At 41.9% G+C, this 136,824-nt stretch overlaps 1 protein-coding gene across 3 annotated transcripts; it reads left to right on the forward strand.

The window, feature by feature from the left end:
* Positions 1-2,471: 2,471 nt before the first annotated feature.
* LOC126194969 (serine/threonine-protein phosphatase CPPED1-like) lies at positions 2,472-96,931 on the forward strand. 3 transcript variants are annotated; one of them, XM_049933362.1, is made up of 6 exons: positions 2,472-2,601; positions 3,291-3,359; positions 47,377-47,586; positions 64,892-65,030; positions 82,532-82,815; positions 96,066-96,931. In XM_049933362.1, the coding sequence occupies exons 1-6, from the start codon at positions 2,487-2,489 to the stop codon at positions 96,263-96,265; spliced, it is 1,017 nt and encodes a 338-aa protein (XP_049789319.1). In that variant the 5' UTR covers positions 2,472-2,486; the 3' UTR covers positions 96,266-96,931. The 3 variants fall into 3 exon arrangements, with proteins under 3 accessions (XP_049789319.1, XP_049789320.1, XP_049789321.1); XM_049933363.1 differs by lacking the exon at positions 2,472-2,601 and adding an exon at positions 2,667-2,752; XM_049933364.1 differs by lacking the exon at positions 2,472-2,601 and adding an exon at positions 2,912-3,216.
* The last annotated feature ends 39,893 nt before the right edge of the window (positions 96,932-136,824 follow it).

Genomic DNA, 136,824 nt, shown 5'->3' on the forward strand with positions numbered 1-136,824 from the left:
TGATTGTTGGCAGTAACAAGAAAGAAATTGCTGTTTTTATGGATGTTTTACAATATGAATTCGAAATAACAACTGGCAGTCTTGACAATTTTCTTGGCATAAAAATAAAGCAATATGAAGATGGAGCAATAATGATAAGTCAAGAGAAATACACAGAAGAAATTCTGCAAAGATTTCGAATGACAGAATGCAATACAATCTCAACTCCTATTGGACGTGAGGACAATAATCAAAACGAAGAAGTTTCGTCATCTGTACCCTACCGTGAAGCAATTGGTTGGCTCATGTACCTTTCAACAGTAACTCGTCAAGACATCACTTTTGCAGTCAAAAAAGCTGCTCGAGCTATGGAGAAACCAACCACTGAAAACTGGAATAGAGTAAAGCGCATTTTCCGGTATTTGAAAGGGACCTTAAATTTTGGAATTGCATATAATAAAAAAGAAGAGTTAAAGATTTACGCTGATCCAGATTTCGCAGGTGATAACCGGACAAGGCGCTCAACAACTGGAATTCTTGCAAAGTACTCAGGTGGTGCAGTGTCATGGACAAGTCAGTTGCAGAAAGTAGTGGCCACATCCACAACCGAGGCGGAAATAATTGCAGCTAGTGAAGGAGCGAGAGTTAGTTTGGTTACGTCGTCTGCTATCAGAATTAGTGGAAATGTCGGGGCAGCCTCCAGTTCTTTACATTGTCAATGCTATTGCATTGAAGTTGGCAAAAAATCCAGAATATCATCGACGTTCTAAACATATAGAGGTCCGACATTTCTATGTTCGTGAAAGATATCTGAACGGTGAGATTTTCTTGGAACACATTGATGGACACAACCAGTTGGCAGATATTTTGACGAAACCCCTTGAACGAGTTCGATTTAATTTTCTATGTTCAGAAATTGGCATGCAACCGTATGAGCAGTTGCCAGCGGGCTCGTGCGCATGCGCAGAGCTGAATTCGCGTATGAGCAGCGCCTTCCTTCCGCTTCTGGCTACTTGGAGCGTGGCTGTTTGGTGTACGAGCAGTAGCAGCAAGTAGCCAGAAGCTACCCGGAAAAATTTTCCTGGCGCGCCCAAGCTGCCAGATACGCGCATGCGCAGAGCAAGCTGAGTTATGCGCAGAGCAAGCTCAGTTATAGGGGGGTCCTTCCTCACGTGACCTGTGGCCGTGTCTTCGTTTACAGCTCCCACGTCAAATGAAAACAAAACAGATTCCTGTGGCCGGGAGCCATCAAGTGAATTAATATACATTCTCATAACCATGAAAGACCAAAATAAGTTAGTAGTTTCAATTTTCTTATTTTATATTACTTCCAGGTTATTAGTAATCAACCATTAATGTCTTAATGAAGCTATTTCTGTCTGTTTTATAGAGAAATTTGCTTCAGTTAATTTTTTTTCCGCTGAGGCTGTTAGTTTATTTGAAACGAAACGAAGTGTTTCATTCCGCGCTATTGGCTACATTCAACCTCGTTCAATTTAAAGTGCAAATTTTCATTTTCTGGGACGAATGACGTTATACCATAATAAAGAACCAAATATGAGAATACAGTACTGGACCTCCAAGAAAATTTGTATCACGAGAACCACATGAAAAGCTGAATATCAGGAACTTCCGCGTGCATCTGGACATAGAAATGTGCAATTAGAGCGGAATGAAGCATTTAGTATGGTTTATGGAATTCCGATGCTGCTGGAGTAGTCTCTGATGTCCTGTTCCTTGTATGACACTAAGATCTCTTAATGCTATATACGTACGAACATACATAAACATTGACTTGAAGCTAAGTAGGCAAATTTGGTCAGTGGTTTTGAACTAAATATTTTGTTTCAAATATAATGACAGCTGTAGCAGAATTTTATAGATCTGCCTTCTGTGAAAAGTGTTTTCCGATCACAAGGCACTTGTCTCGGACTTCCTCTGGGCCTGAAGTTATTTCTTAATTTGTGTTTACGTCTTAAATTTATAGAATGCCATTCTATGCTAAATTTTAGACTGGCAGCATACCATGTTTTATCGTTTTAACTCCCCACATGGCTTCATATTTATTCCTAGAGTAGAATATAAACTGTCAGTTGTAGATTCTTTGCCTCATAGACAACCATGTTAATTTTTTCACATTCTGAAATAGTCATGAAATTTATTGTCCTTCATTCCGGTGTATACTACACAAGAAACTCTCTCTTTTTTGTTGCAAGTAATTTGTATTCCATCCTAGTAGCTTTTTGCAGTGATGTGTAGATGTAAACGTGTTGGAAATGCTACATAACAACATTGCTGAGCACGAATAAAAAAAAAAATCTGTAAAAAATTTTATGGTACTTCGAGCTGTGGAGTCTAATTTTGAAATGACTCAAAAGCCAAGAACTGCTTCCTTATTTGCATCCTTTATCTGTGTGGGATATGATAAAACAATTGCTGTAAGTACAATTCAGTATGTCCTCTCAACAACATGCCGCACGGGCGGCACGGCTACACATGGTCACGTGATGCCCCACCAGAAATACGACGAAAAGCGTATGAGCAGAGCAAGCACCAAGCACGGGCTGCCTACGTCATCGGAGCTGCGCATGCGCAGTACAGCCTGTTGTCTGGCGCATTCTGGTAACTGCTCAAACGAACCTCAAGAGACAAAGCAATAATTTCATGGTTTTTTTCTTTTGGAAGATGTGTTAAAAGAAAAGAAAAAATTCCTTGATGTTTACATTTATGTGCTGCTCCCTGACTCTGCTGTCAATATCTTTATTCTTGGCTTGTATGTAACTTCTGTGTTTCTTTTCAGTAAATGTGTTTTTTTTTTCGTATCCAGGGTGTAATTTCAAAGCTAATAAAATGTTTTCTTGCCTTTAAAATAATATTTTTCATCAGCACTGATTGGCGGTGAAGTGTTGCTCTCTGTTGACGTCCATTGTGAAGAAGAGTATTTATATTGCGTTTTAGACTATTGTTTCTAGTTCATTCCATTTAAGAAACTTAAGAAATGAAATGGACAATATGTTATTAAGTTTAATGCTCGTCGATTTTATTTCAACATGTGGATATTTCAGACTTGAATAACAGGAAGCGGCAATTTTGTGAATAACAGGAAGCGGCAATTTTGTTTCGTAACAAATGTTGTTCCTGACTAGATAGGTGATGCTGATTAGAAAGCTAATGTAACGCTGTTCTGTGTGGTACTGTAGTGCCGTTGTATAGTGTTGTCGAAGATGTCTTGTGGAGGTGTGTACGAATATGTGACTTGAATCAGCCTTCCTCTAGAATGCCTCACTAAATCATACATATTCTTACTTCAGATTCACCTGGCGATGAACAGCGATGGGTTATACAAAATATGAACAGAACACATTCAGCATTTGATAATGGTAAGATGCATTTTCTAGAGGAAAGTACATGTATCGGAAAACAATCCACGATCATCGTTTTGTTGTTCGTTTCTATGGCTTTTATAATTAAATTTGACCGTTCTTGTTACAGAGAAATCGTAGTTATTTAGTCAATGGGTATTGTCGTTCAAGACTGTAAAAGACATTCGTACAACACTCGCAAATAGTCCTATAAGTAGTGTATTAGCAATAGTATCCGCATGGAAGTTGTATTTCCCCCTAAAATTGAATTTGGATAACATAGTTGAAAAAATTTCAGTAACGTTCTGCTGTGGCACGAAATCGTCACAGTCAAGAAACGTCATACTCCACTTAGGCATTTAAAAAAGTTGATTGCTACAGATTTTAACATGTAGTTTAACCTGTTGGCGCGGATCGTATGTAACGTCTTATGTCTTTAGCTGTGCCATTACCACATTTGTGTATCGTAGGGACGTGGAAATAGGTTAGTATGTACAAAATAAGTGTTGTGCCTCAGTGCCCGCAGGAGTGCAGAGTAAAATTTCCATACACCATAGATAACCATAAATTCTCTGGGATGAAATAATTTTGTTGTTTCACCTATCAAATTTTATTATTGCGGCATTACTCGTCCCAAAAATGGGCAAGCTATTTTATAAACCAGTTGGTAATTACATAATCTTGCCCCACCTCTCACTTCCTCATCAATCCCTGAATGTATTCCTGCAGATGCCATGTCTTTATTTTTTGTTCAGTTAATATTTTATAAATATCATGTATGGCCGATGTTGGACAATATTTTAGAGTACTGAGACAACTGTTCTAGTTTGTTGTTCATATAGTCACAAACTGTAAAAACAATTATTTAATAAAGGATTTAACAGCGTTTTTGAATGTGTGTACATGATTGGTGCTCTTACCAACTCGTGTCAGATTATTGTAGAATGCTACACATGGATGAAGCACCCTTTTGACACAGAATTATGCTGAAAGAGTTTACATGAAGATTTTTCCTTAAAGTATTATGGTACTCATGCACAGCAGTGTTTGGGGTGAAGATATTCTCCTTAATCATGTTTTTCATACAAGCAGCACAATTTCGAAATTGGAAATGCAGGTATGAGCAAGAATATTTAAATATCTAAAAAAGCCTTCATGAACTTCTGTTTGCTTTTTGTAGTATTCTGATTAGAGATTATGTTTAGTTTCCTGAATTTTGTTAAGGCATGAAGAGAGTGGCCCCAGCATGTCTTAACAGCGAATGTATCCAAGAAAATTACAGTTTCAGAGGCTGCATTGCTGGGTAGCACCCTGATTACATATGTTAGAAAGTTCTGAATTTAAGGGGTGGTAATGATATGTGAGAGTTTCATTTTAGATTTTCTCATGGGAAAAGGTCTAGAAACTGTGACATTTTCTGTTTGCTGGTGGTTAATGTGAATTACTGGATTTTTACTTTTGGCTGGGTCTGAAAGTGTAAAGAAAAGATTTTTGTGGATTTGAAATGAACCGGTTTCGATAAGGCCATCAGGAAACTTCATCCATGGTGAAACTGCAGAAGCGACAATATATTACCTCCGCCTTTTTTTTTTTTTTTTTTTTTTTTTTTTTTTTTGCTTCAGTAAGCCAACTGGTATTTTCAAATAATACTGCTTCTGTACTCTTTACACATGAGAGCAGGTTAGTAATGTACACTAGAAAAAGGAATAGTCCTAAGACAGATCCCAGTCGTGTACTAAGTGTCAGTAAGGATGGTTCTGAAAGGTAGTCTGTGCAGTGCTAGCATGCTTGTGTTTGACCTCAGTAATCTGTGATTGATTACTTAAGTGAGATTAAGAAACTTGTTTGGCACATCTCGCACATTATAATTGTCATGTTTGTTTAAGAGCACTGGATGATCTAAACCATCAAGAGCCTTTGTCAGAAAATATCTTAAATTTTGCTATCAAACACTGGAAACTCCAGGATGGAATAACAGTAATACTATGAAAAGGGTAGATTACTACTCACCACATAGAGGCATTGAGTCTGACAGGTACATTCAAAAGGGTACTAATTACTTAAGCTTTTGGCCAAAAGGCCTTCTTTGGAAATAGAAAGGACACACATATTCGTGTGTGTGTGTGTGTGGGGGGGGGGGGGGGGGGGGGGGGAGAGAGAGAGAGAGAGAGAGAGAGAGAGAGAGAGAGAGCAAAAATGTCAACATCCAACCCAACTTGGACCTCGGGCTATCCTGCAGATCATTCTGTCACCGCAATTTACATTTTAAAATCTTATGTAGACAGAAATGAAATGGTTGTCAGGTTCTGTTCCCTTTCTGTTTGTGCGCATATGACAGCACTTGGCACATCATCATAACATTACTGGGGAAGCTGACATAGGTGACCCTTGTGATTTAGTGAAGTCAATGAATGTGAATATAAAATAATTGTTATGATAGCAGATTTATATTTACCAGAGACTGAGGTCCTGTGTTTGTCATTGGTAACATTTGCTCCATATGTTCTGCATATCATTTTGAATATGTACGAACACTTCTTTTTAATTGGTTCAGTAATGTTTAATTTCAGTATGATTTGTCATAGCTAACATTTGCTTCACGTTTAACTTTTCTTTATAAATAAAAATATGACACATATTATGAAAATATATTGTGCATCATATTTGAAAAATGTAAGTGGGGCGGAGTGGAGGCAGCTCTTGCCCTATGTATGGCATATAGTAGTAGCCTGCTCATTAAAAGCATGTCCAATAAACACTTGTCATGAAACTCGACCCCCTGCGAGTCCGGGAGTTAGAATAGGCCCAAGGTATTCCTTCCTGTCGTAAGAAGCGACTAAAAGAAGTCTCACACATTTTGGCCTTTATGTCGTGGTCCCCAGTAGGGTTTGACCTCCATTTTTCAAAATTTTTACCGAAGAGCGAGCTAATTGGGGAAGGGTGCTTTACATGGTGCATTGTGTCCATCATGCGCTGAGACCTATCGCATCCTTCGTCATTGTGGATCTGCATGTCTGCTCATTCTCCAACTGTTGGGCGAGGTCACCCTCCAGGGTGCGTGTTCTTCCATCAACTGTGCAGTATCATTTTCTATGCTGACGATGATAATGGACTGCTTGGTTGCACCTGATAATCCAGCACGGTAGCTAGTCCATTGTGGTGGGGCTGCCATGTACCCTGTTGGTTGTAGCCCCCTGACCACACACGGATCACTCTGCTGATGCCTGCACTGTTAACTCCCCACATATGCTGAGGAGTAGATGCCTGTCACTGTGGGACATCAGGACTCTCGGCAATGGCCATCCTGCCTGGTGGCCTTTGCTGCGGCTGGGTGGCACCCATGGGGAGGGCCCCTGGTCGGAGTGGGTGGAATCAGGGTGTATGACACGTGATGAAGCATAGTACATCATCTCTTGCTGGTGGTCAAACACCAGCAGTCTTTAAGCGTTCACGGGCTCAATTCAACGCACAGAAGTGTGACCCCAAATCGTTACCCTTCCTAGCCACACTATGGGAGGCTAAGGATGGCAGCGGCTCTTACTCGCCCCGGTTCCTTATATGTTCGAGAGCTGATGGGGGATCTTTCATGACGATCAAGCCTCAGGTTTTTGTTGAGTATTTAGAGGACAAGTTTGGGGAGATGGGGGGCTTGTCCAAAATGAGATCTGGGTCAGTCTTGATCAAAGCAGCATCCTCTGCCCTGTCATGGGTGTTATTTGCTTGTGACAAGCTGGGGAATGTTTCTGTAATCATCACAGCCCATAGGAGCTTAAATGTGGTCCAGGATATTATATTTCACAGGGACCTTCTTTTGCAGTCTGACAATGAACTGCATGCCAATTTAGATCGGCGAGGTGTACATTTCGTTTAGCTTATCCACCGGGGTTTGAGGGATTATCAGCTTGCCACCGGTGCCTTCATCTTGGCCTTCAAGGGTGATGCATTACGCGAGAAGGTCAAGGTGATGGTCTACCGCTGTGATGTAAAGCCCTATATCCCTCCCCCAATGCGGTGCTTTAAATGCTGGAAATTTGGCCATATGTCTTCCCGCTGTACTTCCAGCATCGCATGTCAAGATTATGGATGCCTATCACATCCCAATACTCCATGTGCCCCACCTTCCATCTCTATCAACTGTGGAGAGCACCATTCGCCTTGCTCACCTGACTGCAGGATTCTCCAAAAAGAAAGGAAAATCATAGAGTACAAGACCCTGGACCGACAGACCTACACTGAGCCTAAGGGTAAATTTGAACGCCTACATCCTGTATGTATGACATCGTATTATGCCCCCGCTACAACAGTTCTAGCCCCATCTGCTCCACCAACCCCAGTCACCTCTCAGAGCCGGAAGACTACGCCTGCCCCCTTGATGGTGGGGGGCACTTACCCCCTCCCCCTCAACCATTGGGGATATCAGTCCCCACTTCTGTGCTGGAGAGGCAAGTCTTCTTTGGCTCCTCTCGCTAGGAATGGGTTCCTTGGTTCACTCCCTTCGCAGGTTTCTGCTCCTGGGAAAGATGACACCTGCCCGGTAGCTGAAGGGCCAAAAAGCAGCTGGTCGTAGGGCTTCATGCTCATCCTCAGTCCCGAAGAGTGGATCAGTGAAGTTCTCCCAGCCAGGGAAACCCAAGGGGCAGCGAGAGAAATCCAAAAAGATCCCCAAGACTGAGGGAATTGTGGTGGCACCCACACCACTGCTACCTACAAGCTCTGCACCTGCGGATGAGGTGGAGATTCTGGCGTCCACTGAGGACCTAGATCTCGCCGGACCCTCAGGCACAATGGATATAGACTGATCAGGCAGTAAGTCGGTGGCAGCAGGTAACCCTGAGGCGTAAACTGCCTCATTGAATGTTCCATGCCTTCCCAGTCTCACGATGATGTCATCCTCCAGTGGAATTGCGGCGGTTTTTCCTGCCGCCTGGCTGAGCTAAGGCAACTGTTGAGCTTCACACCTGCTTTCTGCATTTCCATCCAGTAAAACTGGTTCCTGGCAATGCGGACCCCAACCCTCCGCCGCTGTAAGGGGTATTATCGGAACCATAGTTACTATAATCGAGTGTCAGATGGAGTTTACGTTTATGTCCTAAACTCAGTCTGTAGTGAAACTGTGCCCCTTCAAACCTCTCTTGAAGCTGTGGCTGTCAGAATAAGGACGATGTAGGAAATAACTGTCTGCAATGTATATCTTCCTCCAGATGGTGCAGTACCACTGAACGCGTTGGTTGCACTGATTGATCAACTCCCTAAACCTTTCCTACTTTTGGGAGATTTTAACGCCCATAACCCCTTGTGGGGTGGCACCGTGCTTACTGGCCGAGGCAGAGATGTCGAAACTTTCCTGTTTCAGTTCGACCTCTGCCTCTTAAATATTGGGGCCGCCACACATTTCAGTGTGGCTCATGGTAGTTACTCAGCCATTGATTTATCATTTTGCAGCCCAGAATGTCTCCCATCTATCCACTGGAGAGCATATGACGATCTGTGTGGTAGTGACCACTTCATCTTCTTGTCACTGCCCCGGCGTCAGGCACACAGACGCCTGCCCAGATGGGCTTTAAACAAGGCGTACTGGGAAACTTTCACCTCAGCTGTCACCGTTGAATCTCCCCCACACGGGAACATTGATGTGGTTGTTGAGCAGGTGACTGCAACAATCCTTTCTGCAGCAGAAAACGTGATCCCTTGGTTTTTAGGGTGCCCCCGACAAAAGGCAGTCTCTTGGTGGGCGCTGGAAGTCGCTGAAGCAATTAAGGAGCTTCAGCGAGCTCTACAGCGGAATAAGCGGCACCCTTCCCTGGAGCACGTCACAGCCCTTAAATGGCTCCATGCCTGCTTTCACCAACTTATCAAACGACAGAAGCAGGAGTGTTGGGAGAAATACGTCTCGACCATTGGGTGCCATACATCATCTTCCCAAGCCTGGGAAAGGATCAAACATGTTTTCTGGTACTAGATACCAACAGTTGTTTCTGGTGCTACCATAAATGGCGTGTTATCTACTGATGACTTTCCATCGCAGTGGTGGGAGAGCATCATCATTCCGGTGCTCAAACCTGGTAAAAAAACGTTTGATGGGGATAGCTATCAGTCCATCAGCCTCACCAACATTCTTTGTAAGCTGCTGAAACATATGGTGTGTTGGCGGTTGGGCTGGGTCCTGGAGTCAACGTGTCCTACTGGCTCCATGTGAGGGCGGCTTCCACCAGGGTCACTGTACCACTGATAATCTTGTGTCCCTCGAATCTGCCATCTGAAAAGCCTTTTCCAGATGCCAACACCTGGTTGCTGTCTTTTTTGATTTATGAAAAGCGTATGATGCAACCTGGCGACATCACGTATTTTCCACATTATACGAGTGGGGTCTCAGAGGCCTGCTCCTGATTTTTATCCAAAATTTCCTGTTGCTTTGTACTTTCTGTGTCCAAGTAGGTGCCTCCCATAGCTCCCCCCCCTCCCCCCTCCCCGTCGCCTCAATATCCAGTAGAATGGGGTCCCGCAGAGCTCTGTATTGAGTGTATCTCTATTTTTAGTGGCCATTAATGGTCTAGTAGCAGCTGTAGTGCCGTCCGTCTCACCTTCTCTGCATGCAATGACTTCCGCATTTCGTACTATTCCACCAGTACTGGTGTTGATAAGCGGCGCCTACAGGGAGCCATCCACAAGGTGCAGTCATGGGCATTAGCCCACGGCTTTCAGTTTTTGGCCACAAAGTCGTGTGTTATGCAGTTCTGTCGGCGTCGTACCGTTCATCCAGAACCAGAACTTTACCTTAATGATGATCCACTCACTGTAGTGGAGATCTGTTGATTCTTAGGACTGGTTTTCGACACCCGATTGACCTGGCTTCCTCTCCTTCGTCGGCTTAAGCAGAAGTGCTGGCAGCACCTCAGTGCCCTCCGCTGCCTGAGCAACACCAACTGGAGTGCAGATTGCTCTACGGTGCTGCAGCTATGCAGAGCCCTTGTTCAATCCTGCATTGACTATGGGAGTCTGGTTTATGGTTCGGCGACACCCTCAGCATTGCATTTACTTGAGCCAGTGTACCACTGAGGCGTTTGCCTAGCGACAGGAGCTTTTAGGACAAGTCTGGTGACCAGTGTCCTGGTGTAGGCTACAGTCCCTCCATTGCAGGTTAGACACGCACAACTGCTGGCCAGTTACATTGCACATTGCACACATTTGTAGTTCTCCTGGGCATCCTAATTACCGTCTCCTTCGTAGTTCTCCTGCGCATCCGAATTACCGTCTCGTTTTCCCACTCATAGCGGTTCATCTTCCGCATCAGTGGCCCAGGTCAGGGCTTCCAATAGCAATTCGTGTCCGATCCCTTCTTTCCGAACTGGAGTCCTTGCCTTTACCACCTATACTTGAGGTCCATTCACGTACACTTCCATGGTGTACACCTAGGCCGTGGCTTCACCCGGACCTTTCACATGGCCCTAAGGACTCAGCGAACCCCGCGACTCTCTGCTGCTCTCTACTGCTCTCTACTGCAACTTCCTCTCGATTCTTGACATATACTGAGGCCATGAAGTGGTTTACACCGATGGCTCGATGGCTGATGATCACGTCGGCTTCGCATATGTCCATGGATGACATATTGAACAGCATTCCTTGCCCGCTGGCTGCAGTGTTTTCACTGCAGAGCTTGTGACCATATCTTGTGCACTTCAGTACATCCGTTCCTGTTCTGGTGAGTCGTTTCTTCTCTGTTCTGACTCACTGAGCTGCTTACAAGCTATCGACCAGTGCTACCCTCACCATCCTTTGATAGTGAACATCAATGAGTCTATCTGTGCCCTGGAACTGTCCGGTCGTTCAATTTTGTTTGTGTGGACCCTAGGACACGTTGTAATCCCAGGCAACGAACTTGCTGACAGGCTGGCCAAACAGGCTACATGGAAACTGCTCCTGGAGACGGGCATCTCTGAAACTGACCTCCGTTCTGTCTTAAGCTGCAAGGTTTTTCGGCTTTGGGAGACGGAGTGGCATAACAGTATGCACAACAAACTATGTGTCCTTAAGGAGATTGCGAATGTGTGGAAGTCTTCCCTGCGGGCTTCTCAGGGAATCAGTTGTCCTTTGTTGGCTCCACATTGGCCATACATGGCTCACACATGGTTACCTCCTCCATTGCGAGGACCCACCTCAGTGTCGCTGTGACTCCCAAATGACAGTCATCCACCTCTTGCTGGAGTGCCCACTTTTAGCCGCCCTGCAGTGGACTTTGAACTTTCCCAGCACCATACCTTCGGTGTTGGGCAACAATGCCTCAACAGCAGCTTTAGTTTTACGTTTTATTCATGAGGGTGGGTTTTATCATTCAATCTGAGTTTTAGCATATGTTCTTTGTCCCTCTGTGTCCTCCACTCTAGGGCTTTTAGGGTGGAGGTTATAACGTGTTGCAGAGTGGCTGGCTTCTCGTTTTTTATTCTCATGGTCAGCCAGCCATGGTAACCTGCTTTCTTGTTTTTAATCTCTTCTCCCTGTTTCTTGCGTGTCTCTGTGGTTTTCTTGTCCTGTTTTGTCCATTGTAGTGTGTGTTGTCCTCCTTTCGTTCTTCTGGTTCTTCCTTTCTCCTGTTATTGTGCCGTACATCTTCTTTGTTTTCTTCTTTCCATTGATTGGGTAATTGTTCTACTGGGAGAAAGGGACTGATGACCTCGCAGTTTGGTCCCGTTCCCTCCTTTTAAACCAACTAACCATGAAACTTGTACTCTCAGAGATTTGAATACTTGTTCAGGGCTGAAGTACATGGGTTGTAGATATGAGCCCAGTCCTTGCATAGTCAACAGGGTGTTTTTATGCTTTTCTATGTTACAATACTGCGGGTGCACATTAGACTGAACAATAGACAGTCCACTGTCAGTTGTGCGGCTTGAGTTGTGTCGTAGTGTAAATTATCATTGTGTTCTTCTTGGGAAAATTTATGTAGTCACATGTAATTTGTTGGGTCAGTATGTGTTATTTTTCAGTAAATGGTTCACAATTCACGGTATGTTTTGTTGTGTCTTAAACAAATGTTCACTGTTTTGTTTGCCATTATTGTACTCTTTGTACATACCAGTGGTTCAGTACATTTCCTTTTCACTTTCTTAACACTTGTTAGTTGTGGAAGCGCACTAATCAAGTTAATACAATTTTGTGCTGTGCTTTTGCAAATGAAATTAGTTCACAAACTCATGCCCTCTACACTGAAAAATGTCTCTGTTGCAGAGCACTACCTAGTAAGCTGTTCTATAGACTTCTTCAGCATTTTAGGTATACAGTTTCTTTAGCTTTCAAAAAGATAATTTATGGAAGACCTCACTTGGTCTGCATACCGGTGATGGAGGAGGATATCATTTATTTGGTGAAAATCTTGGAACTAGTGTGTGATGATTACTAGATGTGGACAACAAGAGTCATCCTCTTGTCTGAGTATAGGGAATTGCTGGTTTGTTTGCGCTCAGCTATTCCTTTCTTTTCCTTATGTTAGCGTAAAAGGCAACATTTCTTGTCATCAGTAATGATACAGGGTAGGAAAGGATTGTGTTGTCCATGATGATGAGCAAGCAGAGATGCACACATGGCCACCTGCTAATTTTTGTGTTTTTGGCGTAGAGCATGTGGTACCCACGCGTCTGATTGTTGTGCATTCCCTATTGCGTGCAAATGTCGCATGATGGTGTGGAAAAATCATAGTTCATCACATTTACCAGTTCTTGAGTACATTGATGTGGATCATTGTGGATTAATTTGTTTAAACAATCTTCATCAAACACCGAAGGTCTTCCAGAACACAGGGACTCACTAATGTCAAAATGATCCTCCTTAACATGAGAGAACTATTTTCTTGCCAAGCCCTGTCCAATGGCATTATCGTCATGTGGTGCAAATGTTTCTGGCTGCCTTTGCGGTTGTCACACCTCTATTGAACTCCAACAGATGAATGTGGCGGAAATGTTCACATATCTGCACATGGCTCTCCATTTTCAAGCATCCAGAGCTCCACTCACTATCTCCAAATGACAATATGTAAACTCAAATAGCAACAGTGAACTGCAAATATAAAGTGGCAATTGATAAATAAACCCATAGCACGTGGAATAGCAACATGCAAAACAAAAGCTCTACCAACTTCGGCACCAACCTAATACTGTACTGAGATGTGGATTTATCAATCCAAAATAAACACTAATGGAAAAAAAGTTGCGACATGAACAGAAAGAAGTTGCTCGGCATATTTGTACATATGAAAGATGATATCTCTAAATATCCTGCCAGTCGTATAAGAGTGGCACTTACAGTGTCTCTGTGGGGATGCAAATCAGATTTACTTTAAGAACAGGGTGTTCAGAAATTCCCATTATAAACTGTAGGACTTGTAGAGGGGAGTGAGTACATAATATTTTGAATAGGAACCCATGTCCAGCAATGGCAATGTACCATTTCTGTTCTATGCCTACAGTTACAATGACCACTGTGTCCACTTGGTGCAGTGGTCAGCACATCTGCCCAATAAACAGGATACCCAGTTTCGAATCCCAATCCAGCACAAATTTTCAACTTTCCCCATTGATTTAAATCAGTGCCCACTAGCAGCTAATGTCAGTCATTTATTTAGGTGGTAAGTAGTTGTAAGGCTACTCCTCTCATCCTGTATTCTTCCAATTTATGCAATAAAATGATATGATTGACAATACCAAAAGCTATACTCATACCCAGAAAAGTGCCTGTTACTTTCTCCTTTTTTCTGTTTGTTTAATATTTCATGTAAGAGAGTTGCTACTGTTGTTATGGTAGACTTTCTTTTTCCAAACCCATGCTATATAAGTGATGAACAGATTATGTCTGCTGAAATATGCCTCAATGTGCATTAATATTACTTTCTCTAGCAGTTTGCCAAGATCTGAAGTTAGGGATATTTGTATGTAGGTTTTTTTATGCTGGTAGAATTTCAGTGATTTTTCTCTATAGCAGAGGGAGGTAAGTATTAGGTGCATCAGAGGCTTAACTAATTCTTTTCTGCATTCCTTTAGCAGTTTAGGTGAAATGTCATCCCAGCTGTAAGACATTTTAGCTTGAAGATTTGATATGATTTTGTGGAGGTCTCTCTCATTACTGCCATGGGTGAAAAGAGATTGGGTAGTGTTACTAATTTTAAAATTGGGTACCCAGTTGTGAAATTCATTTGCGCCAATTGTATTTAACATATGTATGAATTTCTCACATACTTCTTTTGGGTCATTTATTATTTTATGGTTTTCTTTTAAATGCTATTGTGTTCACAGTATTGTTATTCCCAACACCCTTTGTACAGCATTTCTCTTGCTGTTTTACTAACACAACTGGAGTTGCTTATTTGGCAGACTGATGTCGTGTTTTCTGCTGTTAGCCTGTGATTTTAGCTACAAATATAAAAATGATGTCATTAATACATTAGATAAGTTTCAAGTGACATGGAGCAATACACATAACACTGGGTGACAAGACGAGGAGGGATACAAAGTTAAAATTTTATGAAGTAATGGCTACCCCTAATGTGAGAATTAAAATTTTCCCGGTGTACATATTGTTCCACAAAATTTTGGGCGAACTGCCGGATGTTTGTAACTTCCTGCCTCAATATTTCGGCGCAGTCTTCTGGCCATCTTCAGGTGGTCCAGGCGAGAATGCACTGAGCTCTGGTATTTAACGCCCCGCTGGCACATGCGTGGTTGATTCATTTGGCGTTGCGGGTGCACTACTTGAGCGCGTTCGATTCTGCTGTGCCACGCGCCCTCCGTGGTGAAAACTAGCCACATAGATATCAATTTGATTGTGTTCCCACGGTTCCATCACAGAACTACACCGGGTACGGAGGTCACGAAGTTTTTCAACGATTGGATTCCATGCCGAATTCAATTGAAATCCAATGACTATTAATAAGAGACTCACTGTCAGACAGTCATATTTCCACAGTCATATTTCCACAGATACATTAACAACAGAACTCCATAAGTTAGACATATGGGCCACAATTTTGGTCTCACTATAATTCATTACACGACCAGTGGAAATACAGTGTTCGGCGATGGCAGATTTACAGGGCTGAAGGAATGAATATGCCACAGATGTTCTACAATGCGATTCTGCACATTACACGTCGTTTGCCCTACATAAGATTTGCCACATTTGCACGGAATCCTGTAAACACCTGCCTTGCGCAACTCTTGGTCATCTTTGACAAATCCCAACAGCGATGAAATTTTTGCAGGAGGGCGAAAGATTGCTTCCGCCTTAAATTTTCTTAGTATTCTGCCTATTTGTGCTGAGATATTACCAATATATGGTAAATAGGCAGTCGTTTTAAAGGCCTCTTCCTCTTCTTTGCTCTGTCACTTACAGGTCTGCAGTACAAGCTGCTAGTTGCCACCATCCGGCACAAACGATGGGTGTTTTGAAGACCTTAATTCACCAAGCCCACGTCATCTCTGACACAAATAGTTTGCAAATGGAACTGGAGCATCTGCAGACTGTGTTTCTGAAGAATGGGTATTCGTCCCAGCAAGTGGAGAGAGCAACATATTATACCTTTTAATTTATAACTATAAAGATGCATAAATGGAAACAACATATCAATAGAGTGGGGAAAGACAGATTAATCAAGCAATTAATCTATTGTAGACCAACAAGAAAAAGAGATGTTGGACTACTGAGGCATATATGGCTTCAGTCAAGATGGAACATGCTGTAAGCCTGCTCCATGGAAGTGAAAAAGGAGAAGAAGATTAACTTGTTTGAGTCATTAAGTATGTATTGAAGTTTTTAACAATCCTTCAAAGTCATTGTGAGTGTCATTAATGTTGGTTAAGAATAGGAATGGACCCAGTACTGAACTCAGTGTTCCTTGATTTGTATTTTATTTTTATGCTTTAATGTATTTGTTGAGTACGAGCTTGGTGACCTCGGGGGTTCATGAGCTGGGTACTGGTAAGCACTGTCAGTCCTCTTGTGACCATAAGCTTTGTGCACGCTTCAGTGACCACCATGTGGTGCGGCAATGGAACATTGTGTGTCACAGGAAACGAGGATCTTGGCTTGACTGTCAGGATCACATGAATGGAATAAACCCCATAAAAAAACCTCAATCTCAAGGTGTGCTGTTTGCTAATGAGATGTAGGGCTGTTGCGGTAGAACAGTCGTTAGTGGTCAATCTCAGGGGAACCTGCCGCACCTCAGTTGTATAAGGCTTACTCAGGCATATGGGGATCAGAATGGACCCTTATTTCCCTAGCTGCCTTTGGGACCAAAGTAGATACAAAATTTTATTTTCCTCCTCCCAGTGGAAAGGGTGGGCCGCTGGAAGGTACTAACACCCATAGTCACAAGAGGGCTCGTGTAGCCAGTTCTAACTTAGGAGTTCATTCCAGAAGTACAGTAGTAACAGGCTGCATACTGGTCATCAGAATGTGTTTTTAGTAGCAAAATGAAAGGAGGGTAATTTTGAGAAGGTTTTGCTGTTCTATATACAAAAGTGTTGATAGGGAATCTGTGGCTCCATAAAATCAGTAAAGCGTTTGCACAGTGGGACACTGCTAGTGGATACTTCAGATTCCGAGCAAGCCACTAACCTACAAAAAGCTAAATGCCTTGCGGAGTATGCAATAGACACTGAACTGCACAGTATCGTGAAGTATAGCAAAGGTGTTGTGACATGCAGGAATCTAGTTGACATTTCTAAGGAGGAACTGCAATGTGAGTGGGCACCAGAACGTATAGTCAACGTGCAGAACATCATGAAGGTGGTGGATGGGTGACCGTATCAAATCCAACTCCTTTATATTGACATTCGGTAGCACAAGACTTCCTGAGCATGTTAAGGCAGGTTTACATTGTCTCAGTGTGTGGCCTTATGTCCCCAGTCCAGTGTGCTGTTCCCAATGCCAGAGCTTTGGGCGTACTACTCTCTGATGTAACGGAGAAGCCACTTTTTGCGAAAGTCGAAAAGCCATCCAAGGAGTTGGTTGTTCATCTGTAGTGGAGTGTGTCAACTGCTCTAGGGATCACCCTGTGTGGAGTAGGGACTGCAGCATCTTTCTTGAAGAAAGGGAGATGCAGGAAATAAAAACAACTAAACATATCTCATATGGAGAGGCCAAAAAGATCTATAAGGCTGTGCAGCTCCCAACGTTTGCTATGTCCTTTGCATCTGTTCTTGAACAGCTGGTCCCTAAACCTCCACACAGGACTTCAGACAAGGCTGTGGTTGCCCCTCTTGTGAAGCTCCCTGCCCCTCCAAAGGTTCAGCCTGGTCCGCTGTCCAGTGCTGCTACTACCACGGCCGCAGTTGTGGCCCCAAAGCCCACTCAGGGCAAAAAATCCAAGACAAAGCATCAACCACTGACAGTCAGGAAGTCAACTGTCCGATGATGTCGAACTCAACGTCTCTTATGTCTCTCTTGATTCTAATTGACCTAATGTAACTTGATGTTGGACTAGCACAGTCATGTTGCCCCAAAGCTAAGCCTCCTGTTGAGGTATGCTTCACTCCCAGACAGAAAGACAGGGTGAAAGTGCAACCCATTTGATAAATGGCTCCCACCTTCCAGTGGACTCTTAATGGGTTCTGGACATTTGTGGGGGAATGGAAGCTCCTAGCCCAGGAATGCTTAGTATGCATGTTTTTGCAGGAAACACTTTAAAGTGTCTGGTGCCCCTATCCTGCAGTGCTACATGCTCTATTGCAAAGATGACTTGACAGGGGAAAGGGCCAAGGGTGGCATGTCTATGTTTGTAAACAATGCATACCACTCTTGCTCTCCCCCTACCTACTGACCTGCAAGCAGTTGCAACTGAAATTCCAACGTGTCAGAGGATCACAGTCTGCTTGCTTTATTTACTTCCGTCTGATCCAGGAGACTCTGAGACTCTGACAGATCTCATGGAACAACTCCCCTGCCCATATCTCCTCTTGGGAGACTCCAGTGCTCATCATGTCTTGTGGGGCTCGACCTCCATTTGCCCCAGGGTTGGGTTTTGCAGGGCCTCATGACTTCTCAAGAGTTGTGCATCTTCAACACTGGTACTCCCACTCATTTCTGTGCTGCTACTGGGTCATTGTCAGCCGTCACTCCCCCTCCCCCTTCTGCCTGTCTGTCTGTCTGTCTGTCTGCCTGCCTGTCTGCTTTCCAGCCCTTGCAGCCTCTGTTCTGCAGGAAGTCATTGATGACCTTCATCCCAGTGACCACTTCCCACTCTGCATTAATCTACTGGATAAAAGATTGCTTCAACAGAACTCATCAGAATGGATGGTCAGCAGGGCTAACTGAATGCTGTTAAGCCAGCTTTGAACATTGCGACAGTTTCCAGGAATGGAGGGACCACATCACGAGTAATCTATCATGCTGCTGACTTGTCCATCCCTAAGTCCTCAGATCATATTGGGAGGTGTCCCGTACCTTGGTCAACAGATGAGTGCTGTTCAGCAGTCTGGGGCAGTGATGCATCTCTTCAACGATTTAAATGCTGTGCTACAGCAGCCTTTAGAGTCGCAAGAACCAAGGCTCAGCACTTAATTAAGGAGAGCAAGAAAAGATCAGGGCAATGTTCCTGCACTCTGTAAACTGTTCCACTTGTCCTATGAAAGGATGAGAAGCTATCTGAAGGATTTCTGGTAAACACGGTCATTTCCCAATAGCAGCAGTAGTGAAACAGGGGTGTCGCCAAACAATACCTGGAGATATTGCTCAGATGCTGGCACAGCATTTTGCAAAACTACTGCCAATGCCAGCCAGGATCCGGTATTTCGTTGCTGCCAGGTGATGGTAGAGAGGGGAAAACTGGACTTCAGATCCAACAACTCTGAGACAACTACCCTTTTTCCATGTGGGAGCTGAAATTGGCCATGTCTGAGACTCATGATACTACACCCGGCCACAACCAAATCTGGTACGGCACGCTTTGACATTTGCCAGCAGCATTGAAGGAAATCCTTGTCAAATGTTTTAATCTTACAGCAGACAAGTAACTTCCCCAACTCCTGGAGAGAGACACTTTTGATTCCTCTTCTCAAACCAGGAAAAGGCCACACATGTCCCAGTAGTTATTGGAGTATTGCCTTAACAAGCTGTGTAGGAAAGACCCTGGAGCAAATGGTTAACCGTCATCTGGTCTGGTTTTTAGAGACTAGGCGACTCCTCAGCCACTCTCGGTGTGGATTCTGGAGATTTCAGTCCACTGCTGACAACCTGATCCTGCCAGAGGTGGCTATTCAGCAAGCATTGCTATGTAGACATCACTGTGTCGACATATTCTTAGATATCAGTAAGGTGTATGATACTATTTGGAGACACGTTGTGGACAGGGCACATTTACTCCAGTTTTATAGGGCTTCCGAGCATTCACAGCTGGACTAGGGGTGCATGGTGTAAGGATTGGCGAGGCTACCTTATTTGAAGATCATTGACACTGTCCATCATGAAGGGATTCGGATGGCCACGGGTGCTTATAGGACCAGTCCCATACCCAGTCTCTGTGCTGAGGCTGTATAACTGCCACTCACCACCTGGCGACAGTTCCTCCAGCTCCTACTTCCCTGGATACCATACGATTGCTTGATGGCCTGTTTAATGCCTTTTCTTCACCCATCCATGAGCCACAATGCTGTTTGAGATCTGTGTGCAGTGTGTGCTGGAGTTGCTCGGTGAGGAGCAAGTACAACCCCAAAATCAGGGTTTTAACCGTTTGCCGCCATGGTTATTGCAGATGCCCAACGTCACTTTAGATTTAGTACAGTACAGGAGAGATTGCACTCCTGCTTCTGTTTTTAATGTGATATTTTCTGACATTTAATATGAGCACTGCAACTATGTAGCCGTTTTTACGGATGGGTCTAAACAGGTGGGTCTCTGTTTTTTTTTGTTTTTTTGCTCTGTAGTTTGCCCGGATTTTGTCCTCAAGGTCTGACTGCCTCAAGAATGTATTGTCTTCAATGCAGAATTATATGCGATTCTTGTGGGCAGTGGAGCAGATGAGACTTTCTTGCAGTGCTAAGTTTTCGTGTCTGTTCAGATCCTCTGAGTGCCGTTCAGTCCCTCCATTTGTACCCACCAGATAAAGTAATCCAGGATGCCCTCCTCCAACTACAACTACTGGGAAGGAGGTGTCTTCCTGTTGGGTACCATGGCTCATGCGTATTGTGGGAAACGAAAGGGGTTGATCTAGCAGCCAAGGAGGTGAGTTGTGATGATTAGCTATTTCGGAGTGCCATCTCCCTGCACGCTATCACCTCGCTGTTGAGGTACAAAGTCATGCATTGATGGGAAGGCGAGTGGCCATAAATGACCGACAATAAGCTCCGTGTAGTTAAGCCCATGACTCTTGCCATGGTGTACCTCCTTCCAGCCAGGTCAGCGGGACGAGGTCCTTCTTACTCATCTTCGCATAGGCCACAGCCGTATGACACATGGCTTCTTACTTCAGCAAGATGACCCTCCAATATGTGGTGCTTGTGGCGTACAGATGACTGTACACCATATTTTATTGGACTGTGTTTTATTTTGCAACAGATCGGCCATGGCGGATTTGCCGATGTATCTGCCCTCCTGTTTAAGTAATGTTCAAACAAGTGTGGTTCAAGTTTTAAAGTTTAGTTAATAGTCCAATATCTTTCCCAAGATTTTAGGGAGATGGTTTTAATTTGTTAATAGGGTGACTGGCTCACCCATATTTTTTGTAAGTAGTAAGCCAGTGATGTTAACCTGTGCCTTTCTTACAGCTCCTTCCTCATTTTACTTGTGTTTTGATATTGTGTATAGTTAATTTTACTTTTTCGCCATTGTTTTAGCTCATGTGAGATAATGATTTTGTGGTCGATTCAAGTGCATGAGTGTGGACCAATTTTCGAGGTTTTTAGCCACATTCCTTTGTTTTGCAGTTGAGTGCCCATAAGCTCGAAACACACACACACACACACACACACACACAAGAGGAGTACTAGTTGAGTTTACCAAGTAAGAATGTACGATACACACATTATTCAGTGGCTGTGGCAAGGTCACAGAATGTACTTGAAAATAATTCTTGTTTATCTCCGGCATTAGTTCATATATATGCCTTTCCTGTTCATATGTGCCTTTGTGGTAGCCAAACTGGGAGACAGTCAGCAAGTTTTGCTAAGAAAACTGAGCCCTTATTCTGTTGTGCAACAAACTGCAAAAAATTGGAAGAAGTGACATGGTTCTGCAATAAGAAATAAGTGGGTTAAGGATGGAAAAGGCCTATTGCAGTTTAATAACAAATTCAGAAAATTCTGAGAAAATGGATTGTTGCAGTCTCAGTTGAAAGTAGTGCTAAAATGTTGACAGGCAAAAGTTAGTAGAAATTCATATTGCTATATAAAAAGATCAATGAGTGAAACATCCTATAACCTTCAGTCATATTTTAGCAAAAATTTTATCAAGAGGTATAGAAAATTATAGTCCTATGTAAAATCACTGAATTGAAGGCTTAGACCAGCCTGTTGTGGCATTAGAAGAGAGAAAAAGGAAAGCTGAAGTTTTAACTCTCTCATTTAAAAAATCATTCACTCAGGAGTATTGTACAGACATACCATCGTTTGACCGCTGCACAAACTACTGTGTGGGGAACATGGAAATAGGCATCCCTGGTGTTGAAAAGTAGCTGAAAGAGTTGAAAATAAATAAGTCATCAGGTCCGGATGGAATCCCAGTTTGGTTTTATGGAGTACTTCTTGGCATTGGTCCCAAACTTAGCTTTCATTTATTGTGAATCTGTTGCCCAGTGGAGAGTCCCAAGCAACTGAAAAAAAGTGCAGGTGACTCCAGTATGTAAGAAGAGCAAAGGAACAGATCTGCAAAAATTACAGATCAATATCTGTAAGATCGGTTTGCAATACAATTCTTGAGCATATTCTAAGTTTGCTTAAGGGAGAATAGATTGTATCCACAAATCTGGAAGAAAGGATAACAGACAAAAACAATATTCCTAGATCTCTGGAAAGTGTTTGACTCTTATTCTCAGATAGTAGAGTGGCTCAAAGACTTTTTAATGAGTCCAGTATGTTGTCGTGTATGATGATTGTTCACAGGATGTAAACTTATTGTTCAAGAGTGCGCCAGGGAAATGCAGTAGAGCTGTACTTGTTTCCTGTACACTTAAACCATTCAACAGTTAGTAAAGTCATATGACAAGAATGGATGGGAGATCCCGAAGGGCAGATTCATCCGCCTAATTGGAAAGGTTTTTCCTGTCCTCTGCACCAACAGGCACCTCTCCTCCATGAAGTATGAGAGCTATGTGTGTAAGTTCATCTGTTAAGTGCAGATGACTAATAGTGTGTGTGTGTGTGTGTGTGTGTGTGTGTGTGTGTGTGTGTGTGTGTGTGTGTGTGTGTGGAGGAGGGGGGGGGGGGTTCAGGTTGAAGATGATGAGAGGAGGGAGAGGGTCAGCACATGTCCTCCTCCACTTGAGGAGCACCAAGGGAGTTGCTGAGCATAATGTCCCCATCTGACAGATGGATCACCATCAACAGTGTTGCATGCCCTCACTCCATGAGAGACTGTGGAGAGGTTTAGAATTTAATCCAGGACATTGGCGCAAAGACTGGTAATCAGAGACTTTATGCCTCCCCTCCCCACCACCCCCCTTTCTCCTCTGTCATAAAGGTAAAGAGAAATTGTCAACAGTGTATCCACACAGTCACCCATCCAAGTTTTGATCATGCTTGAAGCTTAATTTTGGTGGTCTGATGGGCACTGGTGTATCCACCTTGGCACAGCCATTGACAAAGATAGGTGAGCTGGCCCTTCTGCTTACCAGGAATTCAACAAACTGGAACAGATGCATTTCAGTAGTTGCCAGTTAACACTAGGCTAGCATAAGACAAGCAAAAAATTAGACTTAAGTTATAAATTAACAGACAGAAGCAGTCCTTGCAGGCCACTTTTGTAAAATGTGCTAATAAGTCACGACAAACCTACCCTGAGAAGTGTGGGAAATAATTTTATATTAATCTACATATGTATATTAGGACCAAAATAACTACTTTAAAAAATAAAAAACCACTGCTCCTCCTCTTATACAATGCTCTAGGAGCTAATGCTGACAGATGTGAAAACTACCGAACTATCAGTTTAATAAGTCACAGCTGCAAAATACTAACGCAAATTATTTACAGACGAATGGAAAAACTGGTAGAAGCCGACCTCTGGGAAGATCAGTTTGGATTCCGTAGAAATGTTGGAACACGTGAGGCAATACTGACCTTACGACTCATCTTAGAAGAAAGATTAAGGAAAGGCAAACCTACTTTTCTAGCATTTGTAGACTTAGAGAAAGCTTTTGAAAATATTGACTGGAATACTCTCTTTCAAATTCTAAAGGTGGCAGGGGTAAAATACAGGGAGCGAAAGACTATTTACAATTTGTACAGAAACCAGACTGCAGTTATAAGAGTTGAGGGGCATGAAAGCGAAGCAATGGTTGGGAAGGGAGTGAGACAGGGTTGTAGCCTCTCCCCGATGTTATTCAATCTGTATATTGAGCAAGCAATAAAGGAAACAAAAGAAAAATTTGGAGTAGGTATTAAAATCCAGGGAGAAGAAATACAAACTTTGAGGTTCGCCGATGACATTGTAATTCTGCCAGAGACAGCAATGGACTTGGAAGAGCAGTTGAACGGAATGGATAGTGTCTTGAAAGGAGGATATAAGATGAACATCAACAAAAGCAAAACGAGGATAATGGAATGTAGTCGAACTAAGTCAGGCGATGCTGAGGGTATTAGATTAGGAAATGAGACACTTAAAGTAGTAAAGGAGTTTGGCTATTTGGGGAACAAAATAACTGATGATGGTCGAAGTAGAGAGGATATAAAATGTAGACTGGCAATGGCAAGGAAAGTGTTTCTGAAGAAGAGAAATTTTTGAACATCGAGTATAGATTTAAGTGTCAGGAAGTCGTTTCTGAAAGTATTTGTATGGAGTGTAGCCATGTATGGAAGTGAAACATGGACAATAGATAGTTTGGACAAGAAGAGAATAGAAACTTTCGAACTGTGGTGCTACAGAAGAATGTTGAAGATTAGGTGGTAGATCACGTAACTAATGAGGAGGTATTGAATAGGAATGGGGAGAAGAGAAGTTTGTGGCACAACTTGACTAGAAGAAGGGATCGGTTGGTAGGAAATGTCCTGAGGCATCAAGGGATCACAAATTTAGCTTTGGAGGGCAGCGTGGAGGGTAAAAATCGTAGAGGGAGACCAAGAGATGAATACACTTAGCAGATTCAGAAGGATGTAGGTTGCAGTAGGTACTGGGAGATGAAGGAGCTTGCACAGGATAGATTAGCATGTAGAGCTGCATCAAACCAGTCTCAGGACTGAAGACCACAACAACAACAACAACAACAACAACAACAACAGGAGCTAATGCAGCACCTTTCAATTTGTTTGCCTTGGCTGGTTCAAATTCACCTGATTGACTTGAGGTTTAATGGCAAACAGTGGCAGGTATGCGCAAATTTGCAGTTTTCCTAGACATAGTCCCACATCATGAAACATCTATGAACTCATAATGCCTAAAACAAATTCTAGTCCTAAATAAGAAGAAAAAAATTTGCCTAAAATCTAATACACTTGTACCAAAAAATACTGCCCCAGTGGTTTAATTTTGAAACCACTCTTAAAAGCAGTAGTGCAAACTCAAGTTTACATCACAATAACTTTAGTTATACTTCATTCACTGTCAAAGATCTCCTCAATACAGTCACTATATTATAAAATAAAAATAAAATAAAAAGAAGTCACAATTTGTAGAAGTACCACTAGGTATCGCTGTCTTGCGGCATCATTGGTGGTTTCATGCTAAAGGCACTGGTACTTAAATAATGATAATAATAAAATGGTGGTTTCAGGCAGAAAATGCTAGTACTGAAAGGATTAGGTAATCTTAATTGTTTGTCAATACTGGGAGTGCTAATGTTGGTATGTCTCATTTGTGAGTCGGTACAGTAGTGAAACATTCGTGTGGCAGTATTGTCATGCTTAAATGCAGAATTTCTGTCTGCTGTTTTTTCACAAGCACCTGACTGATCCACAAAATATTGAATGGAAAACTGATCGTTTATTTACTTTACATATGACCACAATTTCCTAAGATTTTCTGATATATCTTTCACCAGGATATGACTGAAAATTATTGTAGACTTCATGTATGACCTTTCTTACAGATGCACAAGTTGCTATTAAGTTATGTATAACAGTTTCGTTACAGTCTCTTTTATAGCAGGTGTTTGGAAGTCTCCGTTGTTGCAGCTTCTCTGAAACGTATCATTAAAAAAGGGTGGAACCTTGACACATTGTATTACTTTATGTGGTACATACTTACCTAGACTGTGGTGTGTAATATCCTTCAGCTTTAACCAAAACTGTCCCACACTTGCCAATTCTGAACTAAAGGTTTCAGTTCTTCCTTTAATCAAGTTGGTGATAACTCTATATCAATTTGACCAAAAACAAATACCCCTAGGTTTCTTGGTGACCTATCTGCCTTTGATATCCATTGTTCCTGTAACAACATCCTGATTACTAATCCCCTCTCATTGGTGAAACCCTCTCAAGAATATTGAGTCTATAACCAGGACATCTAAAATCATACCTGTGGGGCTTGTCGGACTAGTTGTTTGAGGCAGTTGTCAGACAATGTACAGGGTATCCCACTCAGGCCTCCCTGATTTCAAAGACCCAGGAAAAAAACCCACAAAAAACAAAACACAGTAGATACTGCAGTGAAATTCACCACATTCTAGAGAATCCCAAAGAATTTATTTATCATCAATACACCTCTACATGTGAACCTAGCACTTAGAATATTGAGTCTATATTCAATTTCTTGCCAAGTTCTTTGTAACATTTCCTCTGTTATTGTTGCAGTCTCATTACACATTAGTGATATGATGTCGCAGAATAGGAATATCATCCACTTTGGTCACATACACGTGGTCCTTCACAAATCCCCACATGAAGAAATCAAGCGGCGTAATGTCGGGTGCACGTGGTAGTCAGGCAATGGGTCCTCCGTGTCCGATCCAATGATTGGGAAATTTCCTATCCAGGAACTTGCAAACAGCAGTTGACCAATGCGGTGGCGCTCCATCTTGTTGAAAAATGTTGTTGGGTTGCAAGTCTTGTCCAACAACCCTGTCTTGCATTAGCCCACACCAGACATTTAGTTTAGGGCTATCACGAACATGTTCAATGACAACATGCAGATTTTGCGAACCCCAAATCCGAACATTGTGCCTATTAACCTTTCCTGATAGATGAAAGGTTGCCGCATCTGAGACTAAACATCTTTCCAGGAGGCTGGCATCCATATCAATATGTTGCAGCGTATCCGCAGCAAATTGTTATCGGCATGGTTTGTCATTTGGCGTCAGATGTTGCAGAATTTGCACTTTGTAAGCACACGTACAAAGATGCTGGTGAACTACACAATGCATTGTTGATTGAGGTACATCAAGTTGCCTAAATGCTTGACGAGTTGACTGATGTAGGCTTCTGAGAAACGTTTGTCTGATGCTTCTGAGAAACGTTTGTCTGATGTCCTCCACTGTGTCTTCTGAAACTCCGCAACGACCATTCCTCAATTGTTTTCACATTAGGTGGACCACATTCATACACACGGCGATAATTTCTTTGCACAATAATCGGCGATTTTGTTTCTGCAAACCACACTGCTGCTTGCATGCGCTGCTTACTAGTGTTAACCATAATGCCGCAGAATGTTCCATCCCCCCCCCCTCCCCCCCCCCCACCCCCCCGAACCTCTGGCTGCAAGGCGACTAACAAGGCGTTTTAGCTATTTGTCCATTCACATAACCTCTGTGTTGCCGCACTTCGTAGGAACAATGTGTCACTCTTGCATGGGTAGTGATCTTCTCTACACGGGGACAAACTCCATGAAATTAAACACCTCCCAATAGCTTGGACAACTTCCTCTAGCCCCTCTCATTGCGAGGAGATACTTTTAGCTAGGTTGCATATTGGACACTGTTGTTTGTCACCATGATTTGTTAAATGGAGACCCTGCACCACACTGTGCTTACTGCAACCAGTTGTTGACAGTGCACCATTTTCTGACCCAATGCGAATTTTATAACTGTTTACGCTTTAATGTATGTTTCCGATCTGAATTGTCAGAGATTCTAGTAGATACAACACAAGCTGTAGATCACATTTCATTTTTTATTCGGCATAGTAATAAGGCGAAGGGAATTCAATTTTCAGATGTTTGATCAATCTCCACAAAGGGGAAGTGATCGTTTTTAGGTGTCCCTCTACTCCTGTCGATTATGCTCTGAGTGTTATCGCCTTCAAATTCATTCGGTAATTGACAGCTTTAAATTATGACACAGGCACTTATGACCTCAGCAGCAGCAACATCTACCTTGATACCCCTTTCAAAAGACTCGCGTTCGGGAGGACGACGTTTCAATCCCGCGTCTGGCCATCCTGATATAGGTTTTCCTAAATCACTCCAGGCAAATGCTGGGATGGTTCCTTTGAGACATATGTCTGCTTGTGAGATGTCTGCTTGTGTCTGTATATGTGTGGATGGATATGTGTGTGTGTGTGCGAGTGTATACCCATCCTTTTTTCCCCCTAAGGTAAGTCTTTCCGCTCCCGGGATTGGAATGACTCCTTACCCTCTCCCCTAAAACCCACATCCTTTCGTCTTTCCCTCTCCTTCCCTCTTTCCTGATGAGGCAACAGTTTGTTGCGAAAGCTTGAATTTTGTGTGTGTGTTTGTGTTTGTTTGTGTGTCTATCGACCTGCCAGCGCTTTCGTTCGGTAAGTCACATCATCTTTGTTTTTAGATATATTTTTCCCACGTGGAATGTTTCCCTCTATTATATAAATAAATAATTATTTTTACTAGAACCCGCAACTGGTGCTCCTGATGTGATCGTGAATACACAAGAATCTCTCCAATCATTATTCAAATTTTACTGCAGTAATTTAGTTTTTTCATTGAAAACTTACCAGTAATGCCACTGGTATGGAAACATTGTGCATGGTGGTGATAATGCCATGTTTGTGGTGAAAAATGTAAAGACGTGGTTTTTGTAAGTGGAGTCGCAATTCACTATCACAAATATTAGCAACAAGGTGAAAAAGTATCATTGTTTTGGAGTATAACAATGTTATGAAAAGGAAAGTTGCTACCCAGCATACAGCGGAGACATTGAGTTGCAGAGAGGCAGAACGAAAAGACTGTCACAAATAAAGCGATTGGCCAGCAAGGCCTTCATCAAAAATGGATGACAGACACACAACCACACACTCATGCAAACGCAACTCACACACAAATGGCTGCAGTCTTTGGCATTTGAAGCCACACATCTGTGGCTTCAGATTTCATGTCCAAACCATTATCAGCTTCCCCATATAGACTTCAAAACATATCTTACCACAGAATTTGAAAAACCAGAGTCACGCGAAGTTAAAACATTACTAACTTAAGTGGAACTAGGAGACAAAAAGCCTTCTGCTTTGCTCCGAGAGAGCACTTGTGCAAGTAACTAATATTTTTAAGAGTTATGTTTTTCTTCAACAACTACGTACCGATGTGTGTTCTATACTAGCAGCTAGTCAAAATGTAAATCTCAAAGCAGTGGCTTCTATGGCTGACAAAATCATAGTGATTCTGACCTCAGTCACTTTGTATATAGTGCTGAAACTGTTTTTCCCTTCTAGAAAGACAGCCTTCAGAACTAATGACAGAGATTTCACACAAATTTCAAGCTTTTGCAACCCAAGGTTTTTCGTCAGGAAAGAGGGAAGGAGAGGGAAAGACGAAAGTATGTGGGTTTTAAGGGAGAGGGTAAGGAGTCATTCCAATCCTGGGAATGCAAAGACTTACCTTAGGGGGAAAAAAGGACAGGTATACACACGCGCACACACACACATATATGTGCAGATGGATATGTGTGTGTGTGCGAGTGTATACCTGTCCTTTTCTCCCCCTAAGGTAAGTCTTTCCGCTCCTGGGATTGGAATGACTCCTTACCCTGTCCTTAAAACCCATATCCTTTCGTCTTTCCCTCTCCTTCCCTCTTTCCTGATGAAGCAACCTTAGGTTGCGAAAGCTCGAATTTTGTGTGTGTGTTTGTGTTTGTTTGTGTGTCTATCGACATACCAACGCTTTCGTTTGGTAAGTTACATCATCTTTGTTTTTAGCATATATCCTACATCTGACATCATTCCCACTGCTAACACAGACTTGTTTAGGCAATTCTGTGGTATGCCCTTCCCCAACTGAATTTATTATCAAATTGTAATCCCAGAAATTTTACACTGTCATCCTCTTCTATCTGCATGTCTTCATACGTTATACACATGCTGGAACGAAATCTCTTACAGGTTTTGAACTGCATATAGTGGGTCTTTTCCAGGTTTAATGACAGTGAATTAGCTTTAAAGCATTTATTCAGATTCTTTATTAGTCACTCAACATTATTATGTACAATAGCCATCATCAGTTCATTTAACCTTAATGTCAGTAAAAATTTGATTACCAGCCACTTCAAAGTCTGTACGTAACTTGCAATGTTTATATCATCTGCAAACAAAACAAACTTAGCACCTGGTAATGTAACAGATGAAGGTCATCAATGTGCACAAGAAAAAAAAACGATGGACACAAGATGGAACCTTGAGGGACACTACATGCTATTAATTCCCATTCAGATACAGACTGACTGCTTACTGCTCAGGTATTTCGCAACACCCTTTGTTTCCTGTTAGGCAAGTCTTGAACCATTTTGCAGCACTCCTGGTGACACTATAATATTCTAATTTACTTAAAAGAACGCTGTGATTCATGTGGTCAAAGACTTTTAACAGGTCACAGAAAATGCCAGTAACCTCTAATTTGTTATCTAATGAATTAAATGCAATCTCACTGTATGTGTAAATTGCTTTCTTTGTATTGGAACCCTTAAGGAGCCCAAACTGTGACTTGGACTATATATTATTTGCAGTCAGATGCTTAAGGAGATTCTTGAACACAATCTTTCCAGATATTTATGAAAAAGCCAGCAAAAGTGAAATTGGTCAATAGTTTGATGGCGTCTCTTTATCCTTCTCCTTCTAAAGAGACTTAACTTCAGTATATTTTAGCCAGTCTGTAAATGTTCCACTGATAAGAGATTGATTACACAAACAACTCGCATGAGCACTCTTTGATTAACATCGTTGATATGTTATCATAATCACTAGAATACTTAGATTTTAAGTATTTTATGATGGATGCTAGTTCTTTGGGAAACATGAGTAATTTTGATTTTACTGAAGTTATTTGTAAACACTAGTCTCAGATGTTCCATTGCACTGTTTACTGAACCTGGTAACCCCAAGCTGCCAGTAACAGAGAAAAGTACTTGCTTAAGAGGTTTGCAACACTACATGCACTTCTTACCAATGTCTAATTTATTTTTAGAGTTATCTGCTCCTCTTCCTATTTGGTCCAATTGTCTCTATCTTCTCTATATCCCACACAGTTTTTATTTAGTTGCCTAATGTTGTTATCTTTTTCTCACTATAAAGGCTGCTTAGGTTTCTGGATTACTTTTGTCAATATTTTGCAATATTCTTTGTAGTGCAAGACGATGCAAGCATCAGAGCTGTTCCTAGATAGTAGATACAGTCTCCTTTTTGTCTCACATCTTTATTCCTTGTGTAATCCAGGGTTTATTTTTAGACCACTAGACGACATGGCGAGAGACGTTGACCTGCCAGTATAAAAGGAGACTAGGGGTATTGTGTTGTCTGTAGAGAAGCAGTAAGAGCAGAATGGATAAGTCAGGAGAGCTCAATAACTTCAAACAAGGATTCCACCAGAGTAACAAATCTGCGAGTGACATTTCAACCCATTTAAAGCTGTCCAAGTCGACTGTTGGTGGTGTGATTGTGAAGTGGAAATGTGAAGGAACAATGAAAGATAAACCAAGACCTGGCAGACCTCAGGTACTGATGAACAGTGACAGTCGAACATTGCAGAGGGTCATTGTCAAAAAGTCTCACGAATCAGCAAAAGGAATCAGTTATGAGTTTTTCAAAGTGCTACCAGCATTCCAGCTAACACAATGATTGTGCTTAGGGAGTTAAAAATATTGGGGTTCAATGGATGAGCAAGTCCTCATAAGCAACAAATTTCTGTAGCCATTGCTAAGCAACACTTGAGGTGGTGTAAAAAGCACTGCTGGGCAGTGAGTGACAGGAGATGAGTGGTTTAGAGTACTGAATTATGTTATACCATGTAGCAATTCAGTGAAAGTGTTTGGGTGTGGCGGATGCCTGGAGAACATTATGTGCCATCACGTTACTGCCAATACTGAAGTAAGGAAGGAGGAGGTGGTATTACAGTATGAAAGTGTTTTTCAAGGTTATGGTGTGGTGCCATTACTGGACTTGAGAAAACGCTAAATGCAGGATGATATGAACACTTTTTACAGTATTGTGTACTGTGCACAGTAGAGGAACAGTTCAGAGTCGATAGCGGTTTGTATCAGCATGACAGTGCACTCAATCAAAATAGAGCATCTGTGAAGTAAGGGTTTGTGGACAATAGCATTCCGCAAATGGACTGGCCTCCCCAGAATCCTTACTTGAGCCCAATGGAACATCTTTGGGATGAGTTCGAAAGTTGACATCCCTCAAAGTCGACATCCCTCTGTATCTCAGTATCCAACATCACTATCTTCTCTGGTTTTGGCTCTTGAGGATGAATGGGCCACCATTTCTCCCAGATATTCATACATCTCATTGAAAGTGTCCCCAGCAGAGTTCGAGTTGCCATAAAGGCAACAGGTGAATGCACCCAATATTAATCTCTACCAATAGGTGTCTGGATACCTTTGATGAGACAGTATATGGCAGATTAGCTTTCTTTCTTGTAAAAAAAGAGATGCCAGAAGTGTGTAAAGAAAGTCTGTTTTGATGATTTCACATTTCCTATATATTATATTTCTTGAAAATTCAGACTCTTGTTGTCAATTTCGCTTTTACACAAGTTAAGTTGCCTCTTAAGCATAAGAAAGTACTTGCAAACATAGTATTTGTTGAGAATGGTGTACAGTTCATTATTACTTGGTTGTTGTCCCTTCAATATGCCACTAGGTGAAATCATTCATTTTTAAAATTTATAAATGAATTTCAAAGGAAGGAATGGATCTCGCTTTCCATATTAAACTGTTATGTTTGCCACAAACATATTTTCTGAAGTAATAAATTTACTTTTTTTCTCCTGTTTGAATTCAGTTACTGACATACCGTCTTTCACTTTTTAAAATTTTAAGGTGCAGTTATAAAGTAACAGAAGTTTTACGTTGTAATTTCTCTGACATCTGATGTACATACATTTATTTTTGTTCCAGTTCTTCAGTTTTTATAATTGAGTTTCAAATGAAAGTGTTATCAGACTTGAACATACTGCATATCCTTGCAACAGCTAAGCAAAGCTCCAGTCAGTATGGAAGAACAGAGCAAGGCCCATTAACTAGAAATAGGACATAATTGTTTATGTAATCAACAAGATATCATAAGGTGGTTGATGTTTGTTGCAAGAGATTTTAATCATGTTGTGCCTCATTTGTGTATAAAACACATTTTGAGAGTGTGCGTGTCTATATATGTACGAAGGCCGTTCAGAAAGTAACCTCCGGTTGATTTAAAAAAATACACCAAGTTAAATAAAAATATTTTAATATATACATCTTACAACTACATCTTTGCACTATTTTTCTACATAGTCTCCATAGCGATTGAGGCACTTATCGTATCTCTTCACAAGCTTTGAAATTCCTTCTGCATAAAAATCACCCGCTTGTGCCTGGAGCCAGCCTGTGACCGCATCTTTGAGCTCTTCGTCGTCATCAAACCGCTGTGACCCGAGCCATTTCTTCAAATGCATGAAGAGGTGATAATCACTTGGCGCCAGGTCTGGGCTGTAAGGTGGATGGTTGATAACGTCCCACTTGAAGGACTCAAGAAGGGCCGTTGTTCTGCAAGCAGAGTGAGGACGGGCGTTATCGTGCAAAAAAACGATACCGGAAGTCAGCATACCACGGCGTTTGTTCTGTATAGCCCGTCGTAACTTTTTTATTGTTTCACAGTACACGTCTTGATTAATGGTTGTACCACGTTCCATGAATTCAACCAACAACACCCCTTTGGCATCCCAAAACACTGTTGCCATCAGTTTTCTGGCAGAAAAATCTTGCGAGGCTTTTCTTGGTTTGGTAGGCGAATTTGAATGTGCCCACATCTTTGATTGTTCTTTTGTCTCAGGGTTCACGTACTTAATCCAGGTTTCGTCACCGGTCACGATTCTGTTTAACAATGGTTCTCCTTCGTCCTCATAACGTGACAGAAAGTCTAATGCAGAGGCCATTCTTTGAGTTTTGTGGTGGTCGGTAAGAATTTTGGGCACCCATCGTGCACAGAACTTACGGTAACCCAATCTTGCTGTCACTATCTCGTACAAGAGAGTCTTAGAAATCTGTGGAAAACCAGTAGACAACTCCAACACTGAGAAACGTCGATTTTCACGAACTTTTGCATCAACTGTCTGAACGAGTTCGTCAGTCACCAATGATGGTCTACCACTCCTCTCTTCATCATGAACGTTTTCTCGTCCACTTTTAAATAAACGTACCCATTCACGGACAACTCCTTCAGTCATAACTCTTGGTCCGTACACGGCACAAAGCTCACGATGAATAGCTGCTGCAGAATATCCTTTGGCTGTAAAAAACCTTATGACAGCACGCACTTCACATTTGGCAGGGTTTTCTATTGCAGCACACATTTCAAACTGCCACAAAAACTAAACTAGCACAGGTACGATGTTCACTCGACCACGGCTTGATGCCGACTGACCTGTTGAGTGCGTGAACGCAGAGATGGCGTCGCTACTCCCCCCACAACCTGCACTGTGACCAATCGGAGGATACTTTCTGAACCGCCCTCGTATATCACAAGTGTTGACCTACAATTGTGTTTTACTGTTTCACCATAGGAATAAGTGGCACTTTTGCTATGAGATAATGAACAACTCCATTCCTGAAATCCACTATGAAATGTTTATTGCATGTTCACTTATTTTGCACGTTTTTACTTTGTGCTGTCTTACAGAATTGCCATCTGGAGGAATATGCCTAAAGTAAATAAAGTATTAACAATAAAAGAAAAAGATAGATTGCTACGTACCATAGAGATGACATGTTAAGTTGCAGACAGGCACAATTAAAAGACACTTACACATTAACATTCAGCCAGACTTCACCAGAACACACACACACACACACACACACACACACACACACACACACACACATTCATTCGCACAAGCACACACACCTCATGCACAAACGACTGGCTTGGACCAGAATGCAACTGTCATGTGGAATGGAAGAAGGAATCTGGAAGAGATGGGTAAGGGGCAGGGATAGCAGTGTATTGGTAGGAGGAGGGAAGAGTGCTTTATGGTGGAATATGCAGGGACTAGACTGCCAACAGGCACAGCATTGGTGGACTGTGGGGCAGGGAGGTGGGGAAGGGGGAGGGAGAGACAGAGCAAAAAAGGCGAGGAGTAGTGAAAGATACGTGTGTGCATTTGCAGAGTAGGTCACACAAAAGATGGCGGGAAATGAGAATAGCGAGGAGGTGATAGGACAGAGGGGTTGGAAACTATTGGGTGGAGGGTGTGGGGACAGTATGTTATCACATGTTGAGGCTGAGATAATTTCAGGAGGGGAGAATGTTTCGTAAGGATAACTCCCATCCATGCAGTTCAGAAAAGCTGTTGTTGAGGAGGTTATCCAGATGGCACGGATAGTGAAGCAACCATTGCAATCAAGCATGTTATGTGCAGCTGCCTGTTGTGTGACAGGGTAGTCTACTTTGCTCTTGGCCAGAGTCTGGCGGTGGCTGTTCATCCTGGAGGATTGCTGGTTGTTAGTCATTCCAATATGAAAAGCCCTGCAATGATTGCAGCAGAGCTGGTATATGCATGGCTGCGTTCACAGGTGACCTGATCTCTGATGGGGTAGGATAGACCTCTTGTAGGGCTGGAAGTGCTGGATGAGTGGATTGGACAGGTCTTCCACAGGGATATGATCCTTGTTTGGAGGTTGGGTGGATGATGGAACACTTTAGGAGGTGTGGGAAGGATGTCAGGCAGGATGTCCCTCATTTTAGGGATGACAGGTCATCAAAGCATTGGCAAAGAATGTGGTTCAGTTGTTCCAGTCCTGGATGGTATTGGGTGATGGGAGCACTCCTTTGTGTCTGGTTTTTGGGGGTGGTGGGAGGGTTGGGGGTGTGAGGGGAAATGGCACAGGAGATCTGTTTGTGGACTCGGTCCGGCGGAAAGTGCCCGTCTGTTAAGGCCTTGGTGAGACCCTCTCCATACTGAGCAAGGGAGTCCTTGTTACTGCAGATCCGCTATCCCTAGGTGGCCAGGCTGTATGGGAGGGATTTTTTGGTGTGAAAGGGATGACAGCTGTTGAAATATTGGTACTGTTGGTGGTTGGTGGGTGTAATGTGGATGGAGGTGCACAGGGAGCAATCAGAGAGGAGGAGGTTAATGTCTAGGAAGGTGACATCTACATCTACATGATTACTCTGCAATTCACATTTAAGTGCTTGGCAGAGGGTTCATCGAACCACAATCGTACTATCTCTCTACCATTCCACTCCCGAACAGCACGCCCAAAAAACGAACACTTAAACCTTTCTGTTTGACTTCTGATTTCTCTTTTTTATTTTGATGGTCATGCCTACGTATGTAGGTTGGGCTCAACAAAATATTTTCGCATTCAGAAGAGAAAGTTGGTGACTGAAATTTCGTAAATAGATCTCGCTGCGACGAAAAACTTCTTTGCTTTAATGACTTCCATCCCAACTCGCGTATCATATCTGCCACACTCTCCTCCCTATTACATGATAATACAAAACGAGCTGCCCTTTTTTGCACCCTTTCGATGTCCTCCGTCAATCCCACCTGGTAAGGATCCCACACTGCACAGCAATATTCTAACAGGGGACAAACGAGTGTAATGTAAGCTGTCTCTTTAGTGGACTTGTTGCATCTTCTAAGTGTCCTGCCAATGAAACGCAACCTTTGGCTCCCCTTCTCCACAATATTATCTATGTGGTCTTTCCAACTGAAGTTGTTCGTAATTTTAACACCCAGATACTTAGTTGAATTGACAGCCTTGAGAATTGTACTATTTATCGAGTAATCGAATTCCAACGGATTTCTTTTGGAACTCATGTGGATCACCTCACACTTTTCGTTATTTAGTGTTAAGTGCCACCTGCCACACCATACAGCAATATTTTCTAAATCGCTTTGCAACTGATACTGGTCTTCAGATGACCTTACTAGTTGGTGCGAACAACCTAAGAGAACTGCTCAGATTGTCACCCAGGTCATTTATATAGATCAGGAACAGCAGAGGTCCTAGGACACTTCCCTGGGGAACACCTGATATCACTTCAGTTTTACTCAATGATTTGCCATCTATTACTACGAACTGCGACCTTCATGACAGGAAATCACGAATCCAGTCGTACAACTGAGACGATACCCCGTAGGCCCGCAGCTTGATTAGAAGTCGCTTGTGAGGAATGGTGTCAAAAGCTTTCCGGAAATCTAGAAATACAGAATCAACTTGAGATCCCCTGTCGATAGTGGCCATTACTTCGTGCAAATAAAGAGCTAGGTGCGTTGCACAAGAATGATGTTTTCTGAAGCCATGCTGATTACATATCAATAGATCGTTCCCTTTGAGGTGATTTGTAAAGTTTGAATACAGTATATGCTCCAAAACCCTACTGCAAACCGACGTCAGTGATATAGGTCTGTAGTTCGATGGATTACTCCTACTACCCTTCTTGAACACTGGTGCGACCTGCACAATTTTCCAATCTGTAGGTACAGATCTATCAGTGAGCGAGCGGTTGTATATGATTGCTAAGTGGGGAGCTATTGTATCAGCGTAATCTGAAAGGAACCTAATCGGTATACAATCTGGACCTGAAGACTTGCCCGTATCAAGTGATTTGAGTTGCTTCGCAACCCCTAAGGTATCTACTTCTAAGAAACTCATGCTAGCAGCTGTTCGTGTTTCAAATTCTGGAATATTCCATTCGTCTTCCCTGGTGAAGGAATTTCGGAAAACTGCGTTCAATAACTCCGCTTTAGCGGCACAGTCGTCGGTAACAGTACCATCGGCACTGCGCAGCGAAAGTATTGACTGCGTCTTGCCACTTGTGTACTTTACATACGACCAGAATTTCTTCAGATTTTCTACCAAATTTCGAGACAATGTTTCGTTGTGGAACCTATTAAAGGCATCTCGCATTGAAGTCCGTGCCAAATTTCGCGCGTCTGTAAATTTTAGCCAATCTTCGGGATTTCGCGTTCTTCTGAACTTCACATGCTTTTTCTGTTGCCTCTGCAACAGCATTCGGACCTGTTTTGTGTACCATGGGGGATCAGTTCCATCTCTTACCAGTTTATGAGGTAAGAATCTCTCAATTGCTGTTGCTACTATATCTTTGAATTTGAGCCACATCTCGTCTACATTTGCATAGTCAGTTCGGAAGGAATGGAGATTGTCTCTTAGGGGGGCTTCTAGTGACACTTTATCCCCTTTTTTAAATAAAATTATTTTGCGGTTGTTTCTGGTGGATTTGGAAGAAACGGTATTGAGCCTAGCTACAGCGACCTTGTGATCACTAATCCCTGTATCAGTCATGATGCTCTCTATCAGATCTGGATTGTTTGTGGCTAAGAGGTCAAGTGTGTTTTCGCAACCATTTACAATTCGCGTGGGTTCGTGGACTAACTGCTCGAAATAATTTTCGGAGAAAGCATTTAGGACAATCTCGGAAGATGTTTTCTACCTACCACCGGTTTTGAACAAGTATTTTTGCCAACATATCGAGGGAAGGTTGAAGTCCCCACCAACTATAACCGTATGAGTGGGGTATTTATTTGTTACGAGACTCAAATTTTCTCTGAACTGTTCAGCAACTACACTCCTGGAAATGGAAAAAGGAACACATTGACACCGGTGTGTCAGACCCACCATACTTGCTCCGGACACTGCGAGAGGGCTGTACAAGCAATGATCACACGCACGGCACAGCGGACACACCAGGAACCGCGGTGTTGGCCGTCGAATGGCGCTAGCTGCGCAGCATTTGTGCACCGCCGCCGTCAGTGTAAGCCAGTTTGCCTTGGCATACGGAGCTCCATCGCAGTCTTTAACACTGGTAGCATGCTGCGACAGCGTGAACGTGAACCGTATGTGCAGTTGACGGACTTTGAGCGAGGGCGTATAGTGGGCATGCGGGAGGCCGGGTGGACGTACCGCCGAATTGCTCAACACGTGGGGCGTGAGGTCTCCACAGTACATCGATGTTGTCACCAGTGGTCGGCGGAAGGTGCACGTGCCCGTCGACCTGGGACCGGACCGCAGCGACGCACGGATGCACGCCAAGACCATAGGATCCTATGCAGTGCCGTAGGGGACCGCACCGCCACTTCCCAGCAAATTAGGGACACTGTTGCTCCTGGGGTATCGGCGAGGACCATTCGCAACCGTCTCCATGAAGCTGGGCTACGGTCCCGCACACCGTTAGGCCGTCTTCCGCTCACGCTCCAACATCGTGCAGCCCGCCTCCAGTGGTGTCGCGACAGGCGTGAATGGAGGGACGAATGGAGACGTGTCGTCCTTAGCGATGAGAGTCGCTTCTGCCTTGGTGCCAATGATGGTCGTATGCGTGTTTGGCGCCGTGCAGGTGAGCGCCACAATCAGGACTGCATACGACCGAGGCACACAGGGCCAACACCCGGCATCATGGTGTGGGGAGCGATCTCCTACACTGGCCGTACACCACTGGTGATCGTCGAGGGGACACTGAATAGTGCACGGTACATCCAAACCGTCATCGAACCCATCGTTCTACCAGTCCTAGACCGGCAAGGGAACTTGCTGTTCCAACAGGACAATGCACGTCCGCACGTATCCCGTGCCACCCAACGTGCTCTAGAAGGTGTAAGCCAACTACCCTGGCCAGCAAGATCTCCGGATCTGTCCCCCATTGAGCATGTTTGGGACTGGATGAAGCGTCGTCTCACGCGGTCTGCACGTCCAGCACGAACGCTGGTCCAACTGAGGCGCCAGGTGGAAATGGCATGGCAAGCCGTTCCACAGGACTACATCCAGCATCTCTACGATCGTCTCCATGGGAGAATAGCAGCCTGCATTGCTGCGAAAGGTGGATATACACTGTACTAGTGCCGACATTGTGCATGCTCTGTTGCCTGTGTCTATGTGCCTGTGGTTCTGTCAGTGTGATCATGTGATGTATCTGACCCCAGAAATGTGTCAATAAAGTTTCCCCTTCCTGGGACAATGAATTCACGGTGTTCTTATTTCAATTTCCAGGAGTGTATATCACCGGAGTCTGGGGGTCGATAGAAGGAGCCAATTATTAACTTAGTTCGGCTGTTAAGTATAACCTCTACCCATACCAATTCGCACGGAGTATCTACTTCGACTTCACTACAAGATAAACCACTACTGACAGACACAAACACTCCACCACCAGTTCTGCCTAATCTATCTTTCCTGCATTGAGGAGGACCATATGAAGCAAATGCCAGAGAAGGTTTTGAGGTTGTGAAGGAATAAAGATATATGTCTTGGCCCTTAGTCTAAATCATGAAGATATCATCAATGAACCTGAATCAGTCTAGACACCCTCAAAACTAATCCTGATCTACTCATCCCTCCTGCAGACAAAGGTTCCACCACTGCTGTTATGAATTTCAGTGACTACCTGGCAGAAGGACTATGCCAATTATCTGACTCATCCACCTTGACTTTGCCAGAGTGATCCCATCCCAGAAGTACAACGTAACCTCCAGTCCCTGCTTAAATCCCTTCCCAGAACCTCTCCCCTGAATCCATTTTCCTGCTCACTCCTGTGACACCCTACCTCCTACATGCTCCCCAAAATCAACAATCCTGGATGTCCCACTGTGTCTGCGTATTGTGCCCCCCCCCCCCCCCACTGAAAGACAATCCTGGATGTCCCACTGTGTCTGCGTATTGTGCCCCCCCCCCCCCCCCCCCCCACTGAAAGAATTTCGGCCCTCCTTGACTAAGACCTCCATCTAATTGCCCATAATCTAGCCTCTGACATCAAAGATAGCAACCACTACATTTACTCTCTCTTCACCATCCTCACCCCCTTACCTCCTGGATCCTTACTTGTCACCGAGTGAGGTGGTGCATTGGTTGGCACACTGGACTCACATTTGGGAGAACAACGGTTCAATCCCACGTCCAGCCATTCTGATTTAGGTTTTCCGTGACTTCCCTACATCGCTTCAGGCAAATGCCGGGATGGTTCCTGTGACAGGGCACGGCCGACTTCTTACCCCACCCTTCCCTAATTCAATGAGACCGATGACCTCGCTGTTTGGTCTCTTCCCCCAAATCAATCCAGTCCTTACTCATCCCTTGTTGTCACCACATCCCTATACACCTACATCCCTTGTGCCCATTGTGATACCGTTATTGGTCACTACCTTTCCCAACATTCTTCAAACTCCACACTTCCTCACACATCTTACCAATTTTATCCTAACAATATTATGAGAAGGAAAGGTGCTACTCACCATATAACGGAGATGCTGAGCCGCAGATAGGCACAACAAAAAGACAATTGTAGCTTTTGAGCATTAAAGCCTTTGTCAACTATAGACACACTAATGCGCACGCCCACATCACACACACACACACACACACACACACACACACACACACACACACACACTCATGCAAACACAACTGCCAGTGTGGTTTCAGTTGCCTGAGACTGCAGTCGTGTATATGAGTTGCATATATATATATGGGAAACATTCCACGTAGGAAAAATATATCTAAAAACAAAGATGATGTGACTTACCAAATGAAAGTGCTGGCAGGTCGACAGACACACAAACAAACACAAACATACACACAAAATTCAAGCTTTCACAACAAACTTGGTATTTAAATATGTCTGCTTGTGTCTGTATATGTGTGGATGGATATGTGTGTGTGTGCGAGTGTATACCCGTCCTTTTTTCCCCCTAAGGTAAGTCCTTCCGCTCCCGGGATTGGAATGACTCCTGACCCTCTCCCTTAAAACCCACATCCTTTCGTCTTTCCCTCTCCTTCCCTCTTTCCTGATGAGGCAACAGTTTGTTGCGAAAGCTTGAATTTTGTGTGTATGTTTTATATATATATATATATATATATATATATATATATATATATATATATATATAGGGAAACATTCCACGTGGGAAAAATATATCTAAAAACAAAGATGATGTGACTTACCAAACGAAAGCGCTGGAATGTCGATAGACACACAAACAAACACAAACATACACACAAAATTCAAGCTTTCGCAACAAACTGTTGCCTCCTCAGGAAAGAGGGAAGGAGAGGGAAAGACGAAAGGATGTGGGTTTTAAGGGAGAGGGTAAGGAGTCATTCCAATCCCGGGAGCGGAAAGACTTACCTTAGGGGGAAAAAAGGAAAAAAGGACGGGTATACACTCGCACACACACACACACACACATCCATCCACACATATACAGACACAAGCAGACTCCTTACCCTCTCCCTTAAAACCCACATCCTTTCGTCTTTCCCTCTCCTTCCCTCTTTCCTGAGGAGGCAACAGTTTGTTGCGAAAGCTTGAATTTTGTGTGTATGTTTGTGTTTGTTTGTGTGTCTATCGACATTCCAGCGCTTTCGTTTGGTAAGTCACATCATCTTTGTTTATATATATATATATATATATATATATATATATATATGTGTGTGTGTGTGTGTGTGTGTGTGTGTGTGTGTGTGTGTGTGTGGTGTTGACAAAGGCCTTAATGGCTGAAAGCTACAGTTGTGAAAGTCTTTTTTTTGTGCCTATCTGCGACTCAGCATCTCCGCTATATGGTGAGTAGCATCTTTCCTTCTCATAATATTGTTACATTCCATCCTGGATTTTCCATTGTTCAATTTTATCCTAACTCACAACTACTTCTCCTTTCAAGGGAAGGTATAAATCCACAACACAGCCATTGGCATCCCCATGCATGCTCCCCATGCATGCTGAACTATTTCTGGACCATCTAGAGGAGACCTTCCTGGCCTACCAAAACACTAAACCCGTAGTCTGGTTCAGGTTCATTGATGATATCTTCATGATCTGGACTCAGGCCCAAGACTCCCTATCTTTGTTCCTTCACAACCTCAATACCTTTACTCCCATCTGCTTCACATGGTCTTCCTCAACCTTCCTCCATCCATACCTCTGTCTACATCAAACCCACCAACCACCAACAGTATCTGCATTTCGACCGCTGCCGTCCCTTCCAAATGAAAAAACCCCTCCCATAGAACCCGGTCACCTGGAGACAATGTATCTGCAGTGAGAAGAACTCACTTACCCAGTATGCTTAGGGTCTAACCAAGAACTTCACAGACAGGCACTATTCCCCAGACCATTTCCTCTCGCACCGCAAATCCTCCCACCCCTGCAAGAACCAGTCACATAGGAATGCCCCCTTCATCACTCAGTGCTACCCTGGATCGGAAAAAGTGAATAACATCCTTTGCCAGGGCTGTGATTACCTATCATCATATCCAGAAATGAGGGACATGCTACCCCAGATCCTTCCCACCCACCTTAATGTGGTGTTTCGTCATTTACTCAACCTTCACAACATTCTAATCCCACCCCATGCCACTCCCAGTCCCAACCCCTTGCCACAATAATCATTTCCTTATGGAAGACCCAGGTGTAAGACCTGCCCAATCCATCCACCCACTACTTCCTATTACAGTCCTTTCACAGGCTTATCCTGCCCCATCAGAGACCGGGCCACTTGTGAAAGCAGTCATGCGTATACCACCTCTGCAGCAATCATTGCACAACTCTTTACCAATGAGCAGTCCACCAGGATGAATGGCCACTGCCAAACTGTGGCCAAAAACAAAGTAGTTCACTACCTGTGCCATCTGGATCCTCTCCTCCACTACCAGCTTTTGTGAATTGCACAGATGGGAGTTATCCTTACAACAAATTCTCTGCTCCTGAAATTATCCCAGCCTCAACTTATGTTAACATACTGTCCCCACACCTTCTCCCCAACAGTTTCCAACCTCTCTGTTCTGCCACCTCCTCCCTATTCTTGCCTCTCACAATCTTTGTGTTCCACTCTCTGCCAATCCACCTCACCTTTTTCATTCCGTCCCCGACCCCCTTCCCTACCTCCCTGTCGAGCAGCCTCCCGATGCTTTGCCTGTTGGCAGTCTAGTCCCTGCACACTCTGCCATACAGTTGCATTCTGGTGCAAGCTGCCAGAGATGACGATTGTGTGTGTGTGTGTGTGTGTGTGTGTGTGTGTGTGTGTGTGTGTGTGTGTGTGTGTGTGTGTGTGAGAGAGAGAGAGAGAGAGAGAGAGAGAGAGAGGTGTGCTTGCTTTTGTGAATGAGTATGTGTGTGTGTGTTTTTCTCTTTCTTCATTATTACGAATGGTCGCATTCATGATCTATCGAACAAGGATTAATGTGTGTATGTATGTATGAAGGCTGTGGCAGAAAGCTAATGTGTAAGTGCCTTTGAATTGTGCCTGTCTGCAACTGAACGTGTCATCTTTACGGTAAGTAGCAATCTATCTTTTCCTTTCATTCTTGATAGTCCAGCCTGTAGTTTCCATTGTTTGATTTTGTAAATAAATTATTTATGGCCCGCATCTCGTGGTCGTGCGGTAGCGTTCTCGCTTCCCGCGCCCGGGTTCCCGGGTTCGATTCCCGGCGGGGTCAGGGATTTTCTCTGCCTCGTGATGGCTGGGTGTTGTGTGCTGTCCTTAGGTTAGTTAGGTTTAAGTAGTTCTAAGTTCTAGGGGACTGATGACCATAGATGTTAAGTCCCATAGTGCTCAGAGCCATTTGAACCAATTATTTATCTGGTAAAAGTGAGCAGTAATATTGTTGTGTACAGTAGATAACCACATATGTTGCAGAGTCCCCTTTAAGGATTTTGCAATTCTTACACTAAATTCTCGGCACATTTACTCCTTAATGGTTTTTGTCACTGGTCATAAATATCAGTTTCAATTGAATCGTCAGGAGTGCCCAGTGTGATGGGACCACTGTTATTTGCTATATACATAAATGATCCGGCAGACAGTCTGTGCCTTTTTGGTGATGATGCTGTGGTGTACGGGAAGGTATCAACATTGAGTGACTGTAGGAGGATAAAGGATGACGTAAACAAAATTTCTAGTTAGTGTGATGAATGGCGGCTATCTCTAAATGTAGAAAAATGTTGGTTAGTGCAGATGCAAAACACACCTGTAATGTTAGGATACTGTATTAGTAGTGTGCTGCCTGATGTGGTAGCGTTGATTAAATATCTAGGTGCAACATTGCAAAGCCATATGAAATAGATTGAGCATGTCAGGATTGTAGCAGGGAAGCCAAATAGTCAACTTCAGTTTATTGGGAAAATTTTAGGAAAGTGTGGTTAATTTGTAAATGAGACTGCTTATAGGAAACTAGTGCAACACATTGTTGAGTACTGTGCACATTCGATTAAAGGAAGACACTGAAGTAATTCAGAGATGGGAAACAACATGCATTTAGTATGGAGATGCTTTGGGAATTAAAATTGGAATCACAGGAGGGACTGCAATGTTATTTTCGAGGAGCATTATTGAGAAAATTTATAGAACTGGCATTTGACACTGACTGCAGAACGATTCTACTGCTGCCAATATATGCTTTGCGTAAGGACTGGGAAGATAAGATTAGAGATATTAGAAATCGTATGGAGACACATAGACAGTTGTTTTTCCCTATCTCTGTTTGTGAGTAGAGCAGGAAAGGAAATGACTTATAATGGTGTAGGTTACCCTCTGCCGCACACCGTACACTGTCTTAGAAGTGTCTACTAGATGTAGATGTGGATGAATTTTGGTTTGCACAATGGTAATACAAGAAGAAATAATTTTCTTGTAGACTTTGTTTCCTTGTTACTCTTCAGAGGGAAGTTAAATACTTTAGAGCAAAGTTATTCAACAAGCTCCTATCTAAAACAGTGCAGGAAATTGGTAATCCTTACCAGTGTAAACAAAAGTTAAAAACATATGTGCGTCATTTGTTATTCCTACAAACTCTGTTGTTATTTAGATTCAAGGACTGGCTCTTCCTGTTAGCTGCATGGCAAATAACAGTTCTCATTGCAGAGTTGCATGGTAAGCAATAGTGTACTGTAAACAGGCCTAAGTTGATGTACAACATGTTTCACAATCATGTTACACACTTCTAGAGGTTGTAGAGGGGACTTAGTAGATCAAGTTTTATGTAGGAACCCATTATTTCTTATGCAGTTTACCTGTTATGGCAGGCTAACCACATTCATGAATGATATGGTGACACGGTGTCAAGTGGTATCCTCTGTTTCTGTCTGCCTTGCTTCCTGATGATGCCCATCAGTTGACATTATGGTGACTAGTATTGCAGTATCAGGGTGCCTGAGTACACATTCGCAGAGTACAACGATACTTTGTTAATTTGCCCCTCACCATAAAAGAAGAAAAGCTTAATGTCTGTACCACAAGTACTTTCCAAATCATGTGATTCCATCTCATCCCATGTTTGTCAGAGTAGAACAAAGGCTGCGGGAAAGTGGGAAATTCCCAAGTGACAGAGCAAAAATTGTGGTGCTCCAAGAACACAATGCACTGTTGTATTGGAAGAGGAAGTGCTTCATCAAGTTGAAGAGGACTACTCATTGATGAGTACTAGAGCCATTGCATGTCACTTGGACGTGTCTCACTCATCTTTCTGTCATGTTCTGCATGAACAGCAGCTCCACCTATATTACCTTCAGAAGGTACACACTATGCTCCAGGCAGATTTTGTGCCATGTGTCAATTTCTGTACTTGGTTTTTACGCCATTGTGTGGATTTTCCTCTGTTTACAAGGCAAATTTTGCTTATTGATGAAGTGCATTTCAACAGGGAAGGTGTTTTGAATGCTTCAAATAGCCACATTTTTTATTAGAAAAACCCCAAAGTCACGTGTATGTAAAGATTTCAGCACACCTTCAGCATCAATGTCTATGCAACTATCTGCGATGATTGTGTGATTGGACCATACATCCTTCCTCCCCCCATGAAGGGTGAAGGGTGCCCGGTACTTGACATTCCTGCAGCAAGTGCTGGCAGAGTTTTTTGAAAATGTGCCATGGGACATTCATTTGAATTGTGGTTACAGCATGATGGTGCGGCAGTACGTTTTTCAGTTCACATCCGAAACCATCTGAGTGTACAGTGACAGGTGGATTGATCAAGGTGAGCATGCTTGGCCACCAAGATCCACAGATTTAACCCCTTTGGCAGCTGTTGTAATATCACAATAAATAAGAGGGAAATCTGTACATCTTAATTCCTTGTAACGTGGAAACTAACCATTTCCAGACATGAAGTCCCCCCTACAGCCTATAGAAGTGTGTAACATGAATTGTGGAACACCTTGCAGGTATGGATAAATATTTTCTTCAAAAGATACCAGTGTAATCAAGTAAATATTAAGACACCAACTGAAGATAAACATCAGCTATTTAATGCAATTGCACCATTTTTTTTTTCAAAATTGTGTCTTTTCTTTCAATTTACTAGCTTATGTTTAGCTGGCATAAGCACAAATAGTATTAAGTAGTGTAGTTATTATTTACATAATGTTCAGATTACATTTTGAAGAGTTGTTTCGTGTTTGTTAATATATTAGTTCACTTATCCCTTTGCCTAGAAATTTCATCATCATCATCATCTTCTTCTTCTTCTTCTTCTTTCTGAGGTGTTAAATTTGGAATTCATGAGATATAATTTTCATTTCAGATGGTGAGAAGACTTGGAAAGGACCATACTATTTCATTCAGACTGCTGATATTCAGTTTGGGCTGATTGACCGTTACATTTTGAAACTAACAAATCCAGGTTGGGAGAAAGAAATTGAATTAGCTGAAAAATCAGTAGAAAAAATCAATAGTCTGACACCTAAGCCAAAATTTGTTGTTATGTGTGGAGATTTATGTGATGCCATGCCAGGTATGTTTTAAGCATTTTTTGATAAACAGGAATTTATTTCTTGTTTCTTGAGTTTGGTTTTCTATCTGAGAGTAATATAAATTCAGTCAGAACAATGTCATTGTTTGAAACAAATTTCTTTCTTTTTTCAATGTTCTGGGTGTAATGTACCTTCTGTTCACCAGAGTCCCATTCATGTATATGCAGGGTCTTCACAGCTATTGTAAGTTGTAAGAGAAGGAAGTATTACAGGGGGCAAAAAAAAAAAAAAAAAAAAATTTGAACTGTACCATAAAATCTTCTCGGGTTGACAGCCAAGTCAATAAGTTATTCTCTGGCAAAGTTACAGCAAGTTTCTTATTTGCCATCTTCAGGCGAAGGAGATGGCAAGTAAGAAACTAGCTGAAACATTGCTGGAGAGCAGCACATTGACTCTGCTGTCAACCCGAGAAGATTTTACCATCAAGATTCGCTGAGAAAGCCTGCATTCCCATGAACTGCAGATCGTTCACTGGATTACATGCATGGACGTAAAGAAAGAAAATAAAACAATATTATTTTAATGGCTATAAAGTTAGCACAGTGTTAAAAAAATGTGGTAAGACATGTGGACACACCAGTAAGAATAAGGTCCCTTTTAAATGGAAATGGAGTTAGGATGAAGTAAATTCTTTCTTTTGACAATGATGAAAGAGATTCAACAAATGGTATTGTTGGAGACAGTAAAAATAAGTTCACGTTTTCTTACTACTTTAGGGCCCATCTGGCCGAGGGTGGGACTTAATGGTTGGTTGGTGGGGCCCAGTGACAGACTGGTTGCTGAGAAGACACTTTATTGCTTTTAACTGCATTTGTTCATAGTCAGTTAGAGTCGGACATCCCCATGCTGACACGGCAGTCCAATGATGGTAAGCAGGCAGCTAGCCACCACCCCAGATGGACGGTACTTGTGATGGCATCCGATGATGCTCACGTGGTCTGTCGGTTGGCTGAGGCTCGTTACAGCAGCTTACTGCTTCTTCTCACAGTGTCAGTCCTCTGATGTTGAACACCTGTGCCCAGATGTGGCTCATGTCTTCCACAGTGATGAGGGATGACTGCTGTGCATGGTGCATGACCGGTTACCTCCTGGCAGATGTCTGGCAGCAAGTGGTGTAGACGGCAGGCCTGCTGTGCTGCAGTACCAAGCCCTCAGGGTTTACTTAGTGTGATGGGCTGCTGCCCTCTCCTGAACTCGAACCCACAACTGCAAGTGGCGGAGCCCAGTCGTCTGGTCGTCTAGTGTCATCCTGGTGTTGTGGTAGTACTACTTGGCTCCGAATGAATCTGTCTCGAAATTCACAGTTATATATATTGCTCCATAGAGCATTTGTTGCACTGTCGCCCGGCTCCCAGTCACATAGCTCATAACATAGTTCTAGCCCTGGTGTGGTGACACCGTCCTGCCCACTTTGGCTATTACTGCTACACAGTGCTGGTTTTGCAGAGCATGGCTAGCCTATCTTGCAGTCCTTTTGCACGCATTTTGCTATAACGTACACATCACCACACTGTGTTTACCAGCTATCGATAGCTAACTCAATGCTCCACGCCAGCTTCTTACAAATTTAACCTGAGACTAGTTAGTGGCACTAGATGACCTGGTAATTAAAAGAAATAGGAACAAGTCCAAAATAATGCTTGGCTATATCTAAAAACAAAGATGATGTGACTTACCAAACGAAAGCGCTGGCATGTTGATAGATACACAAACAAACACAAACATGCACACAAAATTCAAGCTTTCGCAACCAGCAGTTGCTTCATCAGGAAAGAGGGAAGGAGAGGGAAAGATGAAAGGATGTGGGTTTTAAGGGAGAGGGTAAGGAGTCATTCCAATCCCGGGAGCGGAAAGACTTACCTTAGGGGGAAAAAAGGACTCGCACACACACACACACATATCCATCCGCACATACACAGAAACAAGCAAACATTTGTAAAGGCAAAGAGTTTGGGCAGAGGTGTCAGTCAAGGTGGAAGTACAGAGGCAAAGATGTTGTTGAATGACAGGTGAGGTATGAGCGGCGGCAACTTGAAATTAGCGGAGGTTGAGGCCTGGTGAGTAACGAGAAGAGAGGATATACTGAAGGGCAAGTTCCCATCTCCGGTATTCTGACAGGTTGGTGTTAGTGGGAAGTATCCAGATAACCGGTACGGTGTAACACTGTGCCAAGATGTGCTGGCCGTGCACCAAGGCATGTTTAGCCACAGGGTGATCCTCATTACCAACAAACACTGTCTGCCTGTGTCCATTCATGGACAGTTTGTTGCTGGTCATTCCCACATAGAAAGCTTCACAGTGTAGGCAGGTCAGTTGGTAAATCATGTAGGCAGGTCAGTTGGTAAATCACGTGGGTGCTTTCACACGTGGCTCTGCCTTTGATCGTGTACACCTTCCGGGTTACAGGACTGGAGTAGGTGGTGATGGGAGGGTGCATGGGACAGGTTTTACACCGGGAGTGGTTACAAGGGTAGGAGCCAGAGGGTAGGGAAGGTGGTTTGGGGATTTCATAGGGATGAACCAAGAGGTTGCGAAGGTTAGGTGGACGGTGGAAAGACAATCTTGGTGGAGTGGGGAGGATTTCATGAAGGATGGATCTCATTTCAGGGCAGGAAATGAGGAAGTCGTATCCCTGCTGGAGAGCCACATTCAGAGTCTGATCCAGTCCCGGAAAGTATCCTGTCACAAGTGGGACACTTTGGGGTTCTTCTGTGGGAAGTTCTGGGTTTGAGGGGATGAGGAAGTGGCTCTGGTAATTTGCTTCTGTACCAGGTTGGGAGGGTAGTTGCGGGATGTGAAAGCTGTTTTCAGGTTGTTGGTGTAATGGTTCAGGGATTCCAGACTGGTGCAGATTCGTTTGCCACGAAGACCTAGGCTGTAGGGAAGGGACCGTTTGATATGGAATAGGTGGCAGTCTTTCATAATGGAGGTACTGTTGCTTGTTGGTGGGTTTGATGTGGACGGACATGTGAAGCTGGCCATTGGCCAGATGGAGGTCAACGTCAAGGAAAGTGGCATGGGATTTGGAGTAGGACCAGGTGAATCTGATGGAACAAAAGGAGTTGAGGTTGGAGAGGAAATTCTGGAGTTCTTCTTCACTGTGAGTCCAGATCATGAAGATGTCCTCAATAAATCTGTACCAAACTTTGGGTTGGCAGGCCTGGGTAACCAAGAAGGCTTCCTCTAAGCGACCCATAAATAACTTCCTGGCAGATTAAAACTGTGTGCCCGAGCGAGACTCGAACTCGGGACCTTTGCCTTTCGCGGGCAAGTGCTCTACCATCTGAGCTCCCGAAGCACGACTCACGCCTGGTCCTCACAGCTTTACTTCTGCCAGTATCTCGTCTCCTACCTTCCAAACTTTACAGAAGCTCTCCTGCGAACCATGCAGAACTAGCACTCCTGAAAGAAAGGATATTGCGGAGACATGGCTTAGCCACAGCCTGGGGGATGTTTCCAGAATGAGATTTTCACTCTGCAGCGGAGTGTGCGCTGATATGAAACTTCCTGGCAGATTAAAACTGTGTGCCCAACCGAGACTCGAACTTGGGACCTTTGTCTTTCGCGGGCAAGTGCTCTACCATCTGAGCTACCGAAGCACGACTCACGCCCGGTCCTCACAGCTTTACTTCTGCCAGTATCTCGTCTCCTACCTTCCAAACTTTACAGAAGCTCTCCTGTGAACCATGCAGAACTAGCTTCGGTAGCTCAGATGGTAGAGCACTTGCCCGCAAAAGGCAAAGGTCCCGAGTTCGAGTCTCGGTTGGGCACACAGTTTTAATCTGCCAGGAAGTTTCATATCAGTGCACACTCCGCTGCAGAGTGAAAATCTCATTCTGGACCCATAAATAGGTTGGTGTACGTGGGGGCCATCCTGTTACCCATGGCTGTTCCCTTTAATTGTTGGTATGTCTGGCCTTCGAAAGTGAAGAAGTTGTGAGTCAGGATGAAGCTGGCTAAGGTAATGAGGAAAGAGGTTTTAGATAGGGTGGCTGGTGATCGGCGTGAAAGGAAGTGCTCCATCGCAGCGAGGCCCTGGACGTGCGGAATATTTGTGTATAAGGAAGTGGCATCAATGGTTACAAGGATGGTTTCTGGGGGTAACAGATTGGGTAAGGATTCCAGGCTTTCGAGAAAGTGGTTGGTGTCTTTGATGAAGGATGGGAGACTGCATGTAATAGGTTGAAGGTGTTGATCTACGTAGGCAGAGATACGTTCTGTGGGGGCTTGGTAACCAGCTACAATGGGGTGGCCGGGATGATTGGGTTTGTGAATTTTAGGAAGAAGGTAGAAGGTAGGGGTGCGGGGTGTCGGTGGGGTCAGGAGGTTGATGGAGTCAGGTAAAAGGTTTTGTAGGGGGCCTAAGGTTCTGAGGATTCCTTGAAGGTCCGCCTGGACATCAGGAATGGGATTACCTTGGCAAACTTTGTATGTAGTGTTGTCTGAAAGCTGACGCAGTCCCTCAGCCACATACTCCCGACGATCAAGTACCACGGTCGTGGAACCCTTGTCCGCCAGACGAATGACAATGGATCGGTCAGCCTTCAGATCACGGATAGCCTGGGCTTCAGCAGTGGTGATGTTGGGAGTAGGATTAAGGTTTTTTAAGAAGGATTGAGAGGCGAGGCTGGAAGTGAGAAATTCCTGGAAGGTTTGGAGAGGGTGATTTTGAGGAAGAGGAGGTGGGTCTCGCTGTGACGGAGGACGGAACTGTTCCAGGCACGGTTCAATTTGGATACTGTCTTGGGGAGTTGGATCATTAGGAGTAGGATTAGGATCATTTTTCTTCGTGGCAAAGTGATGTTTCCAGCAGAGAGTACGAGTGTAGGACAGTAAATCTTTGGCGAGGGCTGTTTGGTTGAATCTGGGAGTAGGGCTGAATGTGAGGCCTTTGGATAGGACAGAGGTTTCGGATTGGGAGAGAGGTTTGGAGGAAAGGTTAACTACTGAATTAGGGTGTTGTGGTTCCAGATTGTGTTGATTAGAATTTTGAGGTTTTGGGGTGAGTGGAGCTGGAAGTGGGAGATTGAGTAGATGGGAAAGAAAAAAATGGTTCAAATGGCTCTGAGCACTATGGGACTCAACTGCTGAGGTCATAAGTTCCCTAGAACTTAGAACTACTTAAACCTAACTAACCTAAGGACAACACACACATCCATGCCCGAGGCAGGATTCGAACCTGCGACCGTAGCGGTCGCGCGGTTCAAGACTGAAGCGCCAGAACCGCTCGGCCACCAACGGCCGGCCAGATGGGAAAGACTGAGTCTGTGTGCAATGAGAGGAGGTTGAGGTTTGCTGGAAAGGTTGTGAAGGGTGAGTGAGGTACCTTTCCAGAGTTGGGAAACCAGGAGATTGGATAGTTTTTTGAGGTGGAAGGTGGCATGCTGTTCTAATTTGCGGTTGGCCTGTAGGAGGATGCTCTGAACAGCCGGTGTGTATGTGGGAGAGGAAAGATTGAGGACTTTTATTAAGGATAGGAATTGACGGGTGTGTTCATTGGCTGAGTTGATGTGTAGGTGAAGGATTAGGTGGGTGAGGGCAATGGATTGTTCAGTTTGGAACTGGTATAGGGACTGATGGAAAGAAGGGTTACAGCCAGAGATGGGAACTTTAAGTGTGAGGCCTTTGGGGGTAATGCCAAATGTCAGACAAGCCTTATTTACTCAGCCTTATTTACTCAGGCTTGTCTGACATTTGGCATTACCCCCAAAGGCCTCACACTTAAAGTTCCCATCTCTGGCTGTAACCCTTCTTTCCATCAGTCCCTATACCAGTTCCAAACTGCACAATCCACAGCCCTCACCCGCCTAAGCCTTCACCTACACATCGACTCAGCCAATGAACACACCCGTCAACTCCTATCCTTAATAAAAGTCCTCAATCTTTCCTCTCCCACATACACACCGGCTGTTCAGAACATCCTCCTACAGACCAACCGCAAATTAGAACAGCATGCCACCCTCCACCTCAAAAAACTATCCAATCTCCTGGTTTCCCACCTCCGGAAAGGCAACTCACTCCCCCTTCACAACCTTTCCAGCAAACCTCAACCTCCTCTCATTGCACACAGACCCAGTCTCTTTCATCTACTCAGTCTCCCACTTCCAGCTCCACTCGCCCCAAAACCTCAAAATTCTAATCAACACAATCTGGAACCACAACACCCTAATTCAGTAGTTAACCTTTCCTCCAAACCTCTCTCCCAATCCGAAACCTCTGTCTTATCCAAAGGCCTCACCTTCAGCCCTACTCCCAGATTCAACCAAACAGCCCTGGTCAAAGATATACTGTCCTACACTCGTACTCTCTGCTGGAAATATCACTTTGCCACGAAGAAAAATGATCCTAATCCTACTCCTAATGATCCAACTCCCCAAGACAGTATCCAAATTGGACCCTTCCTGGAACAGTTCCGTCCTCCGTCACAGCGAGACCCACCTCCTCTTCCTCAAAATCACCCTCTCCAAACCTTCCAGAAATTTCTCACTTCCAGCCTTGCCTCTCAATCCTTCTTAAAAAACCTTAATCCTACTCCCAACATCACCACTGCTGAAGCCCAGGCTATCCGTGATCTGAAGGCTGACCGATCCATCACCATTCCTCCGGCGGACAAGGGTTCCACGACCGTGGTACTTGATCGTCGGGAGTATGTGGCTGAGGGACTGCGTCAGCTTTCAGACAACACTACATACAAAGTTTGCCAAGGTAATCCCATTCCTGATGTCCAGGCGGACCTTCAAGGAATCCTCAGAACCTTAGGCCCCCTACAAAACCTTTTACCTGACTCCATCAACCTCCTGACCCCACCGACACCCCGCACCCCTACCTTCTACCTTCTTCCTAAAATTCACAAACCCAATCATCCCGGCCACCCCATTGTAGCTGGTTACCAAGCCCCTACAGAACGTATCTCTGCCTACGTAGATCAACACCTTCAACCCATTACATGCAGTCTCCCATCCTTCATCAAAGACACCAACCACTTTCTTGAACGCCTGGAATCCTTACCCAATCTGTTACCCCCGGAAACCATCCTTGTAACCATTGATGCCACTTCCTTATACACAAATATTCCGCACGTCCAGGGCCTTGCTGTGATGGAGCACTTCCTTTCACGCCGATCACCTGCCACCCTGCCTAAAACCTCTTTCCTCATTACCTTAGCCAGCTTCATCCTGACTCACAACTTCTTCACTTTCGAAGGCCAGACATACCAACAATTAAAGGGTACCAGGATGGCCCCCTCATACACCAACCTATTTATGGGTCACTTAGAGGAAGCCTTCTTGGTTACCCAGGCCTGCCAACCCAAATCTTGGTACAGATTTATTGATGACATCTTCATGATCTGGACTCACAGTGAAGAAGAACTCCAGAATTTCCTCTCCAACCTCAACTCCTTTTGTTCCATCAGATTCACCTGGTCCTACTCCAAATCCCATGCCACTTTCCTTGACGTTGACCTCAATCTGTCCAAGGGGCAGCTTCACACGTTCGTCCACATCAAACCCACCAACAAGCAACAGTACCTCCATTATGACAGCTGCCATTCCACATCAAATGGTCCCTTCCCTACAGCCTAGGTCTTCGTGGCAAACGAATCTGCACCAGTCTGGAATCCCTGAACCATTACACCAACAACCTGAAAACAGCTTTCGCATCCCACAACTACCCTCCCAACCTGGTACAGAAGCACATCACCAGAGCCAGTTCCTCATCCCCTCAAACTCAGAACCTCCCACAGAAGAACCCTAAAGTGCCCCACTTGTGACAGGATACTTTCCGGGACTGGATCAGACTCTGAATGTGGCTCTTCAGCAGGGATACGACTTCCTCAAATCCTGCCCTGATATGAGATCCATCCTTCATGAAATCCTCCCCACTCCACCAAGAGTGTCTTTCCACCGTCCACCCAACCTTCGCAACCTCTTGGTTCATCCCTACGAAATCCCCAAACCACCTTCCCTACCCTCTGGCTCCTACCCTTGTAACCACCCCCGGTGTAAAACCTGTCCCATGCACCCTCCCATCACCACCTACTCCAGTCCTGTAACCCGGAAGGTGTACACGATCAAAGGCAGAGCCACGTGTGAAAGCACCCACGTGATTTACCAACTGACCTGCCTACACTGTGAAGCTTTCTATGTGGGAATGATCAGCAACAAACTGTCCATTCGCATGAATGGACACAGGCAGACAGTGTTTGTTGGTAATGAGGATCACCTTGTGGCTAAAGATGCCTTGGTGCACGGCCAGCACATCTTGGCACAGTGTTGCACCGTCCGGGTTATCTGGATACTTCCCACTGACACCAACCTGTCAGAACTCCGGAGATGGGAACTTGCCCTTCAGTATATCCTCTCTTCTCGTTACCCACCAGGCCTCAACCTCCGCTAATTTCAAGTTGCCACCGCTCATACCTCACCTGTCATTCAACAACATCTTTGCCTCTGTACTTCCGCTTCGACTGACATCTCTGCCCAAACTCTTTTTCTTTACAAATGTCTGCTTGTTTCTGTGTATGTGCGGATGGATATGTGAGTTTGTGCGAGTGTATACCTGTCCTTTTTTCCCCCTAAGGTAAGTCTTTCTGCTCCCGGAATTGGAATGACTCCTTACCCTCTCCCTTAAAACCCACATCCTTGTGTCTTTCCCTCTCCTTCCCTCTTTTCTGATGAAGCATCCGCTGGTTGCGAAAGCTTGAATTTTGTGTGTATGTTTGTGTTTGTTTGTGTATCTATCAACATGCCAGCGCTTTCGTTTGGTAAGTCACATCATCTTTGTTTTTAGATATATTTTTCCCACGTGGAATATTTCCTTCTATTATATTTATATCATTAATTTGAACCCAATAATTAATGCTTGGTTAGATAGATAAAAAATGGTCTCATATTTAATAAGGATGAAAAAAAAATGGAGAACTTATAGGCTTATCTTGAATTACATGGAAAGCAACTTGACCTACATATGTTAGAGAAGGAGAATCGCAGTCCTCAACAAAGGACTGAATTGTGCTTCCGTCCCCAGAACGATCGCGAAATGAGACATTACCAGTGGCGTGGATGAAGTAGTACGAGGGCTTCCGAAGGAGGAAGCAGAGGAAGTCAGATGGGAAACTTGCAGAATAATCAACAGATCTCGATTGCCTAAAAATAACATATCTGTGGAAGAACGAGCAGCTCTCCGGTCCCTTAGAGATGACCCTGATATAACGATCCTACCAGCGGACAAAGGGAACGCGACAGTGCTGTTAAGTACTGCCGAGACCCGGCAGAAAATAAACCTTCTGCTACAAGACGAGGCCTACAAGAGGCTGAAGAAGGGTCCAACCCCGACGATGAGTAGAAAGACGATAGCTCTGCTGAAGAAATCGGACTTACCAGAGCAAATGAAGAAGCGACTGTACCCCAGAGCTCCAGCGTTACCACGCCTCTATGGACTCCCCTAGATCCATAACAAAGGGGTACCTCTGAGACCGATTGTGGACTCCATCAACTCTCACAGTTACGAACTTGCGAAATACCTAGCGACACTGCTCAAACCCCTTGTGGGACACTGCAGCCACCATGTGAGAAACTCAGCCGAATTCGTAAAAATACTCAGGGACATGCGACTACAAAGGGAGGACCTACTCGTGAGCTTCGACGTGACGTTGCTTTTCACGAAAGTGCCTGTTCAAGACTCCTTGGCACTTTTAACTCAGCATTTTGAACCACAAACAATCAGCCTCTTCGAACATGCACTAACAACCACCTACTTTCATTGCAACGGGGAACTCTTCGAGCATAGCGACGATGTGGTGATGGGCTCCCCATTGGCTCCTGCGATTGCAAACCTCTATATGGAACACTTCGAGGAGGTGGCCCTTCAAACTGCCAAACAGAAACCGAAGCACTTCTTCCGCTATGTCGACGACACTTTTGTCGTGTGGGGACATGGCAAACAGGCACTAGATGAGTTTCTTGAACACCTCAACAGCATCCATCTGAATATCAAATTCACAATGGAAATGGAGGAAAATGCATGCCTCCCCTTCCTTGATATTTTAATTAAGAGGAAGGCAGATGGATCACTAGGCCATGCGGTACATAGGAAGAAGACACACACAGATCTATACCTTCATGCAACAAGCTGCCACCATCCAGCACAAAGACAAACAGTACTGACCACCCTGGTACATAGGGCACGCGCCATCTGCGACAAAGACAGCCTACCATCCGAGCTACAACACCTGAGGGAAGTCTTCCAACAAAATGCCTACAGTGAAACGCATATCAACAGGGCGCTTAAAAGGAAGAAGGAAGCAGTGAGAACCCCAGAAGAAAATAATGAAGGAGAAGAAGAAGATAAACGACTCGCGTTCCTTCCGTACGTGGGTACGCTCTTGGCCAAAATTGCATGACTTCTGGGAAAATACAAGATCAAAACCATTCTCCGACCATCACCGAAGACACCGAAGATGAGGGAGCTCCTAGGTTCTGCCAAAGATGCGCTGAACCTTAACACACCAGGAGTATACAGTATACCATGCAAATGCGGAAAGCAATACATTGGGCAAACACAGCGCTGCATATCTAAACGCTGCAAAGAACATATCAGATGTGTGTGACTAGGCCACACAGAAAAATCAGCTATAGCAGAACACAGCATCAATGAAGAACGCACCTTCAACTTCGAAAACATGAAGGTACTGTGCCGAGCATCTGGCTTTTGGAAAAGCGTTATCAAAGAATCCGTAGAAATAAGGATTCACGAGAATCTGGTCAACAGAGACGAGGGATACCAACTCAGCGCAGCATGGAACCCTGCGATAGCGGCAATCCATCGGGAGTGCGCCCGTCAACGTTCTCCACCGCGGACGCAGACAGAATGCTTACACCGAGAACCGAACGTGGCCTCCGGGGGTACCCGCCATCCCCACCACCGCGCATGCCGTTGGTCCACCGCAGCCACCTGAGGTCTAGTGGAGGAGGCGCACATGTAAATAGCCCGCTCTCCGCGAATCTCGACACTTCGCCAGAAGATGGGTAGTATGACACTTCCCGAAACGTCGCGAGAGATCAACGCTACCACCCCGCTGGAGATCCGAGAAACCTTCATCAATAGTTTACGCCGGGAAAGCCTACAGTCACAGAATAAGATAAGGTTTGCTAGCCAATATATTGCAAGAAAAGATAGAAATTTGATTGAGAAAGTTAGTAAGCTGGCCGTAGTTTATAGTCCTAGAAAATGAAACAACTATATGTTCTGATGATAAGAATGGTTGAAAACAGACCTCCATAAACGGAAAAATTTATTTTTTATGTGAGAAAGCAGAAAATGTGTCTGCCTGGAAGTAAATGATTATTTTTATTTCAGTACCCTTTGTCCAACAGTTTTTTCTGGTGAGCAGATTCTGTCTTAAAATGTGATTATGGGAAGTCTGTAGAATGCTTACCTACAGCTGTTAGAACCTGTTCATTGGACCCAAAACTTTTTCTATCAACAGATTTCTTCACTTGTGAGAATTAATCGAGATAAAAAGATCCCACATCTTGACTCAAGGGTGGATGTTCTGGTAATTCATTCTTCATACTTGAAATCAAATCTGTATGTGGAATATTTTGGCCAGGAGTTCCCTTTTGGAGAGTCTGCCTGCCTGGTGCAAGTCTTTGGTGACTTGAATGTCAATGATGAACTGGAAAACTCACAATCTGGAAGCGGAGAAAATCTCTGACCCAGTAGGGAGTCTAACCTGGGCCCCTCACATGGTTCTCAGCCATGTTGACCACTCAACTGCAGAGGCGGGCACTTCATACCTAATAATTCATACTTAATTTCTAAGTTTTCCCATTACTGCGATACATTTGTGGCTAGGTGCATTGTCCTGATGACATTTCAGTGTATTCCCATGTTCTTTTTCTTTTCATCACATTTGTTCCAGAGACTTAGGTAGTGTTTGTCACATATTACTTTACTGTCTGCAGTGTATTCAGTAAGAAGAATCTTTTTGCATCTTGTAAAGTACTAACCGAAAATTTCTAGCTGATAAAGATGACTTTGCCCCTTTTGGTGCAAAGCTACTTGCCACTAGCTTCCCTTCATTGCTTTATTGCTGTTTCATTCCTGGGACCAAGCAAAGGGGTGTATTGTTTAATACATTTCACTGGCATTTGGGAGTACATTGGTTCAAATCCCAGTATGGTCTCTCAGTTTTTGGCTTTCCATGATTTCCCTAAATTGCAGATGTCAAGATTGTTTCCTGTAAAAACACATCTGATTTTTTCCTTTAGGGTAAGGCCATTACATCAACGTGACATTAAAGTCTAATCTTTCTTTTTTTTCCATTTCTGGTGTGTAGTGGTGAACCCAATGCCTCACTCACAGCAAGAAATTGCTGAACAAAATCAGTTTGTTTCCAAAATGTTCATTTCAAAACTATCTGAACATTGATGAGAGATTCAGTTTCACACTTTCTGTTGCTTATCGTTCAACAAATGAGCCACAGATTTTTCATGAATATTTCTCATAGTTATTCTTTGTGTAAAATATATCACATGCTTTCTTTCGATATGCCTTTATCATCAGCTGTTTCAGCCATTGCATATTGCCAGTCGTCCAATACTGTGTTGTGTAGTGCATTTTTTGGGTGTTTTCCTTTATGGTTGCAGTTTTGGTATGTTCTATACATGAATTAACTTCAAGAGAAGTATAGCCATTTTTGAACTCTATCTACCCATTTCTTATCAGTTGAAAGCGAAAGAACCTTGTATGAGCTTATATTCGTGATAATCTACCCAAAACAGAATTTTACTGTGCCACAGTATTCTGTTGAATCCATTTGAATGAAACACACAACACAGTGTGAAACAAAACTCTTCTGGAATTGTTTTCATGTAACAATATAACTACAAAAATCATTGATATCAGTGCCATCGGGGTGTACCAGAAAGACATTTTCTTCCTGATTCTATATGTTTACTGTGTCAAGTGCATTGTATTTCCAGAAGATGATCTCATCTGTGGTTTATGGATTAATGCAAAACAGACACTGAATTGGAAGACAGAGGTTGTGCACATTTGAAAAGGGATATGAATGAAAATTTGATCACAGAGCTTCATTACCTCTCCCATTGAGCAGATTGGTTGACACGAGATATCTGTGTAAGAATTGACGTGTACAAATTTAGTTTATATTAAATAAATTCATTAAACTGACAGTATCTGCATCTATGGCTGAATAGACTATATATCAAACAGTGGAGAGTCCAGGATGGAATTGTAGTAATAATAATATTATTATGAAACAGATAGAGTGCAACTCACCATATAAAGGAGATGCTGCATCAAACACCGGCACAACAAAAAGAACAGCTGTACACTTTAGCCTGTGTGAATCTGTGTGTGTTTTCCATTCCAGAAGAAGGCCTTTTGGCTGAAAACTAAAATATACAGCAGTCTTTTTCATGGTGCCTGTCTGCAACTCAGTGTTTCCTCTTTGGTGAGCAGCAATCTATCCTTTACATAATACAGCGTGTGTACCACGTAAGAAGGCACTGAGCACGAGACAGGCACATTTAAAACGAGAGTGGGAAATGAATTCATCTAACCAAATTGACATAATCTGCCTCTCTGAACATCAAGTGACCACTGATATAGATATGTTAGACATTTCAGGATTTAAGCTAGCTTCCTACTTCTGCAGAGTAGATATGGATGGAGGAGGAGTTGCCACATTTATCAAAAACTGCCATAAATTCAAGAACATTGACATTAATAAATTCTGTTTAGAGCAGCATCTAGAAGCATGTGCAACAGAAGTAGAGTTCCATAACAGATCCTGTATAATAATAACTATTTACCGAGCACCTGCAGGAAATTATAATCTATTTTTAGAACATCTAGAAGCTCTTTTGGATTATTTAACAGGAAGGAAGAAAGAAAGAAATTTTGATTGCTGGTGACTTTAATACAGATTTTCTAATGCAATCTTCCAGTAAACATTCACTGCAGTTAGTAATGTTGTCTTTCAATCTAACTCACACTGTAAACTTTCCAACTAGGATCACTAAATCCTCAAGGACAGCCATTGATAACATTTTTATAGACAAATCAAAGGAACAAAATCATATCATAAAACCTGTTATAAATGGACTATCAGATCATGACATGCAGCTCCTTGTTTTAGATGTAAATTCTAAGCAGATTATCAAGACTGCTAAATCTGAGTACAGGAGAGTAGTCAAGCAACCAAAAATTGAGTGTTTTAGGAAACTGCTCAAAGATATTAACTGAAAAGATGTTTATAGTGCTCATGACATGAATGAAAAATATAACACATTCATGAACAATGTCAGTACCATGTTTGAAAACTGTTTTCCTCTAAAAGTTACTCAAATTAAACATAAGTCTATAATAAAACCATGGATTACACAAGGAATAAAGATTTCCTGTAAGACAAAAAGGAAAATGTATCTGTTGACCAAGAATAGCTCCAGTGCTGATGATTTAGCTAAATACAAGGAATACTGTAAAACATTAAAAAAAGTAATTCAGACGTCTAAACAAATGCACTACGAGAAGAAGATAGCAATGTCAGGGAACAAAATAAAAGCAATATGGGATATAGTGAAAGAGCAGACTGGTAGAACCAGAAAGGAACAGGAGCAAATAGCACTAAGGGTAGATGACACATTAGTAACTGATGGGCATAGTGTGGCAAATCTATTTAACAAGCACTTTATATCCGTTACTGATAGAATGGGACTTTCAGGATCAGTAAATAATGCCCTTGAATATCTGAAACTAGCCTTCACAAATAGCTTCAAGCACATGAATATATCACTCACTTCACCAAAAGAAATAACGTCCATAATAAAATCTTTAAAAACAAAGCATTCTAGTGGGTACGATGAAATATCAACAAAGTTAATTAAGGCATGTTCTTGTGAGTTTAGTACAATTCTAAGTTACTTGTGTAACCAGTCAATTATAACTGGGGCATTTCCTGGCTGGCTAAAATATGCAGATGTTAAGCCTCTATTCAAGAAAGGGGATAAAGAGATACCATCAAACTACAGACCGATTTCACTTTTGCCAGCATTCTCAAAAATTTTAGAAAAAGTAATGTACAGGCAGCTGCTCAACCATCTGACCACAAATAACATATTATCAAGAACACAGTTTGGATTTCTGAAGGGTTCTGATATCAAAAAGGCTATTTACACCTACAGTGAAAATATACTTAATTCATTAAATAACAAATTACAAGCAGAAGGTATTTTCTGTGATTTGTCAAAGGCATTTGATTGTGTGAACCACAACATCCTTTTAAGTAAATTAGAATTCTATGGTGTCACGGGCAGTGCTGCAAAATGGTTCAAGTCATACCTCACTAACAGGAAACAAAGGGTGTCAGTGCAAGGGACTAGTGAATTAAGTCATCAGTCATCATCAGCATGGGAAGAAATTACATGTGGTGTCCCACAAGGATCCATCTTAGGGCCATTGCTTTTTCTTGTGTACATTAATGATCTCTCATCAGTTAGACTGCCAGAAGCAGAGTTCGTTTTGTTTGCAGATGACACAAGTATTGCAATAAATAGTATGTCAAGTGTAGTTCTAGAAAGATCTGCTAATGATATTTTCATGGATATTAATAAATGGTTTAAAGCCAACTCACTGACATTAAACTTTGAAAAGACTCACTATATGCAATTCAGAGCCTGTAAGAGGTTTCCACCCAGCATATGCATAAAATACGAAGAAGAGCAGATAGAAGAGGTTGACAGTCTTAAATTCCTGGGATTACAACTTGATAATAAATTCAGTTGGGAAGAGCACACCACAGAACTGCAGAAACGCCTTAACAAATCTGTATTTGCAATTCGAGTGTTAGCAGACATAGGCAACATAAAAATGAAAAAGCTTGCATACTTTGCCTACTTTCATTCCATAATGTCATATGGTATAATATTTTGGGGTAACTCTTCAAGTCAAACAAAAGTTTTCAGAGTCCAAAAGCGTGTAATACATATTATTTGTGGAGTAAATTTGCGGACGTCCTGTAGAAACCTCTTCAAAGAACTGGGTATACTAACTACTGCCTCTCAGTATATTTACTCATTAATGAAATTTGTCCTAAATAATATATCTCTTTTTCCAACAAACAGCTCAGTTCATACATACAATACCAGGAACAAAAATGATCTGCACAAGGACTTAAAAGCACTTACTTTAGTTCAAAAAGGGGTCCACTACTCAGGAACACTCATCTTCAATAATTTGCCAGTAGACATAAAAAATTTAGTTACAAATAAAGATCAGTTTAAAAGGAGCCTGAAAGACTTACTAATGGCCAACTCCTTCTACTCCATTGACGAATTTTTTAATAGAAACAAATGATGTATTGTATATATTCATACTATTAGTATTGTTATTTCAGCTTAAAAAGAAAAAAAAATGACATGTTCCACATCCACGAGGATCTCCTCAGCACAGATCTATGGAACGAAAACTAATCTAATCTAATCTAATCTGGAAGCAGACTAAGCTGTAGTAAAATGTCTTTCTTCATATTTAGAAACACACACACACACACACACACACACACACACACACACACACACACACACACACAAATTCACCTATGTTGTCCCTGGGTACTGAGATTGAACTGCAGTGAGTAGCAGCCGTGGCTGCATTGGGTTAGTGGCAGGTGCAGGAGAGATGTGGGTCATGGAGATAGAAAGGATAACAGGGAAAGGGTGGAGAAAAATGCAGTATTGCTGCCTGTAGCAGTGTGCATGGGATTTGGTGGGGATATGATATATGATGATGGTCTGCTAGGTGCAGCATCGGGAGGCTGTGTTGTGGGGAGAGGGGGGGGGGGGGAGAAGTGGAAAGGACTATTCAGGTCAGATTATGTAGTTTAACTTTTGCCTTCAGAGCCAGTAGATATGAAGAAACAGTAATCGCTGTACACATTGGGAGAAAAGAAGAAATGACGAGAATTGTTGGAATAATACTGTCGTTTTTTGTGACTAAATATGTCTTCCAATTAAAAGTGATATTTATTTAAGTAAGAGTACCATCCAGAAAGTTGTATTCATTTCCAAAAAAGGAACATAATAAATAATCTATGTTAACAGAAATCAATATTACACATTTGCATACATTGTTAAATACCTATATTTTGACAAGTACGCTAATTTTCTATTTGTGTGTATTCATATTTGCAGTTTTTGTATCTGGCTAACTTATTTATATTTGATGTTGTTATGGTTTTTATGCAACTAATTTATGTAGGTGGTGATCCTGATGTATACAAAAGGCAAATTGCAACCTTCAAAAGAATATTCAGCAAGCTGAACCCTGAAATACCTATGGTTTGTGTTTGTGGGAATCATGATGTTGGTGACCATCCTACAAAAGAAACAATGAAAATGTGAGTGCTATGTCATCAAATGAATTCTAATGGCTATGCATCATATAATGAAAAAAAGGTCTGATTTTATTTCCATTCACTGGAAAGAAGATTATGCAATGTGAAGCAACCACAAGCTGCAGTTATATCACGACATTTAATCAGAGTTATTGAAGGTATACTATGGGGTTGTTTTGTATTGTTTCTCTCAACATTTTTTCTTTGGGTTGCAGGTGCAGTGACTGTTTCTATAAAAAGGCTGCTAACTCGAAAAAATTATAAATTTTTTTTTATCATTGTGATTCGAAATTCAGTCAACATTATTTTTGCTGATATAAATTTATATTTTCCTTCACCAATATTACATTTCATTAAATGCAGCTAACTAAGAGGTGAACACACCTTTCCTGTAAAACTTAAATAAATGAAACATGAAGGAAGCCGTTATTAAGAAACAAAGAGCAGCTGCTGTGTGGCATCTTGAAGTGCATCTTCTTACATTCCTTGGCAGGCATAATAGTGACCAGCTTTGTGAGCCATAATAGATGAACTTCAGATGGCTGCAGCACATGCACGCTTCATATGAAAATTAGAAACACCATCCCAGAAGCAATCCTTGTAAAAGTAAAAATTAAATACATTAATAACTGCAGTGCATTAAAATACAAAACATGACTTACACATGAACATTTTCTTTCTTTCATCATTACAAACTCTAGCAATGGACAGGACAAAGCAACAAAAGCACAGTTAAATGCAACTCAGATATTATCTTTGTATGGCCAGAGATGCATAAATCCAGCACTTATTGTTGTAGTCCTGGAACCCTTCTATGCACATGTCATATATATCATTAGTTTTGACTTTTGTAAATCAGTGGGGACCTTAAGCCTTAATTTTGGTCTACTTTGTGTTAATTTATCATTAGAAGATCACTAACTTTGTACTTGAAAGCTTTTTTCCTTCGTCTAGCACATATCTGAATTGTCATTTAGCGTCTTCCATCACTTCACTGTGTCTTTTTTCAGTTGAATTAATAATATCTTCTTCTAACAATTTCATGATGTGATATCAGTCTGAGTGTGTATCTTAACTTCTATCAAAAGCTCAAGTGATGTTTTCAGAACACTTATGTGGTATGTTGACTGTCTGACACATTGAACTGATGGTACTACTTTATACCATTTGGTAGAGTTGTCAATACCAAGCATAGTCATGATTGAGGCTGAAATAGAGTTGATCCTCTCAATCTGTCCATTGGCTCTAGGGAGTCCTTTGTTATTAAAATATTTTCACTATTTTTTCTGTCCTGCAGTACTCCTCGAATTCATGAAAATTAAAGCAAGTCTGTCTATTGGTAATTACTTGGACTGAATTTCTAAAATTAGTTTTCTGTTACCCCAACTTACTAACTGCTGCTGATTTTGTTGTCTGTACAGGATACTGCCAGGTAAAGGTGTTAAATGCAACAGTGATATTTACAATACGGTTGTATCATTTGTGATTTGATCAAAGGGGTCCAATGAGATCTTTGTGATAAGTATTCTTCTGATCAAAAGTTTCTAGACACCTATTGGTGGAATTAAATATGGAGTATGTCTGTCCTTTGTTTTTATCACAGCTTGAACTCTGCTGGGGACACTTTCAGTGAGGAGTCTGAATGTCTGTGGAGGAATGGCGGCCCATTCATTCTCAAGATCCGAAACGAGATTATGTTGCAAGCTGAGGTATGGAATGAAGCTGACATTCTGATACATCCCAAAGATGTTCCATTGGGTTTGAGTTGGGACTTTGGGCAGGCCAGTATATTTGAGCAATGTTGTTGTCCACAAACCATTGTCTCACTGAAGCTACTTCATGACTGCATTCATTTTCAACCTGATTCAGACAGTCATCATATATGAACTGTTTTTCTACTGTACACGGTACACAGTGCTGTAAAATGTGTTCATATCCTTCTGCATTCAGTGTTTTCTCAAGTGCAATAAGAAGGCTGCACCCTAACCTTGAAAAACACATCAATACTGTAACACCATCTCCTCCTTACTTCAATATTGACACTACACATGACGACAGGTAATATTCTCCAGACATTAAACCCTTGCATCAGATTACCTCAGAGCATAGTGTGATTCATCACTCTAATAACTTACTTCCAGTCATCTACCATCTAGTGGCATTGCCCTTTACACAATCTCAAGCACTGCTATAGAATAGTGTGGCTTATGAGGAACAGCTTGACCTTTGTACCTTTTTTTACTCCCAATGTACAGTCAGTGTGTTAGATGAACTGTTGGTAGAACTTTGGAACTCACAAGTGATTCCTTCCACTGATTTAATGTGATTTTTTATAACCAATCTCTGCGATGCTGGACAGTCCCTGTCTGCCAGGTCTTACTTTAGCTGTGAGTGCTCCTTTGAATTTCCACTTCATAATCACATCACCAACCCTCGACTTGGACATCTTTTGAAAGGTTGAAATGCCCCTGATGGGTCTGTTACTCAGGTTACATCCAATGACTTGCTGTTCAGGTTTCTCTACTGACCACGCAATGCACCATGCCTGCTTCTATCCACCTCCCTTGACATTTAGTGGTCACTTCTGCATTACATAGGGGTGTCCAGATACTTTTGATCAGATAGTGTACATAGTGACCTTCTTTCTTTGAATAAGAGGTGAAGGAAACCTTCCATGTTTCCTGATTTCTTACTCAAAATTAAACATTGTACACAACTGGAGATTACTCTTTTCACCTTGTCAGTCAAATCAGCTATTTAAAAATTTGTTTTACTTCCTGTTGACTTTAAGTCCTTTCTCATGTGCAAATTTGATGATTTCACATTGCAAAGTGTGTGGAACTGCTAAGTCTACTTTCCGTCATTGAATCTATGGTTTTATACACAATACTCTGCAAACAATGGACAAAAAACAAAGTACCACTGGCATTCTTTTTAGACTTAAGTAAGGTCTTTGACAAACATAATGTTGGACAAGCTCAAAGTATATGGCATTAGAGGCACTGCACTAAAATGGTTCACATTGTACTTGACAACAGGAAACAGAAAACACAAATAAAGCATGAACTAAAAGAAAACCTCAGGGATAGATTTTAGCTCCAATCATCTTTCTCCTTTATATAAATGATTTGGATCTAATAATGAGTCAAAGACAAATACTTCGTTTGCAAGTAACACAAGTATCCTAGTTACAGGAAACACCCTAAATCAGCTACAAGCATGTGTAAATAAATCTACAGCATAGCTAAATACACTCCTGGAAATGGAAAAAAGAACACATTGACACCGGTGTGTCAGACCCACCATACTTGCTCCGGACACTGCGAGAGGGCTGTACAAGCAATGATCACACGCACGGCACAGCGGACACACCAGGAACCGCGGTGTTGGCCGTCGAATGGCGCTAGCTGTGCAGCATTTGTGCACCGCCGCCGTCAGTGTCAGCCAGTTTGCCGTGGCATACGGAGCTCCATCGCAGTCTTTAACACTGGTAGCATGCCGCGACAGCGTGGACGTGAACCGTATGTGCAGTTGACGGACTTTGAGCGAGGGCGTATAGTGGGCATGCGGGAGGCCGGGTGGACGTACCGCCGAATTGCTCAACACGTGGGGCGTGAGGTCTCCACAGTACATCGATGTTGTCACCAGTGGTCGGCGGAAGGTGCACGTGCCCGTCGACCTGGGACCGGACCGCAGCGATGCACGGATGCACGCCAAGACCATAGGATCCTATGCAGTGCCGTAGGGGACCGCACCGCCACTTCCCAGCAAATTAGGGACACTGTTGCTCCTGGGGTATCGGCGAGGACCATTCGCAACCGTCTCCATGAAGCTGGGCTACGGTCCCGCACACCGTTAGGCCGTCTTCCGCTCACGCCCCAACATCGTGCAGCCCGCCTCCAGTGGTGTCGCGACAGGCGTGAATGGAGGGACGAATGGAGACGTGTCGTCCTTAGCGATGAGAGTCGCTTCTGCCTTGGTGCCAATGATGGTCGTACGCGTGTTTGGCGCCGTGCAGGTGAGCGCCACAATCAGGACTGCATACGACCGAGGCACACAGGGCCAACACCCGGCATCATGGTGTGGGGAGCGATCTCCTACACTGGCCGTACACCACTGGTGATCGTTGAGGGGACACTGAATAGTGCACGGTACATCCAAACCGTCATCGAACCCATCGTTCTACCAGTCCTAGACCGGCAAGGGAACTTGCTGTTCCAACAGGACAATGCACGTCCGCATGTATCCCGTGCCACCCAACGTGCTCTAGAAGGTGTAAGTCAACTACCCTGGCCAGCAAGATCTCCTTATCTGTCCCCCATTGAGCATGTTTGGGACTGGATGAAGCGTCGTCTCACGCGGTCTGCACGTCCAGCACGAACGCTGGTCCAACTGAGGCGCCAGGTGGAAATGGCATGGCAAGCCGTTCCACAGGACTACATCCAGCATCTCTACGATCGTCTCCGTAGGAGAATAGCAGCCTGCATTGCTGCGAAAGGTGGATATACACTGTACTAGTGCTGACATTGTGCATGCTCTGTTGCCTGTGTCTATGTGCCTGTGGTTCTGTCAGTGTGATCATGTGATGTATCTGACCCCAGGAATGTGTCAATAAAGTTTCCCCTTCCTGGGACAATGAATTCACGGTGTTCTTATTTCAATTTCCAGGAGTGTAGATGGTTTGAGGGGAACAAACTACCAATAAACACCAAAAAACAACATTCCTAAATTTCTTTTTAAAAGGTGACAATGAATTCCAACAAAATTTCGTCTTCTTTGGAAACAAAGTTTTTAGGCACATGGCCTCAAAATAACTTTAAATGGCATACACATACAAACAAAATAACTGAAACACTGAATAAAATATGTTACAGTCTAAAATTGCTATTGTTACAGCAAGTTTTAACACTGACCAAAGTGCCTACTTTGCTCAGTTCTGTAGCATCCTACTGTATGGAATTGTATTCTGGGATACACTTAGTTCAGTCATTTTCCTAAACCGGAGAAGAACTGTATTAGCAGTGCAACATGCTTTAAGTATGTTAGACAGAAATTAAAACTTCCGCAGTAAACATTGGTTTGTAAATTTACAGTAGTCTTCCACATAAGGTAAAAATAATATCATCATTCACACTGTTTTGTAAAACCCTAAGGACATTCATATTAGATTACTGCTTCTATTCAGTAGCAGAATTTTTAGAACATTTTAGATACAAGAGACTTGAAACAAGACAGTGCAGCTACTGCAAATAGTGCAAGCTCTTTTGTAGGTATGGCTAAAATTTATGTATCTATTGAAAGAATACTGTATTTTTACTGTGTTGTGTTACTGTTTTGTTTTGTGTTTGTTCTTTCAATCTGGAAAGATTTTTTGCATGAATAAATAAATAAATAAACTTGGAAAAACTTCCATATTGCATTAAACAGTTTTCATAAGGTCATTCTCTGAGAAGGATCTTGATTGCCGTGAAACCATAGTGCTTCTCTACTCTTGGACCTTCCTCATTCTAGCTATTAAACTATCAGCAAAAGCATGCAGTTGATTTACACAGTGACTTACAGCATCTATATGTTTCATCTGAGAACCAAATAGGTGTTTAGTGGTGTAAATACTGTCTGGGACTAAAGCCCGTCTTGGTGTTCTTAGCGACAGGTGTTTCTTATCCATGTTCTTTTGCAATGCAGCACAAACCGTTACAATTTTAAAATGTATTCCTAAAGAACACACTGAGAATTTCGTTAAAGCATTAACAATAGCCAAGGATTCAAGCTCATAACTACTGCATTTCTTGTCTTGAAATGGTGTTTTCTCCTCATGTAAGAGACTATTGGTATGTGGAACTTGTCATTGTGTGGAGCTTTTCTAATAACACAGCTCCACTGCTTTGTTTGCTTACATGTATGTAGTGCAGTTTGAATGTTCACCTCTGCTCTTCCTAAAACTTACATTCCTGATTATTCCTCAGAAAATCACTCAGAGGTGTGGCAGTTATATAGAGTAATTTGAGGTAAACTTTCTAAAATAGCCTGTTAGTTCCAGGAAACTTTGTTTCGCTGCAATATGGAAAATTTTGAACAGATTGAAAGTTTATCTGTGAAGTACTACTCTAGCATTGTGGTAGTGAATTCTATAGTTCATCTCATAATATGAACCACACTTTACATTAGGATTTTGTTCCTTTGCTTAGCTCTTTGCAGTAAACAGTCCACAATGATTTTTGTTTATTTGTTATCGTTTCCCCATTTGCCACAGGGAGAACTGCTCATTTTTTCTTTATAGAAGAATTTCAAGCAGCTGCCTTCTTATATCAATCACTGTACTCCTTGGCTCCTACACATTTTAATAAATTCAGCAGTGAACTCTCTAGAGCACTGGTGTGTTTCTGCCATTTTAAAATTTATTGTGCACAACAGATGAGAAACATTAGACTAAACAAACAGGTGACTCAAACACATTTTGCATACCAGATTTGCAGTGATCTCCTGCCCACTCCCTACAATTTGTGTGTGCAGATGTGGTTTGTGCCCATAAAGTTGAGCAATTTTATTCAAATCTCCAACTCCAATTTCCAGGTTTTCGTACATCTGATATCTGCAAAAAATCTCCTGTCCACATGCAATGATCTGTCTGCACAGATGTCATGAGCACAGGCAGATTGTTGTTTGTGGATGGGCCCTAATTGTTTATTTCATATCTTAAAGTTCTTCATGCCAGACAAATGCATACTGGTCCACTGCACTGCTCAACAGCAATGAAAAGTTTCCTAATCTCTCTACAGCTTTGATAAAGCTCGGTGAAAGGATTTTATCTGTGCTGTCATAATTGTCCGTTTTTATGTAATCCTCTTCTTCTTGAGATAACAGGTTGTACTGGGAAGCCTTAATAATGAATGGTTCTCTGTTGCTATAAATAGCATCATGATCATGTAGATGTCTTCATTGGTACAGTTCCCCATTTACATCTTCATCAAAAGTTCTCTCTTTTTGCGAATATAGTTCTGCCTACACAAACCACTTGTATTTACTATCATTGCAATGTAGGTCCTTGACACAATGTTAAAAGACTAACTTAGCTGTAGGTAGGCATGATAAATTACAGTTCAGCAGTAAAAACTTCAGTGGGCTAATTTATTAATCATAGACTGATCAGATTTAATCATTGACTTAGCACAGTTTTTTTAATGATTATTTGGATGTGCTCAATACCCTGATAACAGGTCTCCCATCTCTACATACATAAGCACCTTAAAAAGCAGTTACTAAGTTTACTTCCCTAAGAATTCCACTAAAATTACACAATATTGCTGTTAGACATCATCCATTGAGTTTTGCTTACGTTCATTCACCGCAATTCAGTATCAATGGAAAAAATTACACAAAGTGTTCTCATTATAATATTAATATGCCGTTGCAAAACTGTTGTCCAGAAGTGATATACATTATTTGAAAAATTACTGTGCTTGTGATGCACATCACAAATTTTTGCAAAAAATGAAAATTAAAAAAAAGAAGTGGTCCATTAATAAATAGTATGTGGGGCACCGTAATAGTATGTCACTTAAATGTCCATTCACTTTGATTTCCACAGCTGGTCTTCATGCAGTATAAGCAAGCCAATGTGTAGTGTAGCAATGTGGGGCTCTTGCCTACGTCCAGGTAATTTGTTAGAACTACAGGTATGAAACTTTGTTACGTAATAGGTAAAAGTAAACTCATGATTAATTAAATCACTTTTCAAATTAAATTTATACAAATCCTTGCTCTTACACAGAGTTTGTTTAGTTGACTGCAAATGGCATCCATGAGTACTTCAGTGCAACATAGTTTGACTCTTTGGAACTATGTGCAATATTACCAATGTTTTTTTTTTTTTTTTTTACAAGGAACAGAAAATATATTACAAATATTTATGGACTTTATCAAGGCATGTAAGACAATAACATTACAATTTGCAATACAAATTTATAACTCACTTCACTGAACCCTAACAGTAATTTTTGATCAAATATATATTATGCAAACTTGCTATCGATATAGCACTGTCAGTGAATATGAACTGGAGAGGTTTGTGAATTACCATGAAAGTAAATCAGCTGTCAGTAGCAGACCTAATGGAAACACTACAAACCAGAAAATAGCCAACAGATGTCACAGTATAACTTGTTGGAGCCAACAACTCTCTATCACAACCATGCCTCATCTCTTTTTCTATTGTATTATTAGCTCTTATAGCATTTAAATTTGTGAACTTACATTTTATAAACATAGCCTGATTTGCAACTGAGATGGAGAGAGAATATCTGCAATATTCCAGCCAATCTGGTACTTTAGATGGGTGAAAACTGGTGAACTGATCTGTATTGCTAAATTACTAACACAGTGAATGTGCACATGATAAATAAGTAGATTTATTCATCTCATAACGTACAACATTAAATCATTATTGATTTGATGTATTGGAGACATATCAGGATTTTTGCATTATTTCGTATACATTTCTGAGATACTGTTACAGAGTTGGATACTATAGAATCCAATCTACTAAAGTAAATATAAAATTTCCTTGTTCAAACTGTAAAATTGTCCTCAAAGGATTCTTCAATAGAATAACAACATTTTTCCACCTGACAGGTATAGACTAATTATTTCAGTGAATCTAACTCCATGTTAAATATATTACTGCCTTCTATTTTATTGTAAATTTTTAATCTCACATACTCTGGTGTTTGGATGTAGAGTTTCAAATGGTGTTTTGGGACTTCAAAATTCTCTCTGTAGCGAGTGCTGTAGTTGTGGTCGAAACGGAGAGTTAACTGTATGTTATATGAGAACAACAGTACCTCATATATGTAAAGGGAAGGAGGAGACACTAGTTTTAGATTTTTTAACAGTGGTTGACATGATGCCCATTGTTTGGAAACAAACATGTTTGTAATTTTTTTGTAATATTTTCTCCAGAAGATCCTGCACACTGATTAACTGACTTAGGGCAAGAGTGATAGACTGTCTTTCTGATTTCTGCTTGTGCCACCTAACAAAATATACAGTTCAAAAGCTAGGCTGTTAAGTTTGTTTGCTCTGCCGTCTATGTGCACCTTCCAGTTTAAATTTGTATCGGTATTTTGGCCTTTGCACTACACATGGTTTGCTTCTGTGACATCCTGATCATTGCATGTTACCTTTATTTCCCTTTGTTCTAACAATTTAGCTTCAAATTGCATCATTTTGGTATTAGTTACATTAAGTTTCACTCCATTTTGATGGAAACAAGATTAAAGTTTCTCTAAAGAATGTATGACACTTTCCGGAATTCTTTCAGGCACCTCATTTTCATTTACACTGAGGTGACAAAAGTCATGGGATAGTGATATGCACATGTACAAATGGCATTAGTATTGTGTACGTAAGGTATAAAAGAGTGCTGCGGTGGCGGAGCTATCATTTGTGCTCAGCTGATTCATGTAAAAAGGTTTCCGACTAGATTATGGCTGTACGACGGGAATGAACAAACTTTGAATGTGGAATGGTGGTTAGGTGCATGGAACATTCCATTTCAAAAATAATTAGGGAATTCAATATTTCATGATCCACAGTGTCAAGAGTGTGCCAACTATACCACATTTCAGGCATTACTTCTCACACGGTCAGTGCAGTGGCTGACGGCCTTCCCTTAACAACCAAGAGCAGCAGTGTTTGTGTAGAGTTGTCAGTACTAACAGACAACCAGCACTGTGTGAAATAACCACAGAAACCATAGTGGAACATATGACAAACATATCCATTAGGGCAATGCAATGAAATTGGCTGTTAATGGGCTATGGTAGCAGACGACTGATGCGAGTGCCTTTGCTAACAGCATGACGTCACCTGCAGCACCTCTCCTCGGGTTGTGACCATAGCGGTTGGGCCCTAGACATCCAGAAACCTGTGGCCTGGTCAGATGAGTCCCAGTTTCAGTTGGTAAGAGCTGATAGTATTTGATCGTGGTGCAGACCCCACAGAGCCATGGAGCAAGTTGTCAACAATGCACTGTGCATGCTGGTAGTGGCTCCTTAATGGTGTGGGCTGTGTTTACATGGAATGGACTGGGTTCTCTGGATGTTTGGCTGCTTGAACACTTATGTTTGGCCATTCATGGACTTCATGTTCTCAAACAAAAGTGGAATTTTTATGGATGATAATGTTCTATGTCACTGGGCCACAATTGGTAGTGAGTGGTTTCAAGAACATTCAGCAGGGGACAGAAAAGGACACCAGGTGCACTCCGTGTGTATGTTTGGGGGCCCCATTCAGCATGTTGAAGAGGCTATTCTGGCAGGCATTGAGGGGACAGGATGCAACCAGCTACAGATTGTGGTGCATGATGGGACAAATGATGCCTGTTGTCTGGGCTCCTAGATCATAGTTGATTTATTCCAGTGACTGTCAGAGAAGGTTGAGGCCAGCTTTATGCATGGAGTTTCAACAAAGTTCACAAATTGCCCAGAACTGATCATGGCCTTTATTCTGAGTAGAATGGAAGGATTGAACCAGAGACTTCGAAGATTCTGTGACAAACTAGGCTGCTACTTCCCGGACTTGCCCAATAGGCTTGAGAACTGTAGGGTTCCCCGAAATAGGTCAGGTGTGCACTACACTACTCAACTAGCAGACAGTGTGTTGGGGGCACACTAGGTTTTTTTTTAGATTAGGCAACTCTCCACTCAATCCAGATAATGATAGCTGTAGGAAACCCAGACATATCAGTGTAAGAGCGAAAGAAATGCCTGCCACAGGTGAGAGTATTAAAATCCTAATGGCATACTGCTGAAGCATTCACAACAAAGTGCCAGAGTTTGAAGTGCTCATGAAAAACGATGAAGCTCACATAATACTAGGTACAGAAAGCTGGTTGAAACCTGAAATTGATAATAGTGAGATTTTTGGGGAAAATTTAAGCGTATATTGGAAGGAGAGGCAAATGGGAAATGGAGGAGGTGTATTTGTCATAGTAGACAAGAAACTCAAATCCACTGAAGTAGAAATTGAAGCTGCATGAGAGATTATTTGGGCAAGATTCAGTACGAGGGGTGGGCATAAACTGACAGTTGGATTTTTCTATTGTCCACCAGACTCATCTCCTGATGTAACTGAAAACTTTAGAGAAAGCCTCAGTTCACTTGTACCTAAGTTCTTCAATCATGCTTTAATCATTAGTGGAGACCGAAATCATCCAGCAGTTACTGGGGAAAATTACAGTTTTATTAGTGTGGGCGTGATTAGATATCCTGTGAAACTTTACTAAATGTCTTCTCGGAAAACTATCTAGAATAGATAGTTAGGAACCCCACTCATATATCGGATCTAATGGCAACAAACAGATCAGATCTTTTTCAGGATGTCAACATCAAAACTGGTGTCAATGACCATGACATGGTTGTGGCAACAATGATTACCAAAGTACAAAGGACAACTAAGCCAATGAGAATGATATATATGTTCAGTAACCTAGATAAGAAATAAATAGTATTTTATCTCAATAAGGAACTTGAAACTTTCAGCACAAGACTGGAGCATGTAGAGGAACTCTGGCTCAGGTTTAAAAGAATAGTTGACCATGCACTGGATAGTTATGTACCTAGTGGAACATTTCATAATGGTAGGGAATCTCCACGGTATACAGTCACTGTAAAGAAACTTCTAAAGATAGAGATTATTGCATAATAGGTATAAAACAAAACATAGTGCTATAGATAGAGAGATGCTGAATGAAATGCATTTGGCTGTCAAGAGAGCAATGCGTGATGCCTTCAATGACTGTTGCAGCAGAATATTGTCAAGTATTTTTTCACAGAACCAAGGCACCAAGTTAGTGCCCAGTCCCTGGCGAATGAGACAGGAACTGAAATTGAGGTAGAAATGCAAAAGCTGAAATGTTCAACTCCATTTTCAAATGTTCCTTTGCAAAGGAAAACCCAGGAAAAGTGTCCTAATTTAATCCTCGTACCACTGAAAAAATGTCTGAAATAAGTATTTGTGTCAGTGGTGTTCAGAAACAGCTGAAACTGTTAAAATTGAATGAAGTTCCAGGCCCTGTTGGAATCCCTGTCAGATTCTATACTGAGTTTTCGGCTGAGTTAGCCCCTCTTCTAACTCTAATCTGTCATAGATCCCTAAAAATAAAAAAAAAACCATGCCAGTTCTTGGAAAAAGGCACAGGTCTTACCCGCCTACAAGAAGAGTAGTAGAAGTGACTCACAAAACTACTGTCCAATATCACTGACATTGATTTGTTGCAGAATTCTAGAACATATTCTGAGCTCAAACATAATGAAGTGTCTTGAACAGAATTACCTTCTCAATGCCAACCAGCAAACAATACAATACAATACAACTCGCATTTTTCTCACATGATGTACTGAAAGTTTTGGATCAAGGCAACCAGGTAGATGCAGTATTTCTTGATTTCCGAAAAGCATTCGACTCAGTACCACACCTACACTTATTGTCAAAAGTACAATCATATGGGATATCAAGTGAAATTTGTGACTGGATTCGGGACTTTTTGGTAGGGAGGACACACATGTTATCTTGGATGGAAAGTCATTGTCAGATGTAGAGGTAACTTTGTGTGTGCCCCAGGGAAACATGTTAGTACCCTTGTTCATATTGTATGTTATTAACCTTGCAGACAATATTAACAGTGAAATCAGGTTTTTTGCAGATGATGCGGTTATTTGTAATGAAGTACTATCTTAATGAAACTGCATAAATATTCAGTCAGATCTTGATAAGATTTCAAAGTAGCACAAAGACTGGCAACTTCCTGTAAATGTACAGAAATGTAAAGTTTTGTGCTTCACAAAACGAAAAAATTTCATATCCTCTGACTATAATGTCAGTGAGTCACTGTTTGAATCGGCCAACTCACACAAAAACTGGGGTGTAACACTTTGTAGGGATATGAAATGGAATGATCACTTAGATTCGATTGTGGGTAAGGCGTGTGGTATAGACTTTGATTTATTGGCAGAATACTGGGGAAGTGCAATCAGTCTACAAAGGAGATTGCTTACAAATCACACCTGTGACCATTTCTAGAATATTGTTCAAATGCGTGGTACCCGTACCATGTACCAAATAGGACTAACGGGGCATATTGAACACATACAGAGAAGGGCAGCATGAATAGTCACAGGTTTGTTTAATCCATGGAAGAATGTCACAGAGATGCTGAAGGAACTTAACTGGAACACTCTTGATGATAGACGTAAACTACCCCGAGAAAGTCTCTTAACAAAGTTTCAAGAACCAGCTTTAAATGATTACTCTAGGAATATACTACAATCTCCTACGTATTGCTCACATAGGGATCATGAGGATAAGATTAGAATAATTACTGCATGCACAGAGGCACTCAGTCAGTCATTCTACCTGCACTCCATACATGAATGGAACAAGAAGAAACCCTGAAATTGGTACAGTGGGACGTACTCTCTGCCATGCACCTCGCAGTGGTTTGTAGAGTATAGATGTAGGCATAGGAGCAGCATGGCCCAGTATTTCTGCAGGGGACTTCCAATGACTTGTTGAGTCCATGCCACACTGCGTTGCTGCACTACTTCAGGCAGAAGGATGTCCAACATGATAGTAGGAGGTATCCCATGACTTTTATCACCTCAGTGTAGAACTGATGTATCGTCAGCAAATAAAACTGAATCAGCATTAGTAGCAAATGGTAGGTCATTTATGTAGATAACTAACAGGTAGGGGATCAATATTGAACCATGCGGGTCTCCTTGACCAATTGTTTTCCAGTTTGAGGAGTAATTTCTTGAATTTGAATTTATAATTACTCTCTGTTTCCTATCTGTTAAGTAAGAGGTGAACTATTGTAAAGTAGTGCCTCTGGTTTTGTGTATATGGTATTTGAGTAGAAGTAAGGAATGGTTCATTGAATCGAAAGCTTTTGTCAGATCACAGAATATTCCTGTGACCTTGCTATCTTTATCTATTGAGGAGTGTATCTTTTGAATAAACTAATTGATTGGATTTACAGTGCTTTTCCCTTGTTTGAATTCAAACGGTTTAAAAAAAAAATGTCATTTACACTAAGAAATTTTTGAATTTGTTGAGCTGCAATATTTTCAAACACTTTAGAAAGTACTGGCAGAAGAGAAATAGGTTGGTAATTCCCATATCTTCTGTCGATCCATTTTGGAATTGTGGTTTTATCTCAGCATATATTAACACATTTGGAAAACATCCCTGCTCAAAAGATTGGTTTATGATAACTGACAGTGTTTGTCAGATGATATTATACATTATCTTGATTACAGATGTGGGTATTTCATCCCACCCTGATGAGGTTTTGTTTTTTAAAGACAAATTTCATTTTCCACATCCCTTTGGGTGGTTTTTTAAATTATTTGAAAGATGTGTTTGGATTGTTTTCCCAGCTACATTTAAGAACAGCGTTTACTGCAGTGTCATTTTCAAATTTAATGTTCGAAATCTCAATTTTAACTTTGGCTCCTAATTCTGGCCAAACAACTGACCACATTGCTTTTGACATGTTACTGTGTTGGAGGATGAAAGTATTGTAGGCCATATTTTTAGCTGCAGCTACGAATTTCCTGCAACTTTATAGCATTTGACATACATAACAGAATCTGGATTACTGTTAGATTTTAACCCATTGTGGAGTTTCCTTTTGTTGGCACTAGAAATTTTTATTCTTAGGATAATCCACTTAAGTTTACTGTTTACTTTCTTTTGCCAAGATCTAGAGATCCCAGTTACAGGTTGCCTATGCAATGGCCTCCAGGGGCAACAAATATTTGATTTTCAGTTTTTCATGTAATTATTCGCCAAACTTAAAAATTTAAAATGCTGTCATAATCTGCTCATTGAGAAGTATACTCCTATGTTAAAGGTTTGACATGGTAAGACAAGTACTGCAGTTAGAGTCTTGAGGCAGTGCAACTCACTGTGAGCAAAAACCTGACTATATTCATCCAGTATTTGAGAATGAGAGCACTTAATAACTTCCAACAAACTTTACACATAACTTTAGACTTTTATGATACTTTTTCTCACTGACACCCCATGCAAAATGGTAAAAGGAAAATTTTTTACCCCTTATTACATTTTTACTGTTCGTGCAGGAAAACTGCTACATCAGACATAACGTTTTAATTTACTAGATTAGATTAGATGTACTTTTCGTTCCAATTGGTCCATAGCAAGGAGATCCACTGGGATGTGAAACATGTCAGAAAACAAGAATACACAGTAAATATTTACAAAATAAAATATGATGCGCAGTTTGGGAGATATGATGTCATAAACATTGAGATGTGTGAAAACCTATCTTTTACACAATTTACCCAGACCATACCATCCAGTGTATCATAATGTGAGTACATAATGACTTCCACAAACTTTAAACATAATTTCAAACCTTTTCTGGACATTTTCTCACTTATATGCTGAACACCAAATATTTAACACACTAACTCATTTGTAAAGTAATCACAACTTCAAAGCTGTTTCATACAATGAAGTTTGATTCTTTAAGGAACTGGAGTTTACTGTCATAAAATGCTTTCAGTGTTGTCAAAACTGACTTGCAGTTCTCCAGCTTTGACACTAGAAGCAGTAAGGTATGGAGTAAAATGGCTGTCAGCTTTGTGTGAGTAATATTTGTGTTTTTTATTTCTCAAGTTTGTATCGGTTGGTTAATAAGTTCGTCGTTTTGGACTGCAGAGATAAGATTATACTAAGTGCAGGGTGCACAGAGGCATTTAAGCAGTCATTCTTCCCATGCTCCATACCTCATTGGAACAGGCAGGGACCATAACATGTGGTACAATGATAAATACCCTCTGCCATGCACTTCACAATGGTTTGTAGATTATTTGTGTAGATGTAGAGTAACAGATCTTTTTATACTGATGCTAGTGATCCAACCCAGGTTTACATGGGTGTCACTAAACATCTACGGCAGGAACAACTTGTCTTGTGTAGCGGTAACTTTGTTTATGGGCCACTGCATAAAATTATGATTCATATTCAGAGAGCATCATTAGGTGACTGAATTCACCACATTCATATTTAAGTAGCACATGAAAGGAAAGTTCTCAGGAGACATCAATGTTATCCGTTCCATATTTCATTAGAGTGACATCTTGTGGCAATGATGGGACCTGCAGGCTACTGCACTGCCCTGTCTGTCCACCTACAGCTCCAGTCTCCAGTTCAGTGCAAGGTACAGCCCTGACACCATTGCTAGTGCAGCATGATACATTTCCTATGAGACCTTTTGCCGCATTTCACTACACACCTCTTAAACAATAACTTTACACCAAAAAAGCTGTTTTTATCAGCTTAATATCTAATACAATATCATTGAGGAAGTTCAACAGTAACATGTACCAGCCTTCTGGCAGCAGTACTTTGCACTGGTGTGATGCTGCAGCTGGATGGATCAAGGCATCTTATATACTCCAGAATCCAAAACAGTGGTACTTCCTGAGGCAAATGGTAGATCCTATAAAAATCCGACGTGTGCCCTCTGCATTTGATTGCATGTTGCATGTAGAGAAGAAAACTGTGCTGACAATGGCAAGGGTGCTCTGTGGGCTCAGAGACAGCCATAAAGTTGCCCAGCTGCAGTGCCAAGTTAGCACAAGCTACTGCTAGGGACTGTAAGTACTTGCTGTTACATGCTGATAATCATAACGAAATTATATCAGAATTCATTAGAGACACAGCAAATATCAAAACATAAAATTAAACAAACTTTCAGAGAAAATGTCACTCCATGGAAAAAATAAGAGTGGTCTAGAATTAATTGTATTAAACACTATAATTCAAAAATATTGGCGAGATAATATCAGCATGTACATGACATTAAAATTTTTGTAAAAAAGAGAACTAAGAACTAGTGAAGTACCAAAGAAAACAAAACTAAAATAGGTGTCATGCCCCATAAGTCAAGTTATTTGAATAGTGATACACTGTCAGAAATAGTGGACAGAATTCTTCAAAATGCAGAAAAAAGAAAAGCAACTCAGGTAGACTGAATAATGATGACATTGTGGAGGACCACTCAGCTGCACAAATGTAAGCTAAAATTGTGGATTTAAGCCAGCACTGATATCCACAACTGCCTTACTGCAGTGATTTGACCATCAATGACTTTCATCCTCCCAGAAGAACAGGTTGCAAGATCAGTGTTTTCAAATCGATAGAAGAGCTCTTCATTTCCAGGGCATCGCAGAACTGATCCTGTTGCAATATAGATAAACTTGTTTACTCAAAAACCTTTATAGTCAGCTCTCTTCTTGCTATATTTCATATATTATTTTAGATATAAGAATGTTTGACTAAATCAGTTTGATGATTTTTTTTAAATCTTGATTTTTGTGAGATTTTAACTGCTATGATCACAGATTTACAAGTTCACACTGAAAATATATATTATGGGAATTCAACATTTCATTGTTTGTAATGTATTGCAGGTTCCACTCAAACTGGGGCGATGATTACTTCTCTTTCTGGTGTGCTGGTATCCTGTACATTTCCTTGAACAGCCAGTATTACTATGATCCTTCTGGTGTCCCTGAAGAAGCCAAGGCACAAGAAGTGTGGCTTGACAAAGTTTTATCTGGTGTGAAGCCAGGCAGAGCTGTTGTCTTCATGCACATTCCACCATTTATAAACAGTCCTGATGAAACAGACATTGGGTACTTCTCACTTGCACCAGAACCACGCAAGAAGCTTCTGGATAAACTTTTGTCTGCAGGTTAGTAAGGCAAAATTAAACCTGTCATATTTTATAGTATAGTCACTAGGCACCAATGACTCTGTTAATGAGTGCAAGTTAGTCATGTTGCCAGCTTGAGTGCATGCCACAGTCTCGAGTTAGAAATGCTGTCACACGAGTTTGATTATCAGGGGAGGTATTGATGCTGAGATATGATTAATTATCATAAAAAGTAGTTTTATTATAACTTTTGAATACACAACTTTGCAGACAAGATGTCAATCATTAGCCATTGAGGAGAGCTGTCGATTGGCACACATGCTTTATTGAGATTATTATAATCTGTCTGCTAAGAGAACAAAATTATAAAATGTACTAATTAATCACTTTACAAATAATCAACATAAAACACAGTTCATGGAACAGCAATTTTTAGTTTAAATTTGATTTGTCACTGTGCAGAAATATTATGTCTTAAAATGATTGGTGAGGAATGAGAGTGTTTAATGTGAATTACTGTAAGTAATGTCATAATTTGAATATGACAAAAGTTAGTTAGTTAGTTTCATGTTACATTGATCATTTGAATGATAAAACATAATGATGTGGAACTTTCTGGATGGGATGAGAAGGCAAAACTGATTGTTGGAGATTGCACCAGACAAGATTTGAAAACCTGAGAGCATAAAGGTGGAATGTAGGGTCATATGCATGACAGAGATTACTAACAAAACATTGTACATGAGTTAATATGAGCGGAAAGCTATTCTACCTCTACCTCTACCACATAAAATACTCATGGTTACAAGTGTCAGAGCAGTGCCTTTTTTAGAGAAGAGAGGACAGGAAGAAGTCAACTTTTAAGAGAGGTTAGGACTGAAATTAACCGTGAGTTAGTGAAAGAAACCCAACATCATTCTGGAGTATTCCACTATCACAAACAGATGAAAGTTAAAAATTTTCAGCAATCACTGGAAATTTTATTTCCACCCAATTTTATCTCAGTCATTCTGAAATGCCAGCTTTCTTTATTATATCAAAATATTGGAGGATTAAAGTAAAATTAATGAACTACTTATATGCATTGATTAATTAGTCATCAAAGCCAGTTGATATAATCTGCCTCTCTGAACATCATATGAACACTGGTGTAGATGTGTAAGTGTTGCAGGATTTAGGATAGCATCTCACATTTGTAGAGCAGAAATGGAGAAAGGAGCAGTTCCCATATTCATTAGGAAGTGTCATAAATTTAAGAACATGGACATTCATAAGTTTTCCTAGAGCAGCACGTGGAAGCATGTGCAATGGAAGCAGAATTTTGTAATAAATCCTTCATATTAAGAAATGTATAATGAGCACCTGCAGGGAAGTTTAATCTGATCATAATTCATCTCGAAGTTACACTGGCCTATTTAACAGAAAAAAAAAAGAAAAAAAAGAAAAAAAAGAAAAAAAAAATAGTGGTTGCTGGTGACTTTAATGTAGATTCTCTTAACAATTCCTCCAATAAGAATTTATTACAGTAAATAATACTATCATTGAACTTAATTCCTGCTGTAAACTTTCCAACTAGAGTAACTAACTGCTCACAAAGAGCCTGTGGGAATGTTAGCATTACTGGCCAGAGAAAACTACTCGCGGTCTTATCTCTGATGGTTGGTGGTAGCAGTGCAGTTCACTCTATGACTTGAGTGTGTTATGTCGTGTATTCTTATGTGTGTCGAGATCCAATAAAATAAAGTGTGTTGTCTTCTCCATACCTCTGTGTCATCTATCGTTAGCTGTCACTGTGTACCGGAGTTCCATATTGGTGGCTCCATACTTTGAGTGAATGCTAAAATAGTGAAAATTTGTGTCACCACAATGTGGCTATCACACCCGCATTGTATTACGCTGACCGCAAATTTGGTCGAACTCTTGCATCTGTCGCTATTGACAGACATGAACATCTACATCTACATCTACATTTATACTTCGCAAGCCACCCAGCTGTGTGTGGCGGAGGGCACTTTACGTGCCACTGTCATTACCTCCCCTTCCTGTTCCAGTCGCGTATGGTTCACGGGAAGAATGACTGCCAGAAAGCCTCCATGCGTGTAAGTTTCCCAAGTGATTAAAAGTGACAGTGACACTACTCAAGTTGCAGCCTCATCACACATCGCACAATACAGTGCAATTGACAATCTATGTATTGACTTTGTTATGGACTCTACCAGTGTAACATCTACCTCTGCATTCTGTCAACATTTTCACACTCTGGACTACTGATCCATGCCAACTGTATCATGGCCACTATCGCATGCATCAGACACATGTCCACCTGATAGACATGCTGTCTCATCCTCACCATATGGCAGGCTATATGTCCTCTGGTCCATGGAGCCTGCTGCATTACCAACCACTGCCCACACACAGTTCTCTCCATATTCCAACCACATCACTGAGTTGAACAGTTGACTGCTTCATGGCTCACACTACTGCCATTCCAAACATACAACCAACACCTGTGGTTTGCGATTGTCGAAAGTATGTTCACCTCCAATGTCATCGTCACAGACAGCACAAAGTACGTCACTCGCCTCAGCCACTTGGCACCAATGACATGGTCCTGGCATCGCCACCTACAGACAATAATGGGACTGCCAAAACAATGCTCTTACGAGGCCTCTCCCGGACTTCTGAAGAGCAACTACACCAGGTACTTTACAGTGAACATTTACAGGATGGGACCCCGTCTGAATTGTGGTGGCATCTTCACAGCAAAATAGACCTGTGCGTCATGCTTGACAAGGTGCTGTGGATGATCTGGGTTGTTAAGTTCCCTCCCAGGTGCAGTTGACTTTACTTGCCACTAATGACCAGTCTCCCGATGCCCGCGTTTTCCTGACTGACTGCATTTTCGCCATTTCTTGACATAAGCACAGTATTAACAAATCTCCCAAAAATGGTATGGACACGCATGCTGCACTGCAATGTGCGCAACCTCCTGCAGCCACCAAGCACTCCTGGCCCCCCTAACGCTGATGTCACAGGTGCCACCAACACCTGCGTTTACAAAACAAACTCTGCTCCAGCTGTCACTTCCAGTACATTGGCAGACATGCACACATAGTCTCACCTCTGTCGGTACAATGCCCGCTTCAGCGACACCGCACTCCTCTGTTGTCAACCTTGTGACTACCCGAACTCCCCTCACAGGCCTCAATAAGTGCCCCAAGCTCTGAACAATGTGTAAGGCATGCTGTCTGTACATCCTTGAGCACATCAGCAGACTACGTTTCCTGGTCGACGCCAGATCGCAGATCCGCACGGCACCTCACACACCTGCCTTGCCTATGTCTAAAGACTCGTTCCTTCGCTTGACAGCTGCTATTGGTTCTCCTATCGCTGTAAGGGGTATCCAGATGCAGACTCTAGACCTCAACTTTGCTACACCCATCATGTGGTAATTCATTGTCACTCATGTTACAGAGCCAGTCTGAGGTTCTGATTTCCTGTAGGACTTTCACCTTGTGCATATGGATGTGCAAGAGAAGCTCACTCGCCTCTGACAGGACAGTGTGGCCCTATGCAGCTGCATCTGAACAGCACAGACAGAAATTGCAGAGGCTCACTCCACCTTCAAACGCCTTCATTCCTTATGTATCGCCTATGCTAGCAGGTCTGCACCTCTCACCCGATACCTCAAGTCACCTGACACAGCTGGCCCCACCTCACTGTTTGCTTAGGTGGGTGCTGAGCCAGCACCTGCACTCAGTGTTGCCTCCTGCTGTGCTGTGTCAAACCTCCACAGCTCGTCGACTGCTCTGTGCATGGGCACGCACTGGCCACGCCCGAGCAGCCCAGCTCCAGTCTGCAGCTGCCATCTGTCGCCGCCGCCTCCTGGGCCAAGCCAGCGCCTGCATGCGGCACTGCTTGCCGTGCCGTGCCCAAAATTGCGCAGCTCGCTGACTGTGTCACACGTCCGCAGAATACCACCTAGCTCGGGCAACCTGGTTGCAGCCTAAAGCTGACATTTGATGTCATTTCTGCTGATTGGGACACCGACCTGCACACAGCCCACACTGAGAAACTCTCAACCAGTGGCTCCACCCTACGTGATCTTTTATCTTGTGATCCAGCAACAATGACATGGCGCATCGCATTAATACTACACCCTGCCCGCTGGTCGCTTGGCACCCCCAACATCTACTCCCTGACCACCTCTACATGGCAAAGTCAGCAGCGGATGGGTTGCTACAAGCTGACATCATTTACCCATCAGATAGCAGCTGGGCCTCACGCATCTGTCTCCTCCCTAAGGAGGATTGCTCAGCCAGACTTTGCAGCAACTATAGTGCCTCGAATGCTCACACAATCATGGAAAATTACCCAGTTTGTAATATCCAAGACTTCACAGACTATCTTGCTGGCTGTGTAGTTGTTTGTAAGAAGACACATCTGCAGATATTGATGTACAAAGATGACATTCACAAGACTGCAATAACCACACTTTTTGGATTGTTTGAGTTCCTTTTTATGCCTTGTGGACTAAAAAACGCTCCACAAACATGGCCGCACTTTACAGACAGTCTGTTTTTAAATTTTCTTTTTGTTATGTGTATCTGGATGATGTCCTTATTTTTTGATCAGACATGGACTCACACTCTGCCCACCTTGAATGAGTTCTTATCACTCACAAAGCCAATGATGTTGTGTACTACAATGAGAAATGCCAACCTTCTTGGGCCACATCATTAACTCCTCTGGCATCCGCCCAACTCCAAGTGCATCGAGGTGATTCGTAACCTACTGGCACCATGTGATTACTGTGAACTCCGCCATTTCCTCAGAACAGTCAGTTTCTATCACTGTCACTTACCCCACACCATTTCCCCGCAGGAACCCTTAACAAAGTCCCTCAAAGGCAACAGCCATTCACAGGAAGCTCACGTAGACCATGGACATGCAGCACACCTTTCAAGTGACAGGGACGATCTGGTTCAGGCAGCCATGTTAGCTCGCCTGATTCCAGAAGTTCTCCTGTCCATCACCACTGATGCTAGTGATTTAGAGATTGGAGCAATCCTTCAGCAGCAGGTTGACGGCTGCAATCGACTCTTGTGCTTCTTCTCCCGTAACCTGACCGAGACACAGCGCACCTGGTCAGTTAACGAGTGGGAGCTATTGGTCGATTATGAGGCTGTGTGATAATTTAGAGAAGATGTTGAAGGTAGTCCCTTTGTCATTTACATGGACTACCGACTCCTAGCCAACACCATCTGTAGCCCACCCAAGAGTGCCTCCACCTTTAAAATCTCCTCGAATACATCTTGCAGTTCACTACAGACATCTGTCACATGAAAGGCACAGACATTGTTGTTGCTTAATACTTGTCACGAAGCAGTGCCATCTCGGTCACACCAACTCACACCGTCTCTGCAGGACGACCTTCAGCTACAGGATCTCTTAAATTATGCCTTCTCCACCCTCATCATTGAGCCAAAGTTTATCTTTAGTTCAGCTCACCCTGTCCTCTGTGACATGTTCCAGGGTGCATATGCCAAACAGTTTCACAGAATTATTTTTTACCTATTTCACAACCTCACCCGCCCCAATGTCAAACCTACTACTTACCTTTTGACTGAGCGATACGTTTAGCCCCATGTTAAGCAAGACTACAAGTTGTAGATGAGAGCCTACACACCGCGCCTGCAATGTGAAACCCACCCGGTGCACCCAGCCCCTACTAGGCACCTTCCAGATACTGAAGGGACGCTTCCAATACATTAGTGTGGTTGCCCCCCTTCCCCCATCTGGCAGCTACCTTTACCTCCTCTCCATTGTTGACTGGGTAATGCGCTGGGTAGGTGCTACTCCCATCCAAGACATCACCACTGAAGCAGTTGCCAGAGCTCTCATTTCTATCATGCACTTCAGCTGCCCTGCCTCCGTAACCATGGGCTAAGGTAGGCACTTTGAGTCCTCGCTGTTTGCTGAACTCTGTAAACTATGTTGCATTACCCATTACAGAACAGCTGCCTAAAACCCTCAAGCTAATGGGCTTTTTGAGAAGTGGCATCAGGCCATAAAGTCTACTCTTATGTGTCTCGGGAGTGAGTACTTCCATGGGTTCTGTTGGGTGACAGCACAGTGCATAAACAAGACCTGAAAGCCTCTGTAGCTGAGATTTTATATGGTGAGAGACTATGTCTCCCCAGTGACCTTGTCTCTTCTGACCGCCCCACCTCGCTTCCCACCATGATTGACAGCATCTGGTGTCACATTGCCAACCTTCATCTGCCCCCCCCCCCCCCCCCCCCCACTCCCCCTCTGTCTATACCCCTCCTAAAATTTTTGTTTCCAAGGACATAGTCATGTGCAACAACATAATTCCGCATGACGATTCTGTCCATACCACAGTCTGGCCGCCATTCTTGGACCCTCATAGTGTTCTCTAATATGGCTCCAACACCTATGACATTTTGCTTAATGGGAAGCCACTCCTGGTTCCTGTCAGCTGACTGAAACCTGCCTGATATCTCATCAACAAGCCCCCTGATAAAGACTTTACCCTCATGGTGCCCCCCCCCCCCCCCCGAGCCTCCTCCCCCTGCGACTACATTCCCTCATTTCCAGAAGCTATTCGACGTCTGTTGCTTATGCCATGAGGATCTTAGACTCCAGTTACAGACAAGGAGCTGGTGGCAGTCACAGGGGTCCACAATGACTGCACAGTCTCACCTGAGTTCCCAGTACACCATTTATGGGAAGTTCTCACCTTACCTGATAAAGTCAACTCCACAACTCTACTCGCACATTTCATTGATGATGGCTGTCTGTCCATCTCCACTACTTGCCTGGACAGTGAGCTCTTCACGGACCCATCGTACGCACATATACTGGGGGTACATCTTCCCCACCTCCCCCTCCCATGCCCACCCACACAGGCTGTACCATCCACGCATCTGCCCATTTCCGTGACTATCATCTCTACACGCAGCACCCAGACCACCCTTGCCCGCACTTCTTCTCTCCCCCTCCCCTATCTCCCCCAGATGTTGCCGCCCCCAGCCCATGCTCCATATTACTGGGAGGGGGGGGGGGAGGGGGTGCACTCTGTTGGAACGTTAGGATTGCTGGCCAGAGAAAATTACTTGTGGTCTTGTCTCTGATGGTTGATGGTAGCAGTGCAGTTCACTCCATGACTCAAGTGTGTTATGTTGTGTATTCTTCTACACTCCTGGAAATTGAAATAAGAACATCGTGAATTCATTGTCCCAGGAAGGGGAAACTTTATTGACACATTCCTGGGGTCAGATACATCACATGATCACACTGACAGAACCACAGGCACATAGACACAGGCAACAGAGCATGCACAATGTCGGCACTAGTACAGTGTATATCCACCTTTCGCAGCAATGCAGGCTGCTATTCTCCCATGGAGACGATCGTAGAGATGCTGGATGTAGTCCTGTGGAACGGCTTGCCATGCCATTTCCACCTGGCGCCTCAGTTGGACCAGCGTTCGTGCTGGACGTGCAGACCACGTGAGACGACGCTTCATCCAGTCCCAAACATGCTCAATGGGGGACAGATCCGGAGATCTTGCTGGCCAGGGTAGTTGACTTACACCTTCTAGAGCACGTTGGGTGGCATGGGATACATGCGGACGTGCATTGTCCTGTTGGAACAGCAAGTTCCCTTGCCGGTCTAGGAATGGTAGAACGATGGGTTCGATGACGGTTTGGATGTACCGTGCACTATTCAGTGTCCCCTCGACGATCACCAGTGGTGTATGGCCAGTGTAGGAGATCGCTCCCCACACCATGATGCCGGGTGTTGGCCCTGTGTGCCTCGGTCGTATGCAGTCCTGATTGTGGCGCTCACCTGCACGGCGCCAAACACGCATACGACCATCATTGGCACCAAGGCAGAAGCGACTCTCATCGCTGAAGACGACACGTCTCCATTCATCCCTCCATTCACGCCTGTCGCGACACCACTGGAGGCGGGCTGCACGATGTTGGGGCGTGAGCGGAAGACGGCCTAACGGTGTGCGGGACCGTAGCCCAGCTTCATGGAGACGGTTGCGAATGGTCCTCGCCAATACCCCAGGAGCAACAGTGTCCCTAATTTGCTGGGAAGTGGCGGTGCGGTCCCCTACGGCACTGCGTAGGATCCTACGGTCTTGGCGTGCATCCGTGCGTCGCTGCGGTCCGGTCCCAGGTCGACGGGCACGTGCACCTTCCGCCGACCACTGGCGACAACATCGATGTACTGTGGAGACCTCACGCCCCACATGTTGAGCAATTCGGCGGTACGTCCACCCGGCCTCCCGCATGCCCACTATACGCCCTCGCTCAAAGTCCGTCAACTGCACATACGGTTCACGTCCACGCTGTCGCAGCATGCTGCCAGTGTTAAAGACTGCGATGGAGCTCCGTATGCCACGGCAAACTGGCTGACACTGACGGAGGCGGTGCACAAATGCTGCGCAGCTAGCGCCATTCGACGGCCAACACCGCGGTTCCTGGTGTGTCCGCTGTGCCGTCCGTGTGATCATTGCTTGTACAGCCCTCTCGCAGTGTCCGGAGCAAGTATGGTGGGTCTGACACACCGGTGTCAATGTGTTCTTTTTTCCATTTCCAGGAGTGTATGTATTGATAAAAGTCCCCCCATGAACCATGGACCTTGCCGTTGGTGGGGAGGCTTGCGTGCCTCAGCGATACAGATGGCCATACCGTAGGTGCAACCACAACGGAGGGGTATCTGTTGAGAGGCCAGACAAACATGTGGTTCCTGAAGAGGGGCAGCAGCCTTTTCAGTAGTTGCAGGGGCAACAGTCTGGATGATTGAGTGATCTGGCCTTGTAACATTAACCAAAACGGCCTTGCTGTGCTGGTACTGCGAACGGCTGAAAGCAAGGGGAAACTACAGCTGTAAATTTTCTCAAGGACATGCAGCTTTACTGTATGATTAAATGATGATGGCGTCCTCTTGGGTAAAATATTCCGGAGGTAAAATAGTCCCCCATTCGGATCACCAGGCGGGGACTACTCAAGAAGACATCGTTATCGGGAGAAAGAAAACTGGCATTCTACAGATCAGAGCATGGAATGTCAGATCCCTTAATCGGGCAGGTAGGTTAGAAAATTTAAAAAGGGAAAAGGATAGCTTAAAGTTAGATATAATGGGAATTAGTGAAGTTCGATGGCAGGAGGACCAAGACTTCTGGTCAGGTGAATACAGGGTTATAAACACAAAATCAAATAGGGTTAATGCAGGAATAGGTTTAATAATGGGTAAGCTACTATGAACAGCATAGTGAGCGCATTATTGTAGCCAAGATAGACACAAAGCCTACGTCTACCACAGCAGTACAAGTTTATATGCCGTCTAGCTCAGCATATGACAAAGAGATTGAAGAAATGTATGATGAGATAAAAGAAATTATTCAGATGGTGAAGGGAAATGAAAATTTAATAGTCATGGGGGACTGGAATTTGATAGTAGGAAAAGGAAAAGAAGGAAACATAGTAGGTGAATATGGGATGGGGGTAAGGAATGAAAGAGGAAGGTGCCTCGTAGAATTTTGCACAGAGAATAACTTAATCATAACTAATACGTGGTTCAAGAATCATGAAAGAAGGTTGTATACATGGAAGAGGCCTGGAGACGCTGGAAAGTTTCAGATAGATTATATAATGGTAAGACAGAGATTCAGGAACCAGGTTTTAAATTTTAAGACATTTCCAGGGGCCTGTTCCAGAGGTTGCTCCTCAGTCTGCAAGACCCGGGTGGTTGCAGAGGGTGGGCTTGTTTACTGGTAGTTGGGTGCTCCAACAACAGGCATGTAATGGGGCCCCTTAGGGGCTGCTGGATAGGTCAGGAGTCCACTAGACACAGTAGGTGGCTACCTGGGTAGCAGGGGTTGTGTGGTGTGGACTGGGCGGTTTTTTAGGTTAGATGGCCTCGGGCAAGTACAGAAAGGGCAACTGCCTCAAAGGGTGCGGGGCAAAGTCAGGACATGCAGGGACCAAGCAGCAATCGGTATTGTAATTGTAAACTGTCGAAGCTTCGTTGATAAAGTACCAGAACTTCAAGCACTGATAGAAAGCATCGAAGCTGAAATCGTTATAGGTACGGAAAGCTGGCTGAAGCCGAAATTTTTACAAAGGCACAGGCGGTGTTTAGAAAGGATAGATTGCATGCAAACGGTGGGGGCATGTTTGTCGCTGTTAGTAGTAGTTTATCCTGTAGTGGAATAGAAGTGGATAGTTCCTGTGAATTATTATGGGTGGAGGTTATACTCACCAACTGAGCTAGGTTAATAATTGGCTCCTTTTACCGACCTCCCGACTCAGCAGCATTAGTGGCAGAACAACCGAGAGAAAATCTGGAATACATTTCACATAAATTTCCTCAGCATGTTATAGTCTTAGGTGGAGATTTGAATTTACCAGATATAGACTGGGACACTCAGATGTTTAGGACGGGTGGTAGGGACAGAGCATCGAGTGACATACTGCGTGCACTATCCAAAAATTAACTCGAGCAATTAAACAGAGAACTGACTCGTGCAGATACATCTTGGACCTACTGATAACAAACAGACCCAAACTTTTTGACTCTGGAAGCACAGAACAGGGAATCAGTGATCATAAGGCTGTTGCAGCATCCCTGAATATGGAAGTAAATAGGAATATAAAAAAAGGGAGGAAGGTTTATCTGTTTAGCAAGAGTAATAAGAGGCAGATTTCAGACTGCCTAACAGATCAAACTGTGAGGGATGGGGAAAACCCACTGTGGTTCAACAACAAAGTTAGGAAACTACTGCGAAAGCAAAGAGAGCTTCACTGCAAGTTTGAACGCAGCCAAAACCTCACGGACAAACAGAAGCAAAACGATGTCAAAGTTAGTGTAAGGAGGGCTATGCATGAAGCGTTCAGTGAATTCAAAAGTATAATTCTATGTACCAACTTGACAGGAAATCCTAGGAAGTTCTGGTCTTATGTTTAATCAGTAAGTGGATCGAAACAGCATGTCCAGACACTCTGGGATGATAATGGCATTGAAACAGAGGATGACACGCGTAAAGTTGAAATACTAAACACCTTTTTCCAAAGCTGTTTCACAGAGGAAGACTGCACTGCAGTTCCTTCTCTAAATCTTCGCACGAACGAAAAAATGGCTGACATCAAAATAAGTGTCCAAGGAATAGAGAAGCAACTGAAATCACTCAACAGAGGAAAGTCCACTGGACCTGACGGGATACCAATTCGATTCTACACAGAGTATGCGAAAGAACTTGCCCCCATTCTAACAGCCGTGTACCGCAAGTCTCTAGAGGAACGGAAGGTTCCAAATGACTGGAAAAGAGCACAGGTAGTCCCAGTTTTCAAGAAGGGTCGTCGAGCAGATGCGCAAAACTATAGGCCTATATCTCTGACATCGATCTGTTGTAGAATTTTAGAATATGTTTTTTGCTCACGTATCATGTCATTTCTGGAAACCCAGAATCTACTCTGTAGGAATCAACATGGATTCCGGAAACAGCGATCATGCGAAACCCAACTCGCTTTATTTGTTCATGAGACCCAGAAAATATTAGATACAGGCTCCCAGGTAGATGCCATTTTCCTTGACTTCCGGAAGGCGTTAGATACAGTTCCGCACTGTCGCCTGATAAACAAAGTAAGAGCCTACGGAATATCAGACCAGTTGTGTGGCTGGATTGAAGAGTTTTTAGCAAACAGAACACAGCATGTTTTCTCAATGGAGAGACGTCTACAGACGTTAAAGTAACCTCTAGTGTACCACAGGGGAGTGTTATGGGACCATTGCTTTTCACAATATATATAAAAGACCTAGTAGATAGTGTTGGAAGTTCCATGCGGCTTTTCACGGATGCTGCAGAAGTTGCAGCATTAGGAAATTGCAGCAAAATGGAGGAAGATCTGCAGCGGATAGGCACTTGGTGCAGGGAGTGGCAACTGACCCTTAACATAGACAAATGCCAATGCCTGGCTGTGGCTAAGTCATGTCTCCGCAATATCCTTTCTTTCAGGAGTGCTAGTTCTGCAAGGTTCGCAGGAGAGCTTCTGTAAAGTTTGGAAGGTAGGAGACGAGGTACTGGCAGAAGTGAAGCTGTGAGGATGGGGTGTGAGTCGTGCTTGGGTAGCTCAGTTGGTAGAGCACTTGCCCGCGAAAGGCAAAGGTCCCGAGTTCGAGTCTCGGTCCAGCACACAGTTTTAATCTGCCAGGAAGTTTCATATCAGCGCACACTCTGCTGTAGAGTGAAAATTTCATTCTATGTAAACATGGTTTGTCCATGTAGGTACCGAGGAAAATCTTCCATGTATTGAATTTTTTCATAAGGGATTTTCAGTCCCCTTTTAGCTGCTATTTCATGGAGTTTTTTTAAGGCGGTTAATTGCCTCTTCTCTGTTGTTTGAAAAGATCACTAGACTGTCTGCATAAACTAGAAATCATAAATAAATATCAACAATTATAAAAAGAATAGATAGCTATTCATTGTGAAGATGACACTCTGAGCTGCAGACAGGCATAACAAAAAGACTGTTACACACTTAGTTTTCGGCCAAAGCCTTCTTTAGAAAAGAAAGGAAAACACACACACACACACACACACACACAAGTAGGCACACCTCACACACATGACCGCTATATCTGGCCACTTTAGCTGGCCTGAGATAACGATCATATGTGCCTGAGGTGTGCCTACTTCAGAAACAGAGAAGGAAAAGTTGAGCATGGGTGTAATCATTCTCCATGGCAGCACTCGCCTGCATATCATCCATCAAACTGTCACTCTCCAGCAAAAGTTTTAGAAGAACATAAACAAGCACCCAAGTGTGGACCTGGCACCCATTGACTACCATATGTTGAAAGAACAGTTGGCCAGAATGCGATTCAACTCTAATGATGAGGTGAAAGATTAGGTTTAGTGCTTTCTCAAGGATATGATAGTGAGCTGGTATGACATGGCAATACAAAAACAATCATAGTGTCTACAAAAATGCGCCAAGCAAAATGGCGATTATATGGAGAGATAGATAAATGTCCAGCTTTTAAAATGACATAAATAAAATATTATGGAAAACAATTCCTTTAAATTATAAAAAAAATAGTTCTTACTTTGGTATTATCCTCGCATATTACAAAATTGGTGATTCTAACATAGAATGCTAATGTTTAAAATGGTGCTGTATCTTTCTTATAGTTATACATTCTTCACCGTGAGCTTTTAACATCTAAAAACTGGAATCTGAATTTTACAGGTGTAAAGAAGGTGTTCTGTGGCCATTTACATCGCAATGCTGGAGGGTTCTACAAGGATATGGAAATAATTGTAACTTCTGCAATGGGAGGACAACTGGGTACTGATTTACCTGGATTCAGAGTTGTTAATGTCAAAAATGATACTATCACCCATACTTATTTTGATCTTGATAATGTTCCAAAAGAAGTCACAGTGTAGCACAGTGTCAGTCTTAATGATAAGCTGTGTGAAGAGTTTGGATGAGACACACATTGCAGTGCATTTTGTGGCAACCTTTCTCCAAAGGCTTTGTCAGTATATGTTGGAACATTTGCGTCTTTCTTTCTTTCAATAAGGTGAATTTACTTTGATGTTGACAAATGTAATCCTTGTATGTCACTATAAAAAAAAAGTAAAGATTATAAGGGGGGAAAAGTAAAACATATTCATTAGAGAAAAAGTTAAATTTTTTACTAAAAAGGCAAAGTTTAAACATAATGTTAATGTAAACATTCTGTGGTTTACTATTCTATGCACAACTTTTAGCTTCTTAATAAGTTCATACAAACTGTTATCAAGGTACTCTTAGTTTTATGTGATATCATTTCATTCATGTAAAGCTTCGCTAGAGAACACCACAGTGTTATTGATCAGCAAAATACCTTACTTTCACCCTTTACGCTTATGATCTGGATCTTCAAGCAAATTATATCTTACATTTTATTTTTATGAATTAAAGTATGTGTTGCAATGGGAAGTGATGTAAATGCATTTTACAAGGGAAGTAATCACTGACCATGAAACCCTGTGTTTTATCATGCATTATAATGCCATTACATGCAGATCCTGTAGGCAAAAAATAAAAAGTACTATTTTATTTGTTAATTTATGCTTTGCAAGTTACTAGTTAACTTACACACTACATATTCATACAGCATTATTCTTTCTTATCTTTCACTGTGTGATTCTAAGGTGTAGGGAAGGGTACAGTAAATGGGCTGGAATGATAGCAAAAGCATTGACTGAAATTAAGCTTAACGAGAGGTCAGACAGGCAGGTACTAAAGATGTTAAAGTATTACAACATTCTCATAAAAGCACAATGAAAAATAATGTTCGTATATTGCATCAGAATATCAGGGGATTAAAAAACAAAGTAGATGAGCTTCTTGTTTGTTTAGAAGATTTAGAAACAGGATGGCATAGGAGTACTATACCTGTCTGAACATCATGTAGTCGCAGATATGGAAAAGGTAAATGTATGTGAGTATAAGCTTTCAGCACACTATGGAGAGAAAGAGGAGCTGCCATATAGGTAAAAATTTTTCATAGTGCGAAAAATGAAGAAATCAAAAAATTTTGTGTAGCTCAACATATAGAAGCATGTGCATGTGAGCTTAAACTAAGTAATGGTACTTTTATAATTGTAGCTGTGTGTAGGTTCCCATTGGGAAACTTTCAGCTATTTTAGAAAAACTTGGATTATTTGTCATGTTATATATCAGACAGAGGGCAGCAAATGTTTGTGGGGATTTCAGCATTGATTTTATGAAAGAGTCTGATAGTAAGCTTGACCTTGAAGTATTATTTGTTTCTTTCACTTTGATGTCATTAATTTTTCTACTCAGGTACTACAGGAAACCAGTATGCTATAGATAATGTTTTTATAGACCAACATAAATTTAATCAAGTAAAAACTTTTCCTGTTAAGAATGGCCTTTCTCGTCATGATGCACAGCTAGTTACAGTATATAACAGAGCTCCATATAGTAATGCAAAGCAATCCTCGAAAATAGTTTGATCAGTTACCAATTTAAGAACTGTAAATTTTAGGGAAAGCTTGCAACAGTCTGACTGGGATGAGGCGTACATGAAACATGATGCTAATTTAAAAATTAACCTAGTTCATGATACCTTTGGGGGTATATTTGAGAACAGTTCCCTAATAAAACAGTGAAACATTACAAGGATCCATATGAGAAGCTGTGGATTACTACAGGGATAAAAAAATCCTTAAACAGAACAAACATTATAAAAACTAATGCACTGTATTAAGAAAAGTTGTTAGAAAGTCCAGAAGTATGTACATTATGTTTTAGATTAATGTTGTTGTTGTGGACTTCAGTCCTGAGACTGGTTTGACGCAGCTCTCCATGCCACTCTATCCTGTGCAAGCTTCTTCATCTCCCAGTACCTACTGTAGCCTACATCCTTCTGAATCTGCTTAGTGTATTCATCTCTTGGTCTCCCTCTATGATTTTTACCCTCCACGCTGCCCTCCAGTATCAAATTGGTGATCCCTTGATGCCTCAGAACATGTCCTACCAACCGATCCCTTCTTCTAGTCAAGTTGTGCCACAAACTCCTCTTCTCCCCAATTCTATTCAATGCCTCCTCATTAGTTATGTGATCTACCCGTCTAATCTTCATCATTCTTCTGTAGCACCACATTTCGAAAGCTTCTATTCTCTTCTTGTCCAAACTATTTATCGTCCATGTTCCACTTCCATACATGGCTACACTCCATACAAATACTTTCAGAAACGACTTCCTGACACTTAAATCAATACTCGATGTTAACAAATTTCTCTTCTTCAGAAACACTTTCCTTGCCATTGCCAAGTCTACATTTTATATCCTCTCTACTTTGACAATCATCAGTTATTTTGCTCCCCAAATAGCAAAACTCCTTTACTACTTTAAGTGTCTCATTTCCTAATCTAATTCCCTCAGCATTACCCGATTCAATTCAACTACATTCCATTATCCTCGTTTTGCTTTTCTTGATGTTCATCTTATACCCTCCTTTCAAGACACTGTCCATTCCATTCAACTGCTCTTCCAAGTCCTTTGCTGTCTCTGTCAGAATTACAATGTCATCGGCAAACCTCAAAGTTTTTATTTCTTCTCATAGATTTTAATACCTACTCTGAACTTTCCTTTTGTTTCCTTTACTGCTTGCTCAACATACAGATCGAATAGCATGGGGGAGAGGCTACAACCCTGTCTCACTCCCTTCCCAACCACTGCTTCCCTTTCATGTCCCTCGACTCTTATAACTGCCATCTGGTTTCTGTACAAATTGTAAATAGCCTTTCGCTCCCTGTATTTTACCCCTGCCACCTTCAGAATTTGAAAGAGAATATTCCAGTCAAAATTGTCAAAAGCTTTCTCTAAGTCTACAAATGCTAGAAACGCAGGTTTGCCTTTCCTTAATCTTTCTTCTAAGATAAGTCGTAGGGTCAGTATTGCCTCGCGTGTTCCAACATTTCCACGGAATCCAAACTGATCTTCCTTGAGGTCAGCTTCTACCAGTTTTTCCATTCGTCTGTAAAGAATTCATGTTAGTATTTTGCAGCTGTGACTTATTAATCTGATAGTTCGGTAATTTTCACATCTGTCAACACCTGCTTTTTTTTGGGATTTGAATTACTATATTCTTCTTGAAGTCTGAGGGAATTTTGCCTGTCTCATACATCTTGCTCACCAGATGGTAGAGTTTTGTTAGGCCTGGCTCTCCCAAGGCTGTCAGTAGTTCTAATGGAATGTTGTCTACTCCCGGGGCCTTGTTTCGACTTAGGTCTTTCAGTACTCTGTCAAACTCTTCACGCAGTATCATATCTCCCATTTCATCTTCATCTACATCCTCTTCCACTTCCATAATATTGTCCTCAAGAACATCGCCCCTGTATAGACCCTCTATACAGGGTGTTACAAAAAGGTACGGCCAAACTTTCAGGAAACATTCCTCACACACAAATAAAGAAAAGATGTTATGTGGACATGTGTCCGGTAACGCTTAATTTCCATGTTAGAGCTCATTTTAGTTTCGTCAGTCTGTACTGTACTTCCTCGATTCACCACCAGTTGGCCCAATTGAAGGAAGGTAATGTTGACTTCAGTGCTTGTGTTGACATGCGACTCATTGCTCTACAGTACTAGCATCAAGCACATCAGTACGTAGCTCAACAGGTTAGTGTTCATCACGAATGTGGTTTTGCAGTCAGTGCAGTGTTTACAAATGTGGAGTTGGCAGATGCCCATTTGATGTATGGATTAGCACAGGACAATAGCCGTGGTGCGGTACGTTTGTATCGAGACAGATTTCCAGAATGAAGGTGTCCCGACAGGAAGACGTTCGAAGCAATTGATCGGCGTCTTAGGGAGCACGGAACATTCCAGCCTATGACTCGCGACTGGGGAAGACCTAGAACGATGAGGACACCTGCAATGGACGAGGCAATTCTTCGTGCAGTTGACGATAACCCTAATGTCAGCGTCAGAGAAGTTGCTGCTGTACAAGGTAACGTTGACCACGTCATGGTATGAAGAGTGCTACGGGAGAACCAGTTGTTTCTGTACCACGTACAGCGTGTGCAGGCACTATCGTCAGCTGTTTGGCCACCACAGGTACACTTCTGTGAATGGTTCATCCAACAACGTGTCAATCCTCATTTCAGTGCAAATGTTCTCTTTATGGATGAGGCTTCATTCCAACGTGATCAAATTGTAAATTTTCACAATCAACATGTGTGGGCTAACCACAATCGGCACGCAATTGTGCAATCACGTCATCAACAAAGATTTTCTGTGAATGTTTGGGCAGACATTGTTGGTGATGTCTCGATTGGGCCCCATGTTCTTCCACCTACGCTCAATGGAGCATGTTATCATGATTTCATATGGGATACTCTACCTGTGCTGCTAGAACATGTACCTTTACAAGTACGACACAACATGTGGTTCATGCACGATGGAGCTCCTGCACATTTCAGTCGAAGTGTTCGTACGCTTCTCAACAACAGATTCGGTGACCGATGGATTGGTCGAGGCGGACCAATTCCATGCCCTCCATGCTCTCCTGACCTCAACCCTCTTGACTTTCATTTATGGGGGCATTTGAAAGCTCTTGTCTACGCAACCCCGGTACCAAATGTAGAGACTCTTCGTGCTCGTATTGTGGACGGCTGTGATACAATACGCCATTCTCCAGGGCTGCATCAGCGCATCAGGGATTCCATGCGGCGGTGGGTGGATGCATGTATCCTCGCTAGCGGAGGACATTTTGAACATTTGCTGTAACAAAGTGTTTGAAGTCACGCTGGTACGTTCTGTTGCTGTGTGTTTCCATTCCGTGATTAATGTGATTTGAAGAGAAGTAATAAAATGAGCTCTAACATGGAAAGTAAGCGTTTCCGGACACATGTCCACATAACATATTTTCTTTCTTTGTGTGTGAGGAATGTTTCCTGAAAGTTTGGCCACACCTTTTTGTAACACCCTGTATACTCCTTCCACCTTTCTGCTTTCCCTTCTTTGCTTAGAACTGGGTTTCCATCTGAGCTCTTGATATTCATGCAAGTGGTTCTCTTTTCTCCAAAGGTCTCTTTAATTTTCCTGTAGGCAGTATCTATGTTACCCCTCGTGAGATAAGACTCTACATCCTTGCATTTGTCCTCTAGCCATCCCTGCTTAGCCATTTTGCACTTCCTGTCAATCTCATTTTTGAGACGGTTGTATTCCTTTTTGCCTGCTTCACTTACTGCATTTTTGTATTTTCTCCTTTCATCAATTAAATTCAATATCTCTTCTGTTACCCAAGGATTTCTACTAGCCCTTGTCCTTTTACCTGCTTGATCCTCTGCTGCCTTCTCTATTTCATTCCTCAAAGCTACCCATTCTTCTTCTACTGTATTTCTTTCCCTCATTCCTGTCAACGGTTCCCTTATGCTCTCCCTGAAACTCTGTACAACCTCTGGTTCTTTCAGTTTATCCAGGTCCCATCTCCTTAAATTCCCACCTTTTTGCAGTTTCTTCAGTTTTAATTTACAGTTCATAACCAATAGATTGTGGTCAGAGTCCACATCTGCCCCTGGAAATATCTTACAATTTAAAATCTGGTTCCTAAATCTCTGTCTTACCATTATATAATCTATCTGAAACCTGTCAGTATCTCCAGGCTTCTTCCATGTATACAACCTTCTTTCATGATTCTTGAACCAAGTGTTAGCTATGATTAAGTTATGCTCTGTGCAAAATTCTACCAGGCGGCTTCCTCTTTCATTTCTTAGCCCCAATCCATATTCACCTACTACGTTTCCTTCTCTTCCTTTTCCTACTGTTGAATTCCAGTCACCCATGACTAGTAAATTTTCGTCTCCCTTCACTACCTGAATAATTTCTTTTATCTCATCATACATTTCATCAATTTTTTCATCATCTGCAGAGCTAGTTGGCATATAAACTTGTACCACTGTAGTAGGCATGGGCTTTGTGTCTATCTTGGCCACAATAATGCGTTCACTATGCTGTTTGTAGTAGCTTACCCGCACTCGTATTTTTTATTCATTATTAAAACTACTCCTGCATTACCCCTATTTGACTTTGTGTTTATAACCCTGTATTCACCTGACCAAAAGTCTTGTTCCTCATGCCACCGAACTTCACTAATTCCCACTATATCTAACTTTAACCTATCCATTTCCCTTTTTAAATTTTCTAACCTACCTGCCCGATTAAGGGATCTGACATTCCACACTCCGTTCCGTAGAACGCAAGTTTTCTTTCTGTTGGTAACGACATCCTCTTGAGTAGTCCCCGCCTGGAGATCCGTATGGGGGACTCTTTTTTCCTCCGGAATATTTTACCCAAGAGGACGCCATCATCATTTAATCACACAGTAAAGCTGCATGCCCTCGGGTAAAATTACGGCTGTAGTTTCCCCTTGCTTTCAGCCGTTCGCAGTAGCACAACAGCAAGGCTGTTTTGGTTAGTGTTACAGGGCCAGATCAGTCAATCATCCAGACTGTTGCCCCTGAATCTACTGAAAAGGCTGCTGCCCCTCTTCAGGAACCACACGTTTGTCTGGCCTCTCAACAGATACCCCTCCGCTGTGGTTGCACCTACAGTACGGCTATCTGTATCGTTGAAGTACGCAAGCCTCCCCACCAACGGCAAGGTCCATGGTTCATGGGGTGAGATTAACACCTCCGATAAAAGATTAAAACAATTTGAAATATTATTAGAAGAGAAACAGAGCAACCGAGAGCACAGGAATACTGTGTCTGAGAGCTTAAAGGTGGGGGGCAGGGTAATATGCAAGACAGAGATTATTACTAAAATGATGTTTTGGTTTAAGTAGTAATCTCTGTCTTGCATTTTACCCTGTCTTCAATCTTTAAGCTCTCAAATATTCAAATCTCATTCGATGCAGACCCCAACAATCAGTCTTTCCTTCTCATCCCATATGGTAAGTCTCACCTGGCCTGTGGTTCTGCGTGACCTTCTCAAAATCTACCCCTTTTCCTAGACCTCTCAAGTCCTTTCCCTTCGCCCTTCTTCCTTCCCCTTCAACCCTTCTACCTGAAGAAGGGACCACTGGCTCCGGAAGCTTACCAGTTACAATAGTCTTTTATGTGTGTGTTCTGCGGATGCTTGGTGAATAGATTTTTTATCTGTCCAATTAAATAAAACTCAATGAAAAGTTTGTTAACAAAAAATCAGAAGTAGACAATATTTTTAATAAACATTTTAAGTGTTGTGGGTCAAATAGGATCTAGCTGTGACTTCTGAAACTTTCCTGGCATATTTCTTCTTTCAGTAATTTTTGGGTTTGCAGCCGGATCCCATCAACATTCTGCCACGGTATTTCGGCCCAGAGACGTCCAGCCATCCTCAGGTGAGCAGACGAAGTACTGAAGTACGACACGAATGGTCCAGGAACACTGTGTAGAGCATGAAAGACACACCCGTCTGCGGCAACCTTTAAAATCAGCAGTGGCAGAACATTGCATTTCCGTGGGACAATGGAATACAATAACACCAAAAATTTAGTACAGGTTTCCAGCTTCTGGGACTCTGTAATTAAAGAATCCATAGAAATGTGTCTTGCTGATAATTTAATGAATCGTGATAACGGCTTCCAACTAGATAAAAATTGGAACCCAATTATTAAAATTATGCGGTCACAATGGAATTGACATGCTCAGTCAATACTCAGCGCTTAGTTTGTTCTTACTTCAACCCCTGAGGGCAGCACACATAACCTGGCTGCCTCGTTCATGTCACCTCCTAACACTTGTGCCATAAACAACCAGTATGATTTGCATGCATGGAATTCGCTATAAATACCATGACTGCATCAGGTCTCTTGAGTACTTCGTCTACGCACCTGAGGATGGCTGGATGTCTCTGGGCCGAAATGTCGTGGCAGAATGTTGATGGGATCCAGCTGCAAACCTGAAAATTACTGGAAGAGGATCTATGTGTTAATTAGAAAATGCAAGGCTGTGTATGGAAGGGAAAATACCGTATGCAATTTGATAAATTGAGATGGAACCCACCTCTCTTACTGAAAGTAGGAAAATAATAAATTCACACAAAAGCAAAATCTATGGCATTTCCAACAGAGTACTGAAAGCTTGTTTCCAACTGACAAGTAAGATTCTCAGCCACATATGTAGTACCTCCCTGAAATAGGGCATTTTTCCAGATAGACTGAAATACACTGTTGTTAAATCATTGCATAAAAAAGGGGATATGTCTGATGCTAACAATTACCATTCAGTCTCACTTCTGATACCTTTATCCAAAGTTCTTGAAAAAGTAATGTACTGAAGAGTAGCTTCACATATTCGTGTAAATGAACTACTAGCAAAATTGTCAGTCGGGTTTTCAGAAAGGCTTTTCAGCACAAAATGCTATATATGCTTTCACTGATAAAATATTACATTCTCTGAATAATCTAATGTCACACATTGGTGTATTTTGTGATCTCTCAAAGGCTTTTGACTGTGTGAATCATGAAATTGTTCTAGATAAGTGTAAGTGTTGTGGTCTGAGTGGGACAGTGCGCTAATAGTTTAATTCATATTTAGCTAGAAGAATGCAGAAGATTGAAACTAACAGTACAGATAGCCTGCAAAAATCAGCAGCAAAGTTACTTCTTTTTGCTGGTGATACAAGTATAGTAATCACACCCAACAAACAAGAATTAGCTGAGGAAATTGTAAGTGATGCCTTTCAGAAAATTATTAAATTGTCCTCTGCTAATGGACTCTCACTAAATTTTGAGAAAACACAGTATATACAGTTCTGTGCAGTAAATGGCATAACACCATTGATAAATATAGACTTTGAACAGAACTTTGTTGCTAAGGTAGAATATTCAAAATTTCTGGGTGTGTGCATTGATGAGAAATTGGAAGAAAGAAATTAATGATCTGCTGAAATGGTTAGATTCAGCTACTTATGCTATTAGGGTTATTGCAAATTTTGATGTTAAACATATTAGTAAATTAGCCTGCCATTCCTATTTTCACTCACTGCTTTCATATGGCATCATATTTAGGGGCAATTCAACATTCAGAGAAAATATTCATTGCACAAAAGCCTGTAATCAGAATAATAGCTGGAGCCCACCCAGGGTCACCTCGCAGACATTTATTTAATTATCTCAGGATATTCACAGTACCTTTGCAATTCATATGTTACTTATGAATTTGTTATTAATAGCCCATCCCAACTCAAAAATAATAGGCTACTGCATAGCTGCAGCACTAGATGAAAGAATGATCTTCACTGTTCTGGGTTAGATCTGGCTTTGGCACAAAAGGGGTGAATCTTTGGTCATTTGCCAAACAGCATGAAATGTCTGACGGACAGCCAACCAGCATTTAAAAACAAATTAAAAGAATGTCTGAATGACAATTCCTTCTACTCAATAGATGAATTTTTAGATATGAAGTAGTAACTGTAAGAGAGAGAGAGAGAGAGAGAGAGAGAGAGAGAGAAAGGGTACGAAGAAAACTTATGTTAAACTGACATGTTCCCACTATGAAATGTCATATTCTTTATCTATGGAACAAGTATTAATGTAATGTAATGTAGTGAGAAGGAAGGGAATAGTGTCTAGATTCCTCCACATAAAATCTCTCTTGGTATCACTTTCATTATTAATCTTCAGTCTAATTGTATAAATAATACAACATTTGCACAGGTAATGAGAGAATAAAGTAAAGAACCAAGTAAAGACTTAAGAGGAGTATACGAGGCTACTTTGGCTGTGGTACTGGGTCATGGTTGCCATGTCTGTCTGTGGTTTGTTTTTTTGTTAGCTTCAAAAAAAGGACATAATCCAAAAGCTTAGCAATTAATTCAGTCTTGTATAGTTGCCTGCTGAATACCAAAAACCTTGGTTGTGTGGTGAGTGGTTACTTTTATTCCTTCTGTCATGATCCATATAATAAAAATGTATGTGTGTTTGTTTCACCGGATCCTGTCAGATCACCGAAGTCAAGCACTGTCGGGCTGGGCTAGCACTTTGTTGGATGACCATCCGGTCTGTCCAGCGCTGTTGGCAAGCAGGGTGCACTCATCCATTGTGAGGCAAACTGAGGAGCCACTTGATTGAGAAGTAGCGGCTCCAGTCATGAAAACTGACAACGACCGGGAGAGCAGTGTGCTCACCACATGCCCTCCATATCTGCATCCAGTGATGCCTGTGGGCTGATGATGTCACGGGGGCCGGTCGGTACCGTTGGGCCTTCATGGCCTGTTCGGACGAAGTTTAGTAGTTGGTTATGTATGTTTCACTTCTCCTTTTAAACCACTTGACCAAATGCAACCAAACTTGGTACACACATGCCTTACTGTCAGGCAAGAATCACTGTTGGGGTAAGAACCACCTACCTGTCATAGTTCAGGAGATCTGACGTCATCAACAGTGAGATGAATGAAAACTGCCACATCGTGTCTGACGTTTAAATTTATTACTTCTGTGCTACTAACTGTATTCACAATAAATTTTGCAGCCAGTATCCACCTATGCTGCTAAATGCACATATAAAATTATATCATGGAACCACATACAGTTCAGGAGATATGATGCCATAAACACTGAGATGCATGAAAAACTGGCACTTTGGCCATGACGTTTAAGTTTATTACTTCTTTGCTACAAACTTTATTCACATTATATTTCAAAGACGGTATCCACATATGTCGCTTACTGTATCTGCACAAATATATCACTGTAAGGCATGTAGTTATAGAGATATGACTTCATAAACACAGAGATGCGTGAAAAAATGCCGCATCATGCATAAAGTTTTAATACATTTGTTCTTTACTACTAAGGTACTCCTACAGTCAAGTCAACTTAAAGAAACCCCTGATACCTGGCAGTGCCTTTGACACCTTTCACATGTGAAGTGCAAATGGCTGTAGGTGGAATCAATAGCTGTCTATAGAGCTATGAAGAGATGTTGCCGTAGAGACATTACTAAAATTGTTTTGTAGACATGTGAAGCAGACGCACCCAGTATGCAGAAACTGTCCGGGATCGTCTCATACCAAATGTACTGCAGGAGTATATATAAAGTTTCATTTCTAATATATAATTGGCAAAATGAATATCTCGGCAGTGACAGTTAGTTATATGTTATTATACAAACACAACAGGAAACTCACAACACATATTTCCCAACATTGCCATCATATCACAGTAGAATTGTTGCAGTCACTTGTCCATTACTACTTTTGAATTTTGTTGAACCTGTCTAGAAATACTGAGCCAGCTAGGATTTCATTTATTTATTAAAATAACAAAGAAGAAGAAAAAAAATAATAGTGACTTAACAGGATATAAATCTTATAAGACATTAGATTTTTAGTAAGACATGGAAGTTAAAAATCTCAAAGACAATATGATAGTTAAATGTTTATTCAGGAATAAATAACCCGTACTAAGTATTGAAAGAAAAGCTGAAATGTGGAAGGAATATATAGAGAGGCTATACAAGGCAAATGAGCTTGGAGAAATCATAGAAAGGGAAAAGGAAGTATATGAAGAGGAGATGGGCAATATTACTGCAAACAGAATTTGACAGAGCACTGAAAGACCTAAGTCGAAACAAGTCCTTTGGAGTAGATGATATTTCCTCAGAACTGCTGATATCCTTGGGATGGCCAGCCATGACTTAACTTTTCCACCTGGTGTGCAAGATGTATGAGACAACGGGAGTACCCTCTGATTTCAAGAAGAATGTAATTCCAGTTCCAAAGAAAGCAAGTGCTGACATTTGTGAATGTTACCGAAATGTCAGATTAATATGTCATGGTTGCAAAATAGCAAGACAAATTGTTCAAACAAATTTCGGGCTTGCAGCCTGTCATCGCAGACTGCGACTGCTCACTTGAAGATGACTGGCAGGTGCCCAGTTGAAATATCGTGCGAAGTATTGAACGACGACCGGCTGCAAGCCCGAAATTTGTTTGAACAGTCAATTCGCTGGGAAAATTTTAAAATTCACAGCAAGACAAATTATTTACAAAATAATTGAAATACTGCTACAAGCTCTATCCACCCCAGGGAAGATCAGTTTGGGTTCCAGACTAACGTTTGAACCTGCTAGACAGTGCTGATGCTCTGACATGAAAGTTTTGATCATGTTGACTGGAATACAATCTTTATATTTCTGCAGGTAGCAGGGACGAAATATAGGTAGTGAAAGACTATTTACAACTTGTACAGAAACGAGACACCAGTTATAAGAGACGGATGGAAGCAGTGGTTGAGAAAGAAGTGAGACAGCATTGTAGCCTATTCCCAGTGCTATTCAATCTGTACATTGTGCAAACTGAGAAGGAAAGCAAGGAGAAATTTGGAAAGGAAATTAAAGTTCAGAAAGGAAATTAAAGTTCAGAGAGAAGAACTTTTTGGCTTGACAGTGACATTGTAATTCTGTTGAAGATAGCAAATGTCTTGTAAGTGCAATTGATTGAAATGGGTACTTTCTTGAAAGGAGGGTATAAGATGAACATTAACAAAAGCAAAACAAGTGAAAAGAAATGTATTTGTATTAAAGGAGGCGATGCTGAAGGAATTAGATTAGAAAATGGGGCACTAAAAGTAGTAGATGAGTTATGCTATTTGGGCAGTAAACTAACTTCTGATGGCAAAAGTAGAGAGGATATGAAATGTAGAATGGCAGTGACAAGACAAGTGTTTCTGAAGAAGAGAAATTTGCTGCCTCCACTCAGCCAACCTGATATACGTTTTCTGTGATTTCCCAAAATTACTTCAGACAAATTGCAGGATGATTCCTATTATAATGCCACAGCAGAATATCTGTCCCATCCTTCTCAAACTGGATGTGTAAGTATGTAAATTCATGTATGAAGAAATATGTACAAAGTAAAGCTGTGAGTGCTGGTTGTGAGTTGTATCATGATAACTCAGTTTTGGTAGAGAAATTTGCCCACAAAAGTCAGAGGTTCCAATTTTGAGTCCGAGCTCGGTACACAGATTTAATCTGCCTGGAAGTTTCAGTTCTATGTTATACAATCTTTATACTGAGCAAGCAGTAAAGGAAAGTAAGGAAACATTTTTGAAGGGTTATTTAAGTCCAGTGTGAAGAAATAAAAACTTTATGGTTTGTCAGTGGCTGCTGCAATTTTGACAGATCACCCATACTGTATAAATGAGAAATGTTGTTAGTAAAAAGCTTGAAAAGTTTTTGAACAGTTTTACTCAAATTTTTACTCAATGATCTAATAAACATTCAGATGGACATAGACTACCTATTTTAGTATATATGGTGTGTAAATACCTATATACTACATTAAGGGGACATAGTAAAAAATTTGAAATGTCTGTGACCAATATACTTCAAATTTTTGAACAATACTCTAATAAATGTTTGGATGGACATAGACTACATATCTTTTAATATATGTGGTATATAAATATCCATATATTATATAAAGACAAAAATCTCAAAAAGTTTGTGAGCATTTTACTTCACATTTTTACACGACATTATAACAAACATTTGGATACACATAGGCTATATCCTTTTTAATATAAGTAATTTACTAATATATACATCATATAATGGTGATGCTGAGGGAATTAGATTAGGAAATGAGACACTTAAAGTAGTAAAGGAGTTTTGCTATTTGGGGAGCAAAATAACTGATGATTGTCAAAGTAGAGAGGATATAAAATGTAGACTGGCAATGGCAAGGAAAGTGTTTCTGAAGAAGAGAAATTTGTTAACATTGAGTATAGATTTAAGTGTGAGGAAGTCGTCTCTGAAAGTATTTGTATGGAGCGTAGCCATGTATGGAAGTGAAACATGGACGATAAATAGCTTGGACAGGAAGAGAATAGAAGCTTTTGAAATGTGGTGCTACAGAAGAATGCTGAAGATTAGATGGATAGATCACATAACTAATGAGGAAGTATTGAACAGAATTGGGGAGAAGAGGAGTTTGTGGCACAACTTGATGAGAAGAAGGGACCGGTTGGTAGGACATGTTCTGAGGCATCAAGGGATCACCAATTTAGTATTGGAGGGCAGTGTGGAGGGTAAAAATCGAAGAGGGAGACCAAGAGATGAATACACTAAGCAGATTCAGAAGGATGTAGGTTGCAGTAGATACTGGGAGATGAAGAAGCTTGCACAGGATAGGGTAGCATGGAGAGCTGCATCAAACCAGTCTCAGGACTGAAGACCACAACAACTACAACATAATGGAGAATCATTGTTAGTAAAAATCTTGAGAAGTTCTTGACCAATTTACTTCAAATTTTTACACTATTCTCTAGTAAACATTCAGACAGACATAGGCTACATATTTTTGTAAATTTATGCGGTATATAAATATATGTATGTATAATATATAAAGGAGAACCTTTGTTAGCAAAACACTTGAAAGTTCTTGACTGATATACTTCAAATTCTTATACGTTACTCTAATAAGTATTTGGATGGGCGTAGGCTATAAATTTATTTAATCAACATGGTACAGTTTTCTGTTACAACTGACAGCGAGAGAAAATGATGCTGTGGTGTGAAAATGTGTGGTTTAATTTTCTTTCTTACAGTCAATTTTAGCTATGATATTGAGGTTTTAAAACCATTAGACAAATTGTTTCTCCTATATTACTCCTTATATAAAATTTTAAACAAAATTTGTATACACAACAATGTGCTGTTCCATTGTCCTTTTTATTCCTCACCGTTGGTTTTAATAGAAAACAGGAAAGTTGTGTTTATGGCTTATCTGCTTATCATTAGAATACTGCTATGGAATCTGAGTCATCTGAATGCTACTTGTTTACAGATTAAAACCATGTGAAATACTGTCATTGAAGCTACTATCCTGACAGAGCCAACACCTGGAGAGGTCTCTCTATACACCATGTATCAATGATACCTAACTATTTACCCTTTCATTTTAAGACACTTCAGTTCTCAATCAAGGTTTACTTTGCAACACCAATGAACAAGGCTCAATGTCCATGAAAAGATTGAGGTGGACAGGGGGGGGGGGGGGGGATGCAGGTAGTGCGTGAGAAGAAGGAGATGGACAGAGAAAGAGAGGAAGGAAGAGAATGACATAGAGAGCGAGGAGGAAGAGGATATTGACAAAGAGAGAGGGAGATGGAGATTAGGACACACATCCAATTCCTGTAATTATTTAGCCATTTGTGAAGCATTGCTGTGTTCAGTAGTAGGTTATAAGATGAATATCAACAAATGTAAAACAAGAGTAATTGAATGTACTCAAATTAACTAGGGTTATACTGAAGGAATTACATTAGGAAATGAGACACTATAGATACTACACAAGTTTGCTATTTGGGCTGCAAATAACTGATGATGGACAAAGTAGAGAGAATATTGTGTATGTACTGGCAACAGCTAGAAAAACATTTCTGAAAAAGACACATATGATAATGAATACAGATTTAAATTTTTGGAATTTTTTCCTGAAAGTATTTGTCTGCAGTGAACCATTATATCAAAACTAAATGTGAACAGTAAAGAATGCAGGCAAGAAGAGAATAGAAGCTTTAGAAATGTGATGCTACATAAGAATCCTGAAGATTCAATGGGCAGACAAATAATTAATGAAGAGGTGCGGTATTGAAACAGGGTGAAAATAAATTTATGGCACTTCATAACTAAAAGAAGGAATATGCTGATGGGACACATCCTGAGGCATCAATGAATAGATAATTTGGTAATAGAGCAATGTTGTGTTCTAAATTTCTTTTTTTCATGATTTGGTTCAGTGACTCTTAGTTAGTTATCTGATCTATCCAACTAATCTTCAGCATTTTTCTTTAGCACCTCATTTCAAAACCTTCTGTTCTCTTCTTGTCTGTAATGTTAATCACCCATGTTTCACTTGTGCACAAGATTACACTTCAGACAAATACTTTCAGAAATTCTTTAAACACTCAAAATTTATATTAGATGTTAATATATTTCTCTTTTCTAGAATATCAAACAATGGAAACTCCAGGTAGGAATATCAACATTGTAGGAAAAGACAGATTGCTACTTACTGTAAAGAAGACACGTCAGGTCGCAGCATGGCACAATTAACAGACACTGGCATAAAACTTTCGGCCACAGCCTTCATCAGTAACACACACACACACACACACACACACACACACACACACACACACACACACACACGACTGTAAGCTCCAGCGTCTCTGGTCAGAATGCAACTATAACATGGGATTCAAGCAGCAATATGGTGGGGGTGGGGAAAGAGAAGGATAGTGTACTGATGGGTTGAAAGACGAGCGCTGTCTGGTGGAATGGAGTGTGCAGGGACTAGACTGCCAACAGGCGCAGCGTCAGGAGGTTGTGGGGCAGGGAGGTGGAGAAAAAAGGAGAGGAGTAGGGAGAGATGGGTGGATGCATTGGTAGAGAGCTGCAAATAAAAAGTATGGGGATGAGAAGGGGGAGGAGATGACAAGACAGAGGTGGTGGAGAGTGTGGGAACAACATTTTACCTTAAGTTGAGGCTGGTATAATTATGGGAGTGGAGAATGTGTTGTAAGGATAACTCCCATCTGTGCAGTTCAGAAAAGCTGACGGTGGAGGGAAGGATTCAGATGCTCAGGTAGTGAAGCAGCCATTGAGATCATGCATGCTGTATGTGATTTGAGACTTTCTCGGCGTATTCCATTCGTGAAATCTTCTCGGGTGATCAGCCGAGTAAAGGCGTCGTCTTCTCGCAACGTTTCGAAGGGTTTCGTACCCATCATCTTCAAGCGAAGTGTCGAGATGCTGTGTTGCGCGGTCCTATAAAGGCTCCTGGACCAGTGACTAATTCCGGGCGCCGACCAATCAGGTACCTGCGGAATCGGCCGCCGCGCCAGTGGTGGGGGGTTCGCGGCGCGGACCGGGCGTCGAGTCCCTGTCGGTTCCTAATACGTCTGTGGCCGCTGCCGTCTTCGTGCCGGAGCGTTCTCTTCTAATTTTAGTTATTGCGGGATTCCAGGCTGTACTAAGTTGGAAACCAGTGTCTCGATTGATCAGGTTGCTGTTCAACCGAATTTCTACAGCCTCTTTGAAAACTGAGTCCCAAAATCCTTTAGCGTCACACAGCTTCTTCGTACCCTCAAAGAGGAAGGTGTGTCCTTCGTTAAGGCTATGTTCCGCTACCGCCGATTTTTCTGTCTGACCAAGGCGTACATTTCTAATGTGTTCCGCGCGCCTCTGCGTGATGCAGCGCTGCGTTTGTCCGATGTATTTCGTACCACATTCACATTCAATACTGTATACGCCCGGAGTCTGCAGTCCTAGGTGGTCTTTGACTGAGCCAAGTATGTCCTTAATTTTACTTGGGGCATGAAAAATTGTCTTGATGTTGTGCTTCTCCAGAATGCGGGCAATCTTGGCTGTTGGCGGTCCCGCGTATGGTAGAAATGCCAGGCATCTGGTCTCATCTTCTTCTTCTGGTGTGTCTACCTTCCTGCTCTTGTGTAGGGCGCGCGAGATTTGCGTCTCATTATAACCGTTGCTGCGGAAGGTCTTCCTTAGGTGTTGTAACTCTGCAGGTAGGCTATCATCATCACAGATAGACTTGGCCCTGTGCACAAGTGTGTTAAGCACTGAGTTGCGTTGTGCTGGGTGGTGGCAACTCTGTGCATGAAGGTATAAATCCGTATGTGTCTTCTTCCTATACACAGCGTGACCCAAGGTGCCATCAGGGTGCCTCTTGATTAGAATGTCAAGGAAGGGCAAGCTTCCGTTTTCTTCCACCTCCATGGTGAATTGTATGTTGCTGTGTATGCTGTTGAGATGCCGCAGGAAGTCTTGCAGGTTCTCTCTGCCATGTGGCCACACGACAAAAGTGTCGTCCACATATCTGTAGAAGGCTTTAGGTTTCAATGGGGCGGTGTCCAGGGCTATGTCTTCAAAGTGCTCCATGTAAAGATTAGCTATGCCTGGAGCTAAGGGGGACCCCATGGCTACACCATCCACTTGTTCATAAAATTTGCCTCCACACTTGAAGTAGGTGTTTGTTAACACATGCCGGAACAGCCTTATTGTGTCCTCACTAAAGCGTGTTTCGAGCAGCGCTAGGGAGTCTTCCAGTGGTACTCGTGTGAATAGTGAGGTGACGTCAAAGCTGACAAGAAGATCTTCTTTATCCAGGCGAAAGCCTTGTAGTACCTTCACAAACTCCGCCGAGTTCTTGACATGGTGCTCACAGTGACCCACGATCGGTTTGAGCAGTTGTGCTAGGTACTTGGCTAAACCATATGTCGGTGAGTTGATGGTGCTCACTATGGGTCGCAATGGAACTCCGTCTTTGTGGATCTTAGGGAGCCCATATAGCCGTGGTGGTGCCGGTGCTCTGGGGTACAGCTTCCTGATGACGTCCTTTTCCAGTCCAGAGTCATTGAGCAAGGCGATGGTCTTGCGAGTCACGGAAGCTGTCGTGTCCTTGTCCAGTTGCTTGTAGGCAGTATCTTGTAGCAGTGAGTTTATCTTCTGCCAATAATCTTCTTTCCTCAGTATCACCGTGGCATTGCCTTTGTCAGCAGCTAGAACGACAGTGTCCTCATCCTCACGTAGGGCCTTAAGAGCCTTCCATTCAGCAGACGTTATGTTGTTCTTGGGCATTTTTGCCTTCTCCAGGACCCTGCACGTCTCTCTCCTAACTTCCTCAGCTGCCTCCGTAGGGAGGCCGCGCACGGCTTGCTCGATGCTGCTGATAATGTCTCGCTTAGGTAGTGTCCTGGGTACTGGAGCAAAGTTAAGTCCTCTCGACAGCACTGAAACTGTGGTCTCGTCCAGTTCTTTGCCTGCCAGATTGATGACAGTCTTGGCATTGGTTGTGTGGTCGGCATGTTGCCGGGCTCCAGACAGTCTGGTGAACTTGCCACATTGTTTTTCCTTGGCTTTTCTCTTGTGGATCTCACTGCTTGCATATGTGTTTCCGTCGATCCACTCCCATGTGTGTGGTGGGAGATAGGATGCCAATCGAAGGTGTTGAGTAAGCAGCATCCTTGCGTTCTTATCTAACTCCTGCCTGGTGACCCGTATGTGCTCGCGCATCAGGGCCGCACCGGCTCGTTGTAGTATGCGTCTGGATCTTGTCGTGCTAACAGGGTGTCGCAAGTTGGCAAATTTCGGCAACACTTCTTTATCTCGACACCGTTGTAAGAAGGCCAGTCTGCTAAGCAGCTTGCCCGTCTTGAGTCGTAGTTTCTGTAGCATCTGGTAGCTGCGATGGATATCCTCCCCGTAGAGGTATGTTAAATGTGATTTGAGACTTTCTCGGCGTATTCCATTCGTGAAATCTTCTCGGGTGATCAGCCGAGTAAAGGCGTCGTCTTCTCGCAACGTTTCGAAGGGTTTCGTACCCATCATCTTCAAGCGAAGTGTCGAGATGCTGTGTTGCGCGGTCCTATAAAGGCTCCTGGACCAGTGACTAATTCCGGGCGCCGACCAATCAGGTACCTGCGGAATCGGCCGCCGCGCCAGTGGTGGGGGGTTCGCGGCGCGGACCGGGCGTCGAGTCCCTGTCGGCGCCCGGAATTAGTCACTGGTCCAGGAGCCTTTATAGGACCGCGCAACACAGCATCTCGACACTTCGCTTGAAGATGATGGGTACGAAACCCTTCGAAACGTTGCGAGAAGACGACGCCTTTACTCGGCTGATCACCCGAGAAGATTTCACGAATGGAATACGCCGAGAAAGTCTCAAATCACATTTAACATACCTCTACGGGGAGGATATCCATCGCAGCTACCAGATGCTACAGAAACTACGACTCAAGACGGGCAAGCTGCTTAGCAGACTGGCCTTCTTACAACGGTGTCGAGATAAAGAAGTGTTGCCGAAATTTGCCAACTTGCGACACCCTGTTAGCACGACAAGATCCAGACGCATACTACAACGAGCCGGTGCGGCCCTGGTGCGCGAGCACATACGGGTCACCAGGCAGGAGTTAGATAAGAACGCAAGGATGCTGCTTACTCAACACCTTCGATTGGCATCCTATCTCCCACCACACACATGGGAGTGGATCGACGGAAACACATATGCAAGCAGTGAGATCCACAAGAGAAAAGCCAAGGAAAAACAATGTGGCAAGTTCACCAGACTGTCTGGAGCCCGGCAACATGCCGACCACACAACCAATGCCAAGACTGTCATCAATCTGGCAGGCAAAGAACTGGACGAGACCACAGTTTCAGTGCTGTCGAGAGGACTTAACTTTGCTCCAGTACCCAGGACACTACCTAAGCGAGACATTATCAGCAGCATCGAGCAAGCCGTGCGCGGCCTCCCTACGGAGGCAGCTGAGGAAGTTAGGAGAGAGACGTGCAGGGTCCTGGAGAAGGCAAAAATGCCCAAGAACAACATAACGTCTGCTGAATGGAAGGCTCTTAAGGCCCTACGTGAGGATGAGGACACTGTCGTTCTAGCTGCTGACAAAGGCAATGCCACGGTGATACTGAGGAAAGAAGATTATTGGCAGAAGATAAACTCACTGCTACAAGATACTGCCTACAAGCAACTGGACAAGGACACGACAGCTTCCGTGACTCGCAAGACCATCGCCTTGCTCAATGACTCTGGACTGGAAAAGGACGTCATCAGGAAGCTGTACCCCAGAGCACCGGCACCACCACGGCTATATGGGCTCCCTAAGATCCACAAAGACGGAGTTCCATTGCGACCCATAGTGAGCACCATCAACTCACCGACATATGGTTTAGCCAAGTACCTAGCACAACTGCTCAAACCGATCGTGGGTCACTGTGAGCACCATGTCAAGAACTCGGCGGAGTTTGTGAAGGTACTACAAGGCTTTCGCCTGGATAAAGAAGATCTTCTTGTCAGCTTTGACGTCACCTCACTATTCACACGAGTACCACTGGAAGACTCCCTAGCGCTGCTCGAAACACGCTTTAGTGAGGACACAATAAGGCTGTTCCGGCATGTGTTAACAAACACCTACTTCAAGTGTGGAGGCAAATTTTATGAACAAGTGGATGGTGTAGCCATGGGGTCCCCCTTAGCTCCAGGCATAGCTAATCTTTACATGGAGCACTTTGAAGACATAGCCCTGGACACCGCCCCATTGAAACCTAAAGCCTTCTACAGATATGTGGACGACACTTTTGTCGTGTGGCCACATGGCAGAGAGAACCTGCAAGACTTCCGCAACATACAATTCACCATGGAGGTGGAAGAAAACGGAAGCTTGCCCTTCCTTGACATTCTAATCAAGAGGCACCCTGATGGCACCTTGGGTCACGCTGTGTATAGGAAGAAGACACATACGGATTTATACCTTCATGCACAGAGTTGCCACCACCCAGCACAACGCAACTCAGTGCTTAACACACTTGTGCACAGGGCCAAGTCTATCTGTGATGATGATAGCCTACCTGCAGAGTTACAACACCTAAGGAAGACCTTCCGCAGCAACGGTTATAATGAGACGCAAATCTCGCGCGCCCTACACAAGAGCAGGAAGGTAGACACACCAGAAGAAGAAGATGAGACCAGATGCCTGGCATTTCTACCATACGCGGGACCGCCAACAGCCAAGATTGCCCGCATTCTGGAGAAGCACAACATCAAGACAATTTTTCATGCCCCAAGTAAAATTAAGGACATACTTGGCTCAGTCAAAGACCACCTAGGACTGCAGACTCCGGGCGTATACAGTATTGAATGTGAATGTGGTACGAAATACATCGGACAAACGCAGCGCTGCATCACGCAGAGGCGCGCGGAACACATTAGAAATGTACGCCTTGGTCAGACAGAAAAATCGGCGGTAGCGGAACATAGCCTTAACGAAGGACACACCTTCCTCTTTGAGGGTACGAAGAAGCTGTGTGACGCTAAAGGATTTTGGGACTCAGTTTTCAAAGAGGCTGTAGAAATTCGGTTGAACAGCAACCTGATCAATCGAGACACTGGTTTCCAACTTAGTACAGCCTGGAATCCCGCAATAACTAAAATTAGAAGAGAACGCTCCGGCACGAAGACGGCAGCGGCCACAGACGTATTAGGAACCGACAGGGACTCGACGCCCGGTCCGCGCCGCGAACCCCCCACCACTGGCGCGGCGGCCGATTCCGCAGGTACCTGATTGGTCGGCGCCCGGAATTAGTCACTGGTCCAGGAGCCTTTATAGGACCGCGCAACACAGCATCTCGACACTTCGCTTGAAGATGATGGGTACGAAACCCTTCGAAACGTTGCGAGAAGACGACGCCTTTACTCGGCTGATCACCCGAGAAGATTTCACGAATCATGCATGTTATGCCACAGGATTGTCTACTTTGCTCTTGGGCAGTTTGGCAGTGACTGTTCACCCTGGTGGACAGCTGGTTGGTAGTCATACCAGTGTAAAAAGCTGTGCAATGATTGCAGCAGAACTGGTAAATGACGTAGCTGCTTTCACAGTTGGTCTGGCCCCTGATGGGGTAGGATAAACCTGTGACAGGATTGGAATAGGAAGTGCTGGGTAAGTGATTGGGCTGGTTTTGCACCTGGGTCTTCCACAGGGATACGATCCTCGTGGCAAGTGGTTGGAACTGGGAGTGGCATTGGGTGGACTAGGAAGTTGTGGATGTTGGGTGGGCAATAGAACACCACTTTAGGAGGGTGGGAAGTATCTTGGATAGGATATCTCATTTCAGGACATGATGATAAGTAATCAAAGCCCTGGTGAAGAATGTGGTTGAGTTGTTGCAGTCCAGAGTGATATTGGGTGATGAAGGGGACACTCCTTTGTGGCTGGTTCTTGAGGGTGGTGGGAGGATTGAGGGTGTGAAGGGTAATGGCATGGGAGATCCATTTGCCTACTAGATCTGGGGGATAATGCCTGTCTGTGAAGGCCTTCTTGAGACCCTGGGTGCAGTTCCCGGGTGGCCAGGCTGTATGGGAGGGATTTTTTGGTGTGAATGGGTACTGTTGGTGGTTTTAATGTGGACAGAGGTGTTGACAGAGCCATCAGAGAGGAGGAGGAGGTCAACATCTAGGAATGTGGCACACTGGGTTGAGGAGGACCACGCGAAGTGGACGGAAGAGAATGTGTTGAGGTTGTGATGGAACAAAGACAGGGTGTCTTGGCCCTGAGTCCAGATCATGAAGATATCATCAATGAAACTGAACCAGACTAGTAGTGTGGTTTTGGAAGGCTAGGAAGGTCTCCTCTAGATGGCCTAAAAAAGGTTGGCATAGGAGGGTTCCATGCTGGTGCCCAAGGCTGTGCTGCTGATGTATACTTTCCCTTCATATGAGAAGCAGTTGTGGGTTAGGATGAAGTTAATAAGATGTATAAGGAATGATGTAATGGATTTGGAGTCTGAAGGATGTTGGGAAAGGTAATGTTCAATAGCATAAAACCATGGGCATGAGGAGTGTTGGAGTAGAGGGAGGTGGTGTCAACAGTGATGAGCAGGGGTCCAGGAGGTAAAGGGGCAGGGATGGTGGAGAGTTGAAGAGGGAAGTGGTTGGTGTCTTTGATGTGGGAGGCTAGATTATGAGCAATTGGTTGGTGATGATGGGCAATGAGGGCCGAAATTCTTTCAGTGTGGTACAATAACCAGGCACAATGTGGTGTCCAGGATTGTTAGATTTGTGGATTTTGGGGAGCATGTAGAAGGTGGGTGTGTGGGGTGCCATAGGGGTGAGGAGGGAAATGGATTCATGGGAGAGGTTCAGGGAAGGGCCTAGGGCTTTAAGCAGGGATAGGAGTTTGTGTTTTACTTCTAGGATGGGATCACTCTGGCAGAGTTTATAGGCTGAGGAGTCAGATAATTGGTGGAGGCCTTCTGCCAGATAGTCACTGCAACTCATAACAAGAGTGTGCAACCTTAGTCTATAAGTAGGATGATTAGGTCAGAATTTGTTTTGAGGTTGTGTATGTCTGCTCTTTCTTCTGCTGAAAGGATGGTGTTTTTAGGAAGGGACCTGAGAAAGGATGGAGGGGCTATGTTGGAGGTAAAGAATTCGTGGAAGATGAGTAGCAGGTGATTAGGTAGGAGGGGAGGAGAATCACGGTTGGATGGTGGTATGAACTGGAAGGGGCAGGATTCAATGTTGGAATGGTTTTGGTTGGAGGTACTGGCAGCAAAGAAGTGCTTCCATTGCAGGGATCGGGAGAAGAAGAGTATGTCTTTGACAAGTTCAGCCTGGTAAAATGTGAGTATAGGGCTAAAGGTGAGGTCTGTGGATAGGACTGAATCTTCTGAATGTTTTTACTCTGTGTTTGGTGAAGAGTTGGTAGGGAGTTTTGGGGGTGTGTGGCAAGCTGAAGAGGTCAGTTTGACAGGGTTTAGCTGCTATGAGGGTGGACAAGAGGAACACTGTGGGTATGATATGGGTTACAGGGTTTGTACACTTTTTAAAAGTGCTCTATTTTTATACTTTGCAATAAAAGTCCTTATAAGTGCTTATTTCCATCTTTTTTTTTTTAAATCATTGTCCTTGTAAGTCCTTATTTTTGTCTTTGCGATTATATTCAAACTTTAAAAAAACGATTATTTTGTTGAAGTTAAAAAGGTGAATAAAAAAGGACTGCATGTATTGGTTGAAGTCCGAAGCAGTTATGAGCATCACTCAGCTGCGTGACATGTAGGGCACGAGGGATAAGGCTATCCTTGCATCAGGAATGTAGAATTGAGAGGGGGTATGATTACACACAGTACTGGCAACTGACACTGTTTCATGTATGTAAATTCATTACTGCAATGCTGGTAGCGGGAGATACTATATGTTGGCAGCAATGGCAATGGAAACGTAACTAAATAATACACCTGTGACAAGAAAATAACCGTGGCAAAGTATCAGACTGCGATTTATTGGTCATCCCTACTTGTAAGACATGTCTGATGAAAACACTACAGAACAGGTATATTTTTAAAATAGTGATTAAAAAGCTTGGAAACTGTGTGTTTAGCCAACTGTGGCCACAACAAGATGAGTATAAACACTGGCTAGTGCTATTGAAAGACATTCACAAAGGGAAGTGTAAGATTTGCATAAAGGACATTGATAAAACGATGATGGGGGAAGCAGTATTAAAAGTGTAAATGAAAGGTAAGTGTTATTTCATGTTTTATGTAACTTGATTTGAATGACTTGACTTGATGGGCTTAAATACACATGTTATACATTAAATCGTGAATGAGTTGTTCACACACTTCATCTGTACCTTCAGGGATGATAACATATTATGAAAATGGTTAAAAGTATTCTTGAAAAATCTCCATTGCAATAGTCCTTTGTTCATAATTCAGCCTGTCTTGATCCAAAAGTTATTCTTGAAAATAAAGACACTTGCAAGAAAAAGATGAAATTAATAATGAATAGTCTGATTGAAAGTGGCCATGATTTGGTGGGAAATCACGATTCCCTCCTAGTGGTGTTTGGAGCTTTTGTACAGCAAACTGCATATCAAGAATGTAGAGATTTTGACATTAAAATTTCAGCATTAGATGACATTCTGTACAAGAATATGTATTAAAGAGGTTTCAAAAAAATCTGGAAGGCTCGCAAGGAGATTTCAGTGTACTGACATGGTCAGGGCAACCTCAGAGAATGGATTCTCAATCAACTAGGCTGTAGAAGTAGGGAAATTGAAAAAAAAAAAAAGCTCCTCTGTTTTCCGTGTGGTAAGTTAAAGACCACCTTAAAAATTTTGCAGGGGAGTGCAAAATATACAAATTACTAAGGGTTTGTTGGAGCCTGCATCTTCTGCAAGAAAAAAATACATGGCTTATCGTGAGGAACAAAAACAAGTGTAGAAGACCAAGACACAACCAGAAAGGAAGTGCAAATTGCAGAGCAATTGGAAGGTTTAAAGCAGAAAATTTGCATCTCAATTCTGACATTTCTTCATTACACAAATCAGTTGATGACCTTTCAGAGGTTGCAGAAAAGACAATGATCTCTCTTACTGCTCACAATCTAATGCACTAAGGAAAAAGGGTCATAAAAAGAAAGATGATGTTCAAGCATTAGAAAGCCAGATTAAGGACAAAGCTGATGGAACTTACTGTTTTTGTTTTTAATCTATACTGTCACTTTTTTAATTAATTTATTTATTTTTAGAGCTTATAAATTTTTCTTATTGACAATTCGTTCTCAGTTTCATTAAAATTCATACATTTGAAATTACTTTTATGTTTGATTGTATGATAGAAACTGCAGAGAGGACTATAAAATGTTACACACTTACTTTAACTACATTAATAAGATAAGAGTTTATCGAAGATCAAGCAGCCGTGCAATGAAGAATATTGTTGGTAAGTTTTTAAAGAATTTGCCTTATTTCTGTTGTTACTGTTGAATTTTATTGTAGTGATACTACGTTGAAGTTATCATCTATTTATGCATGTTATTTTATTCTTAACCTCACTACAGAATTGAGTGCAACTATTGTCAGTAAAGAAAAGGTGCTGTAAAGTCATTATTTTTTATTGTGTGAATTTAGTACAAACCCTGGGTAGGATAGCAGTGACCCGAGGTGGCAGTAGGATGTCAGAAGGTTGGATAACATATGGAGATGGTGTCTGACATGCTCCTGCAGGCAGTCTTCAGTTTATATCCTCTCCATTCCTGCCATCATCAGTTCTTTTGCTACCCAAATATACAAACTTGTCTAGTACTTTTACTGTATCATTTCCTAATCTAATTCCCTCACAACCAACCGATTTATTCAACCAACTCTTGTTATACTTCTGTTGATGCTCACTTTCCATTAATTCAACTGATCTTCCAAGTCCTTGGACTTTAATAATCTATCCATATTTCTCTTTGGTTTCCTTTATTGCTTGTTCAGTGCACAAATTGATAAACATGTGGGGTAGGCAACAGCTCTGTCTCCCTCCATTCTTGACTACTGCTTTCCGTTTGTGTCCTCTGATTACAATAAAAGTGTAATAATACCTGATATAACATTACAGTACAAAACGGAAACAAAAAGTTAATTTGAAAATATGAATATCCTTGTTAAAATATAAACTGCTAATGATATGTATATCTTAATTTTTCTCTTATTTAAATCATTTTTCCTCATTTTAGTAATTGTAATATTACCTACATTATTTTAAAAAAAGCATTCTTACCTACATTATTTTTAAAAAATCATTCATTGCCATTAATTTTTTATTGATATCACTTTCAATCCAGATAAGCATTCTTGACTCATTTTGTAAACCATCAGCATACCTCCACTCCCCCCTCCCCTTGTCACTTCAGTTTCAGAGGTACTAGATACATTAGGGTGTCTGTGCATACATCATGGTAATTCGATACCATTGAGCTACATTTTCAACTGAATCCATAAGTGTTTCATTTCTAAGATGTTCAACACATGTGGTTGATTTTTAACAAAGGTTGCATTGCCATGTATGTGTATATAATTTTCTTATCTATTGGAAACTACATGCTGTCACTCTAAATCTAATTACTCGTTCTGATAGGTCTCACCTTTTGTATCCCGCCTGGAAGGCTGCGTGTGGGTCTGCTCCTGAAATCGGTAACATAGGCCGAATGTAGGAAGCAAGTAGGATCAGATGAGGCAAAGCTTTTGGTACTGCTTTAACCTTTACTAGTGTCTAAGCATATGAAAACATATTAAATAACTTAGGTGATGAGTATGTAGGTGCGACATTGTAGACCCGTAGTAACTGATGCAGAGTCTCTATAGCAAGCTAAGCTCATTGAGCTCCACAGTGTCAGCCAGAGGGCACTGTGGTTGGCGTGGATCATCTGCTCTCGTAGTGCCAAATTAGCACCTACACTGTGGCAGCGTAGCTATCGATACCACATCACCAAAGTGCTTATTTACCATTTTTATTCGTTTGTTAAAAAGTTTATATTATTTTTCCCATCTTCCACAGATGATTACTGTTGAATAAACTCAAACCTGTATGTATTGTATGTAATATACAACTTGTCAAAAAGCAGCATTCTACACTGGTCTTCAGCTGTTCAATAAGTTCCACACAAGTATAAGTCTACAGAATACAATACACAGTTTTGTAAGCTATGAAGTCTTATTGGGTGTGTCATTGTTTTTACTGTACAAAAGAGCAGAACAGTAAATCTGCTGGTTATAATTAAGTGAAGCACTGAACTGTTCTATACTGAAACAACAAATCTTATATAAACTTATTGTGATGCATTGTAAACCACAACCTAGCCAATGCATTTTTTTTCCTTGAACTTCTGAGGCACACTGTATAATGCCAGATAACATGGACCACATAAATTAATGTTGAAAGGTTCATCAAGCAGTTTGTTGAATCATACTTTGATATTAGCCATTTCTATCAGGGCCATTCGTAAGATGCCACATGCAACTCCACAGTCCACATTCACCAATTCTAGGCCTTAGGAGCTACGAGGGCGATCCACAAAGTACATTACGTTTTGGAATTAAAAATAAATAAAGTATTGGAATTTTTTTTTATTATATACAGAAGAAAGCCACACTTAAATACTACTTTTCTACATAGTTGCCATTTAAATTAAGGCACTTATCGTAGCGATGGATGACCTTGGAAATTCCTTCGTCATAAAATTCGGCCGCCTGCGCCTTCAACCACGTGGTTACCTCTTCTTGAAGCTGTGCGTTGTCATCAAAACGCTGCATAGCCAACCTCTTCTTCATTGCTGGGAATAAGTGGAAGTCGCTCGGTGCCAGGTCGGGACTGTATGGCGGATGAGGAAACAACTCCCACTTAAAAGATTCGAGAACTTCACGAGTGGCATTTGCCGTGTGGGCCCAGGCGTTGTCATGAATCAGCAAGATCTTTGAGCCCAACTTTCCCCTGTGCTTGTTTTGTATTGCTCTTCTGAGGTTGTGCAGTGTTTGGCAATACCTTTGAGAGTTTATTGTAGTGCCTCTTTCCAGGAAATCCACAAAAATCACACCTTTTCTGTCCCAAAAGACAGTCGCCACGTGGTTGAAGGCGCAGGCGGCCGAATTTTACGACGAAGGAATTTCCAGGCTCGTCCATCGCTATGATAAGTGCCTTAATTTAAATGGCAACTATGTAGAAAAGTAGTATTTAAGTGTGGCTTTCATCTGTATATAATAAAAAAATTTTCCAATACTTTATTTATTTTTAATTCCAAAACGTAATGTACTTTGTGGATAGCCTTCGTATATTGAATCTGTCTCATATTTTGCATTGAATTCCTAGTTTTGATAACAATGATGAAGGATTGAAATTTCTTTTTGGGATCTGTTTACTAATACATTTCTTATTCATAAGAATTATGCCTTTCAATGACGTGCGTAGATGGTGTTGTACCTCCCAGCTCAGCACATTGGATTAGTAGCCTCAGTGTGACCTTGGAAGTAAATACATAATAAGTTTTAAATTATGCCACCGTAGCATGCTATGATGGAGAAATGTATAGATGTTCTCCACTGTTTCAAAAAAATAATGGTTGTATCTTGATTAGCTTCGATAGCATCTTTAAGGAATAAATTTAAATAGTGACTTGTATAATGGACAAGTATATGCTGACCATTTCATGCCCAGAGCCACCAATAATGCACAGTGTGGGGCAGTAGCAGGCAGTGGAGTGAAAAGTATGCAGCTTACTTTTCAGGAAGTTCATGGGCCAGAATTAGCAACACACAAATTAAGTGACTTATGTTTGTAGTCTTTCATACTGATTACAACGTAAATGGCCGAAAGTGTTCTGTTTGTCAGAGAAATCACCTGTGTGACTTCTTTCCATACTGTTCTCCTCCCTACACACATGTTTGCAAGAAATTCCATGGACTGTGTTTTCTTCTGGGGCAGACAACCATAGCTTAGCAGTCTATGTACACCTGACCTTTTCCTTCCATTAATGGATGGAGTATTGGTGGTCATCAAGCACCTGATGTATATCTGTCAGCAGCTGTGAGCAGTTGGCACAATCTGAATGGATCAAAATCCATTTGGCTTGTTTTAAGAGAACTACTTCTGGATAAAGGTACTGATCACCAACACAGTAAGGATATTTCTACACATACACTGATGCATGCCACATATTCCACTTTTCTTTCCCATTTTAATTACAACTTCTTTACTTGTCTTTCATTTGGGTGCCAGGAGATCCTTATCCTTGGGGTATTGCAAAGGTTGCCTCGGCCTAGTTACACCTCTGCTTGATTTGAACATTCTGAAAAAATGTTCTTATAGTTTCTGAAAGTAAACAAAAATGACATGCAATTCCAAACAAAGAAAATTTTATAGAACATGTTAAGAAAGAATGTAAAGTTACATCAGTAACTTACAAACCCAAGATGTAAGGGCTAATGTGACTTTTTTATCTAATGATAAAGCTAATGATAAGGAATCCTTTGATTCTTCATATTTCAATACTTCTATTGATGTTCAGACATGGTGACTCAAAAAAAGTTTGTAGTGTAATGCTGTTTCATTATGGTGGAATAACAAGAGCGACTCTGTTATTGATTAGCTGAGATGGGTGGAAAAGGGTGATAGTTTTCAACTTTATGCATGTTACACATTTGAATAATGGCATCACTTTTGAAGTTTTTGGTGAAACACCTCAAATTGGTTGATTTACAATATGTACCTAGGTCTTCACAATTTTTATTAAAAATTATACTGGAACTTCATATACACCAGATGTCATTTTGAATTTTTAGTGCTTCATTTGCCCTTACTACTGCATGTTTACTGGTTGGAACTGTCCTCATTGCTGTATGCATCTGGTCAGGTCCTTTGGAAAATGCCCTTTCAAAATTTTTCTAGAAGAACAAAAAGAAAGTATTGTAACCATCTATAGTAGTTGTTTGTGGCAACATTACTGATAATAATTCATTACTTCTTTGACTATTGATAAAGTTGCACAGTTTTTCACAGAGAAATTAGCTTTCTAGGTAAGAAGTGTCTGTATCAGTGTAAAAGTGAAATTAGTACAGTGTGGTCAGATACTCGTAATAATTCTGTCTTGTGGTATCTAAATTTGAAAAGATCTTGTATATAAAACTTCCCGTTGTATTGTATCATTGTATCAAAAGCAAAATTCACTCAAGGGGAGGGGGAGGAAGACAGAAAGGTAGGGTGATGGGGTAATACTTTCCTACAGGAGGTGAAATATTTAGTACTGTTGACTGACACACATAACAATCCACTTTAACTTTCACTACAATTTGTTAAAAAGGATGAGCAGGTCACTCAAACCCAGAGATGAAACCAACGGTGAGGACAAGGAGAGACCTGCATAAAGATTCCTCTCTCAAAATCGCATGGCGGAGAGGAATCTTTATGCTGTTTTCAGCACAGTTTTGTACCCTCACTCCCACAACTTAGTCTTGGAGGACAATTGCCATGGCATATTTTCATTATTTGCTGTTATGAAAAAATGTTAACAAAGAATTTGATGCACAAAGAATGACCCACGTGATGAAGATGGTGATAATTAAAGAGACAATTTCACCACCGTATGTTGTTTTGCGGTGTGTGGTGAAGCTGAAAATTACCAGAATTACCTAAGAATGAACACTGAAATATATGACAGTTTACTGAAAGTGGTTGCTCTTCATACAACAAAACAGGAGACTTGTATGAGAGAACTTGTTCCACTATACGAAAGACTGACTGTGGCTTTATGTTTAATAAAATCTTATTTATAGAGTGTAAGCATCTCTTAACGTACAAAGGTATAGAATTAATCTTCTTTACAACAACCTTTCTGGTTCTCATATCAGTGTGTGGGTGAGTATTACGCTGTTTGAACAACACGTCATCTTCGTGTTGCAAGAAAGGCAAGAAAACAGGTCTAACAACATTCTGCATGTACTGACTGCTGGTTAGCATCCTCTCCAGAAACACCAAAGGTGAACAAGAGTTGTAGCTTATTGAACACCAGACCATAAGGCTTGGGATGGGGCCAGCGTGCCTTGGATGGATGCACTCTATGAGACAGCGGTCACCAAATGTAAATCGTACATGTACACGACTCGCACTTGTATGCAGGCATAATCTGCTGTCATTGGTGAAGACCATACTGCACCATTCCATCTTCAAAGTGATCCTCTGATAGCACCAGTCGAGCCATGCACGTTGAGTGGAAGATGGTCTAGAGATGTGCATGCCCTTAGTCCCGCTGCTAATGATCGGTTTGCAGTGTTGACACATATGGGCTCACAAGCCCTCTTATCTGCACTGTGATCTACCACTGTCGCCCTTAGAATACAACAATCCTGGTGGGCATTTACTGGTGTGAGAATGTTCACATGACTGGTACGAGCATTGTTTCACAAATGATACAGTACGTTCAACTTGTGTGGCAGTTCTCCGAAAGGATCAATCCTGACACAGGAATGGCCACAGTTCGCCCCCCCCCCCCCCCTTCAAACTTGTGCAGTTGGCTGTAAGAAGCACGAGTGCTTCTCTGTGGCATGGTTGCCTGTTCGCTTCACATGTTTGTAACACATTGAGCTTTCTGGCTGTGAGCATTCCTTATGAAAAGGTAGTCACATATAGCACACTGGTAGCTACACACCTACACTATCTGTTAGCAGATGACACTGAAACCATTATCAGTACATCTACTATCCTCCAGGTGGCATATGCTGCCGTCGGATGAAAATTGATGTCATCTTTCCAGATGTACTATTTTTTTTCTGGCAGTGCGTTTAAGAGGATAGCAGTTCACATTCCCATTCAGACATCCAGATTTACTCTTTTCTTAGTTACCATACCCTAAATTGATTTAGACAAATGTGGTGGAATAATTCGTTTGAAAAGAACACAGCTAATTTTCTTCCACAACTTAAGCCTATGCTCAGTCTCTAATAACCGCATCATTGTCATTGGGTTAACTGTAACCTTCCTTCCTTTTTGATCTCAACAGAACATTTGTATAGAATTGCAATATTCATTTTCTGGCCATGTCAGTTGAAGATCATGCTTCAGAACATAACCATTTTATTTAAAAGAACACCAAACGATATAAAAACTAAACCCTAGTAAAATACTGGACTGAAAATCAAGTGAATGAACTGCGTAAGAAAGAGTGTCTAATTTGACACATGTTTATAATCTTTTGCTTTCAGTTAATAGATTCACAAAGTCATTTGACTGCAACACTGGCAGTAGCAAACAACACACTGTTTGCTTGTAGATATTGTAGTCAGAGTAACTGATACCACTAAAAAACATTTCTTTAAGTATGAATTAGGTAAGCAAAGTAGGAGACACAGTAACTGCAAGCAATTTTCATCTTCACGTTTAAGTGTATTCTATAAATGAACAGAGTTCTTCACACATCTGCTTTATTTATTTATTATTATTTTTCTTTTAGCTAATGTATCTCATAATCAGTAGGACTTGAAGTTATTCCTTGTCTAACAGATTATTTGGAATGTATTTTCACTCATCACATAAACATTATTAATACAGGCAGGAGTAAAGGGTGATATAATTATTGCTGTAATTTTTTCTGATTGATGCAATAGAAAAAGTCTCGCTTTTTGTTGCTGTGCAGTAAACAGTATGTAATTTATTCACACATAGCTTTAAGTCTTTTCCGCTACCTCGAATCCACTCACCTTTACACATGTCTCACTGAGCACTTTACATATAATCATATACATCTCATTCAGAAAATAAATAGTTAAAAATGGAAATGAGTGTTTGGCGTGATTGACTGGGAGGCCCCTTGCAGTGCAGGTCAGGCTGCCTTGGTGCGGGTCTTATTACAGTCGACGCCATATTGGGTGACCTGCATGCCAGACGGGGATGAAATGGTGATGAAGACAGCACAACACCCAGTCTCTGAGTGGAGAAAATCCCCGACCCAGCCGGGAATCGAACCCAGGCCCGCAGGACGGCAATCCATCACGCTGACCACTCAGCTATCGGGGCGGACGGAAAGTAAATGGCTTCATGTGAATTAATAGTGAAGGCTGTAATAATGGCATTACGATAATAAAAAGGCATGAGAAAATAAGGCAGCTATTGACGCCTTCAAATGTCTCAGTAGAGATACTGGTATATACTATGGTGTTAGAATTTTTTGATTCCATAACATGGTCAAGCATACAGGATTTTTTTTCTTTTCTAAATTGTATACTTGGCAATTACACCACAGACTCAACAAGCATTATTTACAATAGCATACTGGCCTACCTTTCAAAAACTCATATCTCTCTCTCTCTCTCTCTCTCTCTCTCTCTGTGTGTGTGTGTGTGTGTGTGTGTGTGTGTGTGTGTGTATATATATATATTGGTTGGTTGGTTGATTTGGGAGGAGGGGAGCAAACAGCGAGGCCATCGATCCCATCGGATTAGGAAGGAAATCTGCCGTGCCCTTTCAAAGGAACTAGCCCGACATTTGCCTGAAGCAATTTAGGGAAATCATGGAAAACCCTAAATCAGGATGGCCGGATGTGGGTTTCAACCATCATCGTCCTGAATGGGAATCCAGTATGCTAACCACTGCGCCACCTCACCTCGGTGTGTGTGTGTGTGTTGTATTGATTAATTTGTTTAGAATTGTAAACTGTTGGAAAGTTGTTTCGTGTGTGCGTGTACATTGGCCCTGATGAATGTGCACATCCCCAAGGTGGGATGATGACAGCAGTTTCGCTAAGTATTCCAGTGCTGCGCAGTGGCTCGCAGAAGCAGGGTGTGCCATGACATCAGAGAAGAAAAAAATGAGATTCATTCTGTTGTAAAGATTGTACAGAACTGCTATTGATGAACATTGTAAATGATTAATGTCAGATAGATGTATGTTCACAAATAGTAAATGAAGTGTTACTTCTTACATGATATTGTATCCAGAAAAGCAATGTGACTGTATATACCAGAAGAGCTTTCCATTACTTTGGTAGAGACAGAGAGAGAGAGATATGAGAATTGCTTATAGCTTCCAGTTTTCAGCACAGGAATAGTTGAAGTGAAGAAGTAGTCCACGTCAAGGACAACTACATCATTTTATCTGAACAGAATTTTGAGAGGTAGCGGTTCCGCATTTGAGAGTAACAGCACTTAATGGTGTCTTATTTCTTAGGTTGTTTGCAGATGATGCTGTAATTTACCATCTAGTAAGGTCATTTGAAGACAAGTATCAGTTGCAAAGTGATTTAGAAAAGATTGCTGTATGGTGTGGCAGGTGACGCTAAATAATGAAAAGTGTGAGGTGATCCACATGAGTTCCAAAAGAAATACGTTGGAATTCGATAAATAGTACAATTCTCAAGGCTGTCCATTCAACTAAGTACCTGGGTGTTAAAATTACGAACAACTTCAGTTGGAAAGACCATATAGATAATATTGTGGGGAAGGTGAGCCAAAGGTTGCGTTTCATTGGCAGGACACTTAGAAGATGCAACAAGTCCACTAAAGAGACAGCTTACACTACACTCATTCGTCCTCTGTTAGAATATTGTTGCGCGGTGTGGAATCCTTACCAGGTGGGATTGACGGAGGACATCGAAAGGGAGCAAAAACGGGCAGCTCGTTTTGTATTATCACATAATAGGGGAGAGAGTGTGGCAGATATGTTACGCGAGTTGGGATGGAAGTCATTAAAGCAAAGACGTTTTTCGTCGAGGAGAGATCTATTTACGAAATTTCAGTCACCAATTTTCTCTTCCGAATGCGAAAATATTTTGTTGAGCCCAACCTACATACGTAGGCATGACCATCAAAATAAAATAAGAGAAGTCAGAGCTCGAACAGAAAGGTTTAGGTGTTCGTTTTTCCCGCACGCTGTTCGGGAGTGGAATGGTAGAGAGATGAACCCTCTGCCAAGCACTTAAATGTGAATTGCAGAGTAATCATGTAGATGTAGATGTAGAGGAGCTAGCATGCTGTAATAAACATGGACACAAATTTGCAAGGGGCTAAAATGTAAGATTGGGTTTATTGAAAGTAATTTTGCACATTGCATCGTAGGATAACAGCACCTTAACATGAAACCCTGAGTTATCTAATTTTTGTTATTTTGACAGAAACTTAAAATCGTGAGTACACTCAGGCAACTTATGAACAGGCCTTAGAAAATAATAAAACCCCCCTTTTATGCATTTTGGCACTGATAGTTAAGTGTTGAGCCACTAGAGAGCATCTGGTACTACATTTGTAACCTGGCTGACTTATTTTGGTTGAGGTGGTTGCCACTACATTTCGTCTTTACTGTGTGCAGTCATCGATACTTAGCAACAAAATGCACCCTTTCAGCCTCTCCTCTATTCTTCTTTACACAGTGGTTTCAAAAAAGGATGGCTATAGTGATTCTGAGTTTGACACTGAATTTAGCTGCTTAGAAAGTGAAAAAGAATGTGATGTTACTTCATTACAGACAAAGTGATGACAATTCATCAGCTGAGTTACAATTTCTTGCCAGTGGTGTAAGATAAATACATTCACTGTGCTTTAGCCAGCTGCCCCAAGATTCATGCTCACTGGAGACAGTTGTAAAACACATGGTTAGACTTCATACCTACACAGAAACTAAAAAAGGACTTCAAGTTTCAAGATTTTTACACAAAGTCCAGTGAACGAATATATTGGCAATTTTATTATCGGTGATCTTCAAAATTTTGTAACTCATTATTTTGAGCTTTTAATGGTGTCTTTATATGTCTATATATGTAATGTGGCTCATTACAGGATGTTTTTCATTAATAAAAAAATGTTTTTTGGAACATAATTTGAAGAAAAATACTATGTTACAGGGTTAAACAAGACTTATAAGCATATCAATGTACATAAAGACTTTAAAATAAACATTTGATATATTTGGATTAATCCATTATTCCAAAACAAAACAACCATCTATATTACTAAACAGCTGAAATGATCACCAGTCCCCATTGTAGGTTTAATGGATCCCCCAGGCAATAAAAATTTTATTTTCCATGTGTCATGTAATAATTGATCAATGCTGTCATAATCTGCTCTTTAGTAGGTATAATTTACATTAAAGGTTTAACACAATAAATCAAGTACTAAAGCTAAAAACTGCACATCTATCTTAAGGCAGTGTAACTCACGATGAGCAAATCACCCACACTACATTCATCCAGTATTTGATAGTGAGAGCACTTTATGACTTCAAAGAAATTTTTCTACATTAACAAAAAACAAAATATAAATATTATCACTTACTACATTTTCACTGTTCATCCAGTAAAAACTTCAGCATCACGCATGTTGTTTTATTATGTTACTTATTTACTACTAACAGTATTCACAAAACATTTTGCAGTTTCCACACATACCACCATATGGTTTAGGAGCTATGACATCATAAAAATTGAGATGCAAGAAAAAATTAGTTTTTCTTAAAACGAAACACAAATTGCCCAGAGTCTGTACTCATCCAGTGTTTGATAACATGCGTACTTAGCAACTTATCAAACTAAACATAATCTGAAGCTGTTTTACACATAGGAGTTCGATTCTTTGTAGAATCAGAGATGGAGATATTGGTTAAAAGTACCACTCCCCAAATTTTGCAAAACATACGATACGGCAACAATTTAGTGGTAAATTACAATATGAGGAAAATATGCAATAACTGTGGAATTAAGACTCAAAACCAGTGAATAAGGTGGACAACTTCAAACTGTCTGGTTTGACTGAATTGACAAAAATTAAAATCTTATTATGAAACACTGTATTTACAATGATGAGGAAAAACTGAAAGTAAATACTGTCAAGTGACAGCTGTCAAAACAAGAGAAAGTGAGGAAAAGCCTAAACACACACAAAATAACCAATATTTTGGATTTTTTTTTGCAATTTTCAAAGAACTTATTTTATAACAAGAAAGGGGCAAAAAAGTGAATGTTGCGAAGTGCCAAACAGTGTTTTAGGAGTAACACAAGTTGCACTCCTCTCAATTTCAAGTAGAGCAACTTTTCCTTCTTAACAATGTCCATACATCTGTTCCATGACTTCTGACCATTTTTTATCTGCTCCTTCCCATACACACACAGTGACAAAAGAGTTTTGACATTTAGTAAGCAGATATTCCTCTTAAGTTCTGCATAGTGTTTTTATTCACTTTCACTTTGCTGTCATGAAGAAAGAGTCATTTCCCAAGTAGTAAATTCAACAACTGTCAGAAGTTTGAATGGTCCAAATGATATTACCTTCAACTAAGCTCTGACTACAAGTGGACGACAGGTAGCAACAACACAGTTATGGAGTACATATACTAAATTAGGACCAATCACAGTCACATTTCAAAATATCTTTATTTTATGACAGTTTTGGAATTAAAAAAAAACCTTGTGTGTATCAATTGTAATTATACATAAAAATTTGTAATAGTTAATACATATCAATACAAATTACATAATTAATTATTACCACTACTATGCCAGCTGATACATGCTTCCAGGTGACGCACGTAATGATCTAAAACGAAATTGTTATTCCAAAACTGGCAATGAAATAAAGATGTTTTGAAATGTGGATGTGGTCTTTACTTGTAATGCAGTATACCTACTTTGCACAATGACACTGAACTCGAATATGATGATTAATAAATTATTTCAACAATGGGTATTTTTCAAATGCTTAACAATGAAAACAATGTCACATATTGGAAAAGGGAGTGCATGATATGAAATGAAATATCATGTCAGCTGTATGGAATAAAAAAAGAACAAACAAATCCAAACTTAAAACACACTTTTGAGGAAGAAAACTATTTCTGTGAAGTTCATTACTCTTGTCCATTATCATCAACACTGCTGATCGATCACAAAAGCCTCTTATCAGTCTGTCTCCATGTTTTCTGATCTTGTAGCTCGCCCATGTTTGGTTTGCCTTCCCCTTTAACTGGTCCATCCATCGACTATGTGGTCTTCCCGCCATATTTTCCTTTTGACTTTGCCTTGAATGACCATCTTTCCCAAGTTATTCTCTCGTTACCAAACTGTGTGTCCAAAGAACTGCAGGATCCCCAAGTTCTTGAGGGACTGATTTGTTGGTTTGGTTATCCATCCGTGATATTCTCAGCAGCCTTCTGTATTTCCACATCACAAAAGCATCATTTCTTCTTCAGTTATTGTCCACATTTCAGCACCTTAAAAGAGAACTGGAAACACTACAGATTTCAGCACTCTCAATTTAGTGTGTCTGGTTGGTGGTTCAGTCCTTCCAAGTCACTGTCAGCTTTGATGCAACATCCCAACCAAGAACAATTCTACATCATATTTCCTGAGTAGTGCTGCTCTCTTTCAGAACCACTGAGCCCAGGTAGACAAAGTGATCAACTTCTTCATACACCGACAATACATCAGTAGCTGGTACTGACTCATGAGCTTGACCTTTTTCTTACTAACTTACAATCCAAGTTTCTCATATTCTGTGTTCGCTCTATCTAGTAGTTCCTTCATTTCCCCTTGTGATTCTACAGAAATCTTAAATTAGATTCTTTGTCCTCCAATTTGGATACCACCAGTCCAACCATGAAGACTTTTTCTCATAACATATTCTCAGCAGAAGTTAAATATAACTAGTGACAGAATGTATGCCTGTTGAACTCCTTTACATGGCTCAAAAGAGACTTGAAAGTCTTACCTAAGTTGATTAGTGTCTTGATATCAGAACAGAGATTTGTGATAAGGGTAAGATGATAAGGAAAGTCCATTTCTCCTAGTACGCTATTTCCATCAGAAACAGTCAAATGCCTTTCTACACTCTACAAATCAAAGAACTAAAGTGGTACTGAATTATATACGTTTTCAGTTAGCTGTCTCACATTGAGAATCTGCTCTAGTGTTCTTTCTTTATGCACAAACCCAGCTTGCTCTGGCGGTATTTATTTATCTTAGTAGGTTCTCAGGTGTTCATGGATGACATTCAGCTCAATCTTGCTGGCATGTGAAATCAAGGAAATGGTTCTGTAGTTCCCACAATGCTGTGTGTTTTCTTTCTTATGAAAGTGAATCATTACTGACATGGTCCAGTCATGCTGTTACATAAATCACGCAATGATTTCCTAACTCAGATCTCAAGATGCTTTGATAGTTTCGGCATTAATAAGGTCAATCCAGATGCTTTTTTGTTTTTCAATTTACCTATAGCTTTTCAGATTTATTCTTTTCCTAAGATATTATGTTCCTTCTCTACTGGAGTGTATTCATTACCAAGTTTTCCATTTTTATTCAAGTAGTATGTTCTCCACTGGTCAGCAGCTAGTTCTATATCAGTCAGTGTGTGCCATTTTCAAAATCTACAACCCATGTCCTTGGTTTGAAGGATCTTGTTAGTTTCTCTATTTCATCGAACATGCACCTGGTCTTAGAGCGATCCTGGAACTTCTCAGTTCTATCACGTTTCACTCATGTAATTATTCTTGTCTCTTCAGTAACTTCTCTGTATTAACACTGCTAAGTTGTCACACAGTGGAGTTCCCTTTAATTCTCTCATCTTCACTACTTTTCTGTCCTTAATGATTTATGTGGTCTCATTAA

The sequence above is a fragment of the Schistocerca nitens genome, chromosome 7 (assembly GCF_023898315.1).
Source record: "Schistocerca nitens isolate TAMUIC-IGC-003100 chromosome 7, iqSchNite1.1, whole genome shotgun sequence".
In the NCBI taxonomy this organism is placed as follows: domain Eukaryota; kingdom Metazoa; phylum Arthropoda; class Insecta; order Orthoptera; family Acrididae; genus Schistocerca; species Schistocerca nitens.

Excerpts from the sequence above, each read along its gene's own strand:
- LOC126194969 (XM_049933362.1), top strand. The coding sequence starts at position 2,487 with ATGCCCCACCAGAAATACGACGAAAAGCGTATGAGCAGAGCAAGCACC. Across the intron at positions 2,602-3,290 it reads CTGTTGTCTGGCGCATTCTG|ATTCACCTGGCGATGAACAG; the intron begins GTAACTGCTCAA and ends TTCTTACTTCAG. Across the intron at positions 47,587-64,891 it reads TTTATGTGATGCCATGCCAG|GTGGTGATCCTGATGTATAC; the intron begins GTATGTTTTAAG and ends TAATTTATGTAG.